We start from the raw sequence: 144179 nt of genomic DNA on the forward strand, positions 1-144179 counted from the left end.
TAACGTCTCGCCTGATTTCTGCGTCTGCTGTAATTTTGTTCCTGATTAGAAGTGGTACTGCCCAACCAGGGATAAACCTGCCTCTGCGCATAATCCTTCTGGACTTTGGCGAGTATGTCCTTTTTGAAACGAATGAGATTCTGTCGGTATTGTTCCAACTGGATACTCAACTTATTAACCCAGTTGTTTTGTGTGTCCAGAGATAGAGTGGGTTTGTGTAATTGTTCAAAGGACTGCAACTGTTCTGTGACAAGGTTAAGTTCCCTGGTGGATTCTTCCACCACCAGTAATAACAAGTCCATGGAACATTTGTTGAGGATAGCAACCCACCGCCTGCAGAATTGTACATTGTAGCGCCCAATGGTCGGTGAGTTGCGTATCCTAAAACCTCTTGGAATTAGATTATTACGATAATAATCAGATAGTGTGATTCCATGGTAGGTGAAATCACACTCCCTTTGTTTCAAACGGAGCCAATTTCTATACACTTCCTCGTTTGAGCTAGTGACTGGTTCATCCTCCAATCGTCTCCCAACTAAAATGGAGTTTGCTTCAGCATCTGAGAAGCTGAAGCGTTCACTTGCATCTTTGTGAATCAGTTCAAAAGCCGCCTCCAACTCGGTATTAATACCTGCCATATTGATGGTAAGAGCTCCTATAGGCAATTTGTAAAGGTATCCTGTGTTCGTTATATCACCTGCGTCAGTGACATTCAGCTCCTTAAAAAAGCATGAACAGCCTGTGACTCACGCTTATATTATGATCAATGTCCCTTTGGATGTCATAATAAATACGGCGGTGCCTTGGCTGGAAAGTGTGCTGGGAGTCGCCAACCATGTACACAAAGTCCAATATATCCAGCAGCTGCCCGGCACTCGTGAACCGTGGGAAGTACGTGCTGGGGTGCCCTCCTCGTGGGGTTAGCTGCCCACCATGCAAGGTAGAGGGTAATTCAGGCGGCACTCACCAGACTCCAAATGATGTGTTTGAATAAGTGTCATTTTTATTGACATCTGACCAACATGTTTCGGAGGATAACCTCCGTCCTCAAGGTCAAGCAAACAACAATGTGAAGTAAACATGTATTTATACCCAAAGCAGACAAACCATAATAAACCCTGATCATACTCACCTGCTCCAGAGAGAGAGAGAGAGAGAGAGAGAGAGTGTGTGTGTGTGTGTGGGTGCAGGCTTGGACTGGCCCTCAGGGGTACAGGGGAAACCACCGGTGGGCCCTACTGCCCAGGGGCCCACCTACTGAACTAAGAATCAGGTTCCAGACTGTGCACTTGAATTATACATTATACACATGTTACCTTATACTGGGCTATGGTGTATTTTCTACAGTGCATTGCTGTTATTAATCTGTTAATAATCTGGTACATTATCATGCATGCAGCAGCTGAATTTACTGTATATATTTATGAAGGGGCCCAGACATTGCACTCTCCAATGGTTAGTCAAGCCAATGAGATGGCAGGCCACACCCCTTCTACAGACTGGCCACACCCCTAACATGGGTCCCTACCACTGCATTCCCCCTGTAAGCCCTACATGCCCTAGTCCGACACTGCGTGTGTGTGTGTATATGTGTGCCATGCTCCCCGCAGCCTGTGTTCTCTCACCAACTCACCATCTGCCCGGCATCCGCGGCTGAAGGTCCCCTATGCTTCTGCCCACATGCTGGTCGGAAGGGAGTAGCGGTGGGGGAGCGCTGTGCAGCCAGCGGCAGGAGGCAGAAATTATTAGCGGGCGTGGGGGGGCGGGGTAGCGGACTGCAGCCACTGGACTGCGGGTGGTGCTGATTTCTCTACTGTGCATGCACATATCTCTAGTTATGTTATGCTAGTGCAATTTTCCTGTAGTTCACTTCACTATTATCTGAGCATGAAACTGTCACTGAACATTCAGCTCAGTTTTATTCAATGAAACTCTTTTTTCTCAATCTTTATTTCTGTTTCAGGTGAATGTGATGGCTGTAAAAGTTTTTAAATGGCAAAGGCACGGATCCGAGGGGGTATAATTGTTGGGCATACGCTGACATCAGGCTCACGCTGAGATAATATGTTTAGTGATTCAGAGGCTTTTCACAATTAGCCTTGTCTGCTCTTGCAATAAGGAAAGTACACACAGCTAGCTTTGTTCAGTGTAACCGTATAGGAATATTTGGTTAGTTAGCTAGTTAGCAAGTGCAGCCCCCCTACCCATCATGTAATGTCACAGTCCATTGGCCTTTACGAAAAACATTTCCCAGAATCACTGGCTGTTTTTACTACGCTACTTTGGTACAATACTGCTAAGGTAAATATTTGCACAGAGCTGTGACTGTTTTGTGGTTTTCTGATGTATGAGATGTCCCATCAGGTAAATAATTTAGAATGTGCGCTCCCTGCGGCAGCCCAGAGCAGTGCTTGATACAGGCTTTATCATTTCTCAGCCCTCTTTGATAATCCATAACTGTCTACAGCAATTATTTTCATTGCTTGGCCAGGCAAGGATAAAAAGCACAACATGCCTCTCTCCACTTCTCCCAGGGAAACTCCATTATCTTTGAAGGGTCACATGATAACTGAAAGGCCAATCCAGAGTGGGCAGGTTAGTCCGCAGGGCAATCTCTGTAAGAGCAGAAAATGAAGCTGTTACCAGACAGAAAACTGCAGTCCTGGTTACTTATGAATATTTGAATGAGTAACTAAAAACAGCACCATGAACGCTAAGCAGCTGTGACAGCTGAAACTCCTGTAGAAACCAGGAGTGGGGTTCGGGCATTCAACAGGGGATCATGATAAGATATCCTGTAAATTATTACATAAGAATAATCACCAGTGATTTATAATCTATCATATTTAGTTAAATGATTGTTTGTAATTATGGGGGAGGATATTTCTCAAAGCTTTGAGAGAGATAGTGTGACGCGAGATAAAGGGGCCATATGATAGAAGTGAGATCTTGCTGGGGGTGAGAAAGAGCGCATCAGCACAAGGCTGATGCACTGTGGGCACAGGCAGGGATCGCAGGAGGGGGGAGTTTTCACTCTCCCTTTCCGGCAGCCAAGATGATAATATGTCTTGGTGCTACTGCTTTCTGCTTCACCTCGGTAAAGAGGAGATATAATACATTTACCCATTTGAAAAAAGGACAGTTGGGAGCTGATTGGCTGGACTTTTACCTCTCCCCACTTTATCTGTCTCCAAGCTTTGACATATATATGTCCCAAAGTACCAACCAATCAGCTTCTGTAATTTTTCAAACACAGTCTGTAAAATGACAGTTAGGAGCTGATTGGTACTTTATCTCTCTTCAAGCTTTGCAAACTTCTCCACAAAGAGCCTAGGGCCACATTTCTTTATTTTCAACTAATATCCTGCCTACTCAATCCGAAATGGAGGTTCAGAGGACAAATAGAGAGGTATTTCTGTAACAAATAGCAATACAGGTTGAGTATCCCTTAACCAAAATGCTTGGGACCAGAAGTATTTTGGATATCGGATTTTTCCGTATTTTGGAATAATTGCCTCCCATAATGAGATATCATGGCGATGGAACTAGAGATGAGCGGGTTCGGTTTCTTTGAATCCGAACCCGCACGAACTTCACTTTTTTTTTCACGGGTCCGAGCGACTCGGATCTTCCCGCCTTGCTCGGTTAACCCGAGCGCGCCCGAACGTCATCATGACGCTGTCGGATTCTCGCGAGACTCGGATTCTATATAAGGAGCCGCGCGTCGCCGCCATTTTCACACGTGCATTGAGATTGATAGGGAGAGGACGTGGCTGGCGTCCTCTCCATTAGAATAGATTAGAAGAGAGAGAGAGAGAGAGAGAGATTGTGCAGACAGAGTTTACCACAGTGACCAGTGCAGTTGTTGTTAAGTTAACTTTTATTTAATATATCCGTTCTCTGCTATATCCGTTCTCTGCCTGAAAAAAACGATACACAGCAGTCACACAGTGTGACTCAGTCTGTGTGCACTCAGCTCAGCCCAGTGTGCTGCACATCAATGTATAAAAGCTTATAATAATTGTGGGGGAGACTGGGGAGCACTGCAGGTTGTTATAGCAGGAGCCAGGAGTACATAATATTATATTAATTTAAAATTAAACAGTGCACACTTTTGCTGCAGGAGTGCCACTGCCAGTGTGACTAGTGGTGACCAGTGCCTGACCACCAGTATAGTAGTATATTGTTGTATACTATCTCTTTATCAACCAGTCTATATTAGCAGCAGACACAGTACAGTGCGGTAGTTCACGGCTGTGGCTACCTCTGTGTCGGCAGTCGGCACTCGGCAGGCAGTCCGTCCATCCATAATTGTATAATTATATACCACCTAACCGTGGTATTTTTTTTTCTTTCTTTATACCGTCGTCATAGTCATACTAGTTGTTACGAGTATACTACTATCTCTTTATCAACCAGTGTACAGTGCGGTAGTTCACGGCTGTGGCTACCTCTGTGTCGGCAGTCGGCAGGCAGTCCGTCCATCCATAATTGTATTATTATAATATATACCACCTAACCGTGGTTTTTTTTTCATTCTTTATACCGTCATAGTGTCATACTAGTTGTTACGAGTATACTACTATCTCTTTATCAACCAGTGTACAGTGCGGTAGTTCACGGCTGTGGCTACCTCTGTGTCGGCAGGCAGTCCGTCCATCCATAATTGTATTATAATATATACCACCTAACCGTGGTTTTTTTTTCATTCTTTATACCGTCATAGTGTCATACTAGTTGTTACGAGTATACTACTATCTCTTTATCAACCAGTGTACAGTGCGGTAGTTCACGGCTGTGGCTACCTCTGTGTCGGCAGTCGGCAGGCAGTCCGTCCATCCATAATTGTATTATAATATATACCACCTAACCGTGGTTTTTTTTTCATTCTTTATACCGTCATAGTCAGTCATACTAGTTGTTACGAGTATACTACTATCTCTTTATCAACCAGTGTACAGTGCGGTAGTTCACGGCTGTGGCTACCTCTGTGTCGGCACTCGGCAGGCAGTCCGTCCATCCATAATTGTATTATAATATATACCACCTAACCGTGGTTTTTTTTTCATTCTTTATACCGTCATAGTGTCATACTAGTTGTTACGAGTATACTACTATCTCTTTATCAACCAGTGTACAGTGCGGTAGTTCACGGCTGTGGCTACCTCTGTGTCGGCAGTCGGCAGGCAGTCCGTCCATCCATAATTGTATTATAATATATACCACCTAACCGTGGTTTTTTTTTCATTCTTTATACCGTCATAGTGTCATACTAGTTGTTACGAGTATACTACTATCTCTTTATCAACCAGTGTACAGTGCGGTAGTTCACGGCTGTGGCTACCTCTGTGTCGGCAGTCGGCAGGCAGTCCGTCCATCCATAATTGTATTATAATATATACCACCTAACCGTGGTTTTTTTTTCATTCTTTATACCGTCATAGTCAGTCATACTAGTTGTTACGAGTATACTACTATCTCTTTATCAACCAGTGTACAGTGCGGTAGTTCACGGCTGTGGCTACCTCTGTGTCGGAACTCGGCAGGCAGTCCGTCCATCCATAATTGTATTACAATATATACCACCTAACCGTGGTTTTTTTTTCATTCTTTATACCGTCATAGTCAGTCATACTAGTTGTTACGAGTATACTACTATCTCTTTATCAACCAGTGTACAGTGCGGTAGTTCACGGCTGTGGCTACCTCTGTGTCGGAACTCGGCAGGCAGTCCGTCCATCCATAATTGTATTACAATATATACCACCTAACCGTGGTTTTTTTTTCATTCTTTATACCGTCATAGTCAGTCATACTAGTTGTTACGAGTATACTACTATCTCTTTATCAACCAGTGTACAGTGCGGTAGTTCACGGCTGTGGCTACCTCTGTGTCGGAACTCGGCAGGCAGTCCGTCCATCCATAATTGTATTATTATAATATATACCACCTAACCGTGGTTTTTTTTTCATTCTTTATACCGTCATAGTGTCATACTAGTTGTTACGAGTATACTACTATCTCTTTATCAACCAGTGTACAGTGCGGTAGTTCACGGCTGTGGCTACCTCTGTGTCGGCACTCGGCAGGCAGTCCGTCCATCCATAATTGTATTACAATATATACCACCTAACCGTGGTTTTTTTATACCACCTAACCGTGGCAGTCCGTCCATAATTGTATACTAGTATCCAATCCATCCATCTCCATTGTTTACCTGAGGTGCCTTTTAGTTCTGCCTATAAAATATGGAGAACAAAAAAGTTGAGGTTCCAAAATTAGGGAAAGATCAAGATCCACTTCCACCTCGTGCTGAAGCTGCTGCCACTAGTCATGGCCGAGACGATGAAATGCCAGCAACGTCGTCTGCCAAGGCCGATGCCCAATGTCATAGTACAGAGCATGTCAAATCCAAAACACCAAATATCAGAAAAAAAAGGACTCCAAAACCTAAAATAAAATTGTCGGAGGAGAAGCGTAAACTTGCCAATATGCCATTTACCACACGGAGTGGCAAGGAACGGCTGAGGCCCTGGCCTATGTTCATGGCTAGTGGTTCAGCTTCACATGAGGATGGAAGCACTCAGCCTCTCGCTAGAAAACTGAAAAGACTCAAGCTGGCAAAAGCACCGCAAAGAACTGTGCGTTCTTTGAAATCCCAAATCCACAAGGAGAGTCCAATTGTGTCGTTTGCGATGCCTGACCTTCCCAACACTGGACGTGAAGAGCATGCGCCTTCCACTATTTGCATGCCCCCTGCAAGTGCTGGAAGGAGCACCCGCAGTCCAGTTCCTGATAGTCAGATTGAAGATGTCAGTGTTGAAGTACACCAGGATGAGGAGGATATGGGTGTTGCTGGCGCTGGGGAGGAAATTGACCAGAAGGATTCTGATGGTGAGGTGGTTTGTTTAAGTCAGGCACCCGGGGAGACACCTGTTGTCCGTGGGAGGAATATGGCCGTTGACATGCCAGGTGAAAATACCAAAAAAATCAGCTCTTCGGTGTGGAGGTATTTCACCAGAAATGCGGACAACAGGTGTCAAGCCGTGTGTTCCCTTTGTCAAGCTGTAATAAGTAGGGGTAAGGACGTTAACCACCTCGGAACATCCTCCCTTATACGTCACCTGCAGCGCATTCATAATAAGTCAGTGACAAGTTCAAAAACTTTGGGTGACAGCGGAAGCAGTCCACTGACCAGTAAATCCCTTCCTCTTGTAACCAAGCTCACGCAAACCACCCCACCAACTCCCTCAGTGTCAATTTCCTCCTTCCCCAGGAATGCCAATAGTCCTGCAGGCCATGTCACTGGCAAGTCTGACGAGTCCTCTCCTGCCTGGGATTCCTCCGATGCATCCTTGCGTGTAACGCCTACTGCTGCTGGCGCTGCTGTTGTTGCCGCTGGGAGTCGATGGTCATCCCAGAGGGGAAGTCGTAAGCCCACTTGTACTACTTCCAGTAAGCAATTGACTGTTCAACAGTCCTTTGCGAGGAAGATGAAATATCACAGCAGTCATCCTACTGCAAAGCGGATAACTGAGTCCTTGACAACTATGTTGGTGTTAGACGTGCGTCCGGTATCCGCCGTTAGTTCACAGGGAACTAGACAATTTATTGAGGCAGTGTGCCCCCGTTACCAAATACCATCTAGGTTCCACTTCTCTAGGCAGGCGATACCGAGAATGTACACGGACGTCAGAAAAAGACTCACCAGTGTCCTAAAAAATGCAGTTGTACCCAATGTCCACTTAACCACGGACATGTGGACAAGTGGAGCAGGGCAGGGTCAGGACTATATGACTGTGACAGCCCACTGGGTAGATGTATGGACTCCCGCCGCAAGAACAGCAGCGGCGGCACCAGTAGCAGCATCTCGCAAACGCCAACTCTTTCCTAGGCAGGCTACGCTTTGTATCACCGCTTTCCAGAATACGCACACAGCTGAAAACCTCTTACGGCAACTGAGGAAGATCATCGCGGAATGGCTTACCCCAATTGGACTCTCCTGTGGATTTGTGGCATCGGACAACGCCAGCAATATTGTGTGTGCATTAAATATGGGCAAATTCCAGCACGTCCCATGTTTTGCACATACCTTGAATTTGGTGGTGCAGAATTTTTTAAAAAACGACAGGGGCGTGCAAGAGATGCTGTCGGTGGCCAGAAGAATTGCGGGACACTTTCGGCGTACAGGCACCACGTACAGAAGACTGGAGCACCACCAAAAACTACTGAACCTGCCCTGCCATCATCTGAAGCAAGAAGTGGTAACGAGGTGGAATTCAACCCTCTATATGCTTCAGAGGTTGGAGGAGCAGCAAAAGGCCATTCAAGCCTATACAATTGAGCACGATATAGGAGATGGAATGCACCTGTCTCAAGTGCAGTGGAGAATGATTTCAACGTTGTGCAAGGTTCTGATGCCCTTTGAACTTGCCACACGTGAAGTCAGTTCAGACACTGCCAGCCTGAGTCAGGTCATTCCCCTCATCAGGCTTTTGCAGAAGAAGCTGGAGGCATTGAAGAAGGAGCTAACACGGAGCGATTCCGCTAGGCATGTGGGACTTGTGGATGCAGCCCTTAATTCGCTTAACAAGGATTCACGGGTGGTCAATCTGTTGAAATCAGTGCACTACATTTTGGCCACCGTGCTCGATCCTAGATTTAAAGCCTACCTTGGATCTCTCTTTCCGGCAGACACAGGTCTGCTGGGGTTGAAAGACCTGCTGGTGACAAAATTGTCAAGTCAAGCGGAACGCGACCTGTCAACATCTCCTCCTTCACATTCTCCCGCAACTGGGGGTGCGAGGAAAAGGCTCAGAATTCCGAGCCCACCCGCTGGCGGTGATGCAGGGCAGTCTGGAGCGACTGCTGATGCTGACATCTGGTCCGGACTGAAGGACCTGACAACGATTACGGACATGTCGTCTACTGTCACTGCATATGATTCTCTCAACATTGATAGAATGGTGGAGGATTATATGAGTGACCGCATCCAAGTAGGCACGTCACACAGTCCGTACTTATACTGGCAGGAAAAAGAGGCAATTTGGAGGCCCTTGCACAAACTGGCTTTATTCTACCTAAGTTGCCCTCCCACAAGTGTGTACTCCGAAAGAGTGTTTAGTGCCGCCGCTCACCTTGTCAGCAATCGGCGTACGAGGTTACATCCAGAAAATGTGGAGAAGATGATGTTCATTAAAATGAATTATAATCAATTCCTCCGCGGAGACATTGACCAGCAGCAATTGCCTCCACAAAGTACACAGGGAGCTGAGATGGTGGATTCCAGTGGGGACGAATTGATAATCTGTGAGGAGGGGGATGTACACGGTGATATATCGGAGGGTGAAGATGAGGTGGACATCTTGCCTCTGTAGAGCCAGTTTGTGCAAGGAGAGATTAATTGCTTCTTTTTTTGGGGGGGTCCAAACCAACCCGTCATATCAGTCACAGTCGTGTGGCAGACCCTGTCACTGAAATGATGGGTTGGTTAAAGTGTGCATGTCCTGTTTTGTTTATACAACATAAGGGTGGGTGGGAGGGCCCAAGGATAATTCCATCTTGCACCTCTTTTTTCTTTTCTTTTTCTTTGCATCATGTGCTGATTGGGGAGGGTTTTTTGGAAGGGACATCCTGCGTGACACTGCAGTGCCACTCCTAGATGGGCCCGGTGTTTGTGTCGGCCACTAGGGTCGCTAATCTTACTCACACAGCTACCTCATTGCGCCTCTTTTTTTCTTTGCGTCATGTGCTGTTTGGGGAGGGTTTTTTGGAAGGGACATCCTGCGTGACACTGCAGTGCCACTCCTAGATGTGCCCGGTGTTTGTGTCGGCCACTAGGGTCGCTAATCTTACTCACACAGTCAGCTACCTCATTGCGCCTCTTTTTTTCTTTGCGTCATGTGCTGTTTGGGGAGGGTTTTTTGGAAGGGCCATCCTGCGTGACACTGCAGTGCCACTCCTAGATGGGCCCGGTGTTTGTGTCGGCCACTAGGGTCGCTAATCTTACTCACACAGCTACCTCATTGCGCCTCTTTTTTTCTTTGCGTCATGTGCTGTTTGGGGAGGGTTTTTTGGAAGGGACATCCTGCGTGACACTGCAGTGCCACTCCTAGATGGGCCCGGTGTTTGTGTCGGCCACTAGGGTCGCTAATCTTACTCACACAGCTACCTCATTGCGCCTCTTTTTTTCTTTGCGTCATGTGCTGTTTGGGGAGGGTTTTTTGGAAGGGACATCCTGCGTGACACTGCAGTGCAACTCCTAGATGGGCCCGGTGTTTGTGTCGGCCACTAGGGTCACTTATCTTACTCACACAGCGACCTCGGTGCAAATTTTAGGACTAAAAATAATATTGTGAGGTGTGAGGTATTCAGAATAGACTGAAAATGAGTGTAAATTATGGTTTTTGAGGTTAATAATACTTTGGGATCAAAATGACCCCCAAATTCTATGATTTAAGCTGTTTTTTAGTGTTTTTGGAAAAAAACACCCGAATCCAAAACACACCCGAATCAGACAAAAATAATTCGGTGAGGTTTTGCCAAAACGCGTTCGAACCCAAAACACGGCCGCGGAACCGAACCCAAAACCAAAACACAAAACCCGAAAAATTTCAGGCGCTCATCTCTAGATGGAACCCAAGTCTAAGCACAGAATGCATTTATGTTTCATATACTACTTATACACAGCCTGAAGGTCATTTTAGCCAATATTTGTAATAACTTTGTGCATTAAACAAAGTGTGTACAGTCACACAATTTATTTATGTTTCATATACACCTTATACACACAGCCTGAAGGTCATTTAATACAATATTTTAATAACTTTGTGTATTAAACAAAGTTTGTGTGTACATTGAGCCATCAGAAAACAAAGGTTTCACTCTCTCAGTCTCACTCAAAAAATTCCGTATTTCGGAATATTTGGATATGGGATACTCAACCTGTATCACATACTGTAAGTAAATGCCATTATGCTCCCTTTTAAAAATAATAGTAAAATATCCACTGAAAGGATGATTACATTTAAACATTTGCTCTGAACTTTGGCCTCAATGGAAGATTTATTTTTTGTCAATGCATGCTAGTTGGAGATTTATCAAAGCTTGGAGAGAGACATAGTTACCTATCCTCCCGGAAGCTGTGGGAGACTCCCGATTTTTGTGGCAGTCCCCCACAGCCCTGGAAAGGTAGGTGGCTCTCCCGCAACTTGCCACTTCCTACTGAAGAGGACATGGATGAAGATAAAACACACAGCAATCTCAGCTACAACGCAGAAGGGGCGGGGCTAAAGATATGATTGCATCATTTAGCACCTCCCCCTACCCATGGACCCGTGAATCATGGGCATTTTCTTATCTTGGGGGCGGGACCTAATAGCATGACAGTCTGGCCTTGCCCCCCAAGTGTCATGGTGTCTCTCCTCTCCGGGCTTCTCTCGGAGGGGAGACATAAAAAGTAGGTAACTATAAAGAGAGATAAAGGGGAGAGAGATAAAGTATAAACCAATCAGCTCTTAACTGTCATTTTTCAAACACAGCCTGTAAATAATAGAAGCAGATTGGTTAGTACTTTATCTCTCTCCACTTTATCTCTCCCCAAGCTTTGATAAATATTCCCCTAGATTTCCTGTCTGTCAATATACCCTTTCGCAGCTGAGGGTTTTTTCACCCCTGTGTTGAGGCCCTTTTTTTGACAGTAGCTCTTGTCAGATTATCAGTAACACTGATTTTATGCGGTACCCACACTATTATACCTTGTTTTGTTTTTTCAGAAGTCTTTGTACTTTCAGAATATATACAGTAACTAGCCATTTTGTCATTGTAACATATTAAATAAAATGTAACAGAAACGCCACAAAGAAATACTGTGAGGTTCTTGTCTCAGCATTAATCCACCTTCATAAAATAACAAACAGCAAGCCTCAATGTGTAAGTGGGTGTGGTTCATAGGGTCGACCACACTTAGGTCGACAGTATCTAGGTCCACCACTATTGGTCGACAGTAACTAAGTCTGCACCCAAAATAGGTCAACACAAGCATTAGGTCGACATGACAAAAGGTTGACATGAGGTTTTTAAAAAACGTTAGTGTCATTTTCTTCATAGAGTGACCCAAATTAGTATACCGCGTCCCCTCGCATGGCGAGTGAAGCTTCGGGCAAGGTTACCATTCCCAATTATAGTCCACGTGGATCGTAAAGTATGAAAAAGTTCAAAAAATGAAAACACATTTGTGAAAAACTCATGTTGACCTTTTGTAAAGTCGACCTAGAACATGTCGACCTAGTGACCATGTCGACCGAGAAACCCTATTGACCTAATGCATGTCGACAAATAGTGGTTGACCTAGTGACTGTCGACCTTAGTGTGGTCGACCTAGGGACCGGATACTGTGTAAGTTTACATAAAAAACAAATCTGCACTTTTATATGCATTTATTTAATTTTTTCCCTCATTTCAATTTAAACTAGGGAACCTACAGCATTAAATGAGAGGTCCTCTTTTGTATTTGGCACAAGATGGGGAGATCTGGGCTCTAGATTTCCCCATCTGTGGATTTTTTTTTTTTTTTTGTGTGTATTTTTTTGGTGATCACCAGACAATAATTACTAAGGGAAATTTGGAGGCTGATTCAGACCTGATCGCTGGGCTGCTACATTTGTTGTGCTGCGTTCAGATAGTCACCGCCTAAGGGGAGTGTATATTCACCGTGCAAGTGTGCGATCACATATGTCACAAAAATCCCTCAGTCAGCAGGCAGCTGTAAATCCATTCGCACCACACTCACCATTGAATGATTTTTCTACTGTGTGTAGTGTGTGCGCAGCCCAGGACTTACTTCTACAGTGCAATGAGAACAGGCTGATCGGGTCTGGAGCTGACGTCACACACCCTCCCTGAAAACGCTTGGGAACGCCTGCATTTTCCCTGACACTCCCAGAAAACGGTCAGTTACCACCCACAAACGGCCTCTTCCTGTCAATCAGCATGCGAATGGCTGTGCGACTGGAATTTTCTCACCAGCCTGTGACTGTCCTGCAATGTCTTTTGTTGATTGCCGACCCTCGTGTGCATTGCAGTGCATACGCATGCGCAGTCTATTGCTAATCGCCGCCTTGATTTGAAGACATTGCCCCTTTTAAATCAGGGTGCCCCCATGTGTGCAGTCATTACAGGGGAGATAGGGCAGTGGGTACAATGGGGGTTCATTCCGACCCGTTCGCATGCAGTGGTTCTTCTTTGCGGTGCGAACGGGTCGGAACTGCATGTGCGTGGCGGCCACAATGCGCACGCGCGTCATTGCCCGGCGACGGCCCATGGCCAGAATAAAGAAGAAAGTGATCGCTAGCACGATCACAAGAAGATTGACAGCGGGGAGGCATTCCGGGCGTATACTCACCGGGTGGAGATCCTAACGCAGGCGTGTCCAGGCGTTTAGAGGGCGGATATCTGACGTCAATCCCGGGACCTTCGTCGCTGGATCCGTCACACAGGGTAAGTAGGTCTTGTTTTGCAGGAAACTTTTTAGCATAGCAGGACTGCACAAGCGATCGCAGCCCTGTTATGCTATACACCCCCCCATAGGCGGCGTCAAGTTGATCGCACAAGCAGCAAAAAGTTGCTGCGTGCGATCAACTCAGAATGAGGGCCAATGTGCCCTTCTCCTATCTATGGGAAACTTTTCTAGTGATGTTGTCTGTTGATCATAGGTGTTGCTAAGTGGGGCGCATCATTTGGAAGAAGGAGCTCCCCTCTTTAACTTGTGGCTGTCCCCACATTTACAGGTGGAATTTTGGGCATCATAGGGCACACAGGGCCTAATTTAAGGTTGATTGCAAAATAAAATTTTCCCCTAATGGGCAAAACCATGTGCACTGCAGGGGAGGCAGATATAACATGTGCAGAGAGAGAGAGAGAGATTTGGGTGGGGTGCGTTCAAACTGAAATCTAAATTGCAGTGTAAAAATAAAGCAGCCAGTATTTACCCTGCACAGAAACAATATAACGCACCCAAATCTAACTCTCTCTGCAAATGTTACATCTGCCCCAACTGCAGTGCACATGGTTTTGCCCATTAGGGGAAAAAATTTTTTTGCAATCAACCTTGAATAAAGACCACTGTGCGCTCCTACTATTGTGAGGAAATCACCTATTTTCCATACAGCAGAGTAATATTGTCTGGTTATCACCAGACAATAGCTACTAGTGGGCCACATAACATGTGTGGAATGGTATATACCACTGCTGCAGCCCATTCTCTTAAAGCAGTGGTTCCCGAACTTTTTTGAATCATGGCGACCTAGAGCAGGCTTTTTCAACCAGTGTGCCGTGGCACACTAGTGTGCCGCGACCAGTTGCAAGGTGTGCCGTGGAGCCAGATCAGCTTCCTGTACCTTCAGAGTGAACTGTTGGCCCGGGATCTTCTTAGAGGATCAGTCATGCTCCGGCCGTGACCTATGCCTTGATGACGTGGCAGTGTGATATCATAGGTCACAGCCGCCGCATCTCACCACCCAGCCAGCCCACCCACCTGCATACACATCTTCCAGTTCCCACTTGCATCCACAGCTTTCCTTGCCCACCCACATCCACACCTGCCCGACCGCCCGCTGCTGAGTATTCGCAGCACTCCACTATGAACAACCCCCGCCACTGAGGGACAGGGAGGAGGACAGCTGACAGGAAGGGACTAATATTTGTTATGTTATTTCTCTTGTGGGGAGCAATAGGATTTATGGGGGGAACAATGTGAATAATTCATGTTGGGAGCAATAGGGTTTATGCGGGGAGAAATGTGATTGATTTATGTGGGGAGCAATGGGATTTATGTAGGGAGCAACATGAATTATGTGGGGAGCTATGTGATTGTTTTTCCTGTGTAGGCCAATGTATGTGTGGATTCTTTTTTTACTGTGAGGGCCAATGTGTGTTTTTTTCTGTGGGGAACTGATGGTGTGCCTTGGCAATTTTTAAATATTTTTCGGTGTGCCGCGAGTAAAAAAAGGTTGAAAATCACTGACCTAGAGCATCAGAATTCTTTTCATGGCACCCCTAGGCCAAAAGTTTCTTATTGAGAAATTTAGAAAGAAATATTAAATTAAGTAAAATGTTTTTAAATGTGATCCTTAATATCAATTGTGTGGTGAGGGACAGGATTTTATTCTGTTTGTCCACATATTTTATGATTGACAACCACCAGCACTGGTTTTGCCTATTACAATAACCATACATAATTTGAATTGGTCCTGGACCACCAATCCAAGGCACCCCTGCAAGTGCCCTGAGGCACCCTAGGGTGCCACGGCACACAATTTGAGAACCACTGTCTTAATGGTCAGATGTACTGTGCAGTCAGAGCTGCTCTTCTGCGTAACGCGTGGTTTTGCTAATAATTCTCTGTGAACTGTAGAGACTGTTATGCGTGAATTTCCCAGGAGACCAGCAAATTCTGAGATATTCAAACCACCCTGTCTGTCACCAACAATCATTCCACAGGGAAAGTCATTTAGATCACTTTTTTCTCCATTCTGGTATTTGATCTGAACAACAACTGAACCTCTTGTTGTGTATGCATACTTTTATGTTCTTAGCTACTGCAACATGATTGATTGGATGATTAGATATGTGCATTAATAAGCTTGTGTAAAGGTTACCTAATAAAGTGTCTACTGAGTGTATTTTACAGTATTGTACAATCAGTAAATATTTGTTCATTGCAGCAGTCCCTGCCCCATTGCAGTTTACATTGTGTTGCCCTACCATCAAGTGGCAAATTAGTAAGAACTTGAAGCTAATTAGCCTACCAGTACGTTTTTTTGTAGCATCTGAAGGAAACATAATCCAGTTGCGTACTAACTACAATCTATTAAAGTGACACTTTGTATTAATAATTTCTTGCCATTGCTGGGAAACTCCAAAATTTAATGTAGTGTCTCCTGTCTCCCAGTAAAGTGTGAAAATCCCCTGCATCCCTCTGACCGACTGTGAAATGGGTGGGAGCAGGTCTTGATGGGACAATTCACTATAACATTAGTGATTCACAAGTCAGCTAAATGCATACTTGCCTACCTGACCCTCTCCATGAGGGAGAAAATGCTCTGTTCCTGGACTTTACTGGTAATGTATGATTGCCATCACCTGTGGTGAGCTAGTTAATTGATAAGAAAGGTGTTTCACCACAGATGATGGCAATCATACATTACCAGGAAAGTCCAGGAACAGAGCATTTTCTCCCTCATGCATACCTCCCAACATGACCCTCTCCAGGAGGGACAAAATGCTCTGCTCCTACTGTAGGCTTCCCTCTCAATTTAAGAACGCCATCACCTGTGCTGAAACACCACTCTCCTCAATTAACTGGTTCTAAACAGGAGATGGCAGTCATAAATTAAGAGGGAAGTCCAGGAACAGAGCATTCTGTCCCTCCTGGAGAGGGTCATGTTGGGAGGTATGCTCATGGAGAGGGTCAGGTATGGCTAAATGTCAGAGGGGACAGGGCTGCAATCATGTGATTAGTGTGCTGGATGGTGAGACTGAATCCCCCCTAATGAGTAGACGGGTCATATGGTTGTGACATTATAAGAGGACCTTTAGTCCTTGGAACTAGCATCTACCAAACTGAAAAACTTGATGCTGCTTTTACCATTCCAGTGCTGTGATCGGATAGTTCTATATACACACACCTCCTGCTTGTCTGGGCCTAACTTGTTTATTTATTTATTATTTATCAACAGTTTCTTATATAGTGCAGCAAATTCTGTTGCGCTTTACATTTGGAAATAGCAATGATATAACAAACTGGGTGATAACAGTCATAGAGGTAGGATTAATGCAATAGGAGCTCTGAGCTTAGTTAAAAACAGCAAAAAGAAACACAGACTAGACAAAACACACACTTGTCAATAAAATAAAAAGCAAAATTGAGTTGATAGTCGCATTTATTTAGACAGTCTGTACCTTACATTAAGAGATTATGTATCAGTCTACCTGATCCTTTGATCATTTTCACCCTTGACTTAAGGTCCCATTTACTGAGTGCACAAGCTGTAATACTTTTTGAGTGGTCGTCAGCCTTATCAGATGATCGCAGCAAGAAATTTTTTAGCAGTTGGGCAAAACCATGTGCACTGCAGGGGAGGCAGATATAACATGTGCAGAGAGAGTTAGATTTGGGTGGGTTATTTTGTTTCTGTGCAGGGTAAATACTGGCTGCTTTATTTTTACACTGCAATTTAGATTGCAGATTGAACACACCACACCCAAATCTAACTCTCTCTGCACATGTTATATCTGCCTCCCCTGCAGTGCACATGGTTTTGCCCAACTGCTAACCAAATTCCTGCTGCGATCAACTTGGAATTACCCCCAATGTTCATAGGTCTTAAATGAGGACTGTTGCCAGGAGAATATTGTTCATTACTGAATACTGAATGGTATTTGATGTGTTAATTTACAAAAGTTGATAGCAGCCTTGCGCTTTTTACTGCTGCTGGTTTCCAAGTAAAAAAGAGAACACACCCAAAGACTCCAAATTTAAATACCTTCACACATAAAAGAATAACCAGAAACCAGCGCTACTAATGAATTGGGAAGAGAGCAGTCCCACGTAGTACTAAATGATCACTGCTTTATCTCTCACATAGACAGAACACTTACAGAGTATTCCTGTCCCGCATGCCCGCAAAGGTATCTTTTACACCGAAAGAACTTTCAGCGTTCATCAAACAAGCATTACCCAAATGTGGATACTTACATTCACTTTCGCGAGACAGAAAGTGAATGTAAGTGTCCACATTTGGGTAATGAGAGATAAAGCAGTGATCATTTAGAACTACGTGGGACTGCTCTCTTCCTAATTCATTAGTAGCGCTGGTTTCTGGTTATCCTCTCTCTCTCTCTCTCTCTCTCTCTCTCTCTCTCTCTCTCTCTCTATCTCTAACTATCTATCTAGATATATATATATATATATATATCATACCTCCCAACTGTCCCGCATTCAGCGGGACAATCCCGCTATTTGGACCCTGTCCCGCTGTCTCACCCGCAGGCAGCAGTGTCCTGCGGGTGGGGGGGCAGTTGGGGGAGGCTTTGATCACCCGCTACTCTGCTCTGCAAAGCAACCGGTGGTCACTGAATACATGCTGTGCGCACGCTGTGGGGCATGTATCTGGCACTGTGGGGCATGTAACTGGCACTGTGGGGCATTGTATCTGGCACTGTGGGGCATGTATGGCACTGTGGGGCATGTAACTGGCACTGTGGGGCATTGTATCTGGCACTGTGGGGCATGTATGGCACTGTGGGACATGTAACTGGCACTGTGGGGCATGTATCTGGCACTGTGGGGCATGCACGGCACTGTGGGGCATTGTATCTGGCACTGTGGGGCATGTAAGTGGCACTGTGGGGCATGTAACTGGCACTGTGGGGCATTGTATCTGGCACTGTGGGGCATTGTAACTGGCACTGTGGGGCATTGTATCTGGCACTGTGGGGCATGTATGGCACTATGGGGCATGTATCTGGCACTGTGGGGCATTGTAACTGGCACTGTGGGGCATTGTAACTGGCACTGTGGGGCAATGTATCTGGCACTGTGGGGCATTGTATCTGGCACTGTGGGGCATTGTAACTGGCACTGTGGGGCAATGTAACTGGCACTGTGGGGCATATATCTGGCACTGTGGGGCACGTAACTGGCACTGTGGGGCATTGTATCTGGCACTGTGGGGCATTGTGTCTGGCACTGTGGGGCATTGTAACTGGCACTGTGGGGCAATTGTGTATCTGACCCTGTGTAAAAGGGGACTCTGCATGCGTACTGTGCAAAAATTGAGGGGCAGGAGAGGCACTACGCTGCGCTCTCCTCCCCTCACATAGCAGAGGGAAGGAAACGGTGAGTGATGAGGGGGCTTGGTGGTCTTATATCTGGCACTGTGGGGTATGTATCTGGCACTGTGGGGCATGTAACTGGCACTGTGGGGCATGTAACTGGCACTGTGGGGCATTGTATCTAGCACTGTGGGGCATTGTATTTGGCACTGTGGGGCATGTATCTGGCACTGTGGGGCATGTATCTGGCACTGTGGGGCATGTATGGCACTGTGGGGCATGTAACTGGCACTGTGGGGTATTGTATCTGGCACTGTGGGGCATGTATGGCACTGTGGGGCATGTAACTGGCACTGTGGGGCATGTATCTGACACTGTGGGGCATGTATGGCACTGTGGGGCATTGTATCTGGCACTGTGGGGCATGTATGGCACTGTGGGGCATATAACTGGCACTGTGGTGCATTGTATCTGGCACTGTGGGGCATGTAACTGGCACTGTGGGGCATGTATCTGGCACTGTGGGGCATGTATGGCACTGTGGGGCATTGTATCTGGCACTGTGGGGCATGTAACTGGCACTTTGGGGCATTGTATCTGGCACTTTGGGGCATTGTATCTGGCACTGTGGGGCATGTAACTGGCACTGTGGGACATGTAACTGGCACTGTGGGGCATGTATCTGGCACTGTGGGGCATGTATGGCACTGTGAGGCATTATATCTGGCACTGTGGGGCATGTATGGCACTGTGGGGCATGTAACTTGCACTGTGGGGCATTGTATCTGGCACTGTGGGGCATGTATCTGGCACTGTGGGGCATGTATCTGGCACTGTGGGGCATGTATGGCACTGTGGGGCATGTAACTGGCACTGTGGGGCATGTATCTGGCACTGTGGGGCATGTAACTGGCACTGTGGGGCATGTAACTGGCACTGTGGGGCATGTATCTGGCACTGTGGGGCATGTATGGCACGCTGTGGGGCATTGTATCTGGCACTGTGGGGCATTGTACCTGGCACTGTGGGGCATGTATGGCACTGTGGGGCATGTAACTGGCACTGTGGGGCATGTATCTGGCACTGTGGGGCATGTATGGCACTGTGGGGCATGTATGGCACTGTGGGGCATGTAACTGGCACTGTGGGGCATTGTATCTGGCACTGTGGGGCATGTATCTGGCACTGTTGGGCATTGTATCTGGCACTGTGGGGCATGTATGGCACTGTGGGGCATGTAACTGGCACTGTGGGGCATTGTATCTGGCACTGTGGGGCATGTATGGCACTGTGGGGCATGTAACTGGCACTGTGGGGCATGTATCTGGCACTGTGGGGCATGCACGGCACTGTGGGGCATTGTATCTGGCACTGTGGGGCATGAAACTGGCACTTTGGGGCATGTAACTGGCACTGTGGGGCATTGTGTCTGGCACTGTGGGGCATTGTATCTGGCACTATGGGGCATTGTAACTGGCACTGTGGGGCAATTGTGTATCTGACCCTGTGTAAAAGGGGACTCTGCATGCGTACTGTGCAAAAATTGAGGGTCAGGAGAGGCACTACACTGCGCTCTCCTCCCCTCACATAGCAGAGGGAAGGAAACGGTGAGTGATGAGGGGGCTTGGTGGTCTTATATCTGGCACTGTGGGGTATGTAAAAAAAAGCAATTGTTTCCCCAGCACACTGAATGGATAACAGTAACCAGATATAAATCCCACATGATAATAGAATTCAGAGATCTTCGTTACACATATTTGCGCAAATGTGTGGTTAAGCCCCAAAGCCGCATCAAGGCCTCTCTGTATATTTGGGGTCCCTAGCGCTATATCTAGGTGCAGGGTGTGGCACCCCAAAACACCAGAATGAGCCAGAAAGCACAGCGTGACATACCAGTGTAAAAAACTATAGTGTTAATAAATTAGTATTTAGGAAGCCGAAGCTATAGAGGGGGTGATACAAACATGAAATGTAATTAAAATAGAGAAATAGTGTTAGAAAATTAATAAGTGAAAAGATTTACACAGGTTCTGTGGCTGGAGGTGTGAGGTGTGGTGCCTCTGGACTGGCTGAGCTGGATGGCTTTAGTGTGGCATACCTTTACATTCTATTAACACTTTTCACTTATTAATTTTCTAACACTATTTCTCTATTTTAATTACATTTCATGTTTGTATCACCCCCTCTATAGCTTCGGCTTCCTAAATACTAATTTATTAACACTATAGTTTTTTACACTGGTATGTCACGCTGTGCTTTCTGGCTCATTCTGGTGTTTTGGGGTGCCACACCCTGCACCTAGATATAGCGCTAGGGACCCCAAATATACAGAGAGGCCTTGATGCGGCTTTGGGGCTTAACCACACATTTGCGCAAATATGTGTAACGAAGATCTCTGAATTCTATTATCATGTGGGATTTATATCTGGTTACTGTTATCCATTCAGTGTGCTGGGGAAACAATTGCTTTTTTTTCTTGCTCAGAAATACCCCTTCCTTTCGAGCACCTGAATGATATCACTAAGCTAATTGAGCATTTACCAATCTATATGTATACTGTGGGGTATGTATCTGGCACTGTGGGGCATGTAACTGGCACTGTGGGGCATGTAACTGGCACTGTGGGGCATGTAACTGGCACTGTGGGGCATTGTATCTGGCACTGTGGGGCATTGTATTTGGCACTGTGGGGCATGTATCTGGCACTGTGGGGCATGTATCTGGCACTGTGGGGCATGTATCTGGCACTGTGGGGCATGTATCTGGCACTGTGGGGCATGTAACTGGCACTGTGGGGTATTGTATCTGGCACTGTGGGGTATTGTATCTGGCACTGTGGGGCATGTAACTGGCACTGTGGGGCATGTATCTGACACTGTGGGGCATGTATCTGGCACTGTGGGGCATTGTATCTGGCACTGTGGGGCATATAACTGGCACTGTGGGGCATGTAACTGGCACTGTGGGGCATGTATCTGGCACTGTGGGGCATGTAACTGGCACTGTGGGGCATTGTATCTGGCACTGTGGGGCATGTAACTGGCACTGTGGGGCATGTATCTGGCACTGTGGGGCATGTATGGCACTGTGAGGCATTATATCTTGCACTGTGGGGCATGTATGGCACTGTGGGGCATGTAACTGGCACTGTGGGGCATTGTATCTGGCACTGTGGGGCATGTATCTGGCACTGTGGGGCATTGTATCTGGCACTGTGGGGCATGTATCTGGCACTGTTGGGCATGTAACTGGCACTGTGGGGCATTGTATCTGGCACTGTGGGGCATGTATCTGGCACTGTGGGGCATGTATCTGGCACTGTGGGGCATGTATGGCACTGTGGGGCATGTAACTGGCACTGTGGGGAATTGTATCTGGCACTGTGGGGCATGTATGGCACTGTGGGGCATGTAACTGGCACTGTGGGGCATGTATCTGGCACTGTGGGGCATGCACGGCACTGTGGGGCATTGTATCTGGCACTGTGGGGCATGTAACTGGCACTGTGGGGCATTGTACCTGGCACTGTGGGGCATTGTACCTGGCACTGTGGGGCATTGTAACTGGCACTGTGGGGCATTGTATCTGGCACTGTGGGGCATGTATGGCACTATGGGGCATGTATCTGGCACTGTGGGGCATTGTAACTGGCACTGTGGGGCATTGTAACTGGCACTGTGGGGCAATGTAACTGGCACTGTGGGGCATATATCTGGCACTGTGGGGCACGTAACTGGCACTGTGGGGCATTGTGTCTGGTACTGTGGGGCATTGTATCTGGCACTGTGGGGCATTGTAACTGGCACTGTGGGGCAATTGTGTATCTGACCCTGTGTAAAAGGGGACTCTGCATGCGTACTGTGCAAAAATTGAATGAAGGTGTGCTGAAAGACGACACAAGGGGTAGGTGATAGTGTGCTGAGAAGCGACACAGGGGGTAGGTGATAGTCATGTTGGCAAGCCCCATTTTCAGTGGCCACACCCCTTCTGGAGCATGGCCACGCCCATTGCGTGCCCATACTTTTTTTTTGTGTGTGTGTGGGGGGGGTTTCATTATTTATTTATTTATTTTGGGGGGGGGGGGCACTCTTCATCTTGCCCTGGGCTCCGATAAACCTAGTTACGCCTCTGATATAAACTGACATACAATTAGGGGTAGTTAGCAAAAGGAGGTGTATGCTGCTCACAACCAACGATATAGCTGTCGCTACATCGCCCCTTTTCTTTTGAAACTCTCTCTCAAAAACGTCCAGAGCATCCCTATTCTTATCTGACCCATGACATGATGTAAACTGCCTGGGAGAAATTCCTGGATTACTGTATGGAATTTTTGGAGTGTTTTAGAATTTTAGAACTCGTTACAAAACATTATATTGGAAATGATTTGGCAGAGAGAGACTTTCATTCCATGTGGAAAATTTTTTTTTGTGGGGTGGACCAGTAGCCATTACTGATGGTCACAAATTTTTGTAGCAGGGTCAGAATAAAAATGGGGCGGATGGGACTACAACTCCTGGCCGCCACATAAAAATAAGCTCATCATCGTGATAGCATGATTACCAGCCGCCCACATATCGGCTATAAATATTAAGTATTGCATTTATATTTCTATTTTCCTCACAAAATGATGCAATTTTTCTACTTTTACATATTTAGGGAGACTTTGGGGCTGATAGTGTAGGGGTATACACGACCACATAAGACTGGCCATGCCATACAGACAAGGCCCAATTAACAATGGGGTGGATGGGTCTACAGCACAAGTACTCCAAATAAAAATAGGCCCCTCATCATGACAGCATGCTCATTAGCAGCCACATAGCTTGTCACATGGCCGGCCACAAACTAGAAGTATTAAAATTGTATTTCTATTTTCCATACAAAATTATGCAATTTGTTTATTGTTACATATTTAGGGAAACAGTGGGGCCGATACTGTAGGAGGAACATTCAGAGTTGCCTTCCTATTCTGGCCTCCCCTGCTTACCTCCTGACAGGGTCAGACTGGCCCGTAGGTGTACAGCGGAATAGTAACTTAGTGAAGCAGGACCAAGGATAAATATGGAAGCTTTGTTTGTTTCTATGGAACCTACTCCACGATTAGCCCTGTTGCCAATCAAAGTGGACAGTCCTGACTCCTACTTATAGGGTCGCTGTTCTTTGTAGGCTGTATAATAATTAGCCACACCTCCTCTGTTGGCTGGTCACACCCATTAGGTTGGGCCTTACCACTGCAGTCCCAGGAGGGCCGTACATGCCGCAGTCTGACACTGCCTCCTGACATTGATGATGTCAGTTCCCGCATACAAACTCAGAGAACCTTTTGTTTTTGGAGTTTGTTGAATGCAGGAAGGCCACATTGAGCCACTAATGATGAATGGACTCGTTACTTAAAATATATGGAAACTACTGTTTCTGCATTTGTAAAACAGTCCCATTCACCTTGATAAATAGGCCCCTAAGATTTGGAAACTGCATTCGCATGGTGTACTAGGCAAAAGAATGCCCCATTGCTAGACTGGCAGAGATAGATCCAGGCAAAGATTTATGTGCAGGTCATAGTTCCAGACATTTTAGCTGCCCCCAATCATGAATCACGTCTTCAAATTGGCTAGACCGCCACTTCAAATACAAAGAGTGTATTTCTTTCTATGGAACCATAAACCATAAAGTCTCTCTAACTTTCATTGCTACAATATCATCATCAATGTAGAGTTTTGCTTTTTAGTCTTTTTCATAGCACTTTCTGACATTCAGCCACATATTGATTTTATTTAACAGTCAATTGAATTGGAAAAAGCAATGTGAAATAGAATAGGGATGGGCAGCCATAGAAAGTGACTCGATTCATGTGCGTTACTCCTAAGCCTTAGCATAAATAGACTGAATTCCCAGGTATGTCAACATGCAATAACTTGTGAAAGTCTCTATGAACAGAGCGGTAAGCAGCCTCCATACAAAAATTCTGAACCCTCTCCAAAGACTCAGCCTTTCAGCAGCTGAAAAGGTACATCAAAGCACTATTTGTTTAAAGAGGTTCTCTCTTCATCTTCTGCTGAATGTTATTTAAAAAAAGTGGAATAATAGAGTTATTAGTGCTTGCAGCTGACAAATTACCAAGGCTTTATCTTAATAGATAATGCACTCTCTCCAGCCTCGATTGTTCCATGTCAGTGTTCCATTTACTTGTACAATACAGTCAGGTGCTTACATAAATGTTCTCAGATTAAATTACAATTTCTCCTTTGTCAAATGCATTATTGTTATCAATTATAAAGAATCTGGCATATATATTTCTATTTATTATGTATGATGTTGTACATACAGTTTAGCAGTAGGGTCACTCAGAGACCAAGGTGTGTGTTATGTATATATGTACAGCATTGTTTTAGGTCAGCCCTTTGTCTATAGAATACTGCTGACCATTTTCATGCTTGTCCGGATGACTGTATTGTTGAGACATCTAAGCTTGGACAATAGAGTGTAATATAGATTTTTGGGCTCAGTAGGCTCTTTTATTGTTTGTTAGGCTATTTAGAATTCCAAACTCTAGCACCCATGATAGGATTTTCGATAGTGTGTATGAGTCCTTTTTTTACGGAAATATTTTGCCTGTGTTCCTACAGTATGATGTATTTGTTAAGGCCCATACACACGGTGAGATTCGGGCTATGCCCAATTCTCACTATGCGACAGGGGCTAGGTTGGCATCGCAAGCACATAATGAGTGTGCTTGCGATACTGACTATGTGCGATTTTGGCTATGTGTCAATTTTGACTATCTCTTCTGTAGAGATAGTCAAAATTGACTTGCCTGCACAGTCTATCTAGGCTTGCAATGCCAACCACGCGGGACCACGCATCAGCATCAAATCGGGATCGCAAGGTGACTTTCACCTTGCGATATGCACTAACTTTTCTTACGATTTTGACTATATAGTCAAAATCGTAAGAAAATATCTCACCGTGTGTACACACCATTAGAGTGAGATGTGTATCTTCTGGATATATTTCTTAGTGTGAGATGTGTGTTCCCCTAATGCATTTGTCATACTTGTATAGCTTTTTGACTACTTGACTCTTGCAAAGGAGTGAAAGTGGGCTTTTCTCCCAGAGGTTTGTGAGGAGTCCACAATTTGTGAGTCTCATGGACATTCCAGCACAGGGCAATTAGTTTTTTTGGCTAAGCTCTCATCGTCAATAGGTTTTAAGAAATTACTTAGGTCTCTATAGTTCTTTAACGAAAGATACCTGTCCAGTGAGGTCCTGCGATGTCCCTCTCCTCATCGGTGTCTTCTCCTTTGTGTCCAGCATGCTACCACTGCATATGATGGGTTGCTGTTAATGACCATGTGCAACAGACATCTGAACCTACGCATGGCACTACAACCTAGAGGGGACTCAGCAAAGCCTTCGTAGCTGGAAAGGTTATTGCTGGATCTCCATTAGGACGCACCTGCTAATGCCATCTATAAGCTTGTCGCTGTTTGCAAACTGCAGAACGGCTGTCATAACCACTTTACCGAGTGCTAAAGGGGTTATGGCTTCTTCTTAAATAGAGACCTTAGCATTAAATTTAACCCCATGGCGGTAACATTGACACCCATTGTATCTCTTTTAATGCTCTACTATCTGTGAATAAGGTTTGCTTGGTTACTTCTGGTGAAGGATGATCATAAATATTATTTTGTTTTAATTGAATTCTGTAGAACAAAGATTTTTATACTTTTACAACTACTTTTTATGTTATTTTCATGGAAAAAAAACCCCAACAACATAATGTAGGAAATACTCCTGAATACTATTGGTTGCTTATTTCTCAATATAGCGAATATTGGGTTTATTCAGGTTTGTTAGCAAACCATAAAAGCACAAAACTCTAACTCTCTATGCACATGTTACATCTGCCCCACATGCAGTGCAGCCTAGTTTTTGCCATTAGTGTGCTTTTTTTGGTTTGCTAACAAACTTGAATAAGGCCCATTGCACTGAAATCTCTTGTTCTGCCATTTTGGATTGTGTTTTGGGTAAATTTCTCATTACCCCCCCCCCCCCCCCAAGCCAGGACAACTGCTCTGATAGACAGCTTTTCCAGCGAGCCTAAAGGATACACTTTCCCGCTAATAGCAGGGGCAAAACTTACAGTGTAGGATTCCATCCTGTGTTACTACGCATACGCACTGTGAGAGTCAGAGGAGGCAGAGAGATCCTTCGTTCAGTAGGGAGAAGTAAACTAAACCTTTCGTTTCCGAAGTTTTATAAATAGCATAACCACAATGTTCCTATACATTGTATGGGGACTGCGGTGTGCTCCGATATTGAAAGTAACAAAGAATATAGGGGGTCATTCTGAGTAGATCGCTCGCTAGCTACTTTTAGCAGCCGTGCAAACGCATAGTCGCCGCCCACAGGTGAGTTTATATTCGCTGTGCAAGTGTGTGCAGCCGAGCGGGTATAAAACACATTTTGTGCAGAACAAGACCAGCCCGGTAGTTACTTATTCTGTGCGATGATTGAAGCGACGAAGGTCCTGGAATTGACGTCAGATACCCGCCCTGCAAACGCCTGGACACGCCTGCGTTTTTCCAAACACTCCCTGAAAATGGTCAGTTGACACCCATAAACGCCTTCTTCCTTTCATTCTCCTTGCGATCGGCTGTGCGAATGGAATTGTCGCTATAAGCAGTGCAAAACAACGATGCTTTTTGTACCCGTACACCGCACATGTACATTGCGCACCATACCATACGTAGTTTTGCCAATTTTTTTTTTTTAATTCTTTATTTTTGCGTGGTTAAACAGAGTGGGCAAACAATACAATAAGAAAAGGGAGAAGCGGTCAGGAGGACCAACGTCCAACAAAAAACACATTTTTAGAATAAAGAACAAAATCAATCAAAAATAAAACATTGGTAACAAAGTATCAAATATGGGGGGGAAGGGGGAGAAGGAAGAGGGGGATAAGGGGAGGGGAAAACCACGGTGTAATCAAGGCACAGTACATATCCTGGAGATAGTTATAATAGAAAAAGAGAAAGAAAAGGAGGGCAAGGGAGAGAGGAGAGAGGATAAGAAAAAGAAAACGAAGAAGAAAAAAGAAAAGGAGAGAAGAAATGAAGGAAAAGCGGTAGTCGATGCCCATGGGTCTGCGGATGGAGCTAGGAACTAGAGGGGAGAGGCGGCGATCTACGTTCAGCAACGAGCCAGGGGGCCCAAACCTGCTCAAAAACGTGACCCTGATCGTGGAGATAATATGTAATCCTCTCCATTGATGCAATATGCCAAATTTTGGCTTTAAGGGACGGGAGAGAGGGGGGAGAGGGTTTTTTCCAATTAAGAGCTATCAGCGATTTTGCCGCAGTTAGAATGTGTGTAGTCAGTTTTTGAGAGATTTTATCAAGCATCGGGGGAGGGTAACACAGCAAAAAGATCCAGGGATCTTTCAGCATGGGGGAGTCCAGAAGGGAGTTAAGGAGTGAGTGGACTAGATTCCAGAAGGAAACGATGATTGGGCAGGTCCACCATATATGAAGCATAGTGCCTCTACATCCGCAGTTCCTCCAGCAGTTAGGGGAGGAAGACGGAAATAATTTATTAAGTCTATCAGGGGTGTAGTACCAACTGTAGTAAATCTTGTAAGCCGTCTCTTTGAAAGCAGTAGCAATAGAGCACTTAGCAATCCCCAGTCTCATGTCCTCCCAGTCTTCGCACTCCAGAGGAGGCCCAAGATCGCGCTCCCATGCGAGTTCGTGGGACCAGGAGGAGGGAAGGGAAGAATCCAGTAAAAGGGAGTAAAGTTGGGAAATTACGCCTTTGGAGAGGTGGGAGTTTATGCATAAACTTTCAAAGGGGGTAAGGTCACGGAGCAAAGCGGAAAAAGACAGGGAACCTAAGAAGTGACGGATTTGTAGGAATTGAAAGGGATTAAGTGAGTGAGAGGGGGTCTTCTGTTGGAGATCAGATAGGGACAACCATTGACCCCGGTCGGCAAAATCAGTCGGGAATTTGAAGCCCAGCTTTATCCATGTACGGAACCTCGTAATCGAGAATCCAGGAGGAAACATAGGGTTCTGCCAGACAGGGGTCAAGGGTGAGGGGGTAGTGGTAAGACCCATCTTAAGAGAGTGGGAATCCCAAATTCTAAGATTAAATTTAATAGTGGGGAGGAGTTTGGAGGTTGGGGGTCAGGGGAGGTAGGGGGCAAACCCCAGAAGGGGGTCTGGTCCGGGAGGTTGACGTGGGCTGCTTCGATATCCAACCAGGATACGGACCCCAGAGGAGCATAAGAGGTGACAATATGGGAGAAATGAGAGGCTAGGTAATAGAGTTTGATATCAGGAAGACCCCTACCGCCAGCGGAGGTTGGTCTTTTCAGAGTGTTGGCAGCGATGCGGGGGAAGTCTGTGGTTCCAGATAAAATGCACGAGGGCTCACTGGATAGTACGAAGGAAGGAGGCCGGGACAGCCACAGGGAGGGTCTGAAAAAGGTAGAGCCATTTGGGGACTATGCTCATTTTAACCGCTATGATCCTACCCAGCCATGAAATGAAGAGACTGTTCCAGGACGTCAGGTCAGCGTGTGTTTTGGTGAGATGGGGTGGGAAGTTTTCACGGAAGAGAGAGTCATAGCAGGAGGTCAGGTAAATCCCCAAGTATTTGATCTTTGTAGGCTGCCATTTAAAATTGATGTTGGCGCGAAGGGATTCAGCTTCTCGATGGGGTACATGAAGCAGCATAGCCTCGGACTTGGAATAATTGATCTTGTAGCCTGATATAAGGCTATAAGAATGCAGGACTGAAAATAAATTTGGGAGCGAAATAAGGGGCTGGGTCAGGTAAAGTAGAATGTCATCAGCGAAGAGGGAGATTTTAGGATCGGTACGGCCTACTTGTATACCATGTATACCTTGATGAGCTCTAATTTGAGAGGCGAGCGGCTCAATAATAAGGGCAAATATTAACGACGATAGAGGGCATCCCTGACGTGTACCATTTGATATGCGGACCGGAGCAGACGGGACACCATTGATTAAGACCGTGGCGGAGGGGGTGGAGTATAGTGCCAGAACCCAGTGAGAAAGACACCAGACAAGCCATAGGCCTCCAGGGCGGCTCTCAGAAAACTCCAGGAGATCCGGTCGAAAGCTTTTTCAGCATCCAAGGAGAGCATGATAGCGGGGGATCCCCTGAAGTTCGAGATTTGTATAAGATCGATAGCACGTCTGGTGTTATCCCTAGCCTGGCAGCTCGGGATAAACCCCACTTGGTCGTAGTGGACAAGGGAAGGGAGATATGGGTTAAGGCTAACATCTCAGGAGGAAAAGAGTCGCCATGGATAATCCTATTAAACAGGGACTGAAGGTGGGGGGAGAGAAGATCGGAATTTTTTTTGTAGTAAAGAGCTGTGAACCCATCCGGGCCAGGGGATTTACCGATCTTTTGCATGAGTATAGTTTCGGCAATTTCTTCCACCGAGATCTCGCTGTTAAGATGGTCCATGGCGTCCTGAGGCAATCTAGGCAAATTGGAAGCTGAAAGAAAGTGAGAGACTAGGTCAGAGTGGGACGGAGAGGAAGAACCAGGCAAGGGGGGTGGTAGGTTGTACAAGTCAGCGTAGTAGGATTGGAAGGCAGCCCTAATGGCGGTAGGGTCATGAACTAACTGATTGAGAGGGTCTGTAATAGAGATAATATTAGTTTTGGCTTTCGTGGAGCGGAGTCGTGCCGCCAGGATCTTGTCTGCCTTATCTCCCTTCTCATAAAAAGACTGGCGAAGCCATTTGAGACGTTTAGCCACACATCTGGTGAGAAGGAGATCGAGTTCCGCTTTGACAGTACGGAGTTCAGACAAGATAGCCTGGTCGGAGGACGCCTTGTGCTGGGTCTCAAGGGTGTGGAGTTTAATAGAGAGTTTGATAAACTGGGTGAGAGACTGTTTCTTGGTTTTTGAGGCCAGGCTGATGATGTGCCCACGAAGAACTGCATTGTGTGCCAGTCAGAGAGTGGACCTAGAAATGTCAGGGGAGTCATTCAGGGTAAAATAGTCAGAAAGCTTGTCCCGAAGATGGGAGCGTATCTCCGGGTTGTGAAGGAGGGAGTCGTTAAGACGCCAAGTCATGGGGCGGGGGCATTAGAGCAGGCCCGAGAGGTCGCAAGAGATAGGGGCATGATCAGACCGGATTAAAGGGTGTATATGGGCAGCGTGGAGATTCAGGGCAAGGTCATGGCTGAGCAGGACCATATCGATGCGGGAGTAGGAATTATGAGGAGCAGAAAAAAAGGTATAGTCACGTGCAGAGGGATCTTTTATCCTCCAGGAGTCGTAGAGAAGCTGGGATCGCATGAGACGGAGGAGGGATCTAGAGCGGAGAGAGTCCTACGGGGAAGCAGAGGGTAGAGAGGGAGAGCGGTCTATATTTGGATTTAAAACAGAGTTAAAATCCCCAGCAAGTATGAGGTTGCCTTGTCGGACTTGAGTAAGGAGGGTATCAAGTTTTGCAAAGAATAGCTCTTGTCGTTGGTTAGGGGCATAGATGTTAGCTAAAGTGCATAATTTGTTGTTGAGTTTCCCCACCAAAACAAGAAACCAGCCATCCTTATCAGCATGGGAATCTAGAAGCTCAAAGGTGAGGTGACGGGCAAATAAGATCGCGACCCCCCCCCCCCCAGTTTTTTGGCCGAATGATCACAGGCGTGGAAAGAATCAGGGTATGGTTTACATTGTAGTGTAGGGTGGGAGTTATGTAGGAAATGAGTCTCCTGGAGAAAGACCATGTCGCCCTTATGGAGTTTAAGGGAGGTAAAAAGCTTACCTCTTTTTTTGAGGGCTATTCAGGCTCTTCACATTAAAAGAGAGTACCCGGAGACCCATGGGCAAACAGCAAAGAGGTAGGCAGAATAGAAAGAGTGTAGAGCTCTGAAAGTAGGGTAGGGAGGAAGAGAAATAGAAGAGAGGGATACAAAGCGTAAGACAGCGTGGTCAGAAAGGAGGGAGGAAGGAAAGGAAACCGGAGGGGAGGGGAGGGTAGTGGTCATCTGGCGGTAGGGGCCAGGACCGGTGGCGCTGTCAGGGGGAAGGGGTACTAGGTGTCAAGAAGGCACCTAGGTCAGCGAGAGGGCTAAAAGCCCTAAGGGGGTGCAGCATGGCATCCAGACGATGCATCACAAACCACGTAGCAATGGGTAGGAAGCAGACTCCCCCTGGAGAGACCTGAGGGGGAAAAGCTAGAGAGAAACCAGGAACGAGGAACAGATGGAGCGCCAGCTCCAGAGAGAAATCGAAGAAGAGGAAAACAGAGCATGGAAAAAAACAGATTAACACATTGTAACAAGGGGTAACAACATAACAGTTGAGAACCGACTAAGGGATCGGGAAATCAGGACATGGAGGATCTAAAGTTAAACAGCTCCCCAGCTTGGGAGTACAACCAAGGAAGGTCGACACAAATATAGGTACAGGACGTCAAATCAGAAAGCTTGAAGTCCATCAGGGAACTGGAGGTGGAGCCGGAGAGGCTGTAGAAGCTGGAACCGTGAACCACTCCGAACGGGGAGGCAGAGGTGGGTTCCGCTGTGTCCGCAGAGGCAGGCGTGGAGCAGAAAGGTCCTGTTCAGCGGTGGGGATACCCAGCTTGGAGAGCAGCGATTGAGCCTCGGGTAGGTTTCTGGCCAAGAGCAGCTTCCCTTGATGCCAAACCAGGATACGGAATGGGAAACCCCAGCGGTACTTAACATTATGTTGGGAGAGCAGGGAAGTGATGGGCTTAAAGTCCCTATGTTTGGCCAGAGTAAGCAGGGATAAGTCCTGGAAGATCTGCAGGGAGACATTCTGAAAGGACACAGACCCCAGTCGCCGGGCTTCTCTCATAACGGCCTCTTTCGTAGTGAAGTAGTGCATTCGGAGAATGACATCCCTGGGCTGAGAAGAGTCTTGGGAGCGAGGTCGAAGGGCTCGATGTGCTCGGTCCAGGAGAAGATGGTCTTCAGGGGTGTCAGGTGATAGGTGGGCAAAGAGGCGCTTAAGGTAAAGATCAAGATGGGCCGCTTCAACCTCTTCAGGAATACCCCGAACCCTCAGATTATTTCTCCTCACCCTATTGTCCTGGTCCTCATGCTCCTCCCGCAATTGGGCAACATCTTGGCGGAGTTGATGGAAGTCGGTCTCAACCGATTGTTGGAACGTCACCACCTCTTCTACTCTCCGTTCAAGTTGATCAGTTCTGAAGCCAATTTCGGCAATATCGGACTTCAGGGAGTGGAGAGCCTGGACAGAGGTCTTAACATCCCGCACCTCCTTAAGGAGGGAGAGAAAGTCCCTGCGGGATAGGTGGTGTGAGATCGGATCAGAGTCGGAGGGACCATGGGGGTGTTCAGGAGCATTGGACCTGTTCTTGGCTGGAGTGCTCTTTTTAGTAAGGAATGGTGTAAGGTCAGATCCCTGCGATTGTTTGCCACCTCTGGGCATCTTGAACAGATGAGAAAGAGGGTAGTTGGCAGAATGGGAGCTAGAGAAGGCGCTCCAGCAGTATGGCTCAGGACCAGGGGGGGTAAGGCGGGAGTTCTAGAAAAGTGTCATGATGTGGTCGGCAAAGCAGCGTGGGTGGGACAGGGCCGGGGAGCTTCAGCAGAAAGAAGGGTCCACGTGGTCCCAGGGGGGAGGCAGACAGTCAGAGGTTGCAGGAGATGGACTGGTGCACTCCGGAAATCCACCCCTATCCAGGATCTGCGGGGATGAGGCCCGGACACGGACCAGCCTGTGACCGGGGCAGTACCAGGATCAGGCGGCGGGAAAGGGGCGTCCGGTCCCAGCAGTAGTAAAGGCCCCCACGGGTACCGGGAGAGGGAGGAGCCTGTAGGGGGGCAGGAGTGTGCAGGGCCTGAGAGAGTGCCAGGGCCCTCAGGCAGGTTGAAAAACAGGCTCCGGAGGGCCACAGCAGGGGGACCTCCAGCGTGGGGTCCCGGGCCGCAGGGGTGTTGAAGAGACACAGGCTGCCGGGGGGATGGGGAAGTCAGCGCTAGGCAGAGGCAGCTGAGGGCCCGCACGGAGTGATATTTTGGGCAGGGACTCAGCTATAGCCTGCAGCCGAAGGGTCCCCACTCAGCCTCCAGATAATATTAGCATGGGGGGGTCCGGTGAAATGACCCAGGAGAGGCAGGCCATATAATGCAATCCCAGGGGAGACTAAGAGCCAGCCCCAGGAGAAGCACACAGGAGGGATTGGACTGCGTTCTGCCTGGCATCTCAGTTAGGGCCCCCCGGCGGCTGCTGCCCGCAGGCAGTAAGTACAAGGCTGCAGTGGGGGGGGGTGGGGGGGGATCACCGCTGGGCCAGGGGAGCAGCTCACCTCGGCAGGAGGAAGTATTGCGTGGACCGAGCGTCCCCTGCGTCCCTCTCCGGCTCCCGAGGGTTAAGATGGACGCCGGGACTCCAGACCTCCAGCGCCCAGCAGGTCTCCCAGTCCTCCTGCAGCGCCGCCGAACCCAGCAGCTCAATCGAGGTGGTCCGGCCGCAGGGGTTCAGAGCGAGGGTCCCCCGTCAGGCGCTCCACGGGTATATACTGTGAGCGGCCAGCAGCGCCGGTCCCAAATCGAGGCCCCGGCTTCTGGGTGGTGGACAGGCCGCAACCCGCAGGAGCCAGTAGACCGGCTCCCCGATTCTCCTCAGCTATAGTGGAGCTCCCTGCTCGTGCTGCCACTCAGTTCAGCCTCATTGATGCCTGTTGCCATTTTTTTTAAATGATCGCTACGCAGCGAACATCGGCAGCTAGCGATCAACTCGGAATGACCCCCATAGCTGTCATATCTCCTGCATTGTAAGCTTTTCACTAGTGATAATCATTCGGGATCTGCTGTTTCTGTCAAAAATATTTATAAAAAGTACCCTTAGTGACTGCACATTTTTTGATGCCACAATAAATCTTTATTAGGAAAACATTTCCTAATTTGCAATACTATACCAAGTAGTGATGTGCACCGGACATTTTTCGTGTTTTGTGTCTTGGTTTTGGATTTGGTTCCGCGGCCGTGTTTTGGATTCGGACGCGTTTTGGCAAAACCTCACCGAAAATTTTTTGTCGGATTCGGGTGTGTTTTGGATTCGGGTGTTTTTTACAAAAAACCCTAAAAAACAGCTTAAATCGTAGAATTTGGGGGTCATTTTGATCCCATAGTTTTATTAACCTCAATAACCATAATTTCCACTCATTTCCAGTCTATTCTGAACACCGAACACTTCACAATATTATTTTTAGTCCTAAAATTTGCACCGAGGTCGCTGGATGGCTAAGCTAAGCGACACAAGTGGCCGACACAAACACCTGGCCCATCTAGGAGTGGCACTGCAGTGTCAGGCAGGATGGCACTTCAAAAAAATAGTCCCCAAACAGCACATGATGCAAAGAAAAAAAGAGGCGCACCAAAGGTCGCTGTGTGACTAAGCTAAGCGACACAAGTGGCCGACACAAACACCTGGCCCATCTAGGAGTGGCACTGCAGTGTCAGGCAGGATGGCACTTCAAAAAAATTGTCCCCAAACAGCACATGATGCAAAGAAAAAAAGAGGCGCACCAAGGTCGCTGTGTGACTAAGCTAAGTGACACAAGTGGCCGACACAAACACCTGGCCCATCTAGGAGTGGCACTGCAGTGTCAGGCAGGATGGCACTTCAAAAAAATTGTCCCCAAACATCACATGATGCAAAGAAAAATGAAAGAAAAAAGAGGTGCAAGATGGAATTGTCCTTGGGCCTTCCCACCCACCCTTATGTTGTATAAACAGGACATGCACACTTTAACGAACCCATCATTTCAGCGACAGGGTCTGCCACACGACTGTGACTGAAATGACTGGTTGGTTTGTGCCCCCACCAAAAAAGAAGCAATCAATCTCTCCTTGCACAAACTGGCTCTACAGAGGCAAGATGTCCACCTCATCATCATCCTCTGATTCCTCACCCCTTTCACTGTGTACATCCCCCTCCTCACAGATTATTAATTCGTCCCCACTGGAATCCACCATTTTAGGTCCCTGTGTACTTTGTGGAGGCAATTTCTGCTGGTCAATGTCTCCACGGAGGAATTGATTATAATTCATTTTGATGAACATCATCTTCTCCACATTTTCTGGAAGTAACCTCGTACGCCGATTGCTGACAAGGTGAGCGGCTGCACTAAACACTCTTTCGGAGTACACACTGGAGGGAGGGCAACTTAGGTAGAATAAAGCCAGTTTCTGCAAGGGCCTCCAAATTGCCTCTTTTTCCTGCCAGTATACGTACGGACTGTCTGACGTGCCTACTTGGATGCGGTCACTCATATAATCCTCCACCATTATTTTAATGGTGAGAGAATCATATGAAGTGACAGTAGACGACATGTCAGTAATCGTTGGCAGGTCCTTCAGTCCGGACCAGATGTCAGCAGCACTCGCTCCAGACTGCCCTGCATCACCGCCAGCGGGTGGGCTCGGAATTCTTAGCCTTTTCCTCGCACCCCCAGTTGCGGGAGAATGTGAAGGAGGAGATGTTGACGGGTCACGTTCCGCTTGACTTGACAATTTTCTCTCCAGCAGGTCTTTGAACCTCTGCAGACTTGTGTCTGCTGGAAAGAGAGATACAACGTAGGTTTTAAATCTAGGATCAAGCACGGTGGCCAAAATGTAGTGCTCTGATTTCAACAGATTGACCACCCGTGAATCCTGGTTAAGCGAATTAAGGGCTCCATCCACAAGTCCCACATGCCTAGCGGAATCGCTCTGTTTTAGCTCCTCCTTCAATGTCTCCAGCTTCTTCTGCAAAAGCCTGATGAGGGGAATGACCTGACTCAGGCTGGCAGTGTCTGAACTGACTTCACGTGTGGCAAGTTCAAAGGGTTGCAGAACCTTGCACAACGTTGAAATCATTCTCCACTGCGCTTGAGTCAGGTGCATTCCCCCTCCTTTGCCTATATCGTGGGCAGATGTATAGGCTTGAATGGCCTTTTGCTGCTCCTTCATCCTCTGAAGCATATAGAGGGTTGAATTCCCCCTCGTTACCACCTCTTGCTTCAGATGATGGCAGGGCAGGTTCAGGAATGTTTGGTGGTGCTCCAGTCTTCTGTACGCGGTGGCTGAATGCCGAAAGTGGCCCGCAATTCTACGGGCCACCGACAGCATCTCTTGCACGCCCCTGTAGTTTTTTAAATAATTCTGCACCACCAAATTCAATGTATGTGCAAAACATGGGACGTGCTGGAGTTTGCCCAGATGTAATGCACGCACGATATTGCTGGCGTTGTCCGATGTCACAAATCCCCAGGAGAGTCCAATTGGGGTAAGCCATTCTGCGATGATCTTCCTCAGTTTCCGTAAGAGGTTGTCAGCTGTGTGCCTCTTCTGGAAAGCGGTGATACAAAGCGTAGCCTGCCTAGGAAAGAGTTGGCGTTTGCGAGATGCTGCTACTGGTGCCGCCGCTGCTGTTCTTGCTGCGGGAGGCAATACATCTACCCAGTGGGCTGTCACAGTCATATAGTCCTGAGTCTGCCCTGCTCCACTTGTCCACATGTCTGTGGTTAAGTGGACGTTGGGTACAACTGCATTTTTTAGGACACTGGTGAGTCTTTTTCTGAGGTCTGTGTACATTTTCGGTATCGCCTGCCTAGAGAAATGGAACCTAGATAGTATTTGGTACCGGGAACACAGTACCTCAATCAAGTCTCTAGTTAACTCTGAATTAACGGTGGATACCGGAACCACGTTTCTCACCGCCCAGGCTGCCAAGGCCTGAGTTATCTGCCTTGCAGCAGGATGACTGCTGTGATATTTCATCTTCCTCGCAAAGGACTGTTGGACAGTCAATTGCTTACTGGAAGTAGTACAAGTGGTCTTCCGACTTCCCCTCTGGGATGACGATCGACTCCCAGCAGCTACAACAGCAGCGCCAGCAGCAGTAGGCGTTACACTCAAGGATGCATCGGAGGAATCCCAGGCAGGAGAGGACTCGTCAGACTTGCCAGTGACATGGCCTGCAGGACTATTGGCTTTCCTGGGTAAGGAGGAAATTGACACTGAGGGAGTTGGTGGTGTGGTTTGTAGGAGCTTGGTTACAAGAGGAAGGGGTTTAGTGGTCAGTGGACTGGTTCCGCTGTCACCCAAAGTTTTTGAACTTGTCACTGACTTATGATGAATGCGCTGCAGGTGACGTATAAGGGAGGATGTTCCGAGGTGGTTAACGTCCTTACCCCTACTTATTACAGCTTGACAAAGGCAACACACGGCTTGACACCTGTTGTCCGCATTTGTGTTGAAATAATTCCACACCGAAGAGCTGATTTTTTTTGTATTTTGACCAGGCATGTTAATGGCCATATTCGTCCCACGGACAACAGGTGTCTCCCCGGGTGCCTGACTTAAACAAACCACCTCACCATCAGAATCCTCCTTGTCAATTTCCTCCCCAGCGCCAGCAACACCCATATCCTCATCCTGGTGTACTTCAACAGTGACATCTTCAATTTGACTATCAGGAACTGGACTGCGGGTGCTCCTTCCAGCACTTGCAGGGGGCGTGCAAATGGTGGAAGGCGCAAGCTCTTCCCGTCAAGTGTTGGGAAGGTCAGGCATCGCAACCGACACAATTGGACTCTCCTTGGGGATTTGTGATTTAGAAGAACGCACAGTTCTTTGCTGTGCTTTTGCCAGCTTAAGTCTTTTCATTTTTCTAGCGAGAGGATGAGTGCTTCCATCCTCATGTGAAGCTGAACCACTAGCCATGAACATAGGCCAGGGCCTCAGCCGTTCCTTGCCACTCCGTGTCGTAAATGGCATATTGGCAAGTTTATGCTTCTCCTCAGACGCTTTTAATTTTTATTTTTGGGTCATTTTACTGAACTTTTGTTTTTTGGATTTTACATGCTCTCTACTATGACATTGGGCATCGGCCTTGGCAGACAACGTTGATGGCATTTCATCGTCTCGGCCATGACTAGTGGCAGCAGCTTCAGCACGAGGTGGAAGTGGATCTTGATCTTTCCCTATTTTAACCTCCACATTTTTGTTCTCCATTTTTTAATGTGTGGAATTATATGACAGTAACTATCAATAGCAATGGCCTACTACTATATATACTGCGCACAACTGAAATGCACCACAGGTATGGATGGATAGTATACTTGACGACACAGAGGTAGGTAGAGCAGTGGCCTACCGTACCGTACTGCTATATATACTGGTGGTCACTGTCAGCAATCTGCAAAACTAAAATGCACCACAGGTATAGAATGTAGATGGATAGTATACTTAATGACGACACAGAGGTAGGTACAGCAGTGGCCTTCCGTACCGTACTGCTATATATAGTATACTGGTGGTCACTGTGTCAGCAAACTGCAAAACTAAAATGCACCACAGGTATAGAATGTAGATGGATAGTATACTTAATGACGACACAGAGGTAGGTACAGCAGTGGCCTTCTGTACCGTACTGCTATATATAGTATACTGGTGGTCACTGTGTCAGCAAACTGCAAAACTAAAATGCACCACAGGTATAGAATGTAGATGGATAGTATACTTAATGACGACACAGAGGTAGGTACAGCAGTGGCCTTCCGTACTGCTATATATAGTATACTGGTGGTCACTGTGTCAGCAAACTGCAAAACTAAAATGCACCACAGGTATAGAATGTAGATGGATAGTATACTTAATGATGACACAGAGGTAGGTACAGCAGTGGCCTTCTGTACCGTACTGCTATATATACTGGTGGTCACTGTGTCAGCAAACTGCACAACTGAAATGCACCACAGGTATAGAATCTAGATGGATAGTATACTTAATGACGACACAGAGGTAGGTACAGCAGTGGCCTACTTTACCGTAATGCTATATATTATATACTGGTGGTCACTGGTCAGCAAAACTCTGCACTGTACTCCTCCTATATAATATTATACTGGTGGTCCCCAGTCCCCACAATAAAGCAGCACACTGAGCACAGATATGGAGTGTTTTTCAGGCAGACAACATATACTGGTGGTCACTGTCAGCAAAACTCTGCACTGTACTCCTGCTATATAATACAGCTGCTCCCCAGTCCCCACAATTAAGCAGTGTGAGCACAGATATATGCAGCACACTGAGCACAGATATGGAGCGTTTTTTCAGGCAGAGAACGGATAACTGGTGGTCACTGATCAGCAAAACTCTGCACTGTACTCCTCCTATATTATACAGCTGCTCCCCAGCCCTCCCCACAATTAAGCAATAGTGCACAATCAAGTTCAACACTAACGGAGAGGACGCCAGCCACGTCCTCTCCCTAACATTTCCAATGCACGAGTGAAAATGGCGGCGACGCGCGGCTGCTTATATAGAATCCGAATCCCGCGAGAATCCGACAGCGGGATGATGACGTTCGGGCGCGCTCGGGTTAACCAAGCCATACGGGAGAATCCAAGTATGCCTCGGACCCGTGTAAAATGGGTGAAGTTCGGGGGGGTTCGGGTTCCGAGAAACCGAACCCGCTCATCACTAATACCAAGTGGCTTCCCCATTCCATGCACACTTACCGGTCTTTGGAACCATTTCTGTAAAAGAGCAATGTGCTTATAATGCCCTCATTGTGGCACTAAACACCCAAACAAGCATAACATAAAGCAAAGATGTTTGAATTCAGTGCTAAAGTAAAACCTTTTTGTTTAAAGTTTGCTAATCCACAAAAGCACAAAAAAATGCAGGCACCCCCTTCATTCATTTACATTTTTTTATTTGTTATCTACACATAGAATAAGACTAACATATCTCTTTAAAGGTGTTAGAATGGGGATGATGCTTCAATCCCTTTCCAAGATGGCAACAGGAGTTACTACTGCGCATGTGCTGCGCTATCTTGTTACTGTTTATGAGTGACATAGTAGGAGACGTGCTATATTTAACTCCAAGAGACATGCTATATTTACCTGTGATACCACTATTCTAGCACCCCGCACCGCTACTCGCATCTAGGATCACCGGCCAGCAGGGGCTGGCTGGGCAGAGGGGCAGGGAGCCATCTGCCCCCTGGGCCAGTGCAATTTAAGTGTTCCAGGGTCACTTGACTGCAGATTCCCTGTGAAAAACTGGGCCGCTTGCTTAAGTCTGCCCTCCAGGCTGAAAGTTCCCAGCCAGTGATCTGCCAGAACTCTGCTTCGCTACAAGCTCCGCTTCATGACTTAACCAGTACAAAAGTGAGTATGGCTGGACCTTCACTTATCAATAAACCACACTACTGGTTAAGCCACTGGACTTGTGATTGGGTCAACTACAAATCCCGCTGGCGACCGTGTGCATTACTCTGCCAAACCACCGCTGTGCACACATATTTCCAACAAAGCATAATCTCTTAGACAAGTATACGTTGTTTCTTCCAAATAACGAGTTTTATGGTAAGAACTTACCTTTGTTAAAACTCTTTCTGCGAGGTACACTGGGCTCCACAAGGATAGACATAGGGGTGTAGGATCTTGATCCGAGGCACCAACAGGCTGAAAAGCTTTGACTGTTCACAGAATGCATAGTGCCGCCTCCTCTATAACCCCGCCTCCCTGCACAGGAGCTCAGTTTTTAGTTAACCAGCCCAATGCAGTTGCAGGAAAAGAGACGACAACGGTTAGTAGCCACATACACCACACTCTCACGACAGGAGAAGTGTCAGCGGCTAATGCCATACCAACCCAAGGAAGCTAAGTGCGTCAGGGTGGTCACCTTGTGGAGCCCTGTGTACCTTGCAGAAAGAGTTTTAACAAAGGTAAGTTCTTACCATAAAACTTGTTTTCTGCTGCGGGGTACACTGGGCTCCACAAGGATAGACCTAGGGGATGTCCTAAAGCAGGTCCTTATGGGACTGTAGCGGGCACAAGAACCGTGCGTCCAAAGGAAGCATCCTGGGAAGCGGCAGTATCGAAGGCACAGAACCTTATGAACGTGTTCACAGAGGACCACGTAGCCGCCTTGCACAATTGTTCAAGGGTCGCACCACGGCGGGCCGCCCAAGAAGGTCCCACAGACCGAGTAGAATGGGCCGTAATGTGAGCAGGAGCCGAGAGGCCAGCCCTCACATAAGCATGTGCAATCACCATTCTAATCCATCTGGCCAAAGTTTGCTTATGAGCAGGCCAGCCCCGTTTGTGAAATCCAAACAGCACAAAGAGAGAATCAGATTTCCTAATAGAAGCAGTTCTTTTCACATAGATACGGAGAGCCCGTACCACATCCAAAGACCGCTCTTTGGGAGACAGATCAGGAGAAACAAGTGCCGGAACCACAATCTCCTGGTTAAGGTGGAACGAAGAAACCACCTTAGGTAGATAGCCGGGACGAGTCCTAAGAACCACCTGGTCACGGTGAAATATCAGATATCGGGAACTACAGGACAAGGCACCCAAATCCGACACTCTTCTAGCTGAAGCAATAGTCAGCAGAAACACCACCTTAAGGGAAAGCCACTTAAGGTCAGCTGAACCAAGAGGTTCAAACGGAAACTCTTGTAATGCCTCCAAAACCACCGACAAGTCCCAAGGAGCCACAGGCGGGACATAGGGAGGTTGGATACGCAACACACCCTGAGTAAAGGTATGCACATCAGGTAAGTTCGCAATTTTTCTCTGAAACCACACCGACAAGGCAGATATTTGAACCTTGAGGGAGGCCAGACGCAGGCCTAAGTCCAGGCCCTGCTGAAGAAAAGCCAACAACTTGGCTATACTAAACTTGGAAGCGTCATATTCGTTAGATGCGCACGAAGCAAAGTAAGAATGCCAGACCCTATAGTAGTGATGAGCGGGTTCGGTTCCTCGGAATCCGAACCCCCCCGAACTTCACCCATTTTACATGGGTCCGAGGCATACTCGGATACTCCGGTATTGCTCGGTTAACCCGAGCGCGCCCGAACGTCATCATCCCGCTGTCGGATTCTCGCGAGATTCGGATTCTATATAAGGAGCCGCGCATCGCCACCATTTTTCACTCGTGCATTGGAAATGATAGTGAGAGGACGTGGCTGGCGTCCTCTCACTTTGTTTCAGAACTTTCAGGGGGCTGCAAATATCTTTATTCTGGGAACCAGCAGTATTATAGGAGGAGTACAGTGCAGAGTTTTGCTGACCAGTGACCACCAGTATTATACGTTCTCTGCCTGAAAAACGCTCCATATCTGTGCTCAGTGTGCTGCATATATCTGTGCTCACACTGCTTTATTGTGGGGACTGAGGACCAGCAGTATTATATAGGAGGAGTACAGTGCAGAGTTTTGCTGACCAGTGACCACCAGTATTATACGTTCTCTGCATGAAAAACGCTCCATATCTGTGCTCAGTGTGCTGCATATATCTGTGCTCACACTGCTTTATTGTGGGGACTGGGGACCAGCAGTATTATATAGGAGGAGTACAGTGCAGAGTTTTGCTGAGCAGTGACCAACAGTATTATACGTTCTCTACCTGAAAAACACTCCATATCTGTGCTGCATTGTAGTATATAGTAGGAGTACAGTGCATAATTTTGCTGACCACCAGTATATAATATATAGGAGTACGGTACAGAAGGCCACTGCTCTACCTACCTCTGTGTCGTCAAGTATACTATCCATCCATACCTGTGGTGCATTTCAGTTTTGCACAGTTTGCTGACCACCAGTATATAATATATAGCAGTACGGTACAGTAGGCCACTGCTCTAGCTACCTCTGTGTCGTCAAGTATACTATCCATCCATACCTGTGGTGCATTTCAGTTTTGCACAGTTTGCTGACCACCAGTATATAATATATAGCAGTACGGTACAGTAGGCCACTGCTCTACCTACCTCTGTGTCGTCAAGTATACTATCCATCCATACCTGTGGTGCATTTCAGTTTTGCACAGTATATATAGTAGTAGGCCATTGCTATTGATACTGGCATATAATTCCACACATTAAAAAATGGAGAACAAAAATGTGGAGGGTAAAATAGGGAAAGATCAAGATCCACTTCCACCTCGTGCTGAAGCTGCTGCCATTAGTCATGGCCGAGACGATGAAATGCCATCAACGTCGTCTGCCAAGGCTGATGCCCAATGTCATAGAAGAGAGAATGTAAAATCCAAAACACTAAAGTTCAGTAAAATGACCCAAAAATCTAAATTAAAAGCGTCTGAGGAGAAACGTAAACTTGCCAATATGCCATTTACGACACGGAGTGGCAAGGAACGGCTGAGGCCCTGGCCTATGTTCATGGCTAGTGGTTCAGCTTCACATGAGGATGAAAACTGCAGTGCCACTACTAGATGGGCCAGGTGTTTGTGTCGGCCACTTGGGTCGCTTAGCTTAGTCACACAGCTACGTCATTGCGCCTCTTTTTTTCTTTGCATCATGTGCTGTTTGGGGACTATTTTTTTGAAGTGCCATCCTGTCTGACACTGCAGTGCCACTCCTAGATGGTCCAGGTGTTTGTGTGGGCCACTTGGGTCGCTTAGCTTAGTCACACAGCTACGTCATTGCGCCTCTTTTTTTCTTTGCATCATGTGCTGTTTGGGGACTATTTTTTTGAAGTGCCATCCTGTCTGACACTGCAGTGCCACTCCTAGATGGGCCAGGTGTTTGTGTCGGCCACTTGGGTCGCTTAGCTTAGTCATCCAGCGACCTTGGTGCAAATTTTAGGATTAAAAATAATATTGTGAGGTGTGAGGTGTTCAGAATAGACTGAAAATGAGTGGAATTTATGGCTATTGAGGTTAATAATACTATGGGATCAAAATGACCCCCAAATTCTATGATTTAAGCTGTTTTTGAGGGGTTTTTGTAAAAAAAACACCCGAATCCAAAACACACCCGAATCCGACAAAACATTTTCAGGGAGGTTTTGCCAAAACGCGTCCAAATCCAAAACACGGCCGCGGAACCGAATCCAAAACCAAAACACAAAACCCGAAAAATGTCCGGTGCACATCACTGCCCTATAGTAAATCCGAGCCGAAGCCGGTTTCCGGGCCCGCAGCATAGTTTGAGTGACCGCCTCAGAAAACCCTTTAGCCCTTAAGATGGAAGCTTTAAGAGCCACGCCGTCAAAGACAGCCGGGCTAGGTCCTGGTAGACACAGGAGCCCTGAACGAGGAGGTCGGGGCGTTGTGGAAATAGAATTGGACGCTCTGACGATAGGCCTTGCAGGTCTGAGAACTAGTGCCGTCTGGGCCACGCTGGAGCTATGAGAAGCAGAATTCCTTTTTCTTGCTTGAACTTCCGAATCACCCTGGGCAGGAGTGACACCGGAGGGAACACATACGGCAGCCGAAACCTCCACGGCACTGCCAGCGCATCCACGAATGCTTCTTGAGGATCCCTTGTTCTTGCTCCGAAGACCGGAACCTTATGATTGTGTCGAGACGCCATCAGATCTACGTCTGGAAGGCCCCACTTTTCCACTAGGAGTTGAAACACTTCTGGATGGAGGCCCCACTCGCCGGCATGTACGTCCTGATGACTGAGAAAGTCCGCTTCCCAATTCAGGACTCCCGGAATGAATATTGCCAATATGGCTTATAGATGGCATTCCGCCCAATGTAGAATCCGTGAGACTTCCTTCATTGCCAAACGGCTTCGAGTGCCGCCTTGATGATTTATGTAAGCCACTGTGGTGGCGTTATCCGACTGTACTTGAACAGGACGGTTCTGAATTAAATGCTGGGCTAGGTTCAACGCATTGAAAACCGCCCGCAATTCCAGAATGTTGATCGAGAGGAGGGATTTCTCCTTGGTCCACCGACCCTGAAGGGTGTGTTGCTCCAGCACCACGCCCCAACCTCTTAGACTGGCATCTGTCGTCAACAGGAACCAGTCGGATATCCAGAAGGGACGGCCCCTGCACAGTTGTCTGTCCTGGAGCCACCAGAGCAGCGACAGACGGACCTCCGGAGTCCATGAGATCATGTGAGACCTGATACGGTGAGGCAGGCCGTCCCACTAGGCTAGAATCAGCTTCTGGAGGGGGCGAGAATGGAATTGAGCATACTCCACCATGTCGAATGCTGAGACCATGAGGCCCAGCACCTGCATTTCCGAATGTATCGACACTTGCGGACGAGAAAGGAAGCAACGAATCCTGTCCTGAAGCTTCAGGACTTTCTCCTGAGACAAGAACAACCTCTGGTTGTGAGTGTCCAATAGTGCTCCCAGATGCACCATGCTCTGAGCAGGGATCAGGGATGACTTCTTCCAGTTGATGAGCCACCCGTGGGCTTGTAGAAACCGTACAGTCATATCCAGATGACGTAGGAGAAGTTCTGGGGAATTTGTCAGGATTAACAAGTCGTCCAGATACGGCAGTATCCTGACCCCTTGACGGCGGAGCACCACCGTCATCACCGCCATAACTTTGGTGAAGACTCGCGGAGCTGTAGTTAAACCAAAAGGTAACGCCCAAAACTGGTAATAGAGGTTGCCAATCGCAAACCTCAGGTATTGCTGATATGACGCTGCTATAGGAATATGCAGGTAAGCATCCTGTATGTCCAGGGAGACCATGTAGTCCCCAGGTTCCAAGGCCAGAACTATAGAGCGAAGGGTTTCCATACGGAACTTGGAAACCTTCACAAACCTGTTCAATGCCTTGAGGTTGAGAATGGGCCGGGAGGACCCATTCGGTTTCGGGAAAAGAAACAGCGGAGAATAGTACCCCCGGCCCCTCTGCACAAGAGGCACCTGTACTACGACTCCTGTATCCAGGAGGGTCTATACCACTGAATGTAGAGTGTTTGGCTTTGTCTAGTCCAACAGGACGTCTGTCCGGCAAAATCGATGAGGGGGGTCGGTTTTTGAAGGCTATGGCGTAACCTCGAGTGATGACTTCCCGTACCCAGGCATCTGAAGTGGTCTTCAACCATTCCTGGGTATACCCTAGAAGCCGGCCCCCCACCCTGGGATCCCCCAGGGGGAGGCCCGCCCCATCATGCGGCAGGCTTATCGGTCTTGGAAGCTGGCTGATGGGCTGCCCAGGCTCTTTTGGGCTTTGGCTTACCAGGTTTGGAAGTGCCGGCCTGCTTGTTGTACGCCTGACCTTTTGCTTTACCTAAAGGATGAAAGGGGCGAAAGGAAGTACCTTTAGCCTTCGACACAGAAGTAGCGGTACTTGGCAGACAGGCAGTTTTGGCAGTAGCCAAGTCAGCCACAATCTTATTTAAGTCCTCCCCAAACAGAATATCTCCCTTGAAAGGGAGTACCTCCAGGGTTTTTCTAGAGTCCAGATCCACAGACCAGGATCTCAGCCACAATATCCGGCGAGCCAGGACTGATGTAGTAGAGGCCTTGGCTGCTACGATACTGGCATCAGAAGCCACCTCTTTAATATAGTGAGAAGCTGTGACAATATATGACAAGCATTGTCTAGCATGGTCAGAAGAGATTTTCAGCTTCTAACTCCAAGGCCCATGCTTCAATAGCCTCTACAGCCCATGTTGCTGCAGTAGTGGGCCTTTATGCAGCACCCGTGAGGGTGTAAATCACTTTCAGACAACCCTCCACGCGTTTATCCGTAGGCTCTTTTAGAGACGTGACGGTAGTGACAGGTAGAGCTGAGGAAACCACCATCCTAGCCACATGTGAGTCTACTGGAGGAGGCGTTTCCCAATTTTTAGACAGCTCTGGCTCTAGGGGATAGCGAGCCAGCATCTTCTTTTGAGGCACAAACTTCTTACCCGGGTTTTCCCAGGGTTCCTGACGTATATCCACTAGGTGGTCAGAGTGAGGTAAAACTTGTTTAACCACCTTCTGACGCTTCAACCTATCTGGTTTCTTAGGAGGGACAGATGGCTCGGGATCATCCGTAATCTGTAAAATCAACTTAATAGCCTCTAAAAGATCAGGAACATCCACATGTGAACTACCCTCCCCATCAACAGTATCTGTGTCAGAATCTGTGGGGTCAGTGTAAGTGCCATCTTCATCAGACGATGTGTCAGTGACAGCAGTGTATTGTGAGGAGATAAGAGCTCGCTTAGAGGACCCCTTTGGCTTGGGCGAACGAGGGCCAGACTTTTCAGTAGTCAGGGACTGGTTCAACTTCTTCAATTGAGCAGAAAAATTGTCCGCCCACGGCGGGTTAGCTGCAGGGACCACATACGGTTAGGGGGTCCCATAGGGGGTGTTAGTTTATTAACTAGCGTATGCAGAAGCATGGAAAAAGCAGCCCATGGTGGGTCATTATGTGCCTCTGTTGCCACAGTCCCACTGGGGGACAAGGAGCCCCCAGAACCAGAGCCCACAACTACTATATTCTCCTCATATGGATCTGTGGCTTCAGCCACACCTGCAGTGTGTTCTGCCCCAGAACCGTTACCTTCAGAAGCAGACATGATATAACTTGCAGTATCAGGTAACACAGTACAATTGGCAGCAGCACAATACCTCTTACCCAAACCCCTGCGCAGTGTAGTCAGCACAAGCAGAGATATAGGAGAGATATGGTGACTAAAATCACAGAGAAAAATACATATTAAAGTATATCTTGTGAAAATCCTATATAAATATAAAACCCAGTGGCAAACGCAGGATTTGCATGGGGGGGGGGGGGTCCAGAACTGGGTGGAGCCAATCACAGGGGTGGGGACTGAGGTGACCCAGTATATGCTAGGTCCGTAAAACTAGTGTGTCTGTGTATATATATATATATATATATTACATTTGGTGCTAAGAAAATCCTGCCTGGCATCTCAGCTACCATTGTTGATTACAGCAGTGTTGAACAAATAGAAATACCGTTATTAAGCTCTTGGGCATGTTTCGGCTGTATGCTGTATTCTTTGAGTTATAAATCATTATGGTTTAAAAGGCCATTAATCCGTTGATGACCGTTTCTGTATATACTTATATTGATTTGACCCTATAGGGTTAAGTGATCTATTTCTGTGGAGCACTATAAATACATCAGTGACATGGCTGAATCATTAAGTATGCAGGACCCGAGTGGTTTCTCCTTTATTCAATATGCAATTGGTGAGTCAAAAAGTTACTCTGAGGCAGAAGCAGAAGATATCCTGTATACTGGGGTTCTACAAGATCAAATTGAATCCACCTCTACAGCTGATACGTACCATGAATTGCTACGCCTTAAAAGGAAGGAAATTGACTATTTATACCATTGCATTTCTCTATCAGAATATTACCGAGCTAAAAAAATCCCAAGGGGTCTACGAGTCCGTAATTCACCAACTATAGGACGAAATGATCCTAGTTTTTGTAGAAAATGGGTAGGAATACTTAATAAATGCTCGATGGATCTCATGTTGCTCATTATTGAGCAGTCAACAAAAGAGATGAATAATTTAAAGGAGAAAATTGTTGCATTGGTATCAGCACAGAAAGCAATATTGGAAGCTGATAGCACAGTAAATTGGTATGAGAAATTGAACGGACAAATTCAAATCTACAAGAGAGATCTGATTAAATTCAAGACCCAAAAGAAAATTAAAGTTGATCAAGACTATGAAAATCATACTGTATACAGATGGTCTGATACATCCAATAGACGCGAATTTAAACGGCCTTTTTTCCGACGACGTCCACAGAGGCAACGGGATTTGGAGTCTTCAAATGAGTTCACTTCCACTGGGAGTGAATCAAAAAATAAGAATACGTCTACCAGCAATACTCACCCTTTAGGTGTGGATACCAGGACAAAAGGTCCAGGAGGAGGCGCCAGCGTGCGTTCACGAGAAGAGGACAGCAATGCCAAAGGCAAAGGAAGAGTGGGCAGACCACCCAAAAACAAGACACAGTAGTGGTCAATTTGTCTGACTATGAGTTATCCTCTACGGAAATTAAAGTCCTGTCAAAAGGACTATCATTCGTGCCTACGGGCCATTGGGATCCCCTCCAGTGGCAGGTTGAAAAATCTAAATTACATAGATCCTTGAAGCTTAAAGAATACTTTGCAAAAAATCCTCCATCATCGGTACCTGCTACATTGGAGATCCCGGTGAAGGTGCAAAAAATATTGCCAAAGTCTACATTTGATCCTCTATCTTCTAACGCATCAGTGCGCACGTTTATGCGGTTGTTGGATAAACAAACAGATGAATTCCTGGAAAATATTCCTACAGTTCGAAATAATCTGACAAAGTTGGAAACACAAGCTTTAAAACATCTGGCAGCACAGTCACAAATTATATTTAGACCTGCTGATAAGGGGGGATCATTGGTGATTCAAAATCTGGAGCAATACAAATATTGGAAATTGAATACCAACTTGCGGATCAAGTAACGTACAAGAAGCTGTCTCAAGATCCAACAGCTAGATATAAAAAAGAACTTATCACCATGCTTGATAATGGAGTACGAGAGGGTATTATTTCCAGTAAGATACGTGAGGCACTAGTTCCATCTCATCCTGTTATGCCCGTACTCTACACCATACCGAAGATCCATAAATCTATGATCGATCCCCCTGGACGCCCCATAATTTCGGCCAGACAATCTTTGTTCCAACCTACAGCACTTTTTCTGGACTCTTTTTTTCAACCGTGTATTCAGACACATGAACGATTTTTGTTGGACACTACTTCATTACTTAATAAATTACAACGTCTGCCGAAATTAGATGATGATGTATTACTGTGTACCATTGATGTGCAAAGTTTATACACAATTATTCCACATCAAATGGGGTTAGCCTCGGTAGAACGCTTCTTACAAGGACATGCTGAGTTTAAGGGCCCTAACGTCCAGTTCTGCATACAGCTTCTTAATATGATTTTGACAAAAAAATTATTTTTACATGATGGTGCCATCTATCTGCAATGCACGGGGTGTGCTATGGGGTCCTCAGTGGCCCCGGCATACTCCAACATTTTTATGTTCGAAGTAGAACAAAAAATTTTCTTTGACAATCCTGATGTAGCTGACAGAATTATATTTTATTGTCGCTACATCGACGATTTACTCCTGTTTTGGAAAGGACCCCGACAGGAATTGATTAATATTCTTGACCTTCACAATAGGCAAATTCATCCAGTGAAGTTGACATACACCATAGAGGATACTAGTATCAACTATCTTGATGTCAACATCAGTTTGAAGGCAGGTTATATTGAAACATCTATATTTTCAAAACCGACGGATCGGAATAATCTTTTACACTATGCCAGTTTTCATCCCATACCTCTTAAACAGGGTCTGCCATATTCTCAGTTTGTACGTGTCAGACGGATTACGTCTGACCGCACTTTGGCAGAGACTCAAATGAACCAAATGATGCTGAAATTTATTGAGAGAGGCTATCAGATTGATTCTTTGGAACAAGCAAAGAATAGGGCTCTAAATCTGGATAGAGTAGAATTACTAGAGCAACATACAGCAACCACTAAAGCAGGCCCAATTATTCCCTGGGTGGGTCAGTATAATGTTGCCAGTAAAGGAATTAATCAGATATCTAAAAACCTTTGGCATATTGTCCAAAGTGACCCAGAATTGAAACTTGCAGATACTAAATTGATGTCATGTTACAAACGAGGTAGAAACCTCAAAGACATCTTGGTCCGTACAGATATAACGCCTCGTCCTCTTAATGCTGAAGTTCGACAGGGCTCAAAGAAAGGTTGCTTTAGGTGCACTTGTATTACATGTCAATTCTTGATCGCTGGAGAAACTTTCCAGCACCCACATTCAGGCCGCACAGTCTACATTAAATATCAATTCACTTGTTCATCGAAATTTGTGGTGTACCAACTCATATGCCCCTGTGGGCTGTCATACGTTGGTAAGACCGAACGTAAGTTCAAAGAACGTATGGCAGCCCACAGGTCAGCAATTAAGGCCGCGATTAGCAAGGGGGATAGTGAGCAACCGGTGGCCAGACACTTTTGTCAGGCTCGCCACCCCTTGGTATCATTACGCTATAGAATGATAGATCAGGCTCAACCTCTGCCTAGAGGAGGGGATCGTGGCAGACGATTGCTGCAATTGGAATCTCAATGGATTCATAGATTAGATACAGTACATCCGAGAGGCCTGAACGACCATATTGGCCTCGGTTGTTTTTTCTAGTATTCTTGTGGATGCTTCTCTTGTGTTCTCATCAGTGCGATTATATGTTCGTATATTTTTGGTGTTTTATTAATTTTTATCTAACACCTGCAGATAAATATGATAATTTTTGATGGGCTTGTTAGGTTCCATTAGGGCTGACAACATTATGTGAAATTAACTGGATATATATTCTGTGTATGCTAAGTGAAATGTGCTTTAACGTCTTATAGTTCAATTTACTTCTGTACAGTAGATGTCTAATAGCGATTGTTACTCTACTGCATATTTGGGATGATTGTTTACAGATGTTGCTTAGCCTTGTATTATGTTCCAACAGTTTGTATCCTGTTTCCATGGTGATGGGGAGCACATTGATGACGGAGCCTAGGTGCTCGTCATTGTTATAGCGCCGGCCGGGGCGGGCGATCCGCTTTCCGGAAGACGCTAGGTCACTGGGGGATTTCTGGCTACTATAAAGGTATGTTTTATTCATTTATGTGTATGCTGACCTGACGAAAGTGCTATAATAAAAGCACTGAAACGTTGTCTATTACGATGCTGGTGTAAGACTGAATTCTGTAAGACGTCTGGAGTGCCGTACCTATCCATTTGCTTTGCTGTTATCTCCTCGTTCAGGCACCCGGCGCACTGACATTATCTAAGGGAGAGCCGGATCTCCAATTGTATGTATGTATATATATATATATATATATATACATACACACATATCTACACATATATATATACCGTATACACACACACATATATATACACATATACATAGCATATTAAACATGCATATATATATATATATATATATACACACACAGTACATGTATAACTATATATACACGTATATATATCATGTGTGTGTGTGTGTGTGTTTATATGTATGTATATACATGTGTGTGTATATATATATATATATATATATATATATATGCATGCACATGGATATATACTGTATGTACTATAATTAAAATAAAGTAAACTTTTATTAAGCACTTACAAGTGCCACCAGGAAGACAGCAGGCTGCAGAGGACGCTAGAGAGCCATTAATGATACTCATGCAGCAAAAAAAAAAAAAAAAAAAAAAAATATATATATATATATATTTATTTATTTTTTTTTGGTGGAGGGGGGTTTCTGGGTGCTTGGAACCCCCCCGGGTGTGCCACTAAAACCTGACGCACCAAGCCCCCTCAGGTTATAGAATATAGGGATAGCAAGTTGAGTGAGACACGAAATGGAAACCACTCAGCAAGCTAATGCACACACATATAGTCACAGTTGTACAATGCAGAGGTTATTACTAACAATAATACTGCACTGGACCAGCTTATATAGCTATGTAGTCAATAGATATAACACTGCACTGTAAGAACTGGATGTATATCACAGGGTAATTGTACTAGAAAACCCTGACTAAATGCACTCTTTTTTAACTAACACTGTCTAATAGGCAGGTAGAATACTTAAGTGTCAAGTAAAGTCACAGCGCTGACAACCAGGCGGCTTTACAAAGGAGGATTTGCCCAAGCAGTCACAGGAACAGTGAAGCTGAGAGAAATGGCGCCCAGACACTGACAGGGAGTGAGGGAGAGACAGATATGCAGCTCCAGGGCGGGAACATTTTGCGGGAAATGGTGCCCTGGGGCTGGGGGAGGGGCTCCAGGTCTAAGCCTTATCACCCTGCTGGCAAAACTACCGGATACTGTGGGCTACTATTAAAATGGTTTTAAGGGAAAACCTGACCTGCACCCATGCCCTGGTGATCTAGTGGGATCGCCTGTACTGCCACAGTGTCCACCGCCAGCCTCCCACTGACCGCGCCGGATCACGATAAAGTACCCACCCCAAGCGGGACCCACTCACCACCTCCCGAAGCGTGGCCACGCGATCCCGGAGAGCCCCCGTCGTGTGTGCCTGACCATGAAGAAAACCGGAGCCTCCTGCTGTAGTTACCCGGCAACCAGGGCTCGGGAGTGTACAGCGCCGCTGGGGAGAGATGGAGCTGCAGCAGTGAAAGACATATACACACTGATGCAGCCCTTGAAATCTTCACTTTTCTTCTCAAAAAGCTCTTCTTAGGGCTGCCCAGAGCAGCCCCTCTGTTATGTGCCTGCTATCTGCGGCACCAACTACAAAACTGAGCTCCTGTGCAGGGAGGCTGGGTTATAGAGGAGGCGGCGCTATGCATTCTGGGAACAGTCAAAGCTTTTCAGCCTGTTGGTGCCTCGGATCAAGATCCTACTCTACACGCCTATGTCTATCCTTGTGGAGCCCAGTGTACCCCGCAGTAGAAAAACGTATCAATGTTACCCTCACATATATATAAGTCTATTTAACTCTTGAAGATCTGGCTAATAAGCTACTGTTCAGTCATCGCTTCCACTCAGCATTACTATATGTTAAGACCAGTTCTATCACTTACGGTCATATTTAGTAACAACTTTTTTACACCATTTTCACATTATTTTAGTATCACCTGAATGTATTAAAGGGCCTTTGGAGCAGTTTTCATAAGAAACTGCTCCAAACCCTTTAATTGTCATTTTTTTAGTAGCCAGATCGTATTTTCCATACTTGTAATGGCAAATGCGATATGGCCACATTTACTAAAAAAAAAAAAAGTAAAAAAATACTGCTATGATAATTATGCCAGTCTCAGTAGGCATAATCACAGGGCTCACTACGGAACCTGTACTCCTGCACTGCAGGGTCATATTTAGTGGTGAGGTGCCCCTAGGCATAATAGGAATGGCCGTCCCCCACCTGCCTAATATTATTATTTTTATTGATTGGTTATAAGCCCTCATTTGATGATAGCCAATTTAATAGAATAATAAAAAAAGCCAGTAAATATGACTTTTTTTTTAAAAATTATGTATACATATTTACTAAGTAGCACAGCTTACAGGGGCAGTATGTGAATGTCCTACCAGTTTACAATCCATTCAAGATGGCATATGGTACAGTACAGTGGAAATATTTTGGAGCTACTTGTACTTTTTGGGCTGTCAGTAGTAGTACCAACACATGCATCCAAGTGCCGCCCCCAACAAGTGCCACCCCTAGGCATGTGCCTCACGTCACAGCTTTCTCTGCTGTGGGGGGAGCTGGCCTGTGTGTTTAGCTATGTGTGTCCGATGGATACACAATCTGATCACAGTTATAATTTTTTTTTTTAAATCATACTCACCTACCCAGGGACCGGTCGTCGGTGCCCTAATGCGGGTTGCTGGTCATCGGGACTCCCTGCTACTCCTGTGACCCCCGCTGCAGTAGAGTGATGCTGCAAAGTGGCAACTTACTTTAGAGCACTGGAGGTCACAGCAACAGGGAACCCAGATGACCGGCAGCCCTCCAGAAGCTCTGACCACCGATTCTTGAATGTTGGTATGATCAGGGTTGGGAGGGGCACGGGGGGGGGGGGGGAATCGTCACGACCGGGAGGGAGTTGCCGGCAGCGGTGGCGATGTTGGGTGGCGGCATATGTGCAGCACATAATCAGGGTATTTCTCATGAAAAATATCCCAATTTGGCTGCGGAGTTCCATCGCAGGGACAGTGCTTTTTCGCAAACTCTTTTTCTGCATGCAATAATAGATACATCCGTGCGATGTAATCAATTATCGCATTGTGCAATGGGTCGATATTATCACAGCACATCCGCATAGTCAAATGCGGATGGTGATAAATTGACCACTTTATGATAAAGCCATTACTCTTCCTTACACCTCTAACCACTGGCTACATGCACTCCTGCACTATAAAAACTTTCTGTCTCGCTCTCTGAGTCTGTTGCACCTCATTTATTTAACTGCTTGCCTATTAGACTTTAAGATGGACCCACTCTAATGTTTGAGCTCTGAGCCCAGTTCCGATTCAGGCTTGGGTTTTCCCGCCTGACTCGGTAACCCGAACACGGCAAAACGGCATCATCCCGCAGTCGGATTCTCGCGGGATTTGGATTCCATATAAGGAGCCGCGCGTCGCGGCCATTTTCACTCCAGTCTTGGAGTGTGCAGTGAGAGGACGTGTCTCCATCCTCAGTGTCTGTGTGGGGGCGGGAAAGTGGGGTGGCGAGTCTAGTGCTGTCTTGTGTTGCTCAGTCCAGTCCAGTGTAGTCAGTGTCTTATGCTGCATCAGTCCAGCCAGTCACAGTGTTTGTGTCCTCTGCTGCTATATGTCCCCAGTGATGCTGGCTGCTGTATAAGTCCCTTGCATTTTTGCTGTGTTGTCCTGCATCAGACCAGGGGTAGTGTCTCTATTGTGCAGCATCAGTCCAGTGACCAGTCACAGTGGTGGTGTCCTCTGCTGCCATATATCCAGTGATATTGCCGTATAATTACCGTGATACTGGGGTATAATTCCTGTGATATTGCCTTAAAATTCTCGGAATACTGGGGTATAAATCCTATGATATTGCTGTATAATTCCTGTGATATTGCCGTATAATTCTCGGAATACTGCCGTATAATTCCTATGATATTGCTGTATAATTCCTGTGATATTGTCGAATAATTCGTGGAATACTGTTGTATAATTCCTGTGTAATTGCTGTATAATTCTCGGAATACTGGCGTATAATTCCTGTGATATTACCGTATAATTCTCGGAATACTGGCATATAATTCCTGTGACATTGCCGTATAATTCTCGGAATACTGGCGTATAATTCCTGTGATACTGCCATATAATTTCCGTGATACTGGCGTATAATTCCTGTGACATTGCAGTATAATTCCTGTGATATTGCCATATAGTTCTTGGAATACTGGCGTATAATTCCCGTGATACTGATGTATAATTCCTGTGATACTGCCATATAATTCTCGGAATACTGGCGTATAATTCCTGTGATACTGGCATATAATTCCTGTGATATTGCTGAATAATTCCCGTGAAACTGCAGTATAATTCCATATAAATCCATATAATGTTGTATAAATCCAGTCCAGTGATGCTGCCATATAAATTCAGTGGTGCTGTCCTGTGCTGTATATTATTTACTCCAAATAAAGGGGTTATTAATATTTAATCAAAATCATTTTTACAGGGTTTGCCCTGTGAGGTGTAGGGGTATGCTCTCTTGTGCCGCATATTGTGTTATATAACTCCAGAAAAATAATGGAGAACAAACATTTGGAGGATAAAATAGGGAAAGATCAAGAACCACTTCCTCCTAGTGCTGAAGCTGCTGCCACTAGCCATGACATAGACGATGAAATGCCATCAACGTCGTCTGCCAAGGCCGATGCCCATTGTGATAGTAGAAGGCATGCAAAATCCAAAAAGCCAAAGTTCAGTAAAAAGAAATTTAAATGGTCTGAGGAGAAACGTAAACTTGCCAATATGCCATTTATGACACGGAGTGGCATAGAACGGCTGAGGCCCTAGCCTATGTTCATGACTAGTGGTTTAGCTTCACATGACGATGGAAGCCCTTATAACTGAGTCCTTGACACTTATGTTGGTGTTAGACGTGCGTCCATTAGTGCAGTGGGATTTAGACAATTGATGGAGGTATTGTGTCCCCGGTACCAAATCCCATCTAGATTCCACTTCACTAGGCAGGTGATACCGAGATTTTGCCATTTAATTCCAGTGATTTGGATGTATAATTATTAATGACAGTGATTTAGCCAATTAATTCCAGTGATTTGGATGTATAATTACAGTGATTTTGCAGTATAATTCCAGTGATTTGGACGTATAATTATTAATTCCAGTGATTTTGGCAATTAATTCCAGTGATTTGGACATATAATTCCAGTGACTTTGCAGTATAATTCCAGTGATTTGGACGTATAATTATTAATTACAGTGATTTTGCCAATTAATTCCAGTGATTTTGACATATAATTCCAGTGATTTTGCCAATTAATTACAGTGATTTGGACGTATAATTATTAATTACAGTGATTTTGCCAATTAATTCCAGTGATTTGGACGTATAATTACAATGATTTTGCCAATTAATTCCAGTGATTTGGACATATAATTATTAATTACAGTGATTTTGCCAATTAATTCCATTGATTTGGACGTATAATTATTAGCGATGAGCGGGTTCGGTTTCTCCGATACCGAACCCCCCCGAACTTCACCTTTTTCACACGGGTCCGAGACAGGTTCGAAGCTTCCCGCCTTGCTCGGCTAACCCGAGCGCGCCCGAACGTCATCATCCCGCTGTCGGTTTCTCGCGAGATTCGGATTCTATATAAGCAGCCGCGCGTCGCCGCCATTTTTACTCGTGCATTGGAGATGATAGGGAGAGGACATGGCTGGCGTCCTCTCCGTTTATTGTAGAAGTTGATTGGTTTACTTTATTTCTTATTTGTGGGGAGGATTGGGGAGCAGCTGTTAGGAGGAGTACAGTGCAGAGTTTTGCTGATAAGTGACCACTAGTTTTTATCCGTTCTCTGCCTGAAAAAAACGCTCCATACCATATCTGTGCTCAGTGTGCTGCATGATATATCTGTGCTGAGTGCTCACACTGCTTAATTGTGGGGACTGGGGAGCAACTATAGCAGGAGTACAGTGCAGAGTTTTGCTGACAGTGACCACCAGTATACGTTGTCTGCCTGAAAAACACTCCATATCTGTGCTCACAGTGTGCTGCTTTATTGTGGGGACTGGGGACCACCAGTATAATTAATATTATATAGGAGTAGTACAGTGCAGCGTGCACTGCTGTACCTACCTCTGTGTCGTCACTCGTCATCCATTAAGTATACTATCCATCTGCATTGTATACCTGTGGTGCATTTTAGACTAGTTTAGCAGTTTGCTGACAGTGTCCACCAGTATACTATATATAGCAGTACGGTAGGCCACTGCTGTACCTACCTCTGTGTCGTCACTCGTCATCCATTAAGTATACTATCCATCTACATTCTATACCTGTGGTGCATTTTAGACAGTTTTGCAGTTTGCTGACAGTGTCCACCAGTATACTATATATAGCAGTACGGTAGGCCACTGCTGTGTACCTACCTCTGTGTCGTCACGCGTCATCCATTAAGTATACTATCCATCTACATTGTATACCTGTGGTGCATTTTAGACAGTTTTGCAGTTTGCTGACAGTGTCCACCAGTATACTATATATAGCAGTACGGTAGGCCACTGCTGTGTACCTACCTCTGTGTCGTCACTCGTCATCCATTAAGTATACTATCCATCTACATTCTATACCTGTGGTGCATTTTAGACAGTTTTGCAGTTTGCTGACAGTGTCCACCAGTATACTATATATAGCAGTACGGTAGGCCACTGCTGTGTACCTACCTCTGTGTCGTCACTCGTCATCCATTAAGTATACTATCCATCTACATTCTATACCTGTGGTGCATTTTAGACAGTTTTGCAGTTTGCTGACAGTGTCCACCAGTATACTATATATAGCAGTACGGTAGGCCACTGCTGTGTACCTACCTCTGTGTCGTCACTCGTCACCCATTAAGTATACTATCCATCTACATTCTATACCTGTGGTGCATTTAAGACAGTTTTGCAGTTTGCTGACAGTGTCCACCAGTATACTATATTTAGCAGTACGGTAGGCCACTGCTGTGTACCTACCTCTGTGTCGTCACTCGTCATCCATTAAGTATACTATCCATCTACATTCTATACCTGTGGTGCATTTTAGACAGTTTTGCAGTTTGCTGACAGTGTCCACCAGTATACTATATATAGCAGTACGGTAGGCCACTGCTGTGTACCTACCTCTGTGTCGTCACTCGTCATCCATTAAGTATACTATCCATCTACATTCTATACCTGTGGTGCATTTTAGACAGTTTTGCAGTTTGCTGACAGTGTCCACCAGTATACTATATATAGCAGTACGGTAGGCCACTGCTGTGTACCTACCTCTGTGTCGTCACTCGTCATCCATTAAGTATACTATCCATCTACATTCTATACCTGTGGTGCATTTTAGACAGTTTTGCAGTTTGCTGACAGTGTCCACCAGTATACTATATATAGCAGTACGGTAGGCCACTGCTGTGTACCTACCTCTGTGTCGTCACTCGTCATCCATTAAGTATACTATCCATCTACATTCTATACCTGTGGTGCATTTTAGACAGTTTTGCAGTTTGCTGACAGTGTCCACCAGTATACTATATATAGCAGTACGGTAGGCCACTGCTGTGTACCTACCTCTGTGTCGTCACTCGTCATCCATTAAGTATACTATCCATCTACATTCTATACCTGTGGTGCATTTTAGTTTTGCACAGTAAATATAGTAGTAGGCCATTGCTATTGATACTGGCATATAATTCCACACATTAAAAAATGGAGAACAAAAATGTGGAGGTTAAAGGGAAAGATCAAGATCCACTTCCACCTCGTGCTGAAGCTGCTGCCACTAGTCATGGCCGAGACGATGAAATGCCATCAACGTCGTCTGCCAAGGCCGATGCCCAATGTCATAGTAGAGAGCATGTAAAATCCAAAACACAAAAGTTCAGTAAAATGAACCAAAAATCAAAATTAAAAGCGTCTGAGGAGAAGCGTAAACTTGCCAATATGCCATTTACGACACGGAGTGGCAAGGAACGGCTGAGGCCCTGGCCTATGTTCATGGCTAGTGGTTCAGCTTCAAATGAGGATGGAAGCACTCATCCACTCGCTAGAAAAAAGAAAAGACTTAAGCTGGCAAAAGCACAGCAAAGAACTGTGCATTCTTCAAAATCACAAATCCCCAAGGAGAGTCCAATTGTGTCGGTTGCGATGCCTGACCTTCCCAACACTGGACGGGAAGAGCTTGCGCCTTCCACCATTTGCACGCCCCCTGCAAGTGCTGGAAGGAGCACCCGCAGTCCAGTTCCTGATAGTCAAATTGAAGATGTCACTGTTGAAGTACACCAGGATGAGGATATGGGTGTTGCTGGCGCTGGGGAGGAAATTGACCAGGAGGATTCTGATGGTGAGGTGGTTTGTTTAAGTCAGGCACCCGGGGAGACACCTGTTGTCCGTGGGAGGAATATGGCCCTTGACATGCCTGGTCAAAATACAAAAAAAATCAGCTCTTCGGTGTGGAATTATTTCAACACAAATGCGGACAACAGGTGTCAAGCCGTGTGTTGCCTTTGTCAAGCTGTAATAAGTAGGGGTAAGGACGTTAACCACCTCGGAACATCCTCCCTTATACGTCACCTGCAGCGCATTCATCATAAGTCAGTGACAAGTTCAAAAACTTTGGGTGACAGCGGAACCAGTCCACTGACCACTAAATCCCTTCCTCTTGTAACCAAGCTCCTGCAAACCACACCACCAACTCCCTCAGTGTCAATTTCCTCCTTACCCAGGAAAGCCAATAGTCCTGCAGGCCATGCCACTGTCAAGTCTGATGAGTCCTCTCCTGCCTGGGATTCCTCTGATGCATCCTTGAGTGTAACGCCTACTGCTGCTGGAGCTGCTGTTGTTGCTGCTGGGAGTCGATCGTCATCCCAGAGGGGAAGTCGGAAGACCACTTGTACTACATCCAGTAAGCAATTGACTGTCCAACAGTCCTTTGCGAGGAAGATGAAATATCACAGCAGTCATCCTGCTGCAAAGCGGATAACTGAGGCCTTGGCAGCCTGAGCGGTGAGAAACGTGGTTCCGGTATCCATCGTTAATTCAGAGCCAACAAGAGACTTGATTGAGGTACTGTGTCCCCGGTACCAAATACCATCTAGGTTCCATTTCTCTAGGCAGGCGATACCGAAAATGTACACAGACCTCAGAAAAAGACTCACCAGTGTCCTAAAAAATGCAGTTGTACCCAATGTCCACTTAACCACGGACATGTGGACAAGTGGAGCAGGGCAGACTCAGGACTATATAACTGTGATAGCCCACTGGGTAGATGTATTGCCTCCCGCAGCAAGAACAGCAGCGGCGGCACCAGTAGCAGCATCTCGCAAATGCCAACTCGTTCCTAGGCAGGCTACGCTTTGTATCACCGCTTTCCAGAATAGGCACACAGCTGAAAACCTCTTACGGCAACTGAGGAAGATCATCGCAGAATGGCTTACCCCAATTGGACTCTCCTGGGGATTTGTGACATCGGACAATGCCAGCAATATTGTGCGTGCATTACATCTGGGCAAATTCCATCACGTCCCATGTTTTGCACATACCTTGAATTTGGTGGTGCAGAATTATTTAAAAAACTACAGGGGCGTGCAAGAGATGCTGTCGGTGGCCCGAAGAATTGCGGGCCACTTTCGGCATTCAGGCACTGCGTACAGAAGACTGGAGCACCACCAAACATTCCTGAACCTGCCCTGCCATCATCTGAAGCAAGAGGTGGTAACAAGGTGGAATTCAACCCTCTATATGCTTCAGAGGATGGAGGAGCAGCAAAAGGCCATTCAAGCCTATACATCTGGCCAAGATATAGGCAAAGGAGGTGGAATGCACCTGACTCAAGCGCAGTGGAGAATGATTTCAACGTTGTGCAAGGTTCTGCAACCCTTTGAACTTGCCACACGTGAAGTCAGTTCAGACACTGCCAGCCTGAGTCAGGTCATTCCCCTCATCAGGCTTTTGCAGAAGAAGCTGGAGACATTGAAGGAGGAGCTAAAACAGAGCGATTCCGCTAGGCATGTGGGACTTGTGGATGGAGCCCTTAATTCGCTTAACCAGGATTCACGGGTGGTCAATCTGTTGAAATCAGAGCACTACATTTTGGCCACCGTGCTCGATCCTAGATCTAAAACCTACGTTGTATCTCTCTTTCCTCTGCAGAGGTTCAAAGACCTGCTGGTGAGAAAATTGTCAAGTCAAGCGGAACGTGACCCGTCACCATCTCCTCCTTCACATTCTCCCGCAACTGGGGGTGCGAGGAAAAGGCTAAGAATTCCGAGCCCACCCGCTGGCGGTGATGCAGGGCAGTCTGGAGCGAGTGCTGACATCTGGTCCGGACTGAAGGACCTGGCAACGATTACTGACATGTCGTCTACTGTCACTGCATATGATTCTTTCACCATTGAAAGAATGGTGGAGGATTATATGAGTGAACGCATCCAAGTAGGCACGTCAGACAGTCCGTACGTATACTGGCAGGAAAAAGAGGCAATTTGGAGGCCCCTGCAGAAACTGGCTTTATTCTACCTAAGTTGCCCTCCCTCCAGTGTGTACTCCGAAAGAGTGTTTAGTGCAGCCGCTCACCTTGTCAGCAATCGGCGTACGAGGTTACTTCCAGAAAATGTGGAGAAGATGATGTTCATTAAAATGAATTATAATCAATTCCTCCGTGGAGACATTCACCAGCAGCAATTGCCTCCAGAAAGTACACAGGGACCTGAGATGGTGGATTCCAGTGGGGACGAATTAATAATCTGTGTGGAGGGAGATGTACACAGTGAAAGGGGTGAGGAATCGGAGGATGATGATGAGGTGGACATCTTGCCTCTGTAGAGCCAAGTGCAAGGAGAGATTGATTGCTTCTTTTTTGGTGGGGGCCCAAACCAACAAGTCATTTTAGTCACAGTCGTGTGGCAGACCCTGTCACTAAAATGATGGGTTCGTTAAAGTGTGCATGTCCTGTTTATACAACATAAGGGTGGGTGGGAGGGCCCAAGGACAATTCCATCTTGCACCTCTTTTTTCTTTCATATTTCTTTGCATCATGTGCTGTCTGGGGACAATTTTTTTGAAGTGCCATCCTGCCTGACACTGCAGTGCCACTCCTAGATGGGCCAGGTGTTTGTGTCGGCCACTTGTGTCGCTTAGCTTAGTCACACAGCCACCTTGGTGCGCCTCTTTTTTTCTTTGCATCATGTGCTGTTTGGGGACAATTTTTTGGAAGGGCCATCCTGTCTTGATTGACACTGCAGTGCCACTCCTAGATGGGCCAGGTGTTTGTGTCGGCCACTTGTGTCGCTTAGCTTAGTCACACAGCGACCTTGGTGCGCCTCTTTTTTTCTTTGCATCATGTGCTGTTTGGGGACAATTTTTTGGAAGGGCCATCCTGTCTTGATTGACACTGCAGTGCCACTCCTAGATGGGCCAGGTGTTTGTTTCAGCCACTTGTGTCGCTTAGCTTAGTCACACAGCCACCTTGGTGCGCCTCTTTTTTTCTTTGCATCATGTGCTGTTTGGGGAGTATTTTTTTGAAGGGCCATCCTGCCTGACACTGCAATGCCACTCCTAGATGGGCCAGGTGTTTGTGTCGGCCACTTGTGTCGCTTAGCTTAGTCACACAGCCACCTTGGTGCGCCTCTTTTTTTCTGTGCATCATGTGCTGTTTGGGGACTATTTTTTTGAAGGGCCATCCTGCCTGACACTGCAGTGCCACTCCTAGATGGGCCAGGTGTTTGTGTCGGCCACTTGTGTCGCTTAGCTTAGTCACACAGCCACCTTGGTGCGCCTCTTTTTTTCTTTGCATCATGTGCTGTTTGGGGACTATTTTTTGAAGGGCCATCCTGCCTGACACTGCAGTGCCACTCCTAGATGGGCCAGGTGTTTGTGTCGGCCACTTGTGTCGCTTAGCTTAGCCATCCAGCGACCTCGGTGCAAATTTTAGGACTAAAAATAATATTGTGAGGTGTTCAGAATAGACTGGAAATGAGTGGAAATTATGGTTATTGAGGTTAATAATACTATGGGATCAAAATGACCCCCAAATTCTATGATTTAAGCTGTTTTTTAGGGTTTTTTGAAAAAAACACCCAAATCCAAAACACACCCGAATCCGACAAAAAAATTTCGGTGAGGTTTTGCAAAAACGCGTCCGAATCCAAAACACGGCCACGGAACCGAACCCAAAAGCAAAACACAAAACGCGAAAAATTTCCGGTGCACATCACTAATAGTTATTAATTACAGTGATTTTGCCAATTAATTCCAATGATTTGGACGTATAATTACAGTGATTTTGCAGTATAATTCCAGTGATTTGGACGTATAATTATTAATTCCAGTGATTTTGCCAATTAATTCCAGTGATTTGGACGTATAATTCCAGTGATTTGGACGTATAATTCCAGTTGAAATTGTTTGTGTCGCTTGGCTTAGTCATACAGCTACCTCATAGCACCTCTTCAACATCTTTGCATGAGGTGCTGTTTGGGGCCTAGTTTTTGAAAAGTGCCATCCTGTCTGACACTGCCGTATGAGTCCAGGGGTACTGCTGTATTAACCTGGGGTACTGCCGTATAAGTCCACCAATTGCAGATTTTTTTTTAAATGACAGGGGTGTGCTGGAGATGCTGTCAGTGGACCGAACAATTGTGGCCCACTCTCGACATTCAGCCACTGCGTGACACTACTAGATGGGCCAGGTGGTTGTGTCGCTTAGCTTAGTCATATAGCAACCTCAGTGCACCTTTTTTTCTTCTTTGCATCATGTCCTGTTTAGGGCCCTTTTTTTATATCTGCCCTCCTGTATGCCACTGCAGTGCCACTCCTATATGGGCCAATTGTTTGTGTCGCTTGGCTTAGTCATACAGCTACCTCATTGCACCCCTTCTACATCTTTACATGAGGTGCTGTTTGGGGCCTAGTTTTTGAAAAGTGCCATCCTGTCTGCCACTGCAGTGCCACTCCTAGATGGGCCAGGTGTTTGTGCCGCACACTTGTGTCGTTTAGCTTAGTCATCCAGCCACCTCGGTGCAACTTTTAGGCCTAAAAACAATATTGTGAGGTGTGAGGTGTTCAGAATAGACTGGAAATGAGTGGAAATGAACTTTATTGAGGTTAATAATAACGTAATTACCCCCAAATTCTGTGATTTTAGCTGTTTTTATGTTTTTTTCAAAAATCATCCAGATCCAAAACCAAAACACGAAAGGGTGATTTTGGCAAAACCAAGCCAAAACCAAAACACGAAAGTGGAATTAGAACCAAAACTAAAACACAAAACACGAAAAGTGCCATCCGATCTGAACTCCCATCAATACTACAGAAGTGTTGGGTATGTGTGACTGGCAGTCAGGAGACTGCCGGTCACCATACCAATGCTGGGATCCCAGCAGTGAAGCTGAGCTCGCCACACAGTGGTCTCGGTAGCTCGCTGCGCTCGACACAGGTTCTATTCCCGCTCTATGGGTGTCGGCATGTCAACCGTCGGGATATTCAATGGCCGGGATCCCGGCGACGGTATTGTGACCGCCGGTCACATAACCGCATCTCCTACAGAACAATGGAACAAATCTAGCACTTTATAAATATATCATAATAATAACAACATATAAAATCAAGGGAAAGCCGGAATGGTCCGGATATGACCTGCTCCCTGAAGCGATCTGTGTGCATGTCCCTGTGTATGACACAGCAAATGGTGCAGGAAGATGTACAGCCCCATCCTGACCCACAGCTGCTGCACTCAGTCAGAGAGAAAGAGAGCAGCACGGCGGCTATGGGCCGGACTCCTGAATGCCGGACCGGCTTCCTACAGTGACCTTTACTGCTGTGGAGCTCTCTGTGCCAGTTCCTGTCTACAGTATGTGACAGCTGTCACACAATAAACAATGTAGGGAGAAGTGCACAGAGAGCTCCACAGCGGCCGAGGTAGCTGGTCCGGTCTGGCGTTCAGAGTCCGTACTGTTTCGGCTTTCACCTAATCCCTCAAATCAATGCTATCTAGAACTAGTGATGTGCACCGGACATTTTTCGGGTTTTGTGTTTTGGTTTTGGGTTCGGTTCCGCAGCCGTGTTTTGGATTCGGACGCGTTTTGGCAAAACCTCACCGAAAATTTTTTGTCGGATTCGGGTGTGTTTTGGATTCGGGTGTTTTTTTCAAAAAACCCTAAAAAACAGCTTAAATAATAGAATTAGGGGGTCATTTTGATCCCAAAGTATTATTAACCACAATAACCATAATTTCCACTCATTTTCAGTCTATTCTGAACACCTCACACCTCACAATATTATTTTTAGTCCTAAAATTTGCACCGAGGTAGCTGTGTGATTAAGCTAAGCGACCCAAGTGGCCGACACAAACACCTGGCCCATCTAGGAGTGGCACTGCAGTGTCAGACAGGATGGCACTTGAAAAAAATACTCCCCAAACAGCACATGACGCAAAGAAAAAAAGAGGCGCAATGAGGTAGCTGTGTGACTAAGATAAGCGACCCAAGTGGCCGACACAAACACCTGGCCCATCTAGGAGTGGCACTGCAGTGTCACGCAGGATGGCCCTTCAAAAAAATACTCCCCAAACAGCACATGACGCAAAGAAAAAAAGAGGCGCAATGAGGTAGCTGTGTGACTAAGCTAAGCGACCCAAGTGGCCGACACAAACACCTGGCCCATCTAGGAGTGGCACTGCAGTGTCAGACAGGATGGCAGATTAAAAAAATAGTCCCCAAACAGCACATGATGCAAAGAAAAAAAGAGGTGCAAGATGGAAGCTGTGTGACTAAGCTAAGCGACACAAGTGGCCGACACAAACACCTGGCCCATCTAGGAGTGGCACTGCAGTGTCAGACAGGATGGCACTTCAAAAAAATAGTCCCCAAACAGCACACGATGCAAAGAAAAAAAGAGGCGCAATGAGGTAGCTGTGTGACTAAGCTAAGCGACCCAAGTGGCCGACACAAACAGCTGGCCCATCTAGGAGTGGCACTGCAGTGTCAGACAGGATAGCACTTCCAAAAATAGTCCCCAAACAGCACATGATGCAAAGAAAAATGAAAGAAAAAAGTGGTGCAGGCATCGCAACCGACACAATTGGACTTTCCTTGGGGATTTGTGATTTAGAAGAACGCACAGTTCTTTGCAGTGCTTTTGCCATCTTAACTCTTTTAAGTTTTCTAGCAGGAGGATGAGTGCTTCCATCCTCATGTGAAGCTGAACCACTAGCCTTGAACATAGGCCAGGGCCTCAGCCGTTCCTTGCCACTCTGTGTCGTAAATGGCACATTGGCAAGTTTACACTTCTCCTCAGACGATTTTGATTTAGATTTTTGGGTCATTTTACTGAGCTTTATTTTTTTGGATTTTACATGCTCTCTACTATGACCTTGGGCATCGGCCTTGGCAGACGACGTTGATGGCATTTCATCGTCTCGGCCATGACTAGTGGCAGAAGCTTCAGCACGAGGTGGAAGTGGATCTTGATCTTTCCCTATTTTACCCTCCACATTTTTGTTCTCCATTTTTTAATGTGTGGAATTATATGCCATTAATATATCAATAGCAATGGCCTACTACTATATATACTGCGCACAACTGAAATGCACCACAGGTATGGATGGATAGTATACTTGACGACACAGAGGTAGGTAGAGCAGAGGCCTACTGTACCGTACTGCTATATAGTATATACTGGTGGTCAGCAAACTGTGCAAAACTGAAATGTACCATAGGTATGGATGGATAGTATACTTGACGACACAGAGGTAGGTAGAGCAGGGGCCTACTGTACCGTACTGCTATATATTATATACTGGTGGTCAGCAAACTGTGCAAAACTGAAATGCACCACAGGTTTGGATGGATAGTATACTTGACGACACAGAGGTAGGTAGAGCAGTGGCCTACTGTACCGTACTGCTATATAGTATATACTGGTGGTCAGCAAACTGTGCAAAACTGAAATGCACCACAGGTATGGATGGATAGTATACTTGACGACACAGAGGTAGGTAGAGCAGTGGCCTACTGTACCGTACTGCTATATAGTATATACTGGTGGTCAGCAAACTGTGCAAAACTGAAATGCACCACAGGTATGGATGGATAGTATACTTGACGACACAGAGGTAGGTAGAGCAGTGGCCTACTGTACCGTACTGCTATATAGAATATACTGGTGGTCAGCAAACTGTGCAAAACTGAAATGCACCACAGGTATGGATGGATACGAACTAGAACTGTAACCGTTTTTCAACCAATGATTCTTTTTGGATTAGTTCACTTCACCTGAATAATATAATTGAGGCCAATTAACTATTAAGCTTTGACTTTAACCCCCTAATGTACAAAAGCTTTTTATATGTTTCTAAAATAAGATGGGGGCTTTCTCTGAAGCTGTTATCTTCTGTTACTTCAAGCACTTTGGACTCATCAACTGAGCATCAGCTCAAACAATAGGGTATGTGTCATGCTGTAAATTGACAGTCAATAAATCTATGAATTATGTCCACTTCAAAAGCCGTAGTGGTACAATAAAATTGTGTTACATAAAGCTTGTTTGTAGAATCCTTGGTTTCCTTATTTGCTTCCCGTCACATAACTTCTTTGGGAAGTGTCCCAATCAATAGACTGTTTCACGGTCATGTCTGTAAAAACGTCCAGCAATGTTTCATTCCAGCGATAGATCTTAAGTTAAATGGAGTAACTATGAACAGGCAGGACTTGTCACCCAGGCTGATTCTTGACCAAAAGAACTCATAAATACCTTTATGAGACAAATTAGCCAGACCTTCCAGTACTACAACCATCTGTTCACAGCACATACAGGGAATTATGGCAATAAGGTAATTATGCCCCCAGGGACCTTCTTTATATCTCTTAAGATCTATACTTTTCATTCCAGTGCCAGAAGGCCATAAAAGTGCATTGCTTTATTGTTTGCGGAAGCTCTTATATTTAGGCACGGGGAGTGGCAGAAATGAAGACACATAGCAAGCCTTATTAGAAATTAGTATTATGTTATTACATAATAGATCACACTCAGATACTGGTGTCCTTAATTTATGATCACTTAAATGATACAGGGCAACCTTATAGTGGTATTTGGTTCTGTTGTGGCATGAGATACTCGCCAAATTGTTCAATACAAGTTACAGGAATGCTTTTTTCTATGCAGGATCAGAAAATCATGTAAAGAGCAGCACATTCCTGTAGACGTAGGAAACTATACAATCTAATTTATAATACATATAATAAAACTGTAAGGGCTGTGACTATACATAGCATTTTTTTTTTAGAAATATATTTCTAGAGACTGTTTGTGAGCTATGCAGATGAAAATAAAAATTCTGAATTTTTGTCTGTCTGTTCATTACAGCATCATGCAAAAACTACTGGATGAATTTGGATTGCGTCTTCACTATTATAGAGCTTAGTGACCTAGAAGAAACTGAAGTATGTATGATCTTGATGTGACATCAGGGAGAGGAGTAATAAAGGAAAAACCAAATGCTTGACACTCGGTGCACGGAAAATTGGTGTTCCAATCATGCGTCTGTGGGACTTGACTCCGCCCAAGTTATGCTGACTTAAAGTAACTGCTCTGCAGAGGAACCTAACTGAGGCAAAGATTCTAATGGGATGTGGTGAGACTGTGTTTATTATACCACATAAACCCCTTATCCCCAACGTTTTTCCTTTTCAGTTCAAGAGCCTGCAGTTTCCTGTAAGCATCTGCTTCACTATGACGATCAACAAGTCGCAGGGGCAAACGCTCAGGGCTTCAGGCGTAGATCTCAGGACCAGCTGCTTCTTACATGGGCAGCTTTACGTAGCTCGCTCACGAGTTAGTAACCTCAAGCATCTTTTTGTGTTAATCCCTGAAGGAAAAACTGCAAATAATGTTTACAAAGAAATTTTTGTGATTAGTGTGTGCAATATAAAATATACATCACAATATTACATGTCACTACTGTCTTTGTAAAATTAATTACGCTAAGCTATAACATCTGTGTGAGCGAAGCCGCAGGCAAACTCTAGTGTAGCATAAGCACGGAACATGACTGTATATATACTAATTGCTTATATAGTACCAGACAGGTTGGGGAAGGTATCCCGGTGGCTGGCATTCCGGAAGTCAGTATACTTGCAGTTTCACCGCCCTCGCCACAGATTCAGTATGTATAAGGTTCTGACCAGACAGAGAGCTCAGATTGATTTCATTTTGTTCAAAACTCACATTTCAAAGATGTTTTTATATTTTGGTCCGATGGTTTTGTGGCAGTTTGTGGAACTGAAGATTAATAAATCTGACAATCTTTATACAGAATATTTTTACAAAATTGGGATGGCAATTTGCATGGAGGAGTGTTTGACAATAGCACATTTTCTGATTTTGCAGATAAGTGGTAATTTGACTAAATTGCAGCTTTAGAAATTCCCCCTTATGTATATGTACAGAGCTGCAAGTACTCTTTCATTGAAAACCGTAATATGTCATACAAATGACTCTACTGAGACTGTTAAGAACAGTAAATCCACAATCAAACTTAAGAGGACAACATCAGATCTGCTTGTCTGTAGGTGGTCAGCCTTATTCTACCATTGAAATGGGTTGGGTTCGGGATACCGACGGCCAGAATGTCGGCAGGGGGGCAAGCGCAATGAAGATCTTGCAGGCTCGCTTTGCTTGCCACAGGTTCTGTTCCCACTCTATGGGTGTCGTGGACACCCAACGAGTGTGAATAGTTCTGGTGCAGCTGTCGGCATTCTTGGCAGTCGGGATCCTGTAGTCGGTATTCTGACCGCCGGGATATTAACTACATCCCTGCTAGACATATTACATAGTGGTGTAGAGAGATCACGTAATCATTTACAACTGTTCCTGCCTCAGAGGATACAATAATATTGTATCTTATGTGTCTCACTGCAAAATAGATTTATAAATGGAAAAGGCACTTTGCAGTGGATGAATAGTTAAACACAGGTAACTTGATATTAGACACAAATTTTCAAAATGTTGAAATCAGGGACACTTATAATTGTAAGCAGGGCAGGACTGGGGTGACAGACGTAGTGGAGGCCGTGATCTCAGGGGACCCATAGCTGTTATTGAATGATCTTATATTATGAAAAAAACTTTGATAATGGTTGTTTTCTTTACCCACCCTATAACTTAATAAAATTATTGTTGTTACCTCCATTCTATTTATTAGAAGCCTATTCATCATCTTGTGATGGCCGGCTATACATGCGGAAATGCTAGTGTGGGAGAAAATTCCAGGAATGCAAAGAAGGATCCGCTCCGCCTCCTCACTGTCTGACCAGCGCCTCTTCACATGTGTGACCTCAGGTGGAAAGTAACGCTGTTACTACAGTACTGGTGTAACAGATCACAGGGGACAGCTGCTTTTTGGAGCAACTGTCCCTGCACTGGAACTATGATGAATTGGAGTTGGAAAAAGCAAGTTGGATACTTTATGATGAATATGGTCGTTAGACTCAAGGAGAGATGGGTCGGTAATTGGCATGAAATGCCCTGGTTGTTGTTATTGAATAGTTGGTCATGTTCAAAGTGGAGTTGCCCCTTTCTTTGTTATATAAAAATGCATTGTTATGTATGGACAATGACATGCTCTGCATAATGGAGAGCAGAGGAGCACAGTTGGAAAAAAAAATGAAAACAATAAAGTGTATGTATTGAAAATGGATCAGCTTGTTTGCCATGCATAACATTGCACATTGTACATGGTGTGGTGGAAAAGGGGTAGAACTGGAACCATTGCAGTGGGTGATATTCTGAGAGTGGGCAAACAGAGCTTCACTCAGGCGGTTTATACGGGTAGTCTTCAGTTTGCCGGATGTCGGGACGCCAGCGCACAGTATACCGGCGCCGGAATCCGGACAGCCGGCATACTGACACCTTTTCTTTCTCTTGGGGGCCCACGAACCCCTGGAGGGAGAATAGATAGCGTGGCGCATGCAGCGCGCCACCGTGCCCACAGTGCGGCGAGTGCAGCAAGCCCACAAGGGGATCATTTGCGCTTGCCCAGCTGTCGGTATGCCGGCGGTCGGGATTCTGGCACCAGTATGCTAGCCACCGGAAGCCCGGCCGCCGGCATACCCTACTACACCCGGTTTATACAGGGGATAGAAAAGCCTCCCCAGTCCTACCAAATTTTGCTAGGTGTCAGAGTTAAATTTATTTCTAACAATTATCCAAAATGCCAGCGTTAATATATGTTATTGACGCAAGGCGCATCTTATTACCATCTACGATAAAAGTGCGCTGTACGTCGCAAACACTACATCCCTTAAGAGAAAACAAGTACACGCACACACATTGTATGAGTTCAAAAGCTCATTGATGTACTGTATATATTTGTTATTAAAAGGGTATACATACAATATAACACATGTACAATATGTATATATATATATATATATATATATATATATATAGTTACATAGTACAATTACATAAAAAGCAAGAATCCATACAAATACGGTCAGCATACAATTACCATCTCCCTCAATGCACTTTATGCACTAATCACTCCATTTCCTCCATCTTTAGCTCTCCCTCAATGCCCACAGCAGCAGAGTATCAGAAAAACACCATCTCGATCAGCACCCAGCAAACAGCAGACCTTCTTGTGTCTGGGATCAGCTATACACTGTGTATGTTGGGGGATAACATGTCTTCCGCTATTGGTCCAGGGGAGGGAACTTTCTCATTCATAATGAGTCATTGATGAGTTCATATGTAAACCTTGAAGAAGATATCAAAGGGGCTGGCCTCTGGTTTCTTGGCCACACATGCTGTCTTTTGTAAATGTTCTCTGTTGTAATTAGAATTGTGGCTTTATACAGATGGGTCCACGGTTATCTTGACTAGCTTTCTGCGCCTAGGCACAACATGACTTATTAGCATAACCATAAACCCTTCATCTACTGTTCTCAACTGCAATACAATACAGAGAACAATACAGCAGAGGATTAAGTCATTACAGCAGGGGATTAAGTCCGACTGGCCAGTCTCAATTAATCCTATTAAAGGTCAAGATAAATGTGGACCCATCTGTATTCCTACATTTGATCATAACTACTCATTTCAATGTGCTACAATCTAATCACAGGCATCAAATGAATCCACTTATTAATCTGATTACTTTGACACCAAGCACGACATGTCCATCTTGCTCCGCTCCAACAATACACATACATGATGTTATATTCCATTATATAATTTAAAACCTTATAATGTCTAGTGCTTGATATGTTTAATTTATGTGCTGTATGAAATATGTGTTGAATATATCTTTGTGGCATGTCTGTGTAAATGCGTATGTTACCATATATTGCTGTACTCGCTGCATGTATTCGCACGTACAGTGACTCATAATGTGTGGAGTTTGTATGTTCTCTATGTAATATTTTTTACTTCGACATAGGTCCCAATGATTGCGGGTCACACATTTGGAGAAAAAGGCAATCCTTGTAGCGTGGCGCACAATACTGAGTGCATGAAACAAATTAGTTTGGATTTGCACAAAATAGTAAAAAAAAAAGCAAATGCTATACATATAGTAGCAATGGGCAAATGGAGAGCAGCCTCATGGCCACCATAGTACTGTTGTGTACCCACTATATAACTATATAAAGTGCTTTGTCTACCATTACAGCCACTGCCAACCAATTTATTGTGCCTACTGCACAAAGTAACGAGGACACCCTGCTAGTGTAGCAAGTCAGTGGGGGGGCTAAACCAAGGAATTACTTCAAGTGAAACTACAACGTTTCTGGACATTGACATCACAGGAGGTTTTTGCCGCTGTGATTTTGTGTTGTGAAGCTGCTGTGATCTCATGTGCAACTGGCCTTTGCACACATAGGCTTGCGCACGGCGGGAACCTGGGGCGCACAGGCACCCCCTAATGTCCGGCACCCCCTGCACGCCTGCAGCACAGTGGTCGCATGCTGCTCATGCCTGTTCCTCCTACCTCCCCCACTGAAACCGCCGCGGCCGCCGCACAGGCAGAAGTCAGAACTGAGTGATTGTCTGGGACTGACCGGGGGCTGCACTGGGTGGCAGTGGGTGTGGTGCACTGAAGTAAAAAGTTTCTCCCAGCTTCTCCCCGCGCCGCGATGTGACATCACGCCGCCCATCCGCATTCACGCTCTCTCTCCCTCCATTGTGTACCACAAAAATATACACCATGGCCACACAGCACAACATTCCTCTCAGGAGGAGTCGAGGACGAGGACCCGAGGCCTAGGTGTGTGCAGCTAATTTTATTAGGGGGTGCATCGCCAGAGGGGTGTGTCTAGCACCGCCTTTTGAGCGTGTCTAGCGCCGCCTTTTGGCCATATCTAGCACTGCCTTTTGGGCATAGCTAGCACCACCCAGGGACATGTCTAGCACTATTTTACATTCCCTCAGTAAAATCACATGGCTTAAACTAATTTCTCCCTAGTTCCTAATAAAGTAAATATAATACACCCCAGAGAAATAAAATAAAACATAATAGTGCTACCACCAGCTGGTACTGAGTGCCCGCTATGGTATAACCCTTAGTATTAGCTGCCGCTGCACCCTATTGCTCAGAGCCGGCCCTAACCAATATGATGCCCTAGGCAAGATTTTGTCTGGTGCCCCCTAGCTGCTTCTGCCTCTGACCTTGCAACTCTTTCCCAGCACCATCACCCCTCACCCATAGCAGTCCTTATTTTGGTGTTTGTACCCCCTATATTTTAAATAGGAACAGTTCGCACATTTGGCACACAGCCCAAAAAGGGGTGTGTTTTTGATGGCAAGGGGCATGGCCACACAATAGTAACCCCAATTCCAATTACGCCACACAGTAGTGCAACTTTATTCACATTTGATCATGCGATAGTGTCCATAATTCATATTAAACCCACAGTAGTATTACTTTACCTTATAAACATTACTCCTCACAGTAGTGCCCCTTATTCACATTACATCACACTGAATTGCTCCTTATTCACATTACACCACACCCTATTGCTCTTTATTCTCATTGGATGACACAGTAGTGCCCTTTCTATACGCAACACCACATAGTCGAGCACCTTATACACATAATGCCACACATTAGTAATGCATTTATACACATAATTCCACACAGTAATGCTCCTTACACATTATTAATGTCCTTATAAACATAATGCACCTTACACATTATGACAACCTTTATTAATGCCCTTTTACACATAATGTCCCTTACATACATGACGCACATTATTAGTGCCCCTATACACATAATGACACACACAGTGCCCCTTACACATATGTGGCACATTATTAATGCATTTTTTACATGACACACATAATGCTCCTTACACATATTCCGAACACTACTGCACAACCAACCCACTCACATGCACACAGCACTCACACTGCCACTAACACTGTGACCTCTGCCTCTGCTTGGATACAGATGTGTCCTCATAAATCTTGCCTCAATGCTAACGTCGGGCACCTTTTTTTATGAAAATGCATCTTATTTGCATTGCTATGTGGCTAGATTCTGCGGATTAAAATATGCGGCATGCCTATATGTTGTGTGAGTCTGTGGCTGTATCTGCATAAGAAATGCTACACACAGAATATAGGCATGCCGCATATCATTTTAATCAGCAGAAGCTGCTGATGCCCCTAGGCATATCAAATGCCCTAGGCAATTGCCTAATTTGCCTATGCCTATGGCCGGCTCTGCTATTGCTGCTTACACTTCCTCAACCTATCCCTAACCCAGTGGCGAAACTAGAGAGTGGTGAGCCTAGGTGCATATACGTACATTCCCCCCCCCCCACACACACACACACACATACACACACACACACCACCCCTTGCACCCCCCAGCACCAACACACTGATTTTGAGTGGGCCACTCTGAAAAGTACGGGAGACTTAGGGGGGCGAACATTTGAGTTTAATATAACCCAAGTAAAGTTTAAAATTTACATATGCGCCATTAGAGCCACATCTGCCTCCTTCTATGCCATCAGACTTCTCGTCTGCAGGACACGAGCATTTGTCACACATGTCCCCATGCTCACAAGTTACCCCTTATTCACATTATGCCACACAGTATGAGCCAAAATTCACATTATGCAACACGGTATGAGAGTAAATTCACATTACACCACACGGTATGAGCTGAAATTCACATTGCGCCACATGGGATGAGCTGAAATTCACATTATGCCACACAGCATGAGCCGAAATTTATATTACACCACACGGTATGAGCATAAATTCACATTATGCCACACAGTATGAGCCAAAATTGATATTACGCCACACGGTATGAGCTTAAATTCACATTACGCCACATAGTATGAGCTGAAATTCAGATTATGCCACGCAGTATGAGACTAAATTTATATTACGCCACACGGTATGAGCGTAAATTCACATTATGCCACACAGTATGAGCCAAAATTGATATTACACCACACAGTATGAGCGTAAATTCACATTATGCCAAACGGTATGAGCTGAAATTCACATTTCGCCACGCGGTATGAGCTGAAATTTATATTACACCACACAGTATGAGTGCAAATTCACATTATGCCACATGGTATGAGCCAAATTCACATTACGCCACACGGTTTGAGCCACATTCACATTACGTCACACGGTATGAGCCAATATAGCGTAATGTGAATTTCAGCTCATACCATGTGGTGTAACGTGAATTTACGCTCATACCGTGTGGCGTAATATAAATTTCGGCTCATGCTGTGTGGCATAATGTGAATTTACGCTCACATCATCTGGCGTAATATAAATTTCGGCTCATACTATGTGGCGTAACGTGAATTTTAGCTCACACTGTGTGGCGTAATATAAATTTTGGCTCATGCTGTGTGGCATAATGTGAATTTTTACGCTCATACCGTGTGGCGTAATATAAATTTTGGCTCATGATGTGTGGCCTAATGTGAAATTCAGCTCATACCATGTGGTGTAATGTGAATTTATGCTCATACCGTGTGCGTAATATCAATTTCGGCTCATACTGTGTGGCATAATGTGAATTTATGCTCACACTGTGTGGTGTAATATAAATTTTGTCTCATATTGTGTGGCCTAATGTGAATTTCAGCTCATACCGTGTAGCGTAAGTTGAATTTAAGATCATACCGTGTGGCTCAATATAAATTTCGTCTCATGCTGTGTGGCATAATGTGAATTTACACTCATACCGTGTGGCGTAATATAAATTTTGGCTCATGATATGTGGCATAATGTGAACTTCAGCTCATACCACGTGGTGTAATGTGAATTTACGCTCATGCTGTGTGGCGTAATATCAATTTTGGCTCATACTGTGTGGCATAATATGAATTTACGCTCATGCCGTGTGGTGTAATATAAATTTTGGCTCATACTGTGTGGCGTAATGTGAATTTCTGCTCATACCGTGTAGCGTAAGTTGAATTTAAGATCATACCGTGTGGCGTAATATAAATTTCGTCTCATGCTGTGTGGCATAATGTGAATTTACGCTCATACCGTGTGGCGTAATATACATTTTGGCTCATGATATGTGGCATAATGTGAACTTCAGCTCATACCGTGTGGTGTAAAGTGAATTTACGCTCATACCATGTGGCGTAATATCAATTTCTGCTCATACTATGTGGCATAATGTGAATTTACGCTCATACTCTGTGGTATAATATAGATTTCGACTCATGCTGTGTGGCATAATGTGAATTTCAGCTCATACCGTGTGGCGTAATGTGAATTTAAGCTCATACCGTGTGGCGTAATGTGAATTTTGGCTCATACTGTGAGGCATAATGTGAATAAGGGGTAACTGGTGAGCATGGGGACATGTGTGACAAATGCTGGTGTCCTGCGGATGAGAAGTCTGATGGCATAGAAAGAGGCAGATGTGGCTCTAAAGGCACATATGTAAATTTTAAACTTTACTTGGGTTATATTAAAACTCAAATGTTCGCCCCCCTAAATCTCCCATACTTTTCAGAGTGGCCCACTCAAAATCAGTGTGTTGGTGCTGGGGGGGGGGTGCAAGGGGTGGGATGTGTGTGTGTGGGGGGGGGGATGTAAGTATATGCACCTAGGCCCACCACTCCCTAGTTTCGCCACTGGGTCAGGGATAGGTTGAGGAAGTGAAAGCAGAAATAGGGTGCAGCAGCAGCTAATACTAAGGGTTATACCATAGCGGGCAGTCAGTACCAGCCGGTGGTAGCACTATTATGTTTTATTTTAGTTCTCTGGGGTGTATTATATTTACTTTATTAGGAACTAGGGAGAAATTAGTTTAAGCCATGTGATTTTCCTGAGGGAATGTAAAATAGTGCTAGACATGTCCCTGGGTGATGCTAGTTATGCCCAAAAGGCAGTGCTAGATATGCCCATCCGGCGGTGCACCCCCTAATAAAATTAGCTGCGCACGCCTATGGTTGCACAGCAGCAATTTCTTTCAATGTTGTATAACAGGAAAGCATAAGCGAGCAGACAGCGACACCACTTATCTTCACAGTGAGTGTCAGGACTGTGCCATACTGTGGGCACCAGGAGGCCAGACAGTGGGGCATCAGAACATTATTATTTTTATCCCATTTTGGATACAGAACCTTGTGAAGTTACTTTGCAGAGCTAGAGAGTTGCCTCGGGGCAGTTTCTCCTTCAGAGCAGAATGGGTAGTCACTCTAAGCTCCCTCTCAGTATTTGGAAGACCTTTCAGTTTCTTGACATCTTTCTCTACATGAAATCTTAATCTGCACAATTAAATTGCTGAAGTGCAACAACAGTCAGGTTAATTAAAGCTGTCTGGAAGTTAAAAAGTTGCCTAATTAGTGTTACATTTCAGCATTAACAATTGCATCTATAATCATAGTTTTATTGGAATGATATGCCAAGCCTACATTAGTAACAGCTGTATTCATCCAAATGAAATGCAGACGGCCCATAAACTGCTACAGAATTAATAAATGCAATTATGCACTGTATAAGTAATTTTGAAGTGTTCTCTTATATAGAGGCATATTTATAAAAAAAATAATTGCGGGCTATCCCCAGTACCTGCAAATATTAAGCATGTACAGTATCATGGCAGGACCACAGAACATATAGGGGTTATGATCCTACGTTCTCACCCACAAAAGCCGACCCCATAGTGAACATGGACATTTTCTGAAAAAGGGTTCTGGAACATCCCTCTCTGGCAACGTCCACTTGCACATGACTGTGCAGGCACAGTTGCATGGCCAGCACTACTGGAGCCCCTGCGTGTGATTTTTAATGCATCTGCTATTAGCCTGTATATTACACAATAACCTTTATTCTCTGCTAATAATTAATGTCAAATATAATACTTCTCAAAACTTCTAGAACTTGGCTGCTTCCCAAGGATGAGCCTTTGTCAGCACAGGATCCAAAATAGGTATTAAGCACATATTTCCAAAAGGGCACCTAAGGCACAAATAGAATACGTTCTATGCTGTCAGTGCTATATATGCTAATTTTCTAATAAATCTAATTTACATTTTCGAAACGCTTTGCCAGAATGTTGTTTACCACAAGGGCACCTTAATAAATAAACAACATGATCAGTTTAAAGATCCATACACACTTAACGATAAAATGAGCGACGTCGCTCATTTTCCCCCTCCTTGAGCGACGTCGCTCATTTTATCGTCAAATGTGTATGCCGCCAGCGACGACCGATGCGCGGCCCCGCGGGTCGGCAACGATCGGCGCTGTCGGTAGGGCATGCATGAAGGATGTGGACTGTCGTCCACGACCTTCATGCAGGGCTGGCGGGGGCGTGACGTCACTGAGCGATATGAGCGGTCATATCGCTCAGTGCGTACAGGCGGCCGCCGACCGGCCGGCCCGGGAGGGGGAAACGTTAGACGATGTCGCTCACAGAGCGACATCGTCTAATGTGTATGGGCCTTAACAGTTGATAGATTACTTTTTTTTTTATATTCCTCTTTAGTAACATAAGGCAAAAAAAAAAGTTTTAGCATTCATTATTTATATATATCAGTTTATCAACCAAAAAAATAGGCCTATTCAGGAATCAGGACAATGATACATTAATGTGTTCATGAACCTTCCCAAAGATAGGAGATGTTTTAGATGGCATGTGACTGTGTTTATCTAAACAAGGGATTAATGGTCAAAGGCCTGGTTTTAGGCTATCAGCAAATCAGTATGTCATCTATTATTAAAGTCACAGGTCGCTGATAGTTGGACTACAAAGGGAATACCTAGGGCTAAATGTAATAGCCTCCGAGTTGACGGTGGTGCTGTACTTTCTGTGAGACTCCATCTTTTTTTAAAGCAGCAATCATTTACAAAGCAAAACCGACCTGGTTTTGCTTTGTAAATGATTGCTGCTTTTAAAAAAACAGGAAGTCCTGCACCTCCGGCAACCCTGAGGCCATTACATTTAGCCCCTAGTCTCTATAGATGAAATATTTAAAAACAGATCTGCTTGTTACTGTATATAGGGGTCCCAGAGTATCTTGGTTATGCGGGTTACTCCTTTATAGGCCAGCATAAATATAGTGGCTGGGGTCAGTTGATGGTGGTGATTACAGATACCCCCCCATTGTCTGTAATGCTGCCCATTTCCGCCCCTACCTGCCTACAAACGGCTGCAGCATGTCAATCATGCTGTGACTTAGCGATCACTGAGACCATTGTCGCAGACACAGACCTTCACATGCGCAGTACAGTTCAGCATACTGTACAGCATTCACAGATCAATAAACATCACAGCTGTACATAAACCGTCGGGTTTGCAAACATCTCTGAATTAGGCCCTCAATCCATTGTGAGAGACAAAAACATTTTATGCAAAATTACATGAACTTGTCGTTCCGCACAAGTATGTACTACAAGTCTTGCCCCGCCGTAAATCAATGGTGTATCTAAAACGGGTGCTGCATGTGAGGTGCACAGGAACTCCCCAGGTCCAGGGGGACCCACACCGCACACACTGCACCCATATATTCAGTACTTACCTCTATGGAGTCCTATCGTCCGCAGCTGCAGCAGTGCAAAAGTACTGGGAAAATGGCGCAATGGACATTTTACAGCATTTTATGCATGTGCAGTAGGTAAAAACACCAGGAAAATGACCGCCACCCCATTTTCTCTTATGTCCTAGAGGATGCTGGGGTTCCATTTAGTACCATGGGGTATAGACGGGTCCACTAGGAGCCATGGGAACTTTAAGAATTTGATAGTGTGGGCTGGCTCCTCCCTCTATGCCCCTTTTACCAGACTCAGTTTAGAAAATGTACCCGGAGGAGCCGGTCACGCTTATGGAGGTTCCTGAAGAGTTTTCTGCATTTATTTTATATGTTTGCTATTTTCAGGCAGGGCACCTGCCTGTCTGCTTCGTGGGACTTAGGGGGGGGGGGGGGGGCACAGCCCAACCTCTTGAAGGGTTAATGGTCCCGTTCCCCGCTGACAGGACACTGAGCTCCTGAAGGAACTATTCACAAGCCCCACCATCATGGCAGCATGAGGGTACGGAGACGCACAGCTTCTAACCGGGGAGGAATGCATCTCTAGACACAGTACACAGCTGCGTCTCATTACACTGTACACAGTACCCACACTGGCAAAAATAGCCTTAAAACTGTTTTCTCCTGCATCCAGGAAAGTTTATTCAGCTTCAAATTTACAGTCCTTTCTGATGGCCAAGTTTACGGGCAAATCCAGAGGTGCCTCTATGGCCTCCAGAGGCGCAAGAGGTAACCCATGCAAACCAGCAAGTCCAGGTGCTCAGGAACAGAGCTCAGGCTCTGCTTCCTCAAAGCCTTCAGCATGATGGTGGACCGCGATGCCTGGAAGGCTGTTGGGTGGGAGCCCGACTAAAAATTTTCAGTCACATCTGGTCAAGTTCGTGCCGGGATCCCTGGGTCACAGATCTAATTTCCCAGTGCTACAGACTGGAGTTCCAAGAGCTCCCACCTCACAGATTCTTCAACTCAGGCTTCACAAGAGGCAAGTATAACTTTACAGTGTGATGTCAGGGCCGAGTGTTTTTGTGAATCTGTTAACCCTGGACCAACCGAAGGTGTAGGTGCTAGGGTATGATAAAAAACAGGGAGGACGAAGAAAGTTCTGTTTCATATATTTATTAAAGGCAACAATTCCAGTAAGGAGTTAAATGACAATTATTAGTCACCATATATATACTGACGTATTGCAAATTTGCAATGAATGGTATAATGATAAGCAGGAAGTCTTAAAGATGCATTGAAGAAATGTTCATACAACTAAGTTAAACAGGCTTGTGAATGAAGAATTGTCCAAATGAAGCAATGATTGGTGCTGTAAATACCAAATTGCTTTCTAACAAATATTTAAAATGCCCGCCCTAATATATATTGTAGACACCTGCACATCTTATTACCATGTGCCATGAATGTGCGCTATACATGGCAAAACACTGCATCCCATAAGAGAAAACAATACACCCACACATTATCTGAGTTCCAAAGCTCATTGATGTATATATTTGTTATTAAAAGGATATGTATTCAATATATCACAATGCACAGTATACGGGTGGTCTTCAGTATGCCGACTGACGGGATCCCGGCGCACAGTATACCGGCGCCGGGGTCCCGACAGCCGGCATACCGACACTTATTCTCCCTCGTGGGGGTCCACGACCCCCCTGGAGGGAGAATAAAATAGCGTGGCGCGCGGCGCCACCGTGCCCATAGCGTGGCGAGCACAGCGAGCCCACAAGGGGCTCATTTGCGCTCGCCACACTGTCGGTAAGCCGGTGGTCGGGCTCCCGGCGCCGGTATGCTGGTCACCGGGAGCCCGACCGCCGGCATATCGTAGTGAACCCCAGTATACATATAGTTACATGGTTACAATTTATACAGTAAGCAGTTAATACAAAATACATACAGTTCGCGTCCCCATAGTTGGGTCTTATACCCGAGTCCGGTTGTTGTCACTTAGTGACCTTTTCCTGTTGTTTCCCAACCGGCACGTTAGACCAGATGTGGTTTCTTCTGGTCCCCAAACTTCCCCTCTTCCCTGCTTTTCCCGAGTTTTGTTTCTCTTGTCCCTCTGTCTCCCTTTTCTTGTCCAGATGTGTAATGATGTACGCCGATTGCCATGTTTCTTTACGTTGTTTATGATTTGGTTTGTTGCAGGGGTGCGGTGTCCGGAGGGGGGAGATAAGGCGTTCCGAAGACTCGTTTGTCATGGACCTTTAACGTTATGAGAATAGATCCTAAATCTATTCTCATAACGTTAAAGGTTTGAACAGCCCTACCAAACGCACCAAGCTTTTTCTCTCTCTTAAACAGGCCAATGGTGATATAGTTTTTTTTACAAGAAACCCACTTTAAGAAATCCTTGCACCCTGATTTAAAGTCTAAATCCTACCCCTTTACGTTTCATGCGTGTGAAGCTTCACACAAAAAAAGTGGGGTTTCTATCTTGTTAGCTGCCCACCTCACGTTCGAATTGTTGGACAGTCACGTAGATAAATCGGGTAGATGGCTCATTCTTATTGGGAAACTGAATAGTGTTTTATGTACCCTTGTAAATGTTTATGCTCCGAACCAAAACCAGGCCGCCTTCTTTAGGAGTCTGAATTCGCATTTGACTAGACTCTGTAGGGGGAAGTTATAGTGGCGGGCAACTTTAATGAGGTCCTTGACATGTCGTTGGATAGATCCTCCCCTCCTTCTCCCCTCCCTTCTACCCCTAAACGCCCATCCTCGGCATCTCTCGCACTACTAGATCTTTTTAAACTCCAATTGCTGTTTGACTCATACAGATTAACTGATCCTCTGATTTGGGACTATACTTTTTTCTCCCCTGTCCATAAATCCTATTCTAGGATAGACATGATCCTACTCAGCCGGGACCTGTCCTCTAAACTTAAATCTACTCGTATACTCCCTATGATATGGTCCGACCATTGCCCGATCACGGTTGATCTCCATTCTATTGTCCCCCATCCCCCTCCTGCCTCTTGGCGGTTGAACGATTCCCTATTGCATAGTCCGGAAGTTACCAGCCAGATTAAAGGCTGTCTCACAGAATATTTTCTGCTCAACGACCTCCCGGAGACCTCGCCTATTACTTTATGGGAAGCACATAAGGTTGTTTTACGCGGGCATTTGATTAGCCAGGCATCTAGGTTTAAAAAAACTCAGGAAGCTAGCTTCCTGTCTCTTTCCACTAAACTCCAGTCTCTTGAACGACAACATAAACTCTCCCCTACCCCTGCCAATTTAGAGACCTTGCAGGAGGTGAGATCTGCGATCTCGCTCTCCCTGTCAGAGCGTACAGCAAAGTCTCTCCAGAGGCTAAATCAGACCTTCTACGAGAAAGGAGACAAAGCTGATAGAATCTTGGCTTCCCGCCTTAGAGCGCAGCAATCACGGAATAATATTCTGGCAGTACATACAGAGGCTGGCGAGGTCACGCATGCCCCAGATGCCATAAACAAGGTGTTCCGGGAATATTACTCTAAGCTCTATAGTTTAAACTTAGCTGCCTCAGGTCCCGGTCCCCCGGATGCCTTAATATTGGAATTCTTGCATCGGGCTCACCTCCCTCGGCTGTCTGAATTCGCCTCTACGGAGCTGAATAAGGATATAACCGATGAGGAGGTTGCTGCCGTGCTAAGAAATTTCAAATCCTCTAAAGCTCCAGGCCCTGATGGCTTCTCGGCCTCATATTATAAGAAATTTGCCTCTATTTTGGTCCCCCATCTCAGAGTATTGTTTAATGCTGTACTGCATGGCACCCCATTCCCGAGCACTATGCTGGAGGCCAGAGTTATAGTTATCCACAAAGAGGGCAGGGATCCTCGACACTGCACTAACTATCGGCCGATTTCCCTATTGAATTTGGACATTAAACTCTATGCCAAAATTTTAGCTACCCGTCTCAATGGTGTGCTCCCTGATCTGATACATTATGACCAGGTGGGATTTATTCCCGGGCGCCAGGCCAGGGACAACACTAGGAGAGCGTTCGACCTTATTCAACTGTTGAACTGCAGACAAACCCCATCTATTATCCTTTCACTCGATGCCGAAAAGGCGTTCGACCGTATCTCATGGCCTTTCTTATTTCAGACTTTGCAGGCATTTGGGATATCGGCCGAATTCTTAACAGGAGTCTCAGCCCTCTACTCCTCCCCGATAGCTAAGGTCCTTACAAACGGAATATTATCCCCTCCCTTCCTGTTGTCCAATGGCACGAGACAGGGGTGTCCTCTCTCCCCCCTGGTGTTCGCCATGGTCATAGAACCCCTGGCCGCCCTGATAAGAAACTCTGACGGAATTCGGGGAGTGAAGGTGGGCTCGCAGGAGCCTAAGATTTCGCTCTTTGCAGATGATGTACTGTTGTCTCTTACTCAGCCGCAGTCTTCGCTTCCCGCCTTGTATCAGATTATAGAGGAATATGGTTCCCTGTCGGGTTATAAAATCAATTTTATTAAATCCGAAGCTATGTTATTACACGTACCTGGAGATCTCAAACGCTCCCTGCAATCCTGCTACGATCTTCGCTGGCAGACAAATAAGATTAAGTACCTAGGGGTTTATATTACTTCCCACTATAGCTCTCTCTACTCGGAAAACTTTCCACGGCTATTTACTAAGATTAAATCTGACATGGCAAAATGGAGATCCCATATCATATCCTGGCTGGGTAGGATTATTGCCCTCAAAATGATAGTTATGCCACAACTCCTTTACCTCTTTCAAACTCTACCTGTAAGGGTCCCGGAGAGGGTTCTTAGGGATGCCCAGGCCTCATTTGTGAAGTTTGTTTGGAATGAAAAACCCCCACGAATTAGCTTTTACTGTGCTCCGGCTGCCTCGTTCCGAGGGTGGTCGGGGCTTCCCAGACGTTAAATTTTATTATCTGGCTAGCCATTTGAGTTAAATTGTGGCTTCTTTTGGGCCACGAGGCTCTATTGCCTGGGTAGATTTTGCAGCTCTTTCATTGGGGCTTCGTTCATTGGCTTCGCTGTGGGGTCTGGGCAAACCATATCAGCTCACTCTAACGAACTCTTCCCCCTCTCTTAAATTTAATCTTTCTATCTGGCATAAATCTCTCACGAAATATAATCTGTCCTCCTCCTACTCCCCTCTGGGACAACCCTGCTTTTCCCGCTGGAGTTTCACCCTATCGATTCACACCCTGGTTTAGCGCTGGAATTCATATAGTGTGTGATCTTTCCCTCCAAGGCCATTGGATGTCGATAGACGATATCAAAAGTAAAGTTTGCCTCTATGTCCCCTCCCTTTTTTGAATACTATCAGGTCCGCCACTTCCTCCTCTCCCTACCTCAGGCTGATGTTCTGCGAGATCTTACTTCTTTTGAATCTCTATGTACTAAAAAACCCATTTGTAGAGGGCTAATATCGTTGATCTATTCTATGTTGGTTGGAGTTTCCTCGGGACCGCAGACTCGCCATGAGCGGGAGTGGGAAAGGGACCTGGGCCCCCCACCAGACGATGTCTGTTGGGGGGAGGTACGGGAGGGCATAGCCAAAAGTTCTATCTCTACCCGGCTCAAGGAGACATCCTATAAGTTATATTATCGGTGGTACTACACCCGAGATAAATTGTCTAGGATGTTCCCTTCTGCTACTCCGGTTTGTTGGCGGGGATGCGGTCGGCGGGGAACTCTTATCCATATCTGGTGGACCTGTCCTCATATTGTTCGCTTCTGGAATAGGGTACTCGATATACTGAAATCTCTATCTGGATTGGCGCTTGAACTGGACCTGTGGGTATTTCTACTGGCCCGTCCGTATCCAGATCTTGATCCTCTTTTGAATAAACTGTTTTCCCATATATTTGTGGCTGCTAAATCCCTAATTTCTAAAAAATGGAAGGCCCCCGCTGCTCCTACTGTCCCTGCCCTGAATAATTATATTTGGTTCGTGGCTAATATGGAGAAGATCACTTATTATCTGCATGACTGTCCACATAAATTTGAACTCGTCTGGGGACCCTGGTTGCTTATGATGTCTCCCCCAAATTGATGCTCAAGCCGCTCTTCTGTCTTCGTCTTCTGAGCTCCTAGCCTTGCTGTACCTGAACCCTCCCTCCGGACGCCGTACTGACCTCTGTAGCCCTTTTTGGTTTAGAGCAACGACTGGCCCGTCTGTCAGTATTTAAATAGTCATGCTTAAGCACTATTTATTTTTATATTTGATGTACTTTCCTCCTCATGGCCTAGATCGGCCCTGTTCTGTTCTCTCCCCCCCCCCCCCCTCCCTTTGTCTCTACCCCTCTCTGTTTCTTTCTCCCTTACATGTGGTCCCCTTTTGAGGGACATTTTTGTTTGTATGTTAACTGAAATTTAAAAAAAAAAAAAAAACTCTGGAGACTGCTTTTCACCTCTAATTTTACAGCTGAATCTGTTTTGTATACCTTTTTGTCTCTCCTGGTACAAATAAAGAGTTTAAAAAAAAATACATACAGTTACAGGCCAGCATAATACATCACCATATCTTTCTCATATAAAGTCTTCCCTCCATATCACTCTCTCTCTCTCTCTGTAAAATCATGTAGGCACTGGTCTGGCAGCACCTCCATCATCGTCTGGGACAAAAAAAGCAACTAACTCCTGTGTGTCTCTGTACTGTGTTATCTAGTTTGGGGGAGTGCACACATCTAGTCTAAGGGAGGGAACTTTCTCATTCATGATGAGTCACTGGTCTGTTCGTATGCTAAACAGGTTCAGCCTTGAAGACATCAAAAGGGGCTGGCCTGAGTTTCCTGTCCACTACCTGTTTGGAAATGTCTATTGTCCTAATAAGAGTGATTTTAGCTTTCATACATTTAATCATAACTACTTGTTGCAATGTCCTACAACTTATACCCCTTTTACACTCGCACCCCGGGTCACTCCCGGGATGCTTCCCGGGATGCGTCCCAGGATGCATTCCCGGGACTGACCCCTTTCACACTGCACTAAGACCTGGGATCGACCCGGGACAGCCCCATTTACACTGATCCCGGGATATCCCTGCAAATGCATATGTATGTCATTAGAAATGGCCTTTTTCTGGCTCACATAGATGAGGTCACAGTAGTCAACAAAGGGAGGGGTGGTGCCTGCTCACACCATTGCTGCAGTCATGGCCGACGGAGTACCAGTGTGTATGCCTGAGCTCATGATTCTTTCTGCTTTGCAGATGTTTCATACAGCCAGTGACAGCATGATGCAGCTTGTCACACTGTGCAGTATACTGCACATATATTTTATGAGGAGGAGGAGGGCGCAATTTATGGTGGATAGGGCTGCTAGTCGCCGCCAATATTTGCGCAGGAGGAGAGCCCTCATATCATCAAGGATGAGTACCATCCTGAGCGTGAGTATGGGGCCTAACCGCTCATTTTGGTCCAGAGATCGCCGGCACGGAGAAGCCTTTATGAGGACCGTGGAAGCTTACCAGGATGAGGAGTGGATGGCTAACTTCCGTGTGTCTCGTGCAACCTTTAACTACATCCTGGAATTACTTACCCCAGCACTTGACATGCAGACCACCAGGCTTAGGAGACCCATTGAGGCACGCAGGAGGCTAGCTATTGCATTGTGGTGGTATGCTACCCCAGGAGAGTACCGCTCAGTCTCATGCTTGTTCGGTGTTGCGATCTCCACCTGCTGTGTCATAGTCCACCAGGTGACTAAAGCAATTGTATCTACCTTATACAAGCGCTTCATATCTCTACCACAAGGACAGCGCTTACAGGATACCATCAAAGGATTTGTGAAGCGAGGCTATCCGCAGTGTGGAGGAGCGATTGATGGGACACACATCCCCATTATTGCCCCACGTGACAACCATGCTGACTATTTTAATAGGAAGGGCTGGCACTCCATCATATTACAGGCTGTTGTGGACCACAAATATTGGTAAGTGTTTATTTTTGGAGTGGTGGGATGAGTTGCATGTGTGAGTTTTACATTCTAACTTTTTTAAATTTTACTGTTCTTTAGTTTCCTAGATGTGTTTATTGGCTGGCCAGGCCGATCTCATGACTCCCGAGTTCTTGCCAATTCTGACCTGTACAACATCGTAGAGGAGAAGCAGGGAGGCTAAGCCTGGCTGTACCCCAAAGAGTGTGCAAAGATTGTGAATGGGGTGGAGATCCCTGTCCACATCATCGGGGATGCTGCATACCCTTTACGCCCCTGGATTATGAAAGGCTACACCCAACAGGTCCAGTTAACCCCAGAGCAACAAACCTATACTCACACCCTGAGTTCAGCAAGGATGGTGGTTGAGAACGCCTTTGGCAGGTTAAAAGGAAGATGGCGTTGTTTGATGAAGCCCAATGATGTGGACCTAAAGAATATGCCTAATGTAGTAGCTGCGTGCTGTATACTGCACAACATCTGTGAACTGAAAAATGAGGTATTCCTTCCTGAGTGGACTGTGCTGGACCCTGAGGTTATGAACCCACATGTGGAAGGTGCTTTGTTTGGGACTGCCTCAAACTCCGCTGCAGAACAAATACGCCACACTATTACGTCCAACCTTGCAGCACTGGTACAATAGTGTTTAAGAATCAGCACAACATGTTTGGTGAATTAAAAAATTTTTATTTTGTATTCCACCTTTGATCTTTGGTTTCAATATTTATGATTTTCAAAAAAAAAACACATTGCCAGCAACTGTGTATATGTGGAGAAACAATGTAGAAAACACTGAAAACATTGTCTACTGTTACGCACAAGTGGGAATGTTATGCATAGATTTGCAATCAAGTTTTGATTGGCATAAAAAAAAAAACACTGGTAGGCTTGTAGATACAACACCACAGTGTCCCTGCAGTATATTATTACTGTGTAAAAAATAAATAAAAAGTGCTTTAATGTAGACACTATACAAAACAGAACATAGAAAAAAAATTAAAGAATGCACAAACAGTTGTGCATAAACACTGACCACACTGTGGTTATTTAACAACAAATAACAACAATAAGAAATTCACTGTGTTTCACAGCAAATTGCGCAATACAGTAAACTCTGTGCTTTGCGCGCTAGATGGTGCAGTATTTGGGGCATAGTATGGGCCAGGATTAAATGATGAAAAACCCTGCTCAGGGTATTGTGAGTTGTGGTGTTGGATTGGTGCTCTTGAGGTATTGCTCATTCGCTCATAGAACGCCATGTTCATTTGGTGCAATTCCCTGTGCCGGTCATACTGCTCTCTACTCATGCGTTCCTGCATTGTCATGACTTGGGAAAGAAATGCATCATGCATTTGGCGTTCTGCCTCTAGAAACCTGTCGAGCCTTGCAACCTCCTGTGCGGACATTGTAGCGTCCATCTCTCGGAGTTGGTCGACAAGGACATTTCTTCCTTCTAGGCGGTACAGTGTAAACTGTGATGAGAAGAAATACAAAATGAGCGTATATAAAAATAGCAGCGTTAGCCAACGTGTTTGTGGCATTAATCCACCTACACACTAGCTACTCTGCAACATTGAACTATTTATAAAAATGCAAAGCCCCCCTGGGTGGGGGCAGAAATTGCAAAGCGTGCCACCGTGCCAGCAGCGTGATGAGCGCAGTGATCCTGCAAGGGGCTCATTTGCGCTCGCCACGCTGCTGCCACACTGGCCACTCATACTACACACATAACCGGATGATTAACAATTGTGGATTTGTGCTATGAGTGTTAATTTCTAAACATGTACTTACTGTTTTTCTGTAAAGTTGGGGTGACGGTGACGGCACTTTGTACAGTCCCACTGTCACTGGTCTGAGCATCCACGACGTCTTCAATGGTTGCAGTTATGCTGTCGTCGTTTCTGGATGTGTTTATGGACGGCTGGGAGGATGTGTCGCTGTCCTCAGGTGTGTCGTCAATTAACAACGGTGATGACGGACAGACGTCACTGCTTGTCTGTGTCTCTTCTGGAGTGCCTTCTGTAGCTGTGTACTGTGAACTGGAAGACAGACTTACCGGACTGCATATAGCTGTGTTTCCAAAGATATTGGCGCAGATGTCATAGTACTGCCAGTCGATACGGCCAACACCGCTCTTTTTCCTGTTGTTGTCATGCACCTTCAGGAACTGCTTTTTAAGAGTTTTCATTTTGTTTAACACTTGCTGCTGTGTGCGGATGATTCTTCTGGCTTCCAGCATCTTGGAGATGTTTTTATAAATCACTGCATCTTTAACTGTGCCTGTGATCTGCCTCATTATTTCCTCCTCTCCCCTAATGCTCAGCAACTCTCTAACCTCCTGGTCTGTCCAGGTCGCCATGCTGCCTTCCTCACACGCATCCAGGACGCTCCCCAGGGCTCTGGAAGATGACATCATCTTTTCTGAGCCCATGAAAGCTCCAATCGGAGGCCTTTTAACAGTCCCGGGTAGTGAATCCCGGGACGGGCCCTTTCACACTACCCAGCTTCCCGGGACGGTCCCGGATTCAACCCTGGTCGAGACCTGGGTTGAAATCCCGGGATGCTCGACCCGGGAAATTGTCCCTGTACCCTTTCACACTGACAAAAAACCCGGGATGATGCGCGTTCATGTGCAATATCCCGGGATTTTCATGCGAGTGTAAAAGGGGTATTAATAACAAGTATCAAATGAATCTACACATTAATCTGGTTGCTTTAATACCAAATATGACAGGTCTATCTTGCTTCGTTCCAATAATACACATACATGACATTACTCCATTATATAATTTTAAATCATTATGATTTCTGGCGCTTGATATTATTATAATTATGTGCTGTATGAAATAAGTGTTGAATCCATCTCTGTGGCATGTCCGTGTAAATGCGTGTGTTACCATATATTGCTGTGCTCGCTGCGCGTATTTGCAAGCATAGCGACTTATATGTGTGGAGTCTGTATGTTCTTTCGATGTAATATTTTTGACTTCGACAGTGCCAAACTGTAAGGAGTGTTAACTGAATATTGTAGACATAAATGAATAACTGTAGAGACTTGTACTGAAGCTTAAAGGTTAAACTGGAAGGCTGTGAAGAATTGTCCTTGATTGCAGCAACAATGAAAATACAATACTGAATGGAATACTTGCAAGTTGTGAAGATAACACTTGAAGCGCTGTGAAACTGCAGCAGACGACAATGTTGAAGAATGAGTTAAACTGGATGATGAGAGAAAGAGAACCAAGATGAAGTGGAAACTTCCACAGACTGTGATTATAGCAGGCAGTCACTGAACAGAGAAACCTCACACAGGACTCTGGGGATTCCACTTGTTGCCACTTGGAGAGCGATTAACTGACAGCACAGCAGGGAGCTGGTGGATTTCTTGCGACGAAGGCTGCAGGCAGACCCCTGGGAGCAGAGGCAATATCAGGACCACTGGAACTACACAGGATATCACAGAGAGAGCACAGATCTAGGGCATAGAGTAGATACAACAAAGCACTGGCTCAGAGTAACATAATTCCAGCCTACTTAAAGGCAGCACAAGCACAGGATTGGTTAACACTTACCCACAGGTGTTTCACAAGTGCTCTCAGGTGCTCATTTGGTCTCTAACATGGCTGCCTCCTATACTGCAGACACACAGCGGTGCCTTCGGCCATTTGGTCCCCGCACTCCCGGCTCCCAGAACCTGCATCACCTCTGCCACTGACCACACCGCGTCCCCGCACGGCCTCACAGCACCAGAAGCAACCGCGCCAGCAACGGATGGACCCCAGAACCCGCAGTGGTAAGTGATCGGTTCGTGACACATGCCATCCAAAAACTGGTACAGACTCAAGTAATTGTTCCAGTTCCGCCTCATCTGCAAAACAAGGGGTACTATGCCAACTTGTTTGTAGTACCGAAACCGGACAGTTCGGTACGGCCAATTCTGAACCTCAAGCCTTTGAACCCGTTCTTAAGAGTGTTCAAGTTCAAGAGCGGTGATCTCAGATACGGAGGAAGGGGAATTCCTAGTGTCTCTGGATATCAAGGATGCGTACCTTCACATTCTGATCTGGCCGCCTTATCAGTCTTATCTACGGTTTGCACTGCAGGACTGTCACTACCAGTTCCAGGCCCTACCATTTGGTCTCTCCACGGCACTGAGGGTGTTCACCAAAGTGATGGCAGAGATGATGTTTCTACTCCACAAACAGGGAGTGAATATAATTCCGTACCTAGACGATCTTCTGATAAAGGCGCCGTCCAGGAAGAGGTTGCTGGACAGCATTGGTCTCTCAACCTATCTTCTCCAAGATCACAGGTGTATTCTGAACCTTCCGAAATCCTACCTAGAGCCAACACAGAGGCTTCCATTCCTGAGAATGATACTGGATACGGAGTCGCAGAAGGTGTTCCTTCCGTTGGAAAAGGCATTGGTAATCCAGTCGATGGTTTGGGATGTCCTGAAGCCAACCCGGATATCGGTGCATCTATGCATTCACCTTCTGGGAAAAATGGTGGCCTCTTACGAGGCACTTCAATATGGAAGGATACACGATATATAGGATAGATAGCATATATAGGAATGCGCAAGACCCTTCCAGATTGATCTGTTGGACAAATGGTCCGGAACGCATCTTAACATGCACCAGAGGATCCATCTGTCGCCAAAAGCCAGGAACTCCCTTCTGTGGTGGCTACAGACTTCTCAGCTCGTCGAGGGTCGGAGGTTCGGAATTCAGAACTGGATTCTGTTAACCATGGATGCAAACCTCAGAGGCTGGGGAGCAGTCACCCAGGGGGTGCAGTTTCAAGGAAGATGGTCAAGTCAGGAAGTCATCCTTCCAATCAACATTCTGGAACTAAAGGCTATATACAATGCCTTTCTGCAGGCCTCATATCTTCTTCAAGATTGGGCCATTCAGGTCCAGTCAGACAATGTGACGACAGTGACGTACATAAACCGACAGGGCGGAACGAAAAGCGGAGCAGCAATTTTAGAGGTGTCAAGAATTCTCCTCTGGGCAGAAAAACACGCTGTGGCATTGTCAGTGGTCTTCATCTTGGGAGTAGACATCTGGAACGCAGACTTCCTCAGTAAACATGATCTGCAGCCGGGGGAGTGGGGCCTTCACCTGGAAGTGTTCAGGTGCTTGACAAGTCGATGGGGATATCCACAAATCGACATGATGGCCTCTCGCTACAGGCAGTGGAGGTAGATGCTCTGACGACTTCATGGGTCTATCAGATGGTGCACATGTTTCCTTCACTTCCTCTGATCCCAAGAATTCTAAAAAGAATAAAAAGGGAAAAGGTTCAAGCAATACTCATTGCTCCGGACTGGCCAAGAAGGGCCTGGTACACAGACCTTCTGGAGATGCTCCTTGAAGATCCATGGCCTTTACCTCTTCACGAGGATCTTCTGCAACAGGGCCCGTTCGTCTATCAGGACTTACCACGGCTACGTTTGACGGCATGGAAGTTGAACGGCTGATTCTAGCCAGAAGAGGGATCCCTAACAAGGTTATCCTGACTATGATCCAAGCCAGGAAGGGGGTAATGTCTAAACATTACCACCGTATTTGGAAGAAATACGTCTCTTGGTGTGAGAGCAGAAATTATTCTGCGGTGGAATTTCATCAGGGACGTTTCCTGCTTTTTCTGCAGGCAGGTGTGGATGTGGGCTTACGTCTGGGCTCCATAAAAGTCCAGATTTCGGCCTTGTCCATTTTCTTTCAAAAAACAATTGGCTTTTCTCCCTGAGGTCCAGACGTTCTTGAAAGGCATTCTGCACATCCAACCTCCCTTTGTGCCTCCCACGGCACCTTGGGATCTTAATTTGGTGCTGCAGTTTCTCCAATCGGACTGGTTTGAACCGTTACAGGAGGTGGATGTAAAATATCATACGTGGAAGACCGTCACAATGTTAGCCTTGTGGTGTCTGCATTTCACATCAACCAAACTATTGTGGTTCCGGTTGTCACCGACACCTCTGCTACTTCAAAGTCTTTGGATGTTGTGAGGGCTTTGAAGGTGTATGTAAAGCGAACAGCTCATCACAGAAAATCGGACTTGCTGATTGTTCTTTATGATCCCAATAAAATTGGGTGCCCTGCTTCAAAGCAGTCCATTGCATGCTGGATCAGGCTCACGATCCAGCATGCTTATTCCACGGCAGGTTTGCCGGTTCCGAAATCTGTACAGGCCCACTCTACTAGGTTGGTTGGTTCTTCCTGGGCGGCTGCTCGGGGTGTCTCGGCTTTACAGCTCTGCCGAGTGGCTACTTGGTCAGGTTCGAACATGTTTGCTAAGTTCTACAAGTTCGATACTTTGGCCTCTGAGGACCTTCAGTTTGGTCAATCCGTTCTGCAGGAACCTCAGCACTATCCCACCCGGTTTGGGAGCTTTGGTACATCCCCATGGTACTAAATGGAACCCCAGTATCCTCTAGGACATAAGAGAAAGTAGGATTTTAATTACCTACCGTTAATCTTTTTCTCGTAGTCCGTAGAGGATATTGGGTACCCGCCCAGTGCTTCGTTCGTCCTGCACTGTTACTTGGTTAAGTATTGTTGGTTCAGCTGTTGCTGTCTTGTTTAAAGTTGGGTTAGCTTAGCTTTCCTCTGGTTTGTGTGTGCTGGTTCAGAATCTCACCACTATCCTTTATATCCTTCTCTCAAAGTATATTCCTCTCCTCGGACACAGTTTCCTAGAGTCTGGTAGGAGGGGCATAGAGGGAGGAGCCAGCCCACACTATCAAATTCTTAAAGTGCCCATGGCTCCTAGTGGACCCGTCTATACATCATGGTACTAAATGGAACCCCAGTATCCTCTACGGACTACGAGAAAAGGATTTACCGGTAGGTAATTAAAATCCTATTTTCTCTGAGACCTGTGCATGTGCAGTAGACTCTAGCAAAGCGCTAGATTCTACTAGTGCTCACAAAACCTAGGCTTCTGGCTATAACGAGGAGGGGGCCCAGGCTGAGACTGCACATGGGCCCCTTCCTCTTGAATTATGCCCCTGCCCTAAATGAAATAAAGAATATTGCCCCATCCTGATATAAATCAATTATAGTGCCCCCATGATATAATAAATCAACCACAGTGATTCATACGTATTAAAAACAAATAATATTGTCACACTAATTTAAAATTAAATATTATTGCCTCTATGATCAAAATGACTTAATAAATTATTATTGAATGTTTAATTTAGAACTAAATGGTACTGTAGCTCATTAATAAATGCTTGCATAAAATAATCTTCATTGTTTGAATCTAAAACACACATCTGATGTGTGGCAAATATAATACTGAAACACTGAAACATTGTTCTCCCAATCAGTAGACTGCATAAAATATAAAATCTCGCTTTTTATATACTATGTGCGCACCAACATGTAAGTGGCTCCACTCATTATTTAAATGTCTCATACTGCTCTGACATAGCTGATCCTTGCAGATTACGTTCTTTTATTAATGTCCTGCTTTGCAAAGGCATTTGTTTACTTGATTCGCAATACAAATTTTAATTAAGTGGTTTGCTATTAATGAGCTGAGTATGGAGATAGTATCATTTTAATCTTCTTCTAGTTAATTGAAATATCTGTTCTCTAAGGACTGGGACACTAATTTTAAAGGGGAAGTTGAACTTCAAAATTGACATGCTGAAGAACTGAAGTGAATTAAAAATGTATTCAGTATATCATCAATTTTCCAAAGAGCGTACTCGTGTGTACATTGGGCAGAAATTACATACATTTCCCCAGAGCTTCTCTTGCATTATTTATAGGACCGGTTTTCTTGCAAAAAAAAACAAAAACCCAAACAACTAAAAAAAAAAAAAAAAAAAAGGCTGGATTTCCCTCCCTGCAAACTAGACATCCAGCCGGGCCTATATCGTACTATAATAGGGAAATAATTTTTCATTTTTTAAAACTTGGTGACCAGTGATAATGTAGGAGAAGTAGTAAATGTGAGATATAGCACTAGGGAAGTGGAAAAATCACAGGATTGTAAATTAATGGGACACAGTTACATTGTTGGTGGTCATAAGGTTGATAATGACGACAATATTATGTTGAATCCAGCATGCCGACACTTTAGTAATGTAATTAAATTATTTTAACTGTGGCTTTAGAATTTTAAACCATCATGTTTAAATATGACACAATGACAATATTTTACAACTGGTTACTACAGTGTCGGCACGCCCGTTTCCACATTGCACTATCCATATTGTCATTGTTGACTAGGGGTTTAATTATAACCTTGTTGCTCACAATCCACGTGTCACTAGTACCCACCTCATGTCACTAGTACCCACCACATGTCACTAGTAGAGTACTCTCCTCTATTCAGTAATATCCACTTCATGACACTAGTATCTAACTCGTGCCACTAGTACTCCCCTAATGTCACTAGTGGCCACCTCACATCACTACTCACTAATAATCACATAAATTCACTAACACTCCCTCATGCCACTAGTAGCACACTCATGTCATGTCAATGGAATTGCCTCATATCACTAGTAGCCACCTCAAGTGACAAATACCCGAATCCTGTTACTAGTACCCACATCATTGGGGAGCTCTGTGTTTGGCCATGCTATGGCATGACTCCATTTCTTTATGGTCACTTATTCCTTATAAAATACAGTTTTAGTGACAGTTCTCTGCTCCAGGTCGGCACTGCAGTATTGCATTGAGGTTTGGGTATAACAAAGTCAATGCTAATGATATGAAGAACTGATAGAGCTGTGCCTGCCTAGGGATACTATCTGTGTCTTATGTCAAACTGAAGAAACAACTTCTTATAGTTATGGGAAAAGTAATATTATGGGCAAAATACCTGTTGCATTGTTCAGGGCGACAGACTGGCCATTTGGTACATCTGGCAAATGCCAGAAGGGCTAATAGGCTGGTGGGCCAGTCCTGTCACAGAGAGTGCCGGGTGGCTCTCTGGTCTGGCCGCTCCCCCGCCCCCTGCCCATCTCCATGGATATGGGGGCGTGCTGCAAGTCCACGCCCCCTGATTCCCAGCATGCCCCCGTCGATAGTGTCCGTGCGCCTGTTTTCACGGCACGCGGGCACCCCTGTCATGTGCACGCGTGAAGGCCAGGGCCGCTTCCAGCCCCCAGTCCATCTTAAGCATTGTCTATGCTGTGAGGAAGGTCTGAATATCTGGGCTTCCTGTCACTATCTTTTTTTATGGCTATCCTGTCAATACAGAGTACAGTATCTCATTTATGAAACACACTGGATGGACTCGCCAAAATGCCATGATTTAACATCGGTACATTTATCAAAGCGCACACCTACTCACATCAAAATCCAACCACCAGTCCCCTAGTATAGTGATTCTCAACTCCAACCCTCAAATAATTGCATCAGGTCATAATTTGAGGATTTCTCTCTGTGTGGTAGCAGACATGACCTATTTGGGGGTACTTGAGGATTGGAGTTGAGACTTGAATAATAACTTTTCTATTAAAATATTTGGTTTAGCTTAGTCAGTGTAAGAGGACATCAGGACAGGCTTTATTACATGACAATTTTCTATCTTTTAAGCTGATTTTTAGTTTGTACAAAGGGCACCAGTTGTGTTTGACATATTTGGTAACTTAGGCCAAGAAATACATTTCAACCTGTTTCACACATTAATTTTGCTTTCAGTGTGGTTTCTCCATTTTCTCCACGATTTCACCTTTATTTGTATATCCCACTCAGGTATACTCCAGACATTCTGCATTTATGCAGACCATTACCTGCCTCAAGGGTCAGGTCTAGTTAATTTAGGAATTACATCATTGCATGTGGGTAGATTGGGTGCATGGGTGTTTCTATTTTTGCAAGGAATACTGGTAGATATGCAGAAAGAATGAGTTTTTATCTCTGAGTAATTTTTCGTTATGTTATTGGGCCTAATTCAGATCAGGTTCTCAGACATGCGGGGGGACGCCCAGCACAGGGCCTGTCCGCCCCGCATGTCAGGCCCTACCCCCCTCACACAGGTACAAAAGTATTGCACGGCGGCGATGCTTTTGTACCTGAAGAGTAGGTACCTACCAGCGCAGCTTGTGCGCGTTGGCAGGGAGCTACCCGTCGCTGTCCAGGTCGCAGCAGCTGCGTGTGTGTCACCCATCCTCCGTGGCCTGCCCCCCGCACGGTCCGGGCACGCCTGCTTGCCCGTACCGTGCCCCTAAAATGTTGGCCCAACGCCGGCAGCCCGCCCCCTCCCGCTCAGCGACCACCTCTGACTGTCAATCAGACAGAGGTGATTGCTGGGCTGAGATGGCCATCAGCTGTCTGGCATGTGCCGGCGCACTGCAGCTCCGGCTCATTCGTAGTTCAGACCTGATCGGCTGCTGTGCGAAAACGCACAACAGCGATCAGGTCTGAATTAGGCCCACTGTCACCATTATTATTACTCTGAATATTTATATATTAATCACATTCAGAAAATTTCATAATTTGTACTGTGGGGAACAATAACAGCATTATTTAGCTATAGTTAACATATTTCATTATTATTCTTTTTAGTTTTCACATGAATCTCTTTTATATTTCTCAATCACATTTCATTAATTTATTTTATTATACCCTTGTATACTTTTATTCATTGTTTACATTTGTTGGAAATCTAACATAGCTTTCAGTATTTCATATTCTATTTTTCCTATTGATGCCTTTGCTTTTTAGCAATTCATACTGTATATTTGATTTCTGTTTTCATTATTATACGCATCTATACTTTTATTCATTATCCACCACCAGCTGCCAAACAAAACTTAGGAACTTGAAAAGACGTGTAGCTTGTTGTAAATTGAAAAGTCTAACCCATTTCAATTCATTATAATCATTGGTTTCTTTAAATCTCTTACACTGTAATTCAGCCATTTATCACTTTTCATTTTGAATTCCAACTTTTTATTTGCACATTGCTACAATACCCCTTGTTCATTATAATTACCTCACATGTTTTCTTTTTAATTAACTATTATGCTATTTCTATTTTGATAATGTCGATACTATCTTAAACCATAAAGCTATACCTCTAGATACACTTTTACCGTGAAGCCGCTATGGCCGCTAGACTGAATACACGCGCTACGCACTTTGAACGCTATTTGCGTACAGAGTCCCGCACGTGGTACGTACTTGGCGTACACACGCCGCGCTGAGTGTACAGAGTACGCTCAGCGTGCGCACACACAATTGATAACCTTTAAACCTTATAAGTAATACAATGTAATAATAAGAATTTACTCACCGGTAATTCTATTTCTCGTAGTCCGTAGCGGATGCTGGGAACTCCGTAAGGACCATGGGGAATAGACAGGCTCCGCAGGAGACTGGGCACTCTTTAAAGAAAGATTAGGTACTATATCTGGTGTGCACTGGCTCCTCCCTCTATGCCCCTCCTCCAGACCTCAGTTAGGGAAACTGTGCCCGGAAGAGCTGACATTACTAGTAAAGGATTTGGAATCCAGGGTAAGACTCATACCAGCCACACCAATCACACCGTACAACTCGTGATAACTATACCCAGTTAACAGTATGAATAACAACTGAGCCTCACTGAACAGATGGCTCAGAACAATAACCCTTTAGTTAGGCAATAACTATATACAAGTATTGCAGACAATCCGCACTTGGGATGGGCGCCCAGCATCCACTACGGACTACGAGAAATAGAATTACCGGTGAGTAAATTCTTATTTTCTCTGACGTCCTAGTGGATGCTGGGAACTCCGTAAGGACCATGGGGATTATACCAAAGCTCCCAAACGGGCGGGAGAGTGCGGATGACTCTGCAGCACCGAATGAGCAAACTCAAGGTCCTCCCCAGCCAGGGTATCAAACTTGTAGAATTTTGCAAACGTGTTTGATCCCGACCAGGTAGCAGCTCAGCAAAGTTGTAAAGCCGAGACCCCTCGGGCAGCCGCCCAAGAAGAGCCCACCTTCCTCGTGGAATGGGCCTTTACTGATTTAGGATGCGGCAGTCCAGCCGCAGAATGTGCAAGTTGAATCGTGGAGCAGATCCAGCGAGCAATAGTTTGCTTAGAAGCAGGAGCACCCAGCTTGTTGGGTGCATGCAGGATAAACAGCGAGTCAGTCTTTCTGACTCTAGCCGTCCTGGAAACATAGATTTTCAGGGCCCGGACTACGTCCAGCAACTTGGAGGCCTCCAAGTCCCGAGTAGCCGCAGGCACCACAATAGGTTGGTTCAAATGAAACGCTGATACCACCTTAGGGAGGAATTGGGGACGCGTCCTCAATTCTGCTCTGTCCATATGGAAGATCAGATAGGGGCTTTTACAGGACAAAGCCGCCAATTCTGACACCCGCCTAGCCGAAGCCAAGGCCAAAAGCATGACCACTTTCCACGTGAGATATTTTAATTCCACGGTCTGAAGTGGCTCAAACCAATGTGATTTTAGGAAATCCAACACAACGTTGAGATCCCAAGGTGCCACCGGGGGCACAAAAGGGGGCTGAATGTGCAGCACTCCCTTAACAAACGTCTGAACTTCAGGCAGTGAAGCCAGTTCTTTTTGAAAGAAAATAGACAGGGCCGAAATCTGGACTTTAATGGAACCCAATTTTAGGCCCATAGTCACTCCTGACTGTAGGAAGTGCAGAAAACGACCCAGCTGAAATTCTTCTGTGGGGGCCTTCATAGCCTCACACCAAGCAACATATTTTCGCCATATGCGGTGATAATGCTTTGCTGTCACATCTTTCCTAGCTTTTATCAGCGTAGGAATGACTTCAACCGGAATGCCCTTTTCCATCAGGATCCGGCGTTCAACCGCCATGCCATCAAACGCAGCCGCGGTAAGTCTTGGAACAGACAGGGCCCCTGCTGTAGCAGGTCCTGTCTGAGAGGCAGAGGCCAAGGGTCCTCTGAGATCAATTCTTGCAGTTCCGGGTACCAAGTCCTTCTTGGCCAATCCGGAACGATGAGTATAGTTCTTACTCCTCTCTTTCTTATTATCCTCAGCACCTTTGGTATGAGAGGAAGAGGAGGGAACACATAAACCGACTGGTACACCCACGGTGTCACTAGAGCGTCCACAGCTATTGCCTGAGGGTCCCTTGACCTGGCGCAATATCTTTTTAGCTTTTTGTTTAGGCGGGACGCCATCATGTCCACCTGTGGCCTTTCCCAACGGTTTACAATCAGTTGGAAGACTTCTGGATGAAGTCCCCACTCTCCCGGGTGGAGGTCGTGCCTGCTGAGGAAGTCTGCTTCCCAGTTGTCCGCTTCCGGAATGAACACTGCTGACAGTGCTATCACGTGATTTTCCGCCCATCGGAGAATCCTTGTGGCTTCTGCCATCGCCATCCTGCTTCTTGTGCCGCCCTGTCGGTTTACATGGGCGACCGCCGTGATGTTGTCTGACTGAATCAGCACCGGCTGGTTTTGAAGCAGGGGTCTTGCCTGACTTAGGGCATTGTAAATGGCCCTTAGTTCCAGAATATTTATGTGTAGGGAAGCCTCCTGACTCGACCATTGTCCTTGGAAGTTTCTTCCCTGAGTGACTGCCCCCCAACCTCGGAGGCTTGCATCCGTGGTCACCAGGACCCAGTCCTGTATGCCGAATCTGCGGCCCTCTAGAAGATGAGCACTCTGCAGCCACCACAGCAGAGACACCATGGCCCTCGGGGACAGGGTGATCAGCCGATGTATCTGAAGATGCGATCCGGACCACTTGTCTAACAGATCCCACTGAAAAATCCTTGCATGGAACCTGCCGAATGGAATTGCCTCGTAAGAAGCTACAATTTTTCCCAGGACTCGCGTGCAGTGATGCACCGACACCTGTTTTGGTTTCAGGAGGTCTCTCACCAGAGATGACAACTCCTTGGCCTTCTCCTCCGGGAGAAACACCTTCTTCTGTTCTGTGTCCAGAATCATACCCAGGAACAGCAGACGCGTCGTAGGAACCAGCTGCGACTTTGGAATATTCAGAATCCAGCCGTGCTGTTGTAGCACTTCCTGAGATAGTGCAACTCCGACCAACAACTGCTCCTGGACCTCGCCTTTATAAGGAGATCGTCCAAGTATGGGATAATTATAACTCCCTTCTTTCGAAGGAGTATCATCATTTCAGCCATTACTTTGGTAAATACCCTCGGTGCCGTGGACAGACCAAACGGCAACGTCTGGAATTGGTAATGGCAGTCTTGTACCACAAAACGGAGGTACACCTGGTGAGGTGGGTAAATGGGGACATGCAGGTAAGCATCCTTGATGTCCAGTGATAACATGTAATCCCCTTCTTCCAGGCTTGCAATAACCGCCCTAAGCGATTCCATTTTGAACTTGAACCTCCTTATATAAGTGTTCAAGGATTTCAAATTTAGAATGGGTCTCACCGAACCGTCTGGTTTCGGTACCACAAACATTGTGGAATAGTAACCCCGTCCCTGTTGAAGGAGGGGAACTTTTATTATCACCTGCTGGAGGCACAGCTTGTGAATTGCCGCCAGCACTACCTCCCTGTTTGGGGGAGTGGCTGGCAAGGCTGATTTGAGGTAACGGCGAGGGGGAGACGTCTCGAATTCCAGCTTGTATCCCTGAGATACCACTTGTAGAACCCAGGGATCCACCTGTGAGCGAACCCACCGGTCGCTGAAGTTCCGGAGACGGGCCCCCACCGCACCTGGCTCCACCAGTGGAGCCCCAGCGTCATGCTGTGGATTTAGTGGAAGCAGGGGAGGATTTTTGTTCTTGGGAACTGGCTGTATGGTGCAGCTTTTTCCCTCTACCCCTGCCTCTGGGCAGAAAGGACGCGCCTTTAACCCGCTTGCCTTTCTGGGGCCGAAAGGACTGTACCTGATAATACGGTGCTTTCTTAGGCTGTGAGGGAACCTGAGGTAAAAATGTCGACTTCCCAGCTGTTGCTGTGGAAACGAGGTCCGAGAGACCATCCCCAAACAATTCCTCACCCTTGTAAGGCAAAACCTCCATGTGCCTTTTAGAATCCACATCACCTGTCCACTGCCGAGTCCATAATACTCTCCTGGCAGAGATGGACATTGCATTTATTCTAGATGCCAGCCGGCAAATATCCCTCTGTGCATCTCTCATAGATAAGACTACGTCTTTAATATGCTCTATGGTTAGCAATATAGTGTCCCTGTCAAGGGAATCAATGTTATCAGACAGGGAATTAGACCACGCTGTTGCAGCACTGCACATCCATGCTGAAGCAATAGCAGGTCTCAGTATAGTACCTGAGTGTGTATATACAGACTTCAGGATAGCCTCCTGCTTTCTATCCGCAGGCTCCTTTAAGGCGGCCGTATCCTGAGACGGCAGCGCCACCTTTTTTGACAAGCGTGTGAGCGCTTTATCCACCCTCGGGGATGTCTCCCAGCGTAACCTGTCCTCTGGCGGGAAAGGGTACACCATCAGTAACTTTTTAGAAATAACTAGTTTCTTATCGGGGGAAGCCCACGCTTCTTCACACACTTCATTTAACTCATCTGATGGGGGAAAAACCACTTGTTGCTTTTTCTCCCCAAACATAATACCCTTTTTAGTGGTACCTGGGTTAATGTCAGAAATGTGCAACACATTTTGTATTGCCGTAATCATGCAACGGATGCCCCTTGTGGATTGTGTATATGTCTCATCCTCGTCGACACTGGAGTCAGACTCCGTGTCGACATCTGTGTCTGCCATCTGAGGTAGCGGGCGTTTTTGAGCCCCTGATGGCCTTTGAGACGCCTGGGCAGGCACTGGCTGAGAAGCCGGCTGTCCCACAGCTGTTACGTCATCCAGCCTTTTATGTAAGGAGTTGACACTGTCGGTTAATACCTTCCACATATCCATCCACTCTGGTGTCGACCCCGCAGGGGGTGACTTCACATTTATCGGCACCTGCTCCGCCTCCACATAAGCCTCCTCATCAAACATGTCGACACAGCCGTACCGACACACCGCACACACACAGGGAATGCTCTGACTGAGGACAGGACCCCACAAAGTCCTTTGGGGAGACAGAGAGAGAGTATGCCAGCACACACCACAGCGCTATATAAACAGGGATTTACACTATTACAGAAAGTGATTTTCCCTATAGCAGCTATACAATACAGTTTTGCGCCTAAATTTTTACCCTCTCTTTTTTACCCTTTGAGCCTGGAAACTGCAGTGGAGAGCCTGGGGAGCTGTCTTCCAGCGGAGCTGTGAAGAGGAAATGGCGCCAGTGTGCTGAGGGAGATAGCCCCGCCCCTTTTTTGGCGGGCTTCTCCCGCTCTTTTATTAATATTATGGTAGGGGATTTTTACACATATATAGTTTATTAGACTATATTATGTGTTGTTCTGCCAATTTAAGGTACTCTAATTGCAGCCCTGGGCGCCCCCCCCCCCCCCCCAGCTCCCTGCACCCATCAGTGACCGGAGTATGTGGTGTGCATAGGGAGCAATGGCGCACAGCTGCAGTGCTGTGCGCTACCTTAATGAAGACCGGAGTCTTCAGCCGCCGATTTCCAGGATGTTCTTCTTGCTTCTGGCTCTGCAAGGGGGACGGCGGCGCGGCTCCGGGACCGGATGACCGAGGCTGGGCCTGTGTTCGATCCCTCTGGAGCTAATGGTGTCCAGTAGCCTAGAAGCCCAAGCTAGCTGCAAGCAGGTAGGTTCGCTTCTCTCCCCTAAGTCCCTCGTAGCAGAGAGTCTGTTGCCAGTAGATCTCACTGAAAATAAAAAACCTAATAAATACTTTCTTTACTAGAGGAGAGCCCCTACTGTGCAACCAGCTCGAGCCGGGCACAGATTCTAACTGAGGTCTGGAGGAGGGGCATAGAGGGAGGAGCCAGTGCACACCAGATATAGTACCTAATCTGTCTTTAAAGAGTGCCCAGTCTCCTGCGGAGCCCGTCTATTCCCCATGGTCCTTACGGAGTTCCCAGCATCCACTAGGACGTCAGAGAAAATATGATTACACCTTAAACCCTTAGCAGCAAAGTACTGCAACGATGTTATACCTTAAACCTTAAGTAGCGCTGACGGTATAAAGTACCCGCAGTGCATACACCTTATCAATACTTATAAATCTTATACAGTTAAATATGCTTTTAAACCCTTGCAGGAAAGTGAGGATACAACACTGATTTGTAGTTGAAACCACAGGGTTCTAAGGCCACCGTGGATTATTTCAAAAGGTAAAACAGTACAAATCATACACTACAGGCTAACAAGATAAATCTAAAACAGAGTAATGGCTACAGAGAATGTACATACGTGAGAATGTTAGCAAGCGCAACCCGGCCGGTCCTCCGCTTGTCAGGTAGATAGCGTTCAGAGTCTTCTCTTCTGACCGGCCAGGCAACAATGGGCTTTTTATACACAACATACATACACAATACAATGGTCACTGTAATCTCATTGTCCATTGGACACAGAGATGTGTCTTTTCATTACAGGAGAGGTCATAGGTTGATTTGAAAAGATGGGCGATGTCTTTCCCCATCTGCTCTTGTGGGTGGTATCCTCTGGATTCCCGCCGCATACATAATATACAGTAAATACAGTTAATATCTATATTCTACTTTTGCACATAACTATACGCTGGAACATGCGATCTTTCTCTAACCAACACCGGAATGTTACCCTTAAAATACCCTACAGCTGGATACTAGACATCACCTTCCAACCTTTATCTGACCCTTCCTATCATGCAAAGGCGAATCCCTTAGTCCTGGAACTGTTTAAACTGTGGATACTCGCTGATGTGGTGTAGGGGAACTATGGGTACAAAATGCACTATTTGGGTTAAATATGTAATGTTCTAATAACCCTCTACGCGCTCACAAACTCCGCCGTAAATACCCATACCACGCGCATGATCGCAGGAGCGATCCTACGCAAATTGCGGATATGTGCACGCACGGCGGACTGAGTGCACGCGCAGCGGGCATGTGCATGGGGTTAATACAGGGTATATGCATTACAATATTTTTCGACTTTGACAATTTATTATTATTCATTCAGTTACATATTATTTGTAATTTTGTCAGTCTTCTGCTGCAAACCTCAAACAAGCAAATAAATGGCATCAAAACCAAAGAAAAACAAGGAGTTTATATGTGAGGTGATTCCACAAACAAAACTCCAACTATTGCTGCATGACAACAAACAGATAAATGTTACCTAGCATAACCAGGTGGTTGATTACCATATTAACATACACATCATTTGCATATCAGCATAGTGCATAAGTAAGTCCATAAATGTAGTACAGTAGTTTTAGACATAATTTTTTTCTATGTAATAGGACATTTGATAAGTGCACATACTGACAGCAGGAGTAATGGTTAGGAACAGACTGACTATGGTATCAGATGAATCACCTTGGATTGTTGGTGTGGTATATCTTTGTCACCTCACCTGACTCTTTTCAACTTTTATTATTATTATCCTTTATTTATATGGTGCCACAGGGGTTCCGCAGCGCCCAATTACAGAGTACATAAACAAAATGACTCCCCATAGGTCCTGGAGTCCACATAGGGTGCTCGTCATTGGTTACCGACACTCCCAGACCTATTAGGATCCGGTCATCTATAGTCCGGTCTTCCCCAGAACTGCCTGATGCCCTTTTCAGACAGAAATGTCAGAAAATCACGGCATTTACCCGGCATTTGGGTAATTTTTCTGGTCCCTGACTGACCCCCTTTCAAACAGACAAGCAAATTACCGGGTCAAGAATTTCTACCCGGTAATTTGTGGATTAACATGGGTATTTTGTAGAGATGAGCGGGTTCGGTTCTCAGAGAACCGAACCCCCCTGAACTTCACTACCCGAACCCAGATCCAAGTCAGGCTCGGGTTTTCCCACCTGACTCGGAAACCAGAACAAGGCAAAGCGTCATCATCCCACTGTCGGATTCTTGCGGGGTTTGGAATCCATATAAGGAGTTGCGCGTCCTCGCCATTTTCACTCCGGCATTGGAGAGTCTAGAGAGACGACGTGTCTCCGTCCTCAGTGTCCTGCATCAGTTCAGTGTTAGTGTTTTGTGCTGTATCAGTCCAGTCACAGTGGTGGTGTCCTCTGCTGCCATATGTCCAGTGCTGCTGTATAAGTCCAGTCCAGTGGTGCTGTGTTGTGCTGCATCAGTTCAGTGGTGTATTGTGCTGCATCAGTCCGGTCACAGTGGTTGTGTTCTCTGCTGCCATATGTCCAGTGCTGCTGTATAAATCCAGTCCATTGCAGTGGTGCTGTGTTGTCCTGCATCAGTACAGTGGTAGTGTCTTATGCTGCATCAGTCCAGTCACAGTGGTGGTGTCCTCTGCTGCCATATGTCCAGTGCTGCTGTATAAGTCCAGTCCATTGCAGTGGTGCTGTGTTGTCCTTCATCAGTCCAGTGGTGGCGTCCCAGTGCTGCTGTATATGTCCAGTGGTACTGCCGTAAATGTCCAGTGATACTGCCATATATGTCCATTGATACTGCTGTATATGTCCATTGATACTGCCGTATATGTCCAGCGGTACTGTCGTATAATTCCAGTGATCCTGCCGTATTATTCCAGTGGTACTGGCGTACAAGGCCAGTCCAGTGATACTGCTGTTTATGTCCATTGATACTGCCGTATATGTCCAGTGGTACTGCCATATAAAAACATTGATACTGCCATATATATATATATATATATATTAGAGATGAGCGGGTTCGGTTTCTTTGAATCCGAACCCGCACGAACTTCACTTTTTTTTTCACGGGTCCGAGCGACTCGGATCTTCCCGCCTTGCTCGGTTAACCCGAGCGCGCCCGAACGTCATCATGACGCTGTCGGATTCTCGCGAGACTCGGATTCTATATAAGGAGCCGCGCGTCGCCGCCATTTTCACACGTGCATTGAGATTGATAGGGAGAGGACGTGGCTGGCGTCCTCTCCATTAGAATAGATTAGAAGAGAGAGAGAGAGAGAGAGATTGTGCAGACAGAGTTTACCACAGTGACCAGTGCAGTTGTTGTTAAGTTAACTTTTATTTAATATATCCGTTCTCTGCTATATCCGTTCTCTGCCTGAAAAAAACGATACACAGCAGTCACACAGTGTGACTCAGTCTGTGTGCACTCAGCTCAGCCCAGTGTGCTGCACATCAATGTATAAAAGCTTATAATAATTGTGGGGGAGACTGGGGAGCACTGCAGGTTGTTATAGCAGGAGCCAGGAGTACATAATATTATATTAATTTAAAATTAAACAGTGCACACTTTTGCTGCAGGAGTGCCACTGCCAGTGTGACTAGTGGTGACCAGTGCCTGACCACCAGTATAGTAGTATAATGTTGTATACTATCTCTTTATCAACCAGTCTATATTAGCAGCAGACACAGTACAGTGCGGTAGTTCACGGCTGTGGCTACCTCTGTGTCGGCAGTCGGCACTCGGCAGGCAGTCCGTCCATCCATAATTGTATAATTATATACCACCTAACCGTGGTATTTTTTTTTCTTTCTTTATACCGTCGTCATAGTCATACTAGTTGTTACGAGTATACTACTATCTCTTTATCAACCAGTGTACAGTGCGGTAGTTCACGGCTGTGGCTACCTCTGTGTCGGCAGTCGGCAGGCAGTCCGTCCATCCATAATTGTATTATAATATATACCACCTAACCGTGGTTTTTTTTTCATTCTTTATACCGTCATAGTGTCATACTAGTTGTTACGAGTATACTACTATCTCTTTATCAACCAGTGTACAGTGCGGTAGTTCACGGCTGTGGCTACCTCTGTGTCGGCAGTCGGCAGGCAGTCCGTCCATCCATAATTGTATTATAATATATACCACCTAACCGTGGTTTTTTTTTCATTCTTTATACCGTCATAGTGTCATACTAGTTGTTACGAGTATACTACTATCTCTTTATCAACCAGTGTACAGTGCGGTAGTTCACGGCTGTGGCTACCTCTGTGTCGGCAGTCGGCAGGCAGTCCGTCCATCCATAATTGTATTATAATATATACCACCTAACCGTGGTTTTTTTTTCATTCTTTATACCGTCATAGTCAGTCATACTAGTTGTTACGAGTATACTACTATCTCTTTATCAACCAGTGTACAGTGCGGTAGTTCACGGCTGTGGCTACCTCTGTGTCGGCACTCGGCAGGCAGTCCGTCCATCCATAATTGTATTATAATATATACCACCTAACCGTGGTTTTTTTTTCATTCTTTATACCGTCATAGTGTCATACTAGTTGTTACGAGTATACTACTATCTCTTTATCAACCAGTGTACAGTGCGGTAGTTCACGGCTGTGGCTACCTCTGTGTCGGCAGTCGGCAGGCAGTCCGTCCATCCATAATTGTATTATAATATATACCACCTAACCGTGGTTTTTTTTTCATTCTTTATACCGTCATAGTGTCATACTAGTTGTTACGAGTATACTACTATCTCTTTATCAACCAGTGTACAGTGCGGTAGTTCACGGCTGTGGCTACCTCTGTGTCGGCAGTCGGCAGGCAGTCCGTCCATCCATAATTGTATTATAATATATACCACCTAACCGTGGTTTTTTTTTCATTCTTTATACCGTCATAGTCAGTCATACTAGTTGTTACGAGTATACTACTATCTCTTTATCAACCAGTGTACAGTGCGGTAGTTCACGGCTGTGGCTACCTCTGTGTCGGAACTCGGCAGGCAGTCCGTCCATCCATAATTGTATTACAATATATACCACCTAACCGTGGTTTTTTTTTTCATTCTTTATACCGTCATAGTCAGTCATACTAGTTGTTACGAGTATACTACTATCTCTTTATCAACCAGTGTACAGTGCGGTAGTTCACGGCTGTGGCTACCTCTGTGTCGGCACTCGGCAGGCAGTCCGTCCATCCATAATTGTATTACAATATATACCACCTAACCGTGGTTTTTTTATACCACCTAACCGTGGCAGTCCGTCCATAATTGTATACTAGTATCCAATCCATCCATCTCCATTGTTTACCTGAGGTGCCTTTTAGTTCTGCCTATAAAATATGGAGAACAAAAAAGTTGAGGTTCCAAAATTAGGGAAAGATCAAGATCCACTTCCACCTCGTGCTGAAGCTGCTGCCACTAGTCATGGCCGAGACGATGAAATGCCAGCAACGTCGTCTGCCAAGGCCGATGCCCAATGTCATAGTACAGAGCATGTCAAATCCAAAACACCAAATATCAGTAAAAAGCCTCTTTTTTTCTTTGCGTCATGTGCTGTTTGGGGAGGGTTTTTTGGAAGGGACATCCTGCGTGACACTGCAGTGCCTCTCCTAGATGGGCCCGGTGTTTGTGTCGGCCACTAGGGTCGCTAATCTTACTCACACAGCTACCTCATTGCGCCTCTTTTTTTCTTTGCGTCATGTGCTGTTTGGGGAGGGTTTTTTGGAAGGGACATCCTGCGTGACACTGCAGTGCCACTCCTAGATGGGCCCGGTGTTTGTGTCGGCCACTAGGGTCGCTTATCTTACTCACACAGCGACCTCGGTGCAAATTTTAGGACTAAAAATAATATTGTGAGGTGTGAGGTATTCAGAATAGACTGAAAATGAGTGTAAATTATGGTTTTTGAGGTTAATAATACTTTGGGATCAAAATGACCCCCAAATTCTATGATTTAAGCTGTTTTTTAGTGTTTTTGGAAAAAAACACCCGAATCCAAAACACACCCGAATCCGACAAAAATAATTCGGTGAGGTTTTGCCAAAACGCGTTCGAACCCAAAACACGGCCGCGGAACCGAACCCAAAACCAAAACACAAAACCCGAAAAATTTCAGGCGCTCATCTCTAATATATATATATATACCCTGTTGCAAAGCGGATTACTGAGCCCATAACAACTATGCTGGTGCTAGACGTGCGTCCGGTATCTGCCATTAGTGCAGTGGGACTGCAGTGCAAACCCTAGATAATTCCAGTGATCCTGACATATAATGCCAGTGATCCTGCAGTATAAGTCCAGTGATTCAACCGTATAATTCCAGTGATCCTGCCGTATAATTCCAGTGGTACTAGCGTATAAATCCAGTGATCCTGCCGTATAATTCCAGTGATACTGCTGTATAATTCCAGTGATACTGCCGTATAATTCCAGTGGTACTGCTATATAATTCCAGTGATACTGCGTATATATATATATATACCCTGTTGTAAAGCGGATTACTGAGGCCATAACAACTATGCTGGTGCTAGACGTGCGTCCGGTATACGCCATTAGTGTAGTGGGACTGCAGTGCCAACCCTAGATGGGCCAGGTGTTTGTGTCGCTTAGCTTAGTGTCATACAGCTACCTCATTGCACCTCTTTTACATCTTTGCATGATGTGCTGTTTGGGGCCTTTTTTTAATATCTGCCCTCCTGTCTGACACTGCAGTGCCACTCCTAGATGGGCCAGGTGTTTGTGCCGCACACTTGTGTCGCTTAGCTTAGTCATACAGCAACCTTGGTGCACCTCTTCGACATCTTTGCACCATGTGCTGTTTAGGGCATGGTTTTTAAAAGTGCCATCCTGTCTGACACTGCCGTATGAGTCCAGGGGAACTGCTGTATTAGTCCTGGGGTACTGCCGTATAAGTCCACCAATTGCAGAATTTTTTAAAAATGACAGGGGCGTGCAGGAGATGCTGTCAGTGGACTGAAAAATTGCAGGCCACTTTCGACATTCAGCCACTGCATGCCACTACTAGATGGGCCAGGTGGTTGTGTTGCCTAGCTTAGGCATACAGCAACTTTAGTGAACCTTTTTTTCTTCTTTACATCATGTGCTGTTTGGGGCCTATTTTTTAAATCTGCTATCCTGTCTGACACTGCAGTGCCACTCCTAAGTGGGCCAGGTGTTTGTGCCGCACACTTGTGTCGCTTAGCTTAGTCATACAGCCACCTCGGTACAACCTTTTGGCCTAAAAACAATATTGTGAGGTGTGAGGTGTTTAGAATAGACTGGAAATTAGTGGAAATGAATGTTATTGAGGTTATAATACCGTAGGATCAAAATTACCCTCAAATTCTGTGATTTTAGCCGTTTTTATGTTTTTTTCAAAAATCATCCAAATCCAAAACCAAAAACAAAATCACGAAAGGGTGGTTTTGGCAAAACCAATCCAAAACCAAAACATGAGCAGGGAATTAGAACCAAATCCAAAACACAAAAAGTGCCCACCGCACATCTCTAGTATTTTGTCTGTGTGAAAGGGTCAACCCATGTAGAAATATCCGGGTCTTTGACCCTGGTAAATTCCTGGGTCGAAGTCCCAAGAAGTTCAACCTGGGTTGACCCTTTCACACAGAAAATTCCTGTCATTATTCCTGTAATGTTTACCTCCATTGATTGCACACCCTACCAGAAGCAACCTATGCAGTGCACCCCACATGGCTGCCTCGGATGGTTCCTCCGTGGGCAGGGTGCGCTTCATTTGGATCTTTCCATCCAGGGTATAGCATACTCCCATACATGCATTTGGCCCTTGTACGGCTCATCTCCTACTGTGTAACCTTTGTAGTGCACCCAAAATGGCTGCCTTATCTAGTGCGCTTGTGGATGGGATGAAAAATACATGGACCTGATGGTTTTGTTGGAACCCTACTCTGAACTTTAGGACTCTTCAGTCTCCCCATTTTGTGTTCTCTCTTCTAGGGGTGGACTATTCCACCCTGGGTAATCCTATGCAGTGCACCCAAGATAGCTGCCGCACCTGGTACCTTGTGAGGGTGGAATACACAGCCCTTGGAGGTTATTACTAAAAATGCCTACACTAATCATGCATTATGCTTTCTGTGTGCTCAAGGTTTTATTTTATATCTATGTGGTTTATCTTTTGATGTATTACTTATGGGCCTAATTCAGAGTTGATCGTAGCAGCAAATTTGTTAGCAGTTGGGCAAAACCATGTGCACTGCAGATGTGGCAGATAATAGGATTTTAATTACCTACCGGTAAATCCTTTTCTCGTAGTCCGTAGAGGATGCTGGGGTCCACATTAGTACCATGGGGTATAGATGGGTCCACTAGGAGCCACTGGCACTTTAAGAGTTTGAGAGTGTGGGCTGGCTCCTCCCTCTATGCTCCTCCTACCTGACTCAGTCTAGAAACTGTGCCCGAGGAGACGGACAACTTTGAGAGAAGGATTTTACACAGATTGTGGTGAGATTCACACCAGCTCACACATACAAGGCAAACCAAGCTAAGCAGCTTGAAACAGCAGCAATGGCTGAACAATATTACTTAACCAAGTAACAAAACAGTACTTAACCAAGAACAAAGCAGTACCGAACTAAGTAACCACTGCAGGATTATGAAGCGCTACGTTAAAATCCCAGGGCACCATAGGCGGCACAAAGGGAGGCTGGATGTGCAGAACCCCTTTCAGAAAAGTCTGAACCTCAGGGAGGGAAGCCAATTGTTTCTGGAAGAAAATGGACAGGGCCGAATTCTGGACCTTTACGGATCCCAACCTTAGTCCCATATCCACACATGCTTGCAGGAAGAGGAGAAACCGTCCCAGTTGAAACTCCACCGTAGGAAACTTCTTGGACACACACCAAGATACATATATTTTCCAAATACGATGGTAATGTTTAGACGTTACTCCTTTCCTAGCCTGTATCAGGGAAGGAATAACCTTGTGCGGAATGCCCTTCCAAGCTAATATCTGGCGTTCAACCTCCATGCCGTCAAACGTAGCCGCGGTAAGTCTTGATAAGCGAACGGCCCCTGCTGCAGCAGGTCCTCCCGAAGAGGAAGATGCCTCGGTTCTTCTAGCAGAAGATCCAGAAGATCCGCGTACCAAGCGATTCTTGGCCAGTCCGGAGCAATGAGTATTGCCTGAATCTTTGTTCTCCTTATGAGTTTTAGAACTAATGGAATGAGTGGAAGTGGAGGAAACACGTACACCGATTGGAACACCCACGGAGTCACTAGGGCGTCCACCGCCACGGCTTGTGGGTCCCTCGACCTGGCACAATACCGCAGAAGCTTCTTGTTGAGACGAGAGGCCATCATGTCTACTTGAGGTACACCCCAAAGATCTGTTACCTTCACAAACACCTCCGATGGGGTCCCAACTCCCCTGGATGGAGATCGTGTCTGCTGAGGAAGTCTGCTTCCCAGTTCTCTACTCCCGGAATGAAGATTGCTGACAGCGCCAACTCGTGTTTTTCCGCCCAGAGGATGATTCTTGTTACCTCTGACATTGCAGCTCTGCTCTTCGTTCTGCCCTGTCGGTTTATGTAAGTCACTGAATGGCTCGATCTTGCAGAAGATGGGCTGCCTGGAGAAGACCATTGTAGACGGCTCTTAGTTCCAGAATGTTTATTGGCAGGCCGGATTCCAGACTTGACCACCTTCCTTGGAAAGTTTCCCCCTGAGAGACTGTGCCCCAGCCCCCCTGAGACTTGCATCTGTGGTTAGAAGGACCCAGTCCTGAATCCCGAACCTGTGGCCCTCCAGAAGGTGAGGTAGTTGCAGCAACCAGAGGAGTGAAATCCTGGCTTTCGGCGACAGACGTATTCTCTGGTGCATGTGCAGATGAGATCCCGACCATTTGCCCAGGAGATCCAGTTTGAAGGGCTGAGCATGAAACCTCCCATACTGCAGAGCCTCGTAAGAGGCCACCATCTTCCCCAGAAGGCGAATGCACTGATGGACCGAAACCCAGGCCGGCTTCAGGACATCCCAGACCATTGTTTGTATCACCAACGCTTTCTCCTCCGTAAGAAACACCCTCTGCACTTCTGTGTCGAGGATCATTCCCAGAAAAGACATCTGTCACAACTGAGGGCCTGAGCTGACGGGAGGCAGCCTCAGTTGTAGGGGCTGAGATGTAACGGAACCTGGGAGGTTGTATCAGACCCCTAGACATGTAAGTAACATGTAGAATAACTGCCCGAAGGCGTGACCACGACAACCAGGATAAAAGTCAATGATGTTTATTATGACAAACTCCGTAACACAGCAGCAGTAAAGGAAACTTAAAAGTCAACAGAGGATAAATACAATTCCTGGGTACTACAGGGTGGCAAGGGCCACAGGCACTGGTAGAGTGAGACAGTTCTAATAATCTTCTAGTTGGAAAGTCCTTACCAGGCCTGACTGTAGCAATGGAGAGAACCCAGGATCGTACCAGCTGGTGTTCCAGGAAAGGCTGGGTTGCTGAAGATAAAACGGCTGCTGTGGATACTGGCTGGAACCAGACTGTTGTTGGTACGGAGTGGATACTGGCTGGAACCAGTTTAATAATAAACGAACTTGAGAGCGATGAAATAATAATGAAGTTTGGAGTTTGAGAGCGGTGAAATAATAATACCGGTGGAGAGTGGTAAACTGCAGAAAGGACACCGGCCCTTTAAGAGAAGCTGTACACTGCTGGAAGCTGGGCTGGAAGCAGGTGATTGATGAAGTTTGGAGTTTGAGAGCGGTGAAATAATAATACCGGTGGAGAGTGGTAAACTGCAGAAAGGACACCGGCCCTTTAAGAGGAGCTGTACACTGCTGGAAGCTGGGCTGGAAGCAGGTGATTATTGTAACTGGAAACAGGTGAGTCCAGAATGGATCGGAGAGTCAGGCTACACCGCAGATGGAATGCTGGTGCGGGTCTCTATAGCAGAAGTCTGGAGACAGGAGCTGGAACCTGGAAGACAACCACAGGAGAGAGACAAACTGGAACTAGGTTAGACAACCAAAGCACTGACGCCTTCCTTGCTCAGGCACAGCTTACTTATACCTGCAGCAAGGAAGGGGTTGGCTAGGCAATTATGCAAATCAACAATACAGACAGCAGATTGGTGGAAATGCTCAGATGACAAAATCCAAGATGGCTGCGCCCATGCAGACACTTGGAGGGAAGTTTGGTTTGTAATCCATGTGAGAATTGAAACAGTAATGGCGACGCCGGCCACAGGAGACGCCAGACTGACAAGCGCACATTTAACCACGCGGGCACAGCGGAGGCCGCGGCTGATGAAATCACCACTCTGACATTCTGCATGTGGAAACTCAGGAACAGCGGGATCCGGTCCTGGAACGCTGAGCCAGCCTTAGGAGGCATCTGAAGGGTAAGTAATGGCGTCCAGATACCCGGATCGTGACAGCGCCCCCCCCCTTTAGGAGTGGCCCCAGGACACTTCTTAGGCTTTAAAGGAAACTTTGCGTGGAAATTTCGGACCAAGGCAGGAGCATGGACGTCTGAGGCATTGGTCCAAGAGCGTTCTTCAGGACCATAGCCCTTCCAGTCAATGAGGTATTGTAACTGACCGTAACGGAAACGTGAGTCCAAAATCTTGGCCACCTCGTACTCGACTCCCCGTTGAGTCTGAACTTTGGGAGCTGGAGGAAGTGCGGAATGAAACCGATTCAGGATCAGCGGTTTCAACAAAGAAACATGAAATGTCCTGGGTATTTTCAAGAAGGATGGTAACTGTAACCTGTAGGCAACAGGATTGATGACTTGTTCAATCTTGAAGGGTCCGATGTAGCGAGGTGCAAATTTCATGCTGGGAACTCTCAACCTCAAATTCTTCGTGGACAGCCACACACGATCACCCACCTTGAGAGCAGGAACCGCTCTACGCTTTCTATCGGCAAACTTCTTATACCTGAATGAGGCTTTAAGCAGGGCTGCGCGGACGTTCCTCCAGTTATTTGAAAACTGACGCAAGGTGACATCCACTGCTGGAACAGAAGTTGCGGGAAGCGGTTGGAATTCTGGGACTTTAGGGTGGAATCCATAATTAATGAAGAATGGTGTAGAAGAAGATGAGGAATGGTATTGATTGTTGTGGCTGAACTCGGCCCAAGGAAGGAGTTGAACCCAGTCATCTTGAGAGGAAGACACATATATACGGAGGAAGGCCTCCAAGTCCTGATTCACCCTCTCGGTTTGACCATTGGTCTGAGGATGGTAAGCCGTGGAAAACTTTAACTTGACTTGGAGGGCTTGACACAAACTTCGCCAAAATTTGGCTACAAATTGTACTCCACGATCCGAGATGATCTCTTCAGGAAGACCGTGAAGTCGGAAGATCTCTTGTATAAACACTTGAGCCAACTTGGAAGCTGACGGAAGACCGGTGAGAGGGATGAAATGTGCCATCTTGGTGAACCGGTCAACTACCACCCAGATGGTATTAAACTTGTTGCAGATAGGTAGATCGGAAACAAAGTCCATCGACAAATGGGTCCAAGGTCGACGGGGAACAGATAATGGAACCAGTTGCCCCGCAGGCGACTGGCGGGAGACTTTGTGTTGGGCACACTTTGGGCAGGAGGCAATAAATTCCATAACGTCCTTCTTCAGAGTTGGCCACCAGTAGGACCTAGAAATAAATTCAAGGGTTTTCTGAATGCCTGTATGTCCAGCAAAACGGGAAGCATGGGCCCAATGCATGAGCTTCTTCCTTAGAACTGGCTTAACAAAACTTTTCCCTGGTGGAGGCGTAGAGTCCATCCCTACCGTGGAGAATGCCAACGGATTAATAATAGGATGCTTGTCTGCAGACTCGGACTCATTTTCTTGCTCCCATGAGCGGGAAAGGGCATCGGCCTTACGATTCTGAGAACCCGGACAGAACTGGAGTTTAAAGTCAAACCTAGAGAAGAAAAGTGCCCATCTGGCCTGACGAGGATTCAGACATTGTGCGCCTTTGAGATATAAAAGATTTTTGTGGTCGGTAAGTATGGTGATTGAGTGGGAAGCTCCCTCCAACAGGTATCTCCACTCCTCCAGAGCGAGCTTGATGGCTAGCAACTCCTCATCACCAATGGCATAGTTGCGCTCAGCTGGGGAGAACTTCCGGGAGAAGAAACTGCAAGGATGTAGATGTCCATCTTTGGCCCTCTGGGATAACACTGCTCCTACTCCAACGGAGGAGGCATCTACCTCTAAGATAAACGGAGAGTCGGTGTCGGGCTGTTTCAGAACTGGTGCAGAGATGAACCGTTGCTTCAGAAGGTGAAAGGCCTGTGTAGCTTCCTCGGACCACTTGGACGGATTAGCACCTTTCTTGGTTAATGCAGTGATAGGCGCCACAATGGTGGAAAAGTCTCGTATAAATTTTCTATAATAATTGGCGAACCCTAAGAACCTCTGGACCCCTTTGAGGCTTAAGGGTATAGGCCAATTCTGGATTGCTTGGAGTTTCTCAGGATCCATCTCTAGTCCGGAACCGGACACAATGTAACCTAGAAACGGAATGGTTTTAACTTCAAACACATACTTCTCCAATTTACAATAGAGGTGATTGACACGGAGACGGGAAAGAACCTCTTTTACCCAGAAACGATGATCTTCGAGATTATTAGCAAAGATGAGGATGTCGTCTAGATAAACCACGACATGGCGGTACAAGATGTCCCTGAAAATCTCATTCACGAAGTGCTGGAAGACTGCTGGAGCGTTGCTCAATCCGAAGGGCATGACGAGGTACTCATAATGTCCGTCACGGGTGTTAAAGGCGGTCTTCCACTCGTCACCCTCACGGATTCGGATGAGATTGTAGGCACCCCTCAAGTCCAGCTTTGTGAAAATAGTTGCACCACTAACTCTATCAAAGAGCTCGGTAATCAGGGGTAAAGGGTATCGGTTCTTGTCGGTAATGTCGTTCAGACCTCTGTAGTCGATGCACGGACGCAGACCACCGTCTTTCTTCTTAACGAAGAAGAAGCCTGCGCCGGCTGGAGAAGAAGATGGTCGGATGAAACCCTTCGCCAGGTTCTCTTTGATGTACTCTTCCATGGAGTGTGTCTCAGGCAGAGACAACGGATAAGTTCGGCCTCGCGGTGGAACCTTCCCTGGAATGAGGTCGATTGGGCAGTCCCATTCTCTATGAGGAGGAAGGATATCAGCAGAGGCTTTACTGAACACGTCCGTGAAGTCTTGATATGGAGGAGGCGGAACATCAGATGACCTGGGGAAGGAAGAACAAACAGGAAGAACTTTGGCTAAACAAGTCTCAGCACAGGAGGGACCCCATGCCAGTATTTGCGTAGTCGTCCAGTCAATTGATGGGTTGTGGAGACGGAGCCATGGAAGGCCTAAAACCACTGGATGTGTGGCTCTTGGAATCACTAAAAAAGAAATATACTCAGAATGAAGAACTCCCACTCTCAGACGAACTGGAAGAGTCCTTAAGGAAATGACTGCGTCAAAAATCTTGCTGCCATCCACGGCAGTCAAAGAGATGGACGAGGACAGTCTCTCGGTGGGTAGGGACCACCGTTTAACATAAGCTTCGGTTATGAAATTCCCAGCTGCTCCGGAATCAAGGAGGGCAATGACGTTCCTATAACGTTGAGCAATTTGGAGCGACACTGGGAGGTTACAGTCATGAGGAGATGGAGAGGAGATCATTACTCCTAGCCGGCCCTCTCCTTGGCGAGCTAGGATCTGGAGTTTCCCGGACGTTTGGGACAGGCATTGATAGTGTGCGACGGAGCTGCACAGTAGAGACAGAGAGACTCAGAGAGACGTCTTCGGCGCTCAGCGGGAGATAGACGGGAACGACTAATTTGCATAGGCTCATCCTTGGATGGAGATGGTTGACGAGGAGGAGGAGCAGAAGATTTAGGAGTAGATGATCTTCCTCGCTCAGTTGCTCTCTCTCTGAAACGTAGATCAACCTTCGTGCAAAGAGAAATTAGCTCATCCAACTTAGAGGGCAAGTCTCTGGTAGCTAACTCATCCTTGATGCGTTCTGATAAGCCATGCCAGAATGCAGCATACAGGGCCTCGTCGTTCCATGCCAGTTCGGATGCCAGGATTTTAAACTGTATAAGATACTGTCCCACAGTACGTGTTCCCTGGCGTAAACGGAGAATCTCAGATGAAGCAGATGTTATCCGGCCTGGCTCGTCGAAGATGCGCCTGAATGTAGCTACAAAGTCAGTATAGGAGGATAGCAGGGGATCAGACTTCTCCCATAAAGGTGATGCCCAGTCAAGGGCTGAGCCACTGAGAAGGGAGATGATATAGGCAATTTTGGTACGGTCACTGAAGAAATTGCCAGGTAGAAGCTCAAAGTGGATTTCACATTGATTGAGAAATCCCCTGCAGAACCTTGGAGATCCATCAAATTTTGCTGGCGTTGGAAGATGAAGATGTGGACTGGAAATGGGTAAGGTGGGTGGGGTTACAGCTGGTGTCACTGTAGTGGACGCACCGGACGTGCCAGGTCCACGGAGGGTCGTTTGAATCCCATCCAGCCGTGTAGAGAGATCCTGGAGACAGCGGATGATGTGGCCCTGTGCAGCCTCCTGATGTTCAAGTCGGGCTGCCAGTTCTTGCATTGGCCTGGCCGCTTGATCCTGGTCTCCGGCTGGATTCATTAGGTCAGTGCTTACTGTCACAACTGAGGGCCTGAGCTGACGGGAGGCAGCCTCAGTTGTAGGGGCTGAGATGTAACGGAACCTGGGAGGTTGTATCAGACCCCTAGACATGTAAGTAACATGTAGAATAACTGCCCGAAGGCGTGACCACGACAACCAGGATAAAAGTCAATGATGTTTATTATGACAAACTCCGTAACACAGCAGCAGTAAAGGAAACATAAAAGTCAACAGAGGATAAATACAATTCCTGGGTACTACAGGGTGGCAAGGGCCACAGGCACTGGTAGAGTGAGACAGTTCTAATAATCTTCTAGTTGGAAAGTCCTTACCAGGCCTGACTGTAGCAATGGAGAGAACCCAGGATCGTACCAGCTGGTGTTCCAGGAAAGGCTGGGTTGCTGAAGATAAAACGGCTGCTGTGGATACTGGCTGGAACCAGACTGTTGTTGGTACGGAGTGGATACTGGCTGGAACCAGTTAAATAATAAACGAACTTGAGAGCGATGAAATAATAATGAAGTTTGGAGTTTGAGAGCGGTGAAATAATAATACCGGTGGAGAGTGGTAAACTGCAGAAAGGACACCGGCCCTTTAAGAGAAGCTGTACACTGCTGGAAGCTGGGCTGGAAGCAGGTGATTGATGAAGTTTGGAGTTTGAGAGCGGTGAAATAATAATACCGGTGGAGAGTGGTAAACTGCAGAAAGGACACCGGCCCTTTAAGAGAAGCTGTACACTGCTGGAAGCTGGGCTGGAAGCAGGTGATTGTTGTAACTGGAAACAGGTGAGTCCAGAATGGATCGGAGAGTCAGGCTACACTGCAGATGGAATGCTGGTGCGGGTCTCTATAGCAGAAGTCTGGAGACAGGAGCTGGAACCTGGAAGACAACCACAGGAGAGAGACAAACTGGAACTAGGTTAGACAACCAAAGCACTGACGCCTTCCTTGCTCAGGCACAGCTTACTTATACCTGCAGCAAGGAAGGGGTTGGCTAGGCAATTATGCAAATCAACAATACAGACAGCAGATTGGTGGAAATGCTCAGATGACAAAATCCTAGATGGCTGCGCCCATGCAGACACTTGGAGGGAAGTTTGGTTTGTAATCCATGTGAGAATTGAAACAGTAATGGCGACGCCGGCCACAGGAGACAGGAGACGCCAGACTGACAAGCGCACATTTAACCACACGGGCACAGCGGAGGCCGCGGCTGATGAAATCACCACTCTGACATTCTGCATGTGGAAACTCAGGAACAGCGGGATCCGGTCCTGGAACGCTGAGCCAGCCTTAGGAGGCATCTGAAGGGTAAGTAATGGCGTCCAGATACCCGGATCGTGACAACATCCTCCTGCTCGGCTCCAAATGTGACTTTGGAAGATTCAGGATCCAACCATGTTCCCTGAGCAGAGGAGTCGTGAGAACAATGGACTGCAACAGCTTCTCCTAGGATGATGCCTTTATTAGCAGATCGTCCAGATACTGGATTATATTCACCCCCTGTCTGTGGAGGAGAACCATCATCTCCGCCATCACCTTGGTGTACACCCTCGGTGCCGTGGAGAGGCCGAATGGAAGTGCCTGGAACTGAAAATTACCATCTAACAGTGCAAATCGGAGAAAAGCATGATGCGGCGGTCAAATCGGAATGTGAAGGTACGCATCCTTGATATCTAGGGATACCAGGAATTCCCCCTCCTCCAGACCTGATATCACCACCCTCAGGGACTCCATTTTGAACTTGAACTCCCTCAGAAAGGGGTTTAGTGATTTTAAGTTCAGAATGGGCCTGACCGAACCATCCGGTTTTGGTACCACAAAAAGGTTCGAATAGTAACCTTTGTTTTGCAGATGAGGAGGAACTGGTAACATGACCTGTGACTCTTCCAACTTTTGAATGGCTTCCTGTAGGACAGCCCTGTCTGCCAGCAAAACTGGCAAGCCTGATTTGAAGAATCGGTGAGGTGGGAGATCTTGAAACTCCAGCTCTTAGCTTAGACATATTTTAGTAAGGAGCCATTATCATGTGGCTCCTTGCTGGTTAATATTAGACCCAGAATGGGGTAATTGAGGTGTGAGGTGTGGTGCCTCTGGACTGGCTGAGCTGGATGGCTTTAGTGTGGCATACCTTTACATTCTATTAACACTTTTCACTTATTAATTTTCTAACACTATTTCTCTATTTTAATTACATTTCATGTTTGTATCACCCTCTCTATAGCTTCGGCTTCCTAAATACTAATTTATTAACACTATAGTTTTTTACACTGGTATGCCACGCTGGGCTTTCTGGCTCATTCTGGTGTTTTGGGGTGCCACACCCTGCACCTAGATATAGCGCTAGGGACCCCAAATATACAGAGAGGCCTTGATGCGGCTTTGGGGCTTAACCACACATTTGCGCAAATATGTGTAACGAAGATCTCTGAATTCTATTATCATGTGGGATTTATATCTGGTTACTGTTATCATCCAGGGTGCTGGGGAATCCAATTCCTTTTTTCTTGCTCAGAAATACCCCTTCCTTTCGAGCACCTGAATGATATCACTAAGCTAATTGAGCATTTACCAATCTATATGTCTGTTGTGAGAGGCAGAGAGGTCCTGCATTAGGAGGAGGTGCAGGCCCTGACATGCCACATGGAGCATTATGGGGTTGCTCCAAGGTAGGTAGCTCTTAGCTTAGACATATTTTAGTAAGGAGCCATTATCATGTGGCTCCTTGCTGGTTAATATTAGACCCAGAATGGGGTAATTGAGGTGTGAGGTGTGGTGCCTCTGGACTGGCTGAGCTGGATGGCTTTAGTGTGGCATACCTTTACATTCTATTAACACTTTTCACTTATTAATTTTCTAACACTATTTCTCTATTTTAATTACATTTCATGTTTGTATCACCCTCTCTATAGCTTCGGCTTCCTAAATACTAATTTATTAACACTATAGTTTTTTACACTGGTATGCCACGCTGGGCTTTCTGGCTCATTCTGGTGTTTTGGGGTGCCACACCCTGCACCTAGATATAGCGCTAGGGACCCCAAATATACAGAGAGGCCTTGATGCGGCTTTGGGGCTTAACCACACATTTGCGCAAATATGTGTAACGAAGATCTCTGAATTCTATTATCATGTGGGATTTATATCTGGTTACTGTTATCATCCAGGGTGCTGGGGAATCCAATTCCTTTTTTCTTGCTCAGAAATACCCCTTCCTTTCGAGCACCTGAATGATATCACTAAGCTAATTGAGCATTTACCAATCTATATGTCTGTTGTGAGAGGCAGAGAGGTCCTGCATTAGGAGGAGGTGCAGGCTCTGACATGCCACATGGAGCATTATGGGGTTGCTCCAAGGTAGGTAGCTCTTAGCTTAGACATATTTTAGTAAGGAGCCATTATCATGTGGCTCCTTGCTGGTTAATATTAGACCCAGAATGGGGTAATTGAGGTGTGAGGTGTGGTGCCTCTGGACTGGCTGAGCTGGATGGCTTTAGTGTGGCATACCTTTACATTCTATTAACACTTTTCACTTATTAATTTTCTAACACTATTTCTCTATTTTAATTACATTTCATGTTTGTATCACCCTCTCTATAGCTTCGGCTTCCTAAATACTAATTTATTAACACTATAGTTTTTTACACTGGTATGCCACGCTGGGCTTTCTGGCTCATTCTGGTGTTTTGGGGTGCCACACCCTGCACCTAGATATAGCGCTAGGGACCCCAAATATACAGAGAGGCCTTGATGCGGCTTTGGGGCTTAACCACACATTTGCGCAAATATGTGTAACGAAGATCTCTGAATTCTATTATCATGTGGGATTTATATCTAGTTACTGTTATCATCCAGGGTGCTGGGGAATCCAATTCCTTTTTTCTAACTCCAGCCTGTATCCCTGGAACACAATATCCTGTACCCACGGGGCCAGGCCGGACGACACCCAGACGTGGTTGAATCATCTGAGTCTCGCTCCCACCGGCCCTACCTCCAGGCCGCGCAGTCCACCGTCATGCTAAGGACTTTGACGTACTTGAATCGGGCTTCTGTTCCTGTGAACCTGCAGCAGCAGGTTTCTTGGATTTTGGCCTACCTCCTCTAAAGAAGGTGTTAGACGGCTCGGTCTTTCTTGAATTGACAGCCCGAAAGGACTGTGACGTAGCTGCCAAAAAGGGGTTCTTTGTAGCAGGGGCAGCTGAGGGAAGAAAAGGTCACTTACCCGTGGTTGCCGTGGAAATCCACGCATCCAACGCTTCCCCAAAGAGAGCCTGGCCTGTGTAGGGTAGGTTCTCCACACTTCTCCTGGATTCCGTGTTGGCAGACCACTGGCGCAGCCAAAGTCCTCTGCGAGCCGAAACAGACATGGAAGATATCCCTGCAGCCATCGAACCCAGGTCTTTCATGGATTCCACCATAAATCCTGCAGAATCCTGAATGTTACGTAAACATAATTCAACGTCACTTTTATCCAATGTGCAAACAGAATGAGACAGCGCTTCCCACTTTGGTTTTAACTTTTTTATATATATATAAAGATAATCACAAAAATACAAATACAAACATAAAGATACCGGCCAGTATGAGTGACAGCGCCAGGTGCAAATCCATATTTCTGTTCTTTTATCCAATGTATTTGAATCCTCAAGTAACGTGCCTGACCACTTTACTGTGGCTTTAGAAATCCATGCACAGGCAATAGTAGGACGTAATAGGGCCCTTGAAGCCGTGTATATGGATTTGAGCGTATTGTCAATTTTGCGTTCAGCCGATTCTTTTAACGTGGTAGATCCTGGAACGGGTAAAACCACCTTTTTAGACAGTCTGGAGACAGACGCGTCAACAATGGGCGGTTTTCCCATTTTTTCCTGTTCCTCCTCAGGAAAGGGAAAAGCAACCAGAACCTTTCTAGGGATCTGAAATTTTTTCTCCGGGTTTTCCCAGGATTTCTCAAATATAGCGTCTAATTCCTTAGACGCAGGGAAGGTTAGCGAGGTTTTCTTACTGTCAGTGAAGAAAGCCTCCTCAACCTGCTCAGGTGTCGTATCTGCAATATTCAACACATCTCTAATGGCCTCAATCATCAACTGCACCCCTTTTGCAAGAGATGCCACCCCCCGCAGTGCATCCCCATCACCGTTTGCCGTGTCAGAATTGGTATCCATGTCATCCTGCATAATCTGGGCAAGAGCACATTTATGAGACTGTACGCTAGGGGGCCCCGAGGTAACAGAACCGAATCAAACTGCCATAGAGTTCTGTAAAACCTGAGTTGCAATTTCATTTTGTGCAACCCTAGTAGGAATCTGAGAAATCATAATTTTGATAGAGGCTAACCACTCAGGCTCCCTTGCAGGGACCTGCGCTAAAACAGTAAAATCCTGATTACATGGAATGGGCTCATCCTGAGAGGAATTATCCTCTGCAGCATATGACACAAAGTACCTGGACATAGTTTTATGGAGGCAACTAACAGACAGAGTTTACCCCTAAGAATGCCAAGAGAGACACAGAGATTGGAGCCAACCTACACACAACACTTCAGGATATAGAGAAACCCCTATCCAGCGCATACTGTGCACCTTAATAGGTTACACAGTATAGATATACAGCTTCCCACCTCTTCTACAACCTCCTGGTACCGTGCAAGGCAGCTGGAGTTGATCTGGAGGGACAGCTCTCCCTGTCAGCGCTTCTGCAGGCAGGAAAATGGTGCTGAACGCTGCTGGGTCCACTCTGAGGAGAAGCTCCGCCCCCTTTCATGGCGCTGCTTCCCGCTCTTCTGAAGATTATACTGGCCTGAGGAATATTACTGGCAGCGATCCTGGGACCCTGACAGGTTTGCTGGACAGTGTAGGGTGTAGGCGCTGGCTCAGGGCGCCCCTCACCATGTACCGCTGAGCCCTGGAGCGCAGTTAGGACTGCGCTCTCTACTCTGTTGCCGCCATCTTCACACCGGCTCCCCGCTTGCCTGGGGGGCCCGTGACTAGCTTGCCACTGATCTTCTGGCTCTGTAAGGGGGTGGCGGCATGCTGCTGGGGTGAGCGATCCCCTGTGGCGGCAAACATTTGATCCCCTCAGGAGCTCAGTGTCCTGTCGCCAGCAGCCTCCCTGTGCCTAAACTCGAACAAAAATAATAAAACTAAAAGAACTCCTATGGAGCTCCCCTAGTATTCCTACCAAAATCGTGAGAGGAATAACAGAGTTCAGAGCCAGCCCCCACGCCTTTGAAGTTTAATATATGCAATTATATATGCCACCTCAGTGCAATATTAACCTATAAGGTTATTCTACTATGTACTCCCCCCTTCTATAACAACCTGGAACCGCAGGAATGAAGAGGAGGTCAGCGTCCTGTTCCTAGGATCTGCAGGTAGAAAATGGCGCTGCTGAGTGCTGGGTCATAGTGAGGAAGAAGCCCCGCCCCCGTAATGGTGTGGCTCTCTCACGCCGTTTTAGAGATTATACTGGCTTGAGGGATTTATGCTGGACAGCGGGATCTAGCCCCTGTACAGCTTTTGTCGGTCAGTGTAGGGAAATGCCGGCTCAGAGCGCCCCTCTGCGCTGTGCACCCTTAAGTGTCAATGTGAGCCCGCCGGAGCACAGCCTGTCCCTTGTGCGCTCTGTCCCTTATGCCACCCTAAAGAAAATGCCAGCGTCCCGTTCTGACGGTCCGCTGGCGGTATACTTACCACTCAGCAACTCTTCAGCATGTTAGGAGGTGGCGGCCGTGCTGCGGCAGTGAGCGTTCGCTATCTGGAGCTATGCGATCAGTACCCTTAGGAGCTAATGGTGTCCTGTCAGCGGAGCCAAGAGCCTTTGAACTATGCAGGAAGTTAGATCTTGCTCCACTCCTAACTCCCTTGAAGCAGGGAGGCTGTTGCCAGCAGCCTCCCTGTGTTGAATTAAAACCTTAGAATTATCATTTAGTGAATCCCTTGTGGGAGCTCCAATAGCTGCGTCTGACTCTCTCGGGCACAAATTCTAAACTGAGGTCTGTGGGAGGGGCGGGATCCGGATTGAAAGTCGACAGTAACTAGGTCGACAATGTCTAGGTCGACCACTATTGGTCGACAGTAACTAGGTCGACAGGGTCTTTAGGTCGACATGTTCTAGGTCAAAAGGTCAAAAGGTCGACATGAGTTTTTCACAATTTTTTACTTTTTTTGAACCTTTTCATACTTAACGATCCACGTGGACTACGATTGGAACGGTAATCTGTGCCGGGCGAAGCAGTAGCGGAGCGAAGGCACCATGCCCGAAGCATGGCGAGCAAAGCGAGCCATGCGAGGGGACGCGGTGCACTAATTGGGGTTCCCAGTCACTCTACGAAGAAAACGACTCCAAAATAACATTAAAAACTCATGTCAACCTTTTGACCTGTCGACCTAGAACATGTCGACCCAAAGACCCTGTCGACCTAGACACCCTGTCGACCTAGTTACTGTCAACCAATAGTGGTCGACCTAGACATTGTCGACCTAGTTACTGTCGACTTTCAATACCACACCCGGGAGGGGCATAGAGGGGGGAGCCAGCCCACACTATTAAACTTTTAAAGTGCCGAAGGCTCCAGTGGACCTGTCTATACCAGTGACAGGTACTAATGTGGACCCCAGCATCCTCTAGGACAGAGGTTCTCAAACTCGGTCCTCGGGGGCACACACAGTGCATGTTTTGCAGGTAACCCAGCAGGTGCACAGGTGTATTAATTACTCACTGACACATTTTAAAAGGTCCACAGGTGGAGCTAATTATTTCACTTGCGATTCTGTGAGGAGACCTGCAAAACATGCACTGTGTGTGCCCCCGAGGACCGAGTTTGAGAACCTCTGCTCTAGGACGTAAGAGAAATAATCTTTTGCTTTTACATTCCTAGCAGTGTCTCTGTTGTGCTGCACAGTAGTGTACCTGGCAGTGTACACTGCGTGTCTGCTTGTCTAATTTGGAGCTCTCTCCACAGCCTTCCTTTTTGCTTGTCCTACCAGAAAAGAACATAGAGTCTATACTGGTCTTTACCTCAGCCGTGAAATCGTCCTTATCCCAGCCAGGGCCGAAACTAGGGGGGGGGCTAGGGGGGCAGGCGACCTGGGCGCCGGATTGGAGGGGGCGCCGAGACCCCCTAACACCCTCTCCCTATGCGCCAGTGCCGTTTCTTGCGGCGGGCGAGCCGTGCAACCGCACGGGGCGCCCGCCGCGGCACTTCTTTGTACTTTGAAACCCCCTTCTCCCTCCTCCCAAGTGCCCAGCTCGGGGGGGGCGGGGTTTCGCGGAATGACGCGATTGCGTCGTGACATCACGACACAAACGCGTCATTCCACGAAACCCCGCCCCCCGAGCTGGGCACTCGGGAGGAGGGAGAAGGGGGAGCCCCGCAGACGAGGAGGGAGAGGCGGCTGAAGAGCGGCGAGAACCGCTTCAAATGTAAGTCAGCCCCTCTCCCTCCCTCTCTCTCTCTCTCTCTCCCTCCCTCTCCCCACCACCTGCCGGAATGTGTAAAATGGGGACCTGTCTGCCGCAATGTGTAAGATGGGGACACTTTTTCCTGCCGCAATGTGTAAAATGGGGACACTTTTTCCTGCCGCAATGTGTAAAATGGGGACACTTTTTCCTGCCGCAATGTGTAAAATGGGGACACTTTTTCCTGCCGCAATGTGTAAAATGGGGACACTTGCCTGTCGTACTGTGTAAAATGGGGACACGTGCCTGCCGCAATGTGTAAAATGGGGACACGTTTTCCTGCCGCAATGTGTAAAATGGGGACACCTGTCTGCCGCAATGTGTAAAATGGGGTCACCTGTCTGCCGCAATGTGTAAAATGGGGACACTTGCCTGTCGTACTGTGTAAAATCGGGACACGTGTCTGCCGCAATGTGTAAAATGGGGACACTTGCCAGCGTACTGTGTAAAATGGGGACACGTGCCTGCCGCAATGTGTAAAATGGGGACACTTTTTCCTGCCGCAATGTGTAAAATGGGGACACCTGTCTGCCGCAATGTGTAAAATGGGGTCACCTGTCTGCCGCAATGTGTAAAATGGGGACACTTGCCTGTCGTACTGTGTAAAATGGGGACACTTTTTCCTGGATATTAAATTTATGTTAGAAAAGGCAATTTTTCAGGTAAAAAAGTTCTGAAAGAGAGAGATATATATATATATATATATATATATATATATATATATATATATATATATATATATAATATTTTTATTAATTTATTTATTTTAAAATGTTTAGTTTTTTTGACTACCTTGCCCCGGGTGACAAAAATCCTAGTTTCGGCCCTGATCCCAGCAATGATGCTACAGGTTCACAAAGGGTAGTGGTGTTACAACAATCTACATGTCTTCTCTATCTTTGTGTTCATTTTATTACACTATGAGATAAAATATCCAAATACTGAACACAGGAAAGACTCTCATCTGTGGTGCAGGAGTCAAGTAATCACCTTTCATTCTCAATGTGCCTCCCGTGAATGAACTGATTAATGCAAGTACATCTATTAATAATGTTACTATGCTTTCCTTTCTGTAGCCCATATGTCAGTGGAGGATGTAAATGGAAGAATAGATCGTAAGGCGTCTTCAATCTGATTTGCCACCTGCCTTGATGTGCAGGCATGCATGCCTAATTAACCTAATTAGTCCACATACATATCAAGTCACAATTTGCAGCCTGCCATCATGAAGAACAATTGTTTGTGTTTGTACTGCACATAATAATCCATTTCTGTTTGGTTCAGATGAATGTTAGATAGTGATCCACAGACGCTGACTTTCCTGTAATAAAACGCAAATATATATCTTTACCCTTCATCTCCTCTCCCAGCAATTCATTAATATCATGTTGATTAGCTAATTGCTTAAGGGAGTTTGATGACACAGAGGGACAGATAACAAAAGTATAACTGCTGCAACAATCCTTAGCTGAATAACAAAATCCTATTATGAGTTTGATATCCGAATGTAGCATTGTAAGAACCCAGATAAGTTACACCAGTGGTTTCCAAACTTTTTTGAATCACGGCGCCCTAGAATTTCAGAATTTTTTTCACGGCACCGCTAGGCCAAAAATTTCTTATTGAGAAATTTAGAAAGAAATATTACATTAAGTAGATCGCGTTTATATGTCATACTTAGGGTCAGTTGTGTGGTGAGGGACAAGATTTGCTTCTGTTTGACCACATATTTTATGACTGGCAGCCACCAGCACTGTTTTTGCCTATTATATTGACCATGAATAATTTGAATTGGTCCTGGACCACCAACCCAGGGCACCCCTGCAAGTGTCCCGAGGCACCCCAGGGAGCCACGGCTCACAGTTTGGGAACCTCTGAGTTACACTATGAATGCTGTCTCACACTCACTAGTAAGTTCCATTTCCATGCCGGAGCATGATGTAGTAATCCCAAGTACTGACTAGCTCCATAGCCTCAGACTGGGTGTGGTATGTTAGATAGACTAGACTTAGGTCGACAGTGTCTAGGTCGACCACTGTTGGTCGACAGTAAGTAGTTTGACATGGTTTCTAGGTCGACATGGACTCTACGTCGACATGTACCAGGTCGACATGAAAAAAGGTCAACATGAGTTTTGTGCCGATTTCTTCGTAGAGTTACTGGGAACCCCAATTAGTGCATCGTGTCCCCTTGTATGGCGAGCGACTTCGGGCAAGTTGCCTCGATGCACTAGGCACAGGTTAACGTTCCCATTAGTAGTCCACTTGGATCGTAAAGTATGAAAAAGTAAAAATAATGAAAAAAAAGTGAAAAACTAATTTTTTGTCAACAACTTTTTGTCATATCGACCTAGTTCATGTCGACCTAGAGTCCCTGTCAACTTAGAAACCATGTCGATATACTTACTGACGACCAATAGTGGTTGACCTAGACATAGTCGACCTAAGTCTTGTCGACCTAGACACTGGATCCTCCTCAGACTTTGAGTCCATTTCTCTGAGTGTGCATGATGAAGTAGTGTATAGAAAGATCTAACTCACAAACGTTGTGTACATATTGTCTACATACTGTACCTTCCGATAGCACCTCTTCTGGACCAAAATTTTGCAGTCTGTATAAATATTCTCTGTAGTATCTATGTAAATAGTTTATGTGCATTAGCTAGATGAGGTAGTGTACCTTTAAGAATCTGGCTGCACAGATGAACATGTGATCAGGAAGTAGAAGGAAGTAGGAAGTAGAAGGAGAGTAAGGAGGAGAGCAGCATGTGGAGTTGATGTCTATCTATAACCATGCAAGTACTACTTACCAATAAGAAATAAAATACATAATCTTTATACTGCATGATTCATTGAAGTAAAGATATGTACATCAGGGCATAACAACTGGCGACGAGGATAAACTTTTAACTACTTATACTCAGCTACTGTACATTCCTCTTAGTCACCATGGCTGACATGCTAGCATTAATCCCTCAGTTTCTGCATACTGATGCCCCTCATGCAGCAGAGTTATGGAGAAAATGGCTTACCCAGTTTGATCACTATATTGAAGCTATGGGGGTTACTTCTAATAACAAAAAGAAAAGCATGCTTCTTCTCAGTGCTGGCTCCAAGATTTATGAACTGTATGATACTTTGCCAGAGGCAGACACCAGGGATTATAACAAATGCAGGGACTCTCTGACTGCCTATTTTGCCCCAAAATGCAGCCTGTCACATTCAAAATACCTATTCAGGACAGCTATGCAACTGCAAACTGAATCTGTTGATGCATACATTACTAGATTACGGATTCTTGTCAAAACTTGTCAGTTCCATGATGTAGAGGATGAAATTAAGCAGCAGCTAATCGCATTTGGCACATGTGGAAAGTTGCGCAGACGTGCTCTTAAATCTGAAATGACGCTGACTGAGCTGCAGCAATATGCTAGATGTCTAGAACTTTCAGAGACACATGCTAAAGACATGGAGAGGGGCATGACCCAGCTGCAAGTGTGCAATAAATTACACACTGACACAAGTACCATTCCGGAGACAGGGAAATCTAGATCATGTTACAGGTGTGGACGCTCCTATCCACATTCAGGAGACTGCCCTGCCACAGGTAAAAATTTGCACTGCATGTGGCAAAATGAATTACTTTTCCTCTGTTTGTAAATCTAAGGAAATCAAGTCTACACCTAGACAATCTTCACAGCAGTTTAAATCCAGGCGAAAGACAGTGCGTTGTGTGGATCAACATTCTACAGTGGATCTGCCTGCAGAATCATCTGACAGTGATGACAAGTCAGAAGGATTTATCTACATGATTCATCAAGTTGGAAAAAACAAGGTCAGTCCAAAAACTGCCATCACTCTAGAACACACTTCTGTTGACTTTCTCATAGATTCCGGTGCTTCTGTAAATATAATGGATGCTACCAGTTTCAAGAATCTGCATGGCAGAGTCATTTTGAATCCAACATCTGTGAAAATATTCACCTATGGTAATAAACGACCTCTTCCACTAAAGGGTTCTTTTGACATAATTGCACGCAAAAATGACAAAATGACAAAAGCTGTATTTTATGTCACTAAGTATGCAAGAGGTAATCTTTTGGGATTGGATACTGCATCAGAGTTGGGTCTTATACAAATTGTGGCACACACTCATGATTCCGCTCATGTCTTACATGACCCTCCCAATCTCACTCCTGTCCTACATGACCTAAAACCACTACGAAGTGATGTGGATGTTTTACTACGGGAGTATGATCATCTTTTTCATGGCATTGGAAAACTTAAAGACTATCAAGTTCATCTTTACATTGATCACTCAGTTATCCCAATTGCTTAAGAACATCGGCGTATTCCTATCAACATAAGGAAGCAAGTGGAAGAAGAAATTCAGGCCCTTGAAGACTTAGATATAATTGAAAAGGTATCTGGTCCGACACCTCTATAACTACATATGAGGTACAAGCTAAAATACTCATGGAATCATTTTTGGAACAGGGCTATCCTCAGGATTTGTTAGATAGAGCATTTTTGGAAGTAGGGACAATTGAGAGAGAACAATTACTTATTCCTAAAAATAGAAATAAAAATACATCCAGTAATGATAAGAAGGATAGGAATACAGCGTTTACTACACAATATAACAGTTGTGCATACAAAATTAGCCAGGTGATCAAGAAAAATACTTCATTATTACTGTTGGATGAGGTATTAAAACCATTTATCAATCCAAAAGGTGATATGATTTTTAGGAAGGCGGATAATTTACGAAAAAAATTAGTGCCAAGCCATTTTATCAAGGAAAAGAAACCCCTCTGTAGCACACAAGAAACTTGGCTCCCTATAAAACCAATTGGATACCATAAATGTGGAAAGAGTACCTGCCAGTCATGTAAGACTACACCTAGGAAAAGTACGAATTTTAAATCATTCACAACAGGGGTGACCCATCCTATTAAAGAATTTATCAATTGTGGTTCCACCTATGTCATATACCTTATTACCTGCCAGTACGGGAAACAATATGTGGGGCGCACTACAAGATCGTTACATGTGAGATATATGGAACATAGGAGGAATATAATTAGGGGAGCTAAACACCCATTATCGGATCATGTGATACAATGTCAAAATTCAAGATGGGAAAATATAACCATGATTGGCATTGAACATATCAAAATCACTAATAGAGGGGGAGATCGGTTTAATCAACTTCGCAGACGTGAAGCATATTAGATTTTTCTATTAGATACAATGGTCCCTGTGGGTTTAAATTACATGGTGGAACTGAATGGGGTATAGATAAGGGGTCTTATACTGGTTGGTAGGTTATTAGTTTAGGGGAAGTGCATTGAACCATTATATAAAACTTGCATAAAAGGTTGTTATAATGTACAGTACATTATAAACATGGGTAATAGTTGGTGTATAGTAGGGATTAGATAAGGTTGCCGCACAACCCTTTTTATGTTTAGCAGGATTAAATATTATAAAGGGTTCTCACATTGGCTGGTAGACATAAAATGTGGGGAACAAATTGTATTTAGATAGAATTTAGAGGGAGTATAAGCACGAGGAAGTTTATATCACGAGTTTAGGGCTGCATGTTGTAGTAGGGATAGGAAGATTTGATGACTAATCAGCATATAGAAAAAATGGAGTACAACTCATTCATGCCATAATGTAGTATGCAAATAGCAGGGAATAAAAGATGTACATATGGTTTAGTTTATTTTTTGGAACATGAAAGGATGCCGTATAATTAGATAGAATCTGAGTTTAAAATTTAATTTAAAATATAAATTGTAATATCTATGGTTGTACGGCCTTCAGAGATATTTTATTTTATTTCATTTTTTTATTTCATTTTTTTCTACTTTATTTTTATTTCGTTTGTATAAGGATGATAATTGCAACAAAATATCTAATACTTGATAGAGCACTAATTCAGTGGGAAAACGCTTAATTATCACAGGTGATCAGTGATATGGGTTCTGAAGTAATTTATGAGAGAGTGGGATTATATATGTGTGTGTCCCTTGTTATATAAGTTTGGAGATTTTAGAATTAGATAAATGTATGCTGTATATGTTTTTAAATAATATAGTAGTAGGCTAATAAGAGTAATGTAATCAATGCAGCCGTAGAAGTATATTAATGAATGAAACTGAGGCTTGAGAAGCATTGGATTACACATGCACCCATTGGCTAATTGTATGCCTAAAAGGAGTGAATGGGTAGGAGAATTTATGACACTGAGGAAGCCGCCGATGCTTGGTAGTAGGCGGGAAAACGCGTCTGTCAGTACCTCCGTTGTTAAACTACAGACTGTAGCAGACGGAATAGTATCAGCTGGCCGGCTGTATATCACCCTTGAGGTGGGGAGCGCTGGATGATTCATCTGCCCACGGACTCCAGATAAGGCCGAGAATACGAGCACCGGCCGGGAGGACAAAGCACTTTTTCCGGGGACAAAGCGCAAGGTCGTATTTATTATATATAAAGCTTACCACGGCGAATAAGCCAGGAGGAATAATACCTGCATTGTGAACAAATAGAAGTATATGCATGGTATACCTACTTTTTGGTCATAAGAAATACCTCTGCACTAATCACTTTAAAACATGAACCAGCTGTGAACAAGGATGCACCTTATATATGATTAATACATGCTCCATTAATCAGTATAAACGGATATATGGACATAAGCACGTTTTAGCATAAGGCTGGGGAGCAAGTGAACAACGTACGTGAATATAAAATGTTTTATTGCTGGACTTAAGGCATTCACAGAAAATCCGGCTGATTGAAAGTATAGCAATAACTCTGGATTTCTGAGGAATAAGGAGACGTAAATAAACAAGTGGGACGTTTGTTCTTAAATAAGCAGGTGTAAAGGATTGCATTTATCGGTTTTTAGGATTCTAAATAGCTATATTGTTATTTTTAATATATGTATATGTATTGCCGGCCGGCATAGAAATTTGCTATATTTGGGTATTGTAAAATAAAATCCACTTTGGATGTGAATAGCGCTCTTTCATTTGTATTTTTTACTACAGTGGATCTGCCTGCAGAATCATCTGACAGTGATGACAAGTCAGAAGGATTTATCTACATGATTCATCAAATTGGAAAAAACAAGGTCAGTCCAAAAACTGCCATCACTCTAGAACACACTTCTGTTGACTTTCTCATAGATTCCGGTGCTTCTGTAAATATAATGGATGCTACCAGTTTCAAGAATCTGCATGGCAGAGTCATTTTGAATCCAACATCTGTGAAAATATTCACCTATGGTAATAAACGACCTCTTCCACTAAAGGGTTCTTTGACATAATAGCACGCAAAAATGACAAAATGACAAAAGCTGTATTTTATGTCACTAAGTATGCAAGAGGTAATCTTTTGGGATTGGATACTGCATCAGAGTTGGGTCTTATACAAATTGTGGCACACACTCATGATTCCGCTCATGTCTTACATGACCCTCCCAATCTCACTCCTGTCCTACATGACCTAAAACCACTACGAAGTGATGTGGATGTTTTACTACGGGAGTATGATCATCTTTTTCATGGCATTGGAAAACTTAAAGACTATCAAGTTCATCTTCACATTGATCACTCAGTTATCCCAATTGCTTAAGAACATCGGCGTATTCCTATCAACATAAGGAAGCAAGTGGAAGAAGAAATTCAGGCCCTTGAAGACTTAGATATAATTGAAAAGGTATCTGGTCCGACACCATGGGTATCCCCTATTGTGGTAGTGCCCAAACCAGGTCAACCAAATGCAGTGAGAATATGTGTTGATATGCGTCGTCCTAATGTTGCCATTAAAAGAGAGCTCCATATTACTCCTACTATGGATGATATCATACATCGACTCACAGGTGCAAGTTTCTTTTCAGAATTGGATTTAAATAAAGGTTATCATCAACTGGAACTTGATGAAGAGTCACGGCAAATAACAACATTCTCAACTCATGTTGGGTTACGACGATACAAACGGCTATCATTTGGAATCGTATCTGCAGCAGAGGTGTTTCAAAATGCTATTCGTCAGGTTATACAGTCAGTTCCAAATGCCATCAATTACAGTGATGATATCCTGGTTTTTGGAGCAACACGCCAGGAACATGATGTAGCTCTGCGTCAAGTGTTGCAGTGTCTTCAAGCCAAAAACTTAACACTGAATAAAGATAAAGGCGTCTTTCTTCAACAGAAGCTCAAATTTTTGGGCATATCTTTTCTCAAGATGGAGTTGGTCCTGATCCACAAAAAGTCCAGGCTATCACAAATATGTCCAAACCTGCAAATGCTGGTGAGGTCAAGTCGTTTCTTGGGATGACTAACTATTTCTACCAATTCATTCCAAATTACGCTACTCTGACTGCCCAATTTAGGGAACTCACAAAGAAAAATGCAAAATTCATATGGACTTTCTCTCAATCACAGCATTTCAGACATAAAACGATGTCTGCAGGATAGTGTCACAATGTCATATTACAACACTGACTGGAAAACAGGACTTATTGTGGATGCCAGTCCTGTGGGGCTCGGAGCTATCTTGACTCAGGTGAATACACATGGGCATCATCATATTGTAGCATGTGCAAGTCGCAGTTTGACAGAGGTGGAAAAACGTTACTCTCAACCAGAAAGGGAAGCTCTTGCAGTAGTCTGGGGTTGTGAATGCTTTTATCTCTATCTACACGGCATTGACTTTACCATCCAGACTGATCATCAAGCCCTAGTGACACTTTTTGGAAATCCAAAATTCAAACAGCCAGCTAGGATACAGCGATGGGGCTTACGTTTGCAGGCATACAATTTCTCCATCATTCATAGAGCTGGTGCTAACAATCCCTCAGATTACATGTCCAGACATCCTCTGCCTTCTGACATATCGCAGTATACTTCAGTGGAGGAATATGTGAACTTTATTATTAACAATTCAATTCCTGATTCACTTACTAGTGCCAACATCAAAGAGACTTCTTCCTCAGATAAAGTTTTGTCAGCAGTAAAACACTGCATTATTTCCAATGATTGGCGACTGGGACAGTTTTTTTTTCAACTGATGAGGAACAAGAATTCCGAACACTTCATAAACATTGTCAAGAACTTACTGTACATGATGATTCAATAATTCTCAGAGGTGACAAAATTGTTATTCCAGCTGTTTTGAGAAAGAGGGTAATTGATATTGCCCATGCCAGTCATTTAGGAATCGTAAAGACCAAACAACTTTTACGTGAAAAGGTATGGTTTCCCTCCATAGAGCAACTTGTTGAATCGGAAATCCGTAACTATGACATGCACCCTTCTTTCTACGCAAACTAGCAGTGAACCATTGTGGATGACTAATCTACCTGACAATGTCTGGGAAAATGTAGATGTTGATTTCTATGGACCATTATACAACGGTAAATACGTACTAGTGGCTGTGGATGAATATTCAAGATATCCTGTTCTTGAAATAATATCTTCAACGTCTGCCACATCTGTCTTACCAGCGTTGGATAGAATATTTACTACTTATGGAATTCCAGGAACAATAAAGACTGATAATGGTCCGCCATTTCAAGGTGATGATTTCAGCACATTCATGAAACATTTTGGAATTCGACATCAAAAAATCACTCCCCTGTGGCCACAGGCTAATGGTCTTGTTGAATGTTTCATGCGTAATCTGGGAAAGCAAATAAAGATTTGTAAAGTATCCCGAATTCCAATTCAACAATCTCTAAATTAATTTCTCAGACAATATCGCTCAGTGCCTCATTCCACAACAAATGTCCCTCCTCAGACATTAATGTTTCAAAGAAAAGTAATCAGATCCACTCTTCCAGAAATCCATTTGACTCCTTCATTTAGAGATCATCAGGTTAGACAGAAGGACTCTGCCAATAAACAAAAGGCTAAACAATATGCAGACCGGAAAAGGAGAGCTATTGTTTCGGACTTACAAGAAGGAGATCGTGTTCTGGTAAAACAAAAAGTAGTACTTAAGGACATGACTGCTTTTCACCCAAGTCCACTGACTGTAGTGAAAAGGAAAGGAACAATGGTTGTTGCAGGAAATGACCATCACACTGTGACAAGGAATGTGTCCCATTTCAAGAAGATATTCCCATCCTTATCTTCTGATGCACCAGGTCAAGATGATGTCAACATACCACCTATAACATCCTCAGCACCAAGTGATTCTATTGTGTCTGGTCCTTTGAGTGAAGGATCATATACTCGGACGAAAGCAGGCAGAGTCATTAAACCTCCTACAAGGATTATTGAGCAGATATGACTTTCATCTTAAAGCTCATAATTTGTTGTTCAAAAATCTTTTCCAGTTTAATGTGTATTGTATATTGTGGGTTAATGTTCATGCTCAAATTCAGTCAGAATATTGTTGTATGTTGAACGTAAAATCAATTTTATGTGTTTTAAAGAAATATATTAATTTACATATATGAAAGGAATGGGGAGATGTAGTATCTATGTAAATAGTTTATGTACCTTTAAGAATCTGGCTGCACAGATGAACATGTGATCAGGAAGTAGAAGGAAGTAGAAAGTAGAAGGAGAGTAAGGAGGAGAGCAGCATGTGGAGTTGATGTTTATCTATAACCATGCAAGTACTACTTACCAATAAGAAATAAAATACATACAGTTGGGAGTCTTAAGCAAAAATGATAATGACATAGCGGACACACTAAATGAGTTTTTTTCAACAGTATTTACTAGAGAGGACCCAATTCAGGGACTAACATATAATCTCAATAATGAGAATATCCCACTGATAGGTACTTATTTAAGCGAGGAAGTAGTCTGTGACCGATTAAAACATTTAAAGATTAATAAGTCACCAGGTCCCGATGGTATTCACCCAAGGGTTCTAATGGAGCTTCATTCTGAACTTGCAAAACCGCTATTTTTGATCTTTAAGGATTCAGTAATATCAGGTATGGTTCCCAAAGACTGGCGTATAGCGGAAGTAGTGCCTATATTCAAAAAGGGAAGTAAAGCTGAACCAGGTAATTATAGACCAGTTAGTCTTACATCTATAGTGGGGAAAGTATTGGAAGGTATTCTAAGAGATAGTATTCAGAAGTTCCTTGAAGTCAATAAGGTCATTAAAAGGAATCAACATGGGTTTATGAAGGACAGATCCTGTCAAACCAACTTACTTGGCTTTTATGAAACAGTAAGCGCAAACCTAGATCAGGGTAAAGAGGTGGATGTAATCTTTTTAGATTTTGCCAAAGCGTTCGATACTGTACCACACATGAGACTTATCTACAAGCTACAAGAATCAGGGCTAGGAAGCACAATATGCACTTGGGTCAAAAACTGGTTAGATAATAGGGAGCAGCGCGTTGTGGTTAATGGATCTTTTTCAACTTGGACTGAAGTGCTAAGTGGTGTGCCGCAAGGCTCAGTATTAGGACCGCTATTCAATTTTTTCATTAACGACCTAACAGAAGGAGCATGGTGTCAATTTTTGCAGATGATACCAAATTGTGTAAAGTTATAAATGCGGAGTGGGATGCTGAGTCGCTTCAGAATGACTTAGTTAAATTAGAAGATTGGGCAGCGAAATAGAGAATGCGCTTCAATACAGACAAGTGTAAGGTAATGCACTGTGGTAACAAGAACAAAAATAACACCTATCTACTAAATGGGGTAAAATTAGGGGATTCTGTACTGGAAAAGGACTTAGGTGTCCTCATAGATAGCAAACTAAGCAGTAGTACCCAAAGTAGGACTGCAGCAAAGAAGGCTAATAAGATATTAGCATGCATAAAACGGGGAATTGATGCTAGGGACGAGAATATTATACTACCGTTATATAAATCACTTGTGAGGCCACACCTTGAATACTGTGTACAATTCTGGGCACCTTACTACAAAAAGGATATCCTGGAGCTAGAAAAGGTTCAAAGGCGGGCGACCAAACTAATTAAGGGTATGGAGACGCTGGAATACGAGGAAAGGCTTGCAAGACTAGGCATGTTTACACTGGAAAAGAGGAGATTAAGAGGGGACATGATCAACATTTACAAATATATAAGGGGACAATATACAGATCTTGCGCAGGACCTGTTTTTGGTTAGATCAACACAGAGAACTCGTAGACACTCGCTCAGGTTAGAGGAGAGGAGATTCCACACAATACGGCGTAAAGGCTTTTTTACGGTAAGGACGATACGTGTTTGGAATTCCCTGCCTGAGGGAGTTGTAATGGCCAACTCAGTCAACACCTTTAAGAATGGGTTAGATAAATTCCTAATGGATAAGGATATCCAGGGTTACGGGGCATAGTCACGCACTATGGTTATTATAAAAAAGATGGGTTAATCGGAACGGCAGTCAGCAACTTCAGTCAAAATTTTATACAAAATAATCGTGCATAGGAGACCACAAATAGGTTGAACCCGATGGACAATTGTCTTTTTTCAACCTTAGATACTATGTTACTATGTTACATAATCTTTATACTACATGATTCATTGAAGTAAAGATATGTACATCAGGACATAACATTCTCTTCCACGGATTTTCCATATCCCTGCATCACTGTAAGAGATGTACAGTAATAACATCTATGTATATTATTACACTTTAAATGCTGGGCTGTTCTTATAACAGAATGCACTGTATTAGCAGTGTTTTATGGTAATCTGTATGTGTAACACCCCCTATTGGTGGGATGTCAGTGAGTGTATTACTGTGTGGATCGTACCTCTTCAGGACTTCTGCCGCCATGACAGAGGAACAGAAAACCCTGTGCTACAGATGAGGCAGACACCAAGGAATAACGTGACAATAAATGTATTAAGCTGGAGCACCTTGTCACTTAAATCTGTTGAGTTGTAAATGGTAGGTATTAGTAGCAATAAACAACATTCTTCCAATGACTGTATTCAACAGGAGTATTGATTACTGTCTGGAATAATATACCTTGGCAGTTACTATCTCCAACCATTCAGAACCAGAACTTACGTTTAAACTAAGCAATATCAATAGTGCAAAAGGTAAATGTATCCTGAAGAATACATTACCTCTATATTGGACACTTCTAAACTTGGTATGTTGGTAATCACATTTGACTCCTTAGGATCGCAGTACGGATGGTGTAATGGTTAGCATTACTGCCTCACAGCACTGAGGTCATGAGTTCAATTCCCACCAACGCCCTAACTGTGTGGAGTTTGTGTAATCTTCCCGTACTTGCGTGGGTTTCCTCCGGGTACTCCGGTTTCCTCCCACAATCAAAAGAAAAACTGGTAGGTTAATTAGCTCCCAACAAAATTAATCCTAGCATGAATGTGTGTGTGTGTGTACATGTGATAGGGAATATAGATTGTAAGCTCCACTGGGGCAGGGACTGATATGAATGGCCAAATATTCTCTGTAAAGCACTGCTTAATATGTGTGCGCTATATAAATAACTGGTAATAAAATAAATAATAATAAAGGATGCAGCAATTCAAATACAATTACAATGTATACATAACATTCAGTATAAGAAGTGCAATGTAGGGCAAATGACAGTCAATGCTTAGGCACAAGAGCACTAGAATATGCATGAATGAATAACCTTCAAATCAAAAATCTTTAGCTGAGGTAGTCTGTTGTAGAACCGGTTAAGTTAGTGCCTTCACTGGCCAGCCTTTAATGATATACATATACACATATTAGTTTGATGAACAGAAAGCACAGGTCGACTATAAGGCACGATATGGACTGAGTGTCTCTGCAAACTGTCACAGCTAACAATCCAGTAAGTGTGGTATAATGCTGAAACAGCCAGATGCTGTCACTGGTAAAATACTAGGAGGTATCAGTGCTGCTGACAATTACCTTTCATGCAGTCTTGTAGTCTTGAAGTAATGACAATGCTGTCCCTTTATTAGGGATGGCCATTGGTGTGGTTACAATCAATGGTGACATGGCAAGTAACCATCGATGGTTGTCAGCTACGCAATGGTTGTCAACTTTTACTG

The 144179-nt window shown here is 45.5% G+C and overlaps 1 long non-coding RNA gene across 1 annotated transcript; it reads left to right on the forward strand.

Annotated features, from left to right (window-relative positions):
- The first annotated feature begins 16428 nt into the window (after nucleotides 1-16428).
- Nucleotides 16429-72116, forward strand: LOC134911269 (uncharacterized). Its single transcript, XR_010176432.1, has 3 exons — nucleotides 16429-16473; nucleotides 69808-70075; nucleotides 71645-72116. It is a non-coding gene; the product is annotated as an uncharacterized LOC134911269 (long non-coding RNA).
- Nucleotides 72117-144179: the final 72063 nt, after the last annotated feature.

Source organism: Pseudophryne corroboree, chromosome 4 (genome assembly GCF_028390025.1).
Source record: "Pseudophryne corroboree isolate aPseCor3 chromosome 4, aPseCor3.hap2, whole genome shotgun sequence".
Classification (NCBI taxonomy): domain Eukaryota; kingdom Metazoa; phylum Chordata; class Amphibia; order Anura; family Myobatrachidae; genus Pseudophryne; species Pseudophryne corroboree.